This window comes from Patella vulgata, chromosome 3 (genome assembly GCF_932274485.2).
Source record: "Patella vulgata chromosome 3, xgPatVulg1.2, whole genome shotgun sequence".
NCBI classification, from domain to species: domain Eukaryota; kingdom Metazoa; phylum Mollusca; class Gastropoda; family Patellidae; genus Patella; species Patella vulgata.
The window spans coordinates 84,121,937-84,249,820 of record NC_065881.2 but is presented as its reverse complement, the minus strand read 5'-3'; the positions used below and the strand labels follow the sequence as shown (position 1 = coordinate 84,249,820).

The following is a 127,884-nucleotide window of genomic DNA, read 5'->3' as shown; positions in this document are numbered from 1 at the left end:
ATGATTGTAGCGGCCTAGCGAAGATTAACTGCTGATCTGTGTGGCATAATACATGTGGTTGCGCTTTTCACATCCCGGTTTAAAATGCGCACAGAAGACGTTGGAGAAATATTTTATTATGCGTACCATCTACACATCCTTAACCATTCGCACCCCAATCGCCTCAGTAATGCAGGACAGTGTCATTTGGATGTGACAAAATAACCGAGGCCCCGTGTAAACATTGGCGTACACGTAATACAACCGTTGACAGTGAGTGTTGGAATTCGAATTTAAAGTAACGCCACTGTCTGGGAAAAATATACAGCCTTCATCCTAATACTAAGTGGGTAAAACGCTGGGTAGTTACATGTAACCCGGAGATCGCGGGCCCGCTCCCGGTGTTGGCCGAGAAAGTTCATCGTGATTTTCCGGCGTGATTTCCTCTTATCAGGGATGCTGGACGACGGGCCTGGCAATGACAGCTGTCTAGTCGTTCGACGAAAAACACATTGGCGTGCACTTAAAAGATCCCCTGGTAGTTGGAATTAGATATAAGAGTAGGCCTTAGTGCCCCTTTCCGGGCAAGATTTCCTTCTTAGCACACTGTATGGCGTATGCCCGCCTTCATTAGCCCAGTCTGAGCAGAACAGTTGGACGTTAAACCCCATTTTATTTCGTGTATCCTAATAGGGGCCAAAAATAGGATATTAAATCCCATTTTTTACATTAGTCCAATAAAACGTACCCCCCCCCCCCCCTTTTCTTTTAAGAAGGTGTATTACACTAAAAGCTCAAAAGTTCAAACATACGAACAAAATATATCAATTCCATTAAACGAAGACAGACTTTAATTTGTGTAGTGGTCTCTCTCTCTCCCTCCCCCTCTCTCTCTCTCTCCCGATGGTGGTGTGTCCGAATTTCCGAATTACAATGATAATCTTAACGTGTCTCGGTTTAAAACAAATGACGTATATGTTACAAGACCTGATTACTAAGTCCCAACATGTAACTCAACAGACTTGATACCGATAGCTTAAAAATTGATTTATCCCTTACCATGAGTCACACGTTAGGCGTTTAACAATCGACTGAATAACAACGATTTAGAAATTGTTCTTAAAAACCTTTGGGTTATATTTTCCTTAGTTACCATTGACGTCTGTATGAGACAGGGCACGTGCCTTTTCTATATAACATGTTCTCAATAACTGAGGTCACATAGTTGATAATTTGGTTGGTATAACAGTGTCATATTATGGATATCATAGCTTGATAATGACTAGACAAGCCTAGTCGAAACGTCGCTCAGTAAAAAGCAGTAATTGTATTCCATAGAATTGTGACCTGTGTACTAGTAACTTTGTAAACATTCCGATGATTTTAATCTACACATAACCCAACATGTCACAATTATATAATCGAAATATTGAAGAAGGGGGGCGACGTTTCTATTTGTATAAGGTTTCTATAAACTGTGATATCCTTTACCTCACATTCATCAATATGTGTTAAAATCTGGTAGAAAATATTAATTCAAACATTCTTAATCAAATCTAATACCCCAAGGCCAACAAAATTTGAAATACAAAAGCCGTTGGAGTGTTGTTGTTATAAATACAGGGATTAGCATGACATCTTTGGAAACATTTACTACCTTAGTCTTCTTCCAAAATCCAAATACAGACCACGTGAAATCAATAGTTTTATGCCATTATTCAAATACAGATCGCGGTGGGGGGGGGGGTAGATCATCCACATTCTGTTGCTCGCACAGGGCTCATTTTTCTCTCCTTTACACGTGCAAATAAACGTGCAAAGCCTTATCCCAGTCTAATCATAATATATATGTATTCTCGACCATTAAACAATACAAAAATGACTAGACACCGTTCCTTGTCATGCCGTCCATCCTGTACAACCACACCCGAATATCTCAAGGCTCTTGCTCGGTCATCACTGAGATTAAACTCGGGGCTATCTGATTAACCCCTCACTCGCTGAGTCAATGTAGCCTTAAGATATCTTAGAATGGGACTAGTCGGGATAATAAAGCTGATCAACACAATTCACTCACTCGGAACCAGACATGAAATGAAAATGAAATGAAATGGGGTTTAACGTCCTACTGTTTTGCTCCGAACTGGGCTAATGAAGACGGACATACGCCATACAGTGTGCCATGAGGGAAATTTTGCCCGGACAGCGGCACTACGGCCTACTCTTATATCGAATTCCAACTGTCAAGGGATCTTTTACGTGCACTCCAATGTGTACACGGGACCTCGGTTTTTCGTCTCATCCGAATGACTAGACAGCTGTCCCTGTCAGGCCCTCCGTCCTGCACCACTGACAAGGGGGAACCATGCCGGAAAATCGGGATGAACTTTCTCGGCCAATGCAGGGATCGAACACCCGACCTCCAGGCTAGCGAGCCAGCGCCTTACCCACTTAGCCACCGTGATCCCCACACTCGGAACCAAAAATGTCTCATCTAAAAAAAATAGAGTGGTTAAGCATCCTTAATATAATTTAAAACATAATTGTATAATTGATTCAATAAGAGCACTTTTAACCAAATATCACATATACAAATAATAATGGTTTATCTCCAGGATTTGTAAAAGTAGAGTAAAAATGATTGGCTAAGCACTAAAATCAATCTAATATACTATTCAAAAAAAGTAGGGGATATTTGATTTTGGGGGCATATTACTAAAATATGCAAATGACTACGAAAAAAGTCACTATAGAACCTAACAGAAGAAACATTTCCAGTTACATGTGACGCCGAAACACACCAATAGCTACCGCATGGAATGCAGGTGATGCTTGGGATCATCATGGGGATCCAACCCAAGATCTGCACGACTCTGACTTTGAATGTTACAGTCATTGTGGCATTGAATTCCAGGGTGGAAACATCAGTTTAATTGTTTTAATGACCAGAAAACAAATTTTGATATGCGTCGGCTTACCCAAAATGAAAGGTTACGTGCCCTTGGCATGCTACAGATCGGCACAACACAGGCGGTTGTGGCGCGAACGATGAATGTTTCTCAGTCGTCATAAGCAGGCTATGGTCCAGATACCGTGATACACAATCTGCACAGGACAGACCACGCTCAGGTCGACCAAGGGCGACAACTCAAGCCCAGGATCGATTTATCCGTACCTTGGCCTTGAGAAATCGTGTCATCACAGCAAATCAGATCAGCGCTCGTCTTCAAACAGACACTGGTGTGAGAGTGAGTGGCCAGACGATTCGGAATCGACTGCATAGGGGTCACCTTCGCGCCCGACGTCCTCGCGTGATCCCTTGTTTGAGAGATCATCACATTCAGGCAAGACGTCGTTGGTGTAGGGATCGTCAACACTGGGATAATCGACGCTGGAGCAATGTGATGTTTTCAGATGAGTCAAGGTTCACTGTTGATTTTTTGGACAGACGTAGGAGGGTGTGGCGTCGTCGAAACGAGCGCTTCCAAGACGTTAACGTCATCAGACATGATCGATTTGGGGGTGGTTCTGTTATGGTGTGGGGAGGCATCACTGTTGCTGGAAGAACGGCTTTACATGTTGTTGCAGGGCGTGTTACAGGCCAGTACTACCGGGACAACATCTTGGCAGTCCATGTTGTGCCGTTCGCACGACGTCATGGCCGCCGTTTCATCTTCCAGTATGACAACGCAAGATGTCACAGGGCCAGGATCGTTACAGGTTACCTCCAACAACAGAACATCACCACATTACCTTGGCCAGCACTGAGTCCCGACCTCTCTCCCATCGAGCATGTCTGGGACATGCTTAGACAGAGGTTACGTCAACGTCAACAACGTCCTGCCAATGTCCAAGAACTTGCTGCTGCGTTGCAACAGGAATGGGACAATCTGGACCAAAATGACCTTAGACGTCTCATTAGGAGTATGCCACGTCGGATCAATGCTTGTTTGGCAAACAGAGGAGGATTTACCCGTTACTGACTTGGTTGTGATGCTGTGGTAACTTTGCTGTTTGACCCCGGGTATCATTTTACCCTTATAATGGTCAGTCTGTGCCTTACTTAGTCTAGCGATCATTTGGAATAAATCGATGAATGTGAACTTCATTTCATTTTGTCATTTGTTTCTTCGTCAGTTTCATTAGGTGACTTTAATAACACTTAAAAATCAAATATCCCCTACTTTTTTTGAATAGTATATTATCCAATCAAATTACTAAAATTTTGATTTTAAAATTTCGTGAAACAGGACCCAGGTCTCTTTGTATAGATTTACAAAAACAAGACCCTTTCGTTTTAACAAATAATAATGGGAGATACTAATGTCTGATTAAGGTTTGAAATAATGTCTATTTTATTTGTTGTAAATCTAATTCTGTGATGACAATAAAGCAGTGGTGTGATTTAAACAATTCATTTCATTGTATTTTGTCAAATGTATAAAGACCTTAGATCATAACTTATGCCATGGATCGACGCGTCCTATTGTAATAACATTTACTAGTATATAAAAGCTATGTCGGATATCGGATATACAGAATGTAAATGATGTCACAGAATGTTGTAATATAAGTATGTTTTATTGTTGATATATTATATTGTACTGTACTATAGGTCAGAGCCCTTAAATACTAAATAAAGATTTGATTGGTCAATGCTGGAAAGATTTACCGACCAATAATAATACCCGACCTGTAGTATCTGATTGGTCTGTGCTTAGCTTGTAATAGCGCTTATGTAAAGCCAGTGACGTGCATACACGCAGCACAAACATTTATAAAGATCAGCATACAACCTTTCGTGTACATGGAACTTCCTCAACTATCCAAATGAGGCCTCCTACAACATTGAACAATAAACTCACATTATTGTATATATTATAATATATAAACGACATCTACATATAAGAAATGAGATGAAATAAAATTGGGGTTTAGCGTCCTACTTTTCTGCACCAACCAGGCTAATGAAGAGAGGTATACGTCAAAGAGTGTTCTGGCCTTTCGCGGGATAACCCCCACAGCAAAATACAGACAGTAGACGTGCGGCTTTATAAAAATATGTGTTAAATATTGGTCAATAGGAGAAAGAATGTTGACATAATTTGTAAAGGGGTATAATGTCTTATGATTTCCGCATAGCATCACCGATCGCCATTGGGAAATACCATCATCCGTAGTGATGTATCAGTATTATATTCATCACTGTTATTTGTCTAATCGTCCCAATCCTTATCACCATAGTAATCATCATAAAAATCAAGATCATCATCATAATCATCATCATCATTAACAAATCCAAGACTATCATCATCACTATCATCATCATCATCGTCATTAGGAAATATATTGGTTTGTAGGAAATCTTTTATTAGTTCATGATCCATATTGAGAGTAAAATACTGGTAATTATATTGACTATAATCATCATCTCTATCTGTATCTATATCATAACCATCATAATCATCATCATCACGACCGTCGTCAATATGGTCTAAGATGTAGTCTTGAGGATGAAGAACATCTTTTAGTAGAACAAAATCATTTAATTCACGAGGTAATTCTAGATCCCTAACTTTCTCCTTTATTCCCAATCCAAGATTCTGTCTGATGATTCTTCTACACAGGGTCTTGAGAGATACATTACTACAAAAACTAATAAATTTTTCTCTGCCTCGTGAGTGAATTTTATCGTTGTCTTCATATCGTTTTTCTCTCTCATCAAAATTTAAAGAAGTCATAACTTGCTCCCCTTGGGCTCCACTACGATATAACAGTTTTCTTAGTATATCCCTTTCTTGAAGGCTTAACTCAATAAGATCAATTTGGTTATAGCTACTTTCAAGTGAAGATGATAAGAGAATCTGAAGACAACAGTTTTCAGCAACTAAATATCTAATAAAACAAACAACGCGGCAAGGTTCCCAGAAGAAGGGGAAACACAAAGCCGTTTGTATAATCGTGTTACCATCAATACAGGGCAAATTGAGAAGACTAGTATTACCATTAGATAGAAGTAATTTAAAACAAGTTAAATCAAACACACTCTGATAGATATCAAGATATTGTAGAGCAGATCGTCCTGAATTGTCTAACACGGTAACTATGGCACCAGTATGTAGTAGTTTCCTTGTAAGAACTCTATCGTTTTTCATAGCAGCCATCATTAAACTAGTTCTACCTCTATTGTCTTTGATATTTACATCTATTCCATCAACACCAAGTAAACTATCAATACAAGCCATGTATATTGGATATATCTGTTTACAATAATTCGTAACAACATCATTTACCTGTCTCTTGTTCAAGCCATCTTTAAACATCGTAAAACCAATGATGCACAGGTGAAGTGCTGTGTGACCCTGGTTATTTTGTGCATTGATATCTAGTCTAGGATGACGTATCAACAGTTCTAAATATTTAATGTTTAATAAAAAGGCAGCAATCATAGTAGGTGTATTGGTTTTAGAACAGGGATGGTTGATGTCTAGCTCGTTATTTAACAACCAGTTAAACTTGTTTAGAGAATAATCATAGTTAACAGCAGCTAAGAGATGAAGCATATTTTCTCCTTCAGCTGTAACACCATTAATAATCAACTTTAGCCTAATGTAATAACTGAACATCTCCAACCTCTTAGATTTTAAAATATCATGGAATAACTTAACTCCGTTGTTACGTGACATCAGATCTGAACTTGAATCTACTAAAAGTTGAAAAACGGCTGTCGAATTGATCATGTGATATTGGACACAATAACTAATTGCCGAATCACCATTATTATCTGTTAAACTTAGATCAGAATGTGGAATTAATAGTTTTAATATACTGATATCGGCTTGGTGTTTTATATGGTGCATTAAAGGCGTTCGCCCGTCTTCGTTTTGATGGTTCGCATTACAGCCAGCTTCTAATAATATGTTAATCAATTTATATTTCAATCGAACGTGGGTACTCAGTCCTGTTTTTAATTTCAATTGTATTGCGCACGCTTTACCAAGCTTAAAACGGTGGTTGTCAGCAGAATGGTTGCATTTACCCACACAGAACAACAGGGTATTACCTTCATAGTCTGATTGTTTTATGTTTGATCCAATGTTTGTTAAAGTATTAACGAGTGATAGAGTTTGCTCTTCATCTTTCACGTAGAAATACATACGCCATAACATATGGTGAAGGATGTGGAGTTCCAACCCTTCAACATAATGTACATCAACTCCGTTTTGTAACAGATATATCACAACGTCATACAATTCTTTTCTAGCAGCTATAACTATAGGTGCCTCGTTATCACTATTCAACTGGCTGATGTCTACACCAGTATTAACTAATTTAACAACACATTTTAATAATAAATCACGTCTACCTACATTGTCATTACTAGCATAGCTATATACAGGTATGAGCGGCAGGTTGTTTTGACGTCTGTCAACATAATGTAAATCACTATAATAGCTATATAAAAGTATGTGCATCAGGTTGTTCTGACGACTGTCAACATAATGTAAATCAACTCCGTGTTCTAACAGATATATTACAACTTCATACAACCCTTTACTAGCAGCTATAGATATAGGTGTCACATTATCTTCATTCAAGTGGTTGACGTCTACACCAGCATCAACTAATATAACCACACATTGTAACAAATTGTCATATCCATATCTATACTTAGAAATAAGCGTGTACAGTAGGTTGTTCTGATGGCTATCAACATAATGTTTATTACCACCATGTTCTAACATATATGCCACAACATCATACAATCCTTTCCAAGCAGCTACAATTATGGGTGTCACTTTATCCTTATTCAATTGGTTGACGTCTACACCAGCATCAATTAACTTAACCACACATTGTAACAGATCACGTCTAACAAAAATGAAACATACGTCATAACAATAAAAAAGTATGTGTAAAAAGTTGTCCTGGTAGCTATTATCATGATGCAGATCAACTCCTTGTTCTAACAGATATCTCACAACGTCATACAATCCGTTTTGAGCAGCTCTAACTATAGGTGTATATTTATCTTCATTCAACTGGTTGACGTCTACGCCATTATTAACTATTTTAACTACATATTGTAACAAATCAGGTACGTTAGTTGTTCTAATGCTAGATAAAAGTATGTGCAGCATGTTCTTCTGACAACTATCAGCATTATGGAAAATAAAACCCTGGTCAACTAGATATTTGACAACTTCATGGAACCCGCACTTAGCAGCTACAATTAAAGCTTGCTCCTTATCTTGTAATGATAATGTTTCTACTATTTCTTCTATATTTCTGTCTTTTTTCGCACTGAGTAGTTTTGACGTCATTTCCCTAAAATATATTAAACATATCAATGTAAAATTTTAACGTGTTCTAGCTCAATAAACACTTTAAGTTGGAAAGATTCAAGATATATTGAAATGCACCTATTATAAAGCAATTTTAATTTTAAAATAAATATACATGAATTATCCATACCGTTTAGTTGAGGTGTTATTAGAATCTGTCGACCGAGTTGTTTTAAACACTATACCTTACCGCAGTTAACGCCGATGTTCCCCGTGTCTAATAGTTTAGCTAAACCTTACCCCGGATAACTATACCTCACCTTACAATAGACTATGTATATTACACCCAGATAAACCTGATGTTCATGGTATCAACTATACCCCGCCCTACAATAGACTAAGTATATCCCAACCCAGATAAACATGATGTTCATGGTATCAACTATACCCCGCCTTACAATAGACTAAGTATATCCCAACCCAGATAACCTTGATGTTCATGGTATCAGCTATACCCCGCCCTACAATAGACTAAGTATATCTCAACCCAGATAACCTTGATGTCCATGGTATCAGCTATACCCCGCCCTACAATAGACTAAGTATATCCCAACCCAGATAACCTTGATGTTCATGGTATCAGCTATGCCCCGCCCTACAATAGACTTAAGTATATCCCAACCCAGATAACCTTGATGTTCATGGTATCAGCTATACCCCGCCCTACAATAGACTAAGTATATCCCAACCCAGATAAACTTGATGTTCATGGTAACAACTATACCACGCCCTACAATAGACTAAGTATATCCCAACCCAAATAACCTCGATGTTCATGGTATCAGCTATACCCCGCCCTACAATAGACTAAGTATATCCCAACCCAGATAACCTTGATGTTCATGGTATCAGCTATACCCCGCCCTACAATAGACTAAGTATATCCAAACCCAGATAAACCTGATGTTCATGATATCTACAATAGACTAACTTACCAAAACCCTACTATAGACTAAGTATATCCAAACCCAGATAACCCTGCTGTTCATCGTATCTATAATAGACTAACTGTACCTCATGCCAGTTAAATGGGCTAGTGTGGGTAGTAGACATATCATGAAGCCCGGTCTATTTAATATACGAACCTTTCAGCATCCATCTTATTTAGTTGTTGGTATATATCAAGTGGTCGTTATTCTCTCAACATCACTAAAATAAACAAATATATAAATACTGCTCGTTACTTATGTACGTACACATATAACATGATCGTCAGTACCAACAACATTCACATACTTCCGCACTGTTCGTTAACACTATACCATACTCGAGGTTTGTACAGCTGGAGTGGGTATGGTGGACATATTCTACAGCACAACATATTTTACATACAAACTTTAAAGTAGCTAAGTCTCTAACTCAATATCATCCAAAGTCATGCAGGTTGAAAACACGAATTATTTGTCAATTCAAATCAACATTGATGAATAAGCAGACGCTAGAAATTTCTATTCAGTTGAGACTCATGCCGTATTTCGTTGGACCTAACTGATTTGAAATTAGAGTCAAAACGAAAACAATTAAATGTAAATCAATTCATATACAATCCATTAAATGTAAATCAATTCATATACAATCATTACGCAAGTGTTAAACCATGTAATACCAAAGCCCAGCTTAACCGGAGCGGGGCCCCGGGCCTGACTACAATCGCGGGGCCCCTTTTGAATGGCACGCATGCGTAACACAGAATTAAACGGTCTGTAATACAAGAAAAATTACATAATATCTGATCACATACGAAATCTATTCAGTTCCCAATGGCATACAAGGTCTAGAAGACTAGACCTATCACCGAGTGGAACTTCACAGAGAAGGTTGAGGGATAGCCCAGTCTCCGCCCTCGCGCCGCTAGATCGATTACCGTGAAACTTTCATCTGTAATTTGAATTATTTTTTTCTCTTTTTGCCATATACCGCGGGGCCCCCAAAACAGCGGGGCCCTGGGCCTGGGCCCTGGATCCCTCAGGCCCATGCCTAAGGTCGGCTTTGTGTAATACCAAAGTTGTAAACTCTCTAGGGGTCACAGTTTTTATCCAAATTTGATGAAACTGAAAATTTATATCCCAGAGATAATGGTTCCTTTCGATATTGACGCATGTGACCGTAACTACTTTTCTGCCCCGATTGGGATAACGAAGACGGGTATAGGCCATGAGGGAAATTGTGTCCGGACTGGAATGTTAACGGTCAAGGGTTCGTTACACGTACATGCCGATGTGGTGTCCCTTGTCAGGCCCGCGATCCTACACCATAAACGATAGGGAACGACGCCAGAAAATTCCAATGAATGTTCTCGACCAACGCAGAATTGAACACGGGACATTCTGGTTAGCAAACCAACGTCTTACTAACTGATCCACCCTGGCTCCCGATATATATTAAACATTGTTTCTGGAGTGTTCTCAAGATTCTAGAAGGTGACTACGGGAAATAAAAACTTATTTTTACTTATGTGTCGGGTAATCCTAATAAGTACTACGTCTATGGTCAGTCTGGACGGTGGATAGATTTTAATATTTATTTATAATCGGCAAGTGTTGGTGGTTGACAGAATCTAAAGAATAACCTATATAACATACGAACCTCACGTCTTCCTGCTCCCAACAAGCCACCTTGTCTGACTGCTGTCTTTATGTAATATGTGTATTATCAATTGGCAATGTAGTACATCAAGTAGCTGATATAGCTAATCTGCTATATTGATAGCCTATATGATAGTGCTGACTATAAATAGGTAAATCAGTCATTATCATACAGTAATGTCATTAATGATAGGCCGCACGATTATTTACCTGAATCCACTCACATGTACCAAACTCCACTCGTATCAGACCCCTGATTGTACGAAAAAACAAACTGATTCATCTATTCTTTGAACCTTGAACAAGGACAGCTGTCTAGTCGTTCGGATGGGACGAAAAACCGAGGTCCCGTGTACATACTGTCGTGCACGTAAAAGATCCCTCGGCAGTTGGAATTCGATATAAAAGTAGGACTTAGCGCCGCTGCCCGGGCAAAATTTCCCTCATAGCACACTGTATGGCATATGTCCGTCTGTATTAGCCCAGGTTAGGAGCAGAACAGTAGGACGTTAAACCCCATTTCATTTTACTTCATTTTACATCTGATTTTACCCCAATTGGTGTTTAGTAAGTCAAATTGTTACATAATTGTCGGTAATAAAATTGGTTAAGTACCGTAAATCGTGCTCGTATATCAAATTCCAACTACCGATGGTTCTTTTACATACACGTCATCGGGTACACAGGACCTTGGGTTTTCCTTCCACCTGAATGCCTGGACATTGTCTGTGCAAAGCTCTTTGTCCTTCACCACTGACATTGGGAAAGTCATCCTGGAAAACCGTGAAATACAATTACAAAAAAAATTACTTGAATTTGTTCATTCCATATTGCACAGATGGCACAAGACAAACTTTCAATATCAGTGCAAATGTTGCCCTATTTTATATTCCAACGAGTGTACCATTTAAACCGTTTCAATGAAATGAAATGGGGTTTAACGTACTACTATTCTGCCCCGAACTGGGCTAAAGAAGACGGACATACGCCATACAGTGTGCTATGAGGGAAATTTTGTCTGGACAGCGGCCCTACGGCCTACTCTTATATCGAATTCCAACTGTCAAGGGATGTTTTACGTACACACCAATGTGTACACGGGACCTCGTTTTTTCGTCCCATCCGAACGACTAGACAGCTGTCCTTGTTCAAGGTTCAAAGAATAGATGAATCAGTTTGTTTTTTCATACAATCAGAGGTCTGATACGAGTGGAGTTTGGTACATGTGAGTGGATTCAGGTAAATAATCGTGCGGCCTAGACAGCTGTCCTTGCCAGGCCCTCCGTCCTGCATCACTGACAAGGGGAAACCATGCCGGAAAATCGGGATGAACTTTCTCGGCCAATGCAGGGATCGAACACCCGACCTCCAGGCTAGCAAGCCAGTGTCTTACCCACTTAGCCACGTGTTCCCAAAATCAGATTATGATTGCGTTTCTTTAAAAATAAGATGTAAAAGATATGCAGTCATCTGTGGAGGGGGGCTGAATGGTTAGCGTTCGCGCGCTGTATCATAAAGTCTGTCATTGAGTCGACTGGTGTGGTTTCGAATCCCCGGTTGTACGTGTCAAGTAGTAGGGTCGCCTGTCCAACCTCGTGGGTTTTCTCCGGGTCCTCCGGTTTCCTCCCACTGCTAAAAGACCCCTATGCGCAAGCGAATTATTGAAATGAAATTAAACCATATGTTAGTCCCGAAATGACCTAGTTTGTGTTGAGTGGACGTTAAACCCCATTTCTCTCTCTCACTCTCTCTTCATCTGTGTGATTTTTGACTCCTTTGCAGTCCAGTATTTACAAAGATATGATGAACCAACAATTTGTCAACGTTCGGCATCGTCTAGCTGAAAACGATATATGAGGATACAGATAAAAGCCAGCACCACCTGTAGCAAAGGTGAGTTTTAGTCTTCAAGGTGATATTTTCTGTTGAGGAATCGGAGAGGTCGTCGGGAGCTGGGTCAATGAAATAAGTGAAGAAATATCTAGAATTAAAGGGCGAGATCAATTTTCCATCGAAGATGGCACCAATATTGCTCAAACAAACAAACAAAACAAAAACGTGATTTGATGCCATTATGTGTTGTCTACAAGATTACATTTATTAATTCTATTTGTTGATGAGACTAAGAAATTAAAATTATGTCACTTCCAGTGAAGTTTTTATTCTAAAAATAATCTAATATATCAAGATGCTATATTGAAGAAGGCGAAACCATATGTTATGACAAAATATCGCCAATTCTTGTGCAGAAATACATTTTCATATGACTGATTATCTTGGATGAATTCAATCTGATATAACCGCATTAAATTGGTTTCAATCGAATTGATTTGACTTGAATTCAGGCTAAACATCAGCTCAATCGAGCAAATTGTGCTCTTTTTATTGACGCTAATTCGAAGGGAGATAACTTAGAAAACTTCATATTCGTCTGAAGGTGACCTGTATCAATATATCCACAACAATGCATGTAACATTTTCAACTATTGAATGTTATCATTTCTTGAGAGGTCCGATGTTTATGGGCAGCCAGTGAGGGGATTTGAAAGCACAGGTTATTTGTTCAAGTGATTAGCAGTGTTTTGTATCGTTTATAATGAGTGAAGAGAAGAAGCTTGAAGTCTGAAGAGTAAGGGATTAAATAGTCCAATCTAGATATGATTAAAGAGTTCACTAGCACTTTATTTGAATCTGTATGTAAGTATTTCCATGCACGGCCATATCCACTTTTACAAGAATTTCGTTATGGACATAACATTATGTACATTATGGTTTTTTTTTTAATCAATTCATTGCCAATGTTATCTACATAATATTATTTATACAGTGAAATCTACATACTGTATCATTTTGCTGCAGTACATCAATAGTTTCCAAAGAATTTTGTAGATCAAAACATAATCTAAAGTAAAATATAATCACATTATTAAATTGGTCAAAAGCAAATTAAAGTAATATTGAAATATCGATATGCAATTAACCAAAAATATTCAGCATATTTAATATGGGATATCACTAACGCTTATCGTGAACATATAACCATATTATATCAAATACTAACTATGATTATATACTCTTTATAGGGGCACTGTTAGTGCTTCTAGAACAAAATCAAATTATCAAAACAAAGTGAATGGAATTAATCATCAGTACAATCAATCTTAGACTCCATTGCACGTTCTTTTGAAGAGCTCAGAATACAATTTTGTGTTTCCATATTATCGTCGCCGTCTGTTGTTGATTGCTGACCATCCCTTCTTGGTTTTATTCCCATCTCGACTTCAATGGCCGCGGCTGATGCAAGATGGTCGTTGTCCAGTGTTAAATCACTAGCATTGTCAGGATTACTGGGATTAACTTCAGTACTTGTTTCACCACGAGAATCCGTTGCTCGTAATGCTGAATTTGCAGTCAGAGCACCAGAAGATTTACATCGAATCTGTTAAAGGAAAAGTTTACCCAAGCAGGTTATTGTATTAATCATAATAAAACTTGCTTTCAGTCTTTAAAAGACAATTAAAATATTAAATTCTAAAAACCAAAAAAAAAGCGTACTTGTTTTTAATAAACACGACTACAATGGAAGGCACCCTATTCCCGGCCACCAATAATTCTCAACTAATGAAAACTAAGATCAATAGTTACGTCGACAAATTGTTGACATCAGAGTGCACTGGTCTACCAGACGAAATGTCTAAATGTAGGCTACAGCTCAGAATGGAACCTATTTCCAAACTCACATCGAAGACCAGCGGAAATTAACAAGACTATTGTCTGGTTGTGGAACATTGGTACCGGTCATAAAATCGACAAATCTAAGTGCAGATACAAGGCTGCGTTTTTCGACAGTGAACCAGTCCTGGACCAGATGACCTCGCATTTGGATACAAATTTGTATATTCATATTAAATATATTATTACTTTTTTTAATGGACAGAAATATTTTCATTTTCATAAATATGTACATTAATGTATTTGCTATTTTACATGGACCATTTTTCAGCACTACCCTGGGTGGGTCCGTAACAAACAAGGCTTAGGAACTAACCCACATTACATATTTGAAAAGAGCAATGGACGTCCTTTTAACTGATATGAAACATCATATCTGGAATTTGGTATTAAGACACGTATTTTTACCTTGAATACCCCCCCCCCCCCACACACACACACACCATAATCACGGTAATAGACTTTAGTACCACCCAACTTCGATCGTTCTGTAAACTAAGTAAATATGAATGTGCCAGAAAAACGTGCTTCTCACTGATATGTAACATCATATCTGGAATTTGGTATTAAGACACGTATGTTTGCCTTGGATACCCCACCCCCCCCCTCCCGTAATCACGGAAATAGAGTTTAGTACCACCCAACTTTGATCGTTTTGTAAGCTTAGTAAATATGAATGTGCCAGAAAATTATTTACATATTTGAAAAGAGCAATGGACGTGCTTTTCACTGATAGGTAACATCATATCTGGAATTTGGTATTAACACACGTATTTTTACCTTGACCCCCCCCCCCCCTCCCGTAATCACGGTAAAAAGTAAAGTAAAGTAAATTTATTGCATAAAAACGCCCACATGTAGCAGCATACAATTACAAGATGAAAGAAAAATCACCTAACTTTGATCGTTCTGTAAGGTAACTAAATACCAAATTCCAGATATGATGTTACATATCAGTGAGAAGCACGTTCATTGCTCTTTTCAAATATGTAAATAATTTTCTGGCACATTCATATTTACTTAGCCTACGGAACGATCGAAGTTGATTGGTACTGAACTCTATTACCGTGATTATGAGGGGAGGGGGGGTATTCAAGGTAAAAATACGTGTCTTAAGGACAATATTGGTGTCAGTCATTATTACATATGTGATAGAAATGGTTAAATACATTCCAAATATAATTTTAACACAGAGATCATTGCTACGGGAGATGTGTAACAAGCACGTGAAGAAACGGGAAGTGACGCCAAACATGACAAACACGAGTTATTCTTCTATATATCTGACTGAAGTAACGAGCGATACCAGACAAACGATCGAATTTAATTTCACTGATAATTCCGTTGAAGTTGAAAAGTTATTATATGGGACGGTGAGAGTGTATCTCACAATTCAAAAATAGAATTGGCTGATACATAGAAGGATAACTCGTGTTTGTCATGTTTGGCGTCACTCAGCTACAAATTTGTTTTTGTAAAACAACCTTTTTTATGAGAAAAGTGTCATAATTGTGTTTTACCCTTTATCGTCAGATGGTGCGACAGGATGGGCACTGAAAGCGCGAGATAATGATATAGACATATGTGATATCACAATTAATGCTTTGCATCAATAAAATTGAATCACAATGTCATCGTATTAATTCATAATAAAAATTGACGTCAAACAAGATGTTGGATTTCTCTGTTTAAAAACATCAATGTGTATGTATATACGCCAAAATGTTGATAGAGACCATGTATTTCTCAAAATATTTCAAGCTGAGGGGGGGGGGGGTACATTTTTTCAGGAACCTGGCAAACCCCCTCCCGCAAAAATTCCTGGATCCGCCCCTGAAGACCATAGGAGGCAGGTCATATATAATAGAATATATAGTTGCGTCTGACACACTACAATATCTCTAAAAACATCGTGGGATAATTAGCGCAAAGTTGGCAATCTGCGCGCCAGTTGGCAGATTGGACCCCGCAATCTGCGCAGGATGACAGGGTGAAGATTGCGCTTAACATAAATATTGTCATTGTATAAGGTGACAAATCACGACACACACAATCACAACATAATAAACTATCATAACATGAGAATACTCTGAGCAAAGACAATTAAAAACAAGTTACGACGTTGATGACCGAAAGTGACAATCGACACAATTTGCAAGCATAAATAAATAAATATAGCTATTATATTGAATTGTTTATTACACTGTATATACCATAATATGTTTCATGCATATAATTACTGTTTTAATAAACTATTAATCAATCTCTAATTACAATACATTACAACGAATTGCAACGAAAGTATACATTTAATTTTGTTTCTTGTCAACAAAAATCACATACACGAGTTATCTCCCGTGAACCTCCGATTTGGACAAAAACCAGTGAGGCTTCTTAAACTTCGATTTGGACAAAAACCAGTGAGGCTTCTTAAACTCAACTAAATTGTTATTTTGTGTTTCCACAGTCAACATTTGTGGAGTTATTGGTTGTTATTTTGGTGTTATTGGATAATTCGACGAAAATTGTGGGTAATACGACGCGCCCTGCGTTATCATAACCATGATGCATATATTTGAAATGAATTCCGGCAGTCTTTTAAATAAATACACCCACAGGGCCTTTATTTGGCCTGTGGGGATATCAAAATAGTTATTCGTTACATTATAATGTATTATGCATTTTAAAAAAATCAATTTTTTTGTGGGAGGAATCGGGGGTTTTCGAAGTGAATTCCGGTGAATTCCCGTGTTTATATGTGAATTCCGGTGATTGTAAACGAATTCCGGTGATTAGTCGGGCCCGAATTTGTTACCTAGATATAATTTTTGTTGGCCAAATTCATTTCTATGGAGTACCATTTGAAACGCATCATATTTCTAATCAATCATTCAGCCGGACCTTTCCACATTCAATAGTGGACTATTAGTGTACAATCTAAGATAAAACAATGTGTTGAGTGTGAATAAATATTGAATAAAATTTATGACAAATTATTTTACTGTAAAACTTAGTAAAAATGTTCAATCTTTAATTGTCAGTACATCTTTATGCTTCCTGGCACAAAGTTTCAAGGGGTGAATTAAGAAGTAATACAAATGATAACAATGTGTATTCATTATAAAACAATTGCTGAAAACCAAAAGCAGTTTCAAGGAAATTGTGATGCAGTATTTACAATATTCCATACAGACCCGAAACATTTAATCCAAATGATTATAAAGATGATATGCATAATACATACAATAACACCGTAAAAGCTCAACATTTTCCGCCTCATTGATATTTTTATACAAGAGGGTCATTCCATGTCAACTGGACCAAATTTCGGAAAGTTGAGTACATGACCCCTTCCATAAAAATTATAAAAAATATATGTTATAGTATATAGTCTTAACCTAACAAATCCAAAAATTTTACCACTCTAGATAAAAAAAACTCACGGAGATATGGCCATTTGAAATTAGGGTACTGAAACGGACTATAAATTGAAAAGTTTTTCTCGGATTTTCAATTGCTTTAAACTCACATTTGTAATTTGAGTACAACTCTCTAACTTTGTAATCTAAGACAACTTTTGGTGTAGATTACGAATTTAGCATCACACTTAATGTGCGATTCAAACTTTTTGGGCCACTAGGTGGCAAAATGCGGAACAAATGAACTATTCACTTTTTTTTTCACGATTTCCACCCCCTCTGGCAAAGTCACTGTTGTATACATAACCTCCAAAATTGGCATAGTTAATGTCAGTCGGTATTTTATCAATTTACAAAAGATCCTGAGTCGATTGAATGTATACTTTTCAAAATATTCAGCCTCAAAATTCATTCACACGGAAAATTTACAAAATTTACCCATTTTCTCCTTCAATTTTGGCCATGTGGGACAGAGGTTAAAATTTTGAAACTGGTTGAAAATGAAACTTCATTTACCCTATTATAACACACATTAAAGTCCATCTTGTGTATTTGGGGTCTTATATTTTTAATTCGCACTTGAAATCTGTGCGGTGATGGAGTTTTAATAGCTATTATCAAAATTGTTGACGTTTCACGTTGATTTTAAAATAACTTCTAAATGACCTATACCCCTCAAACGTGTCTATTTATAGAACCTTATTGCCTTGATCACGCATATGTAATAATTTTGCATCTACTTTATACCATTTTAAATTTATTTTGCCTCCCAAATTAGAAAAAAATTGTTGTTCCGCTTCCCAAATTGTAATATAGGGCTTTGACAATGAGATTAAAATTACTTCTGAAAGACTTAGGCTCCTCATATTTGTCATTTTAGAGCAACGTATATTGTTCAATAAGAATATAGACGCATTTGGCTACAGGGAGTATCGTTTCAATTTAATTTTGATTTCCAACACAGGGGAAAACTTGTTTTGTCTGCATAGAAAGTTTAAGTACATGTACAGTAGTGTTGTTACATTATCACTAAATACTTCAAAAATACAGGCCGCAATTTTTATCGTATGGTCTTGAAACTGCATACTTATTCCTTATACCCTAAAGATGTTTCCTATTGTTTTTGGTGCTTGCCCAACCCGGGTCAGAGCCACACCCATTTTTTCTTTGTGTGTCTGTGTGGTTTTTTTTGGCCTACAGATCGCAATTCTTAATGGACTGTCTTGAAAACTATTCATATATATTCCTTATACCCAAAGGATGACTGTTATGATTTTTGGTGTATGCCCACCCGACCCCCAGGGGCACAGCAAGACCAGATTTTAGTGTTATCGTCCACAGGTTGCAATTCTAAACTTTTGGTGCATGCCCGAAACCTGCCACGCTCCAGGATGATCTATTCAGAAATGCGGCACCTAGGCGATAAACAAACAAAATGGGCGTTGCTATGCCCCTGGTGGTTGGGCATGCACCAAAAATAATAGCGGTCATCCTAAAGGTATAAGTAATAAGTATGACAAGTTTTCAAGATGATCAAAACACACAGACACACAAAGAAAAAATAGGCGTGCCTCTGCCCCTGAGGGTTGGTCACACAAAAAACAATAGCGATCATTCTTAGGGTATAAGGAATAAGTATGCACAACTTCAAGACAATCCATTAAGAATCTTGGCTTGTAGGCGACAAACTGACACATGCAAAAATTGAGGGTGGCCCTCTGCCCCGGGGGTCTGGCGCGCACCAAAAACAATAGGGAACATCCTTAGGGTATAAGGAAAAACTAGTATACATAGTTTCAAGACGATGCGTTAAGGATAGCGGCCTGTAGTTTTGATGCGTCTAGAGATAGTGAAACTACATAAGACCGTACTTCAACTTTCTAATTAGACAAAACACGTTTTCACATGTTTTAAAGCAAAACTAAAATGAACCGATACTCCCTGGATCCCAAAAGAGTCTTTATTCTTATTCTATGTTAAGAGTTGATCTAAAATGACAAATATGAGGGGTCTAAGTCTTTCAGAAATACTTTCAATCTGATCATCAAAACCCATTATTCTAATTCGTGAAGCGTGTTAACCATTTTGTTCTCATTTTGGAGACAAAATAAAATTAGAACAATACAATGTACATCCAAAATGATTACATATTTGTAATCTACGTAAAACATCACTTTACATAATCCTGTTTGAGGAGTATAGGTCATTTAGAAGTTATTTTAAAATCAACGTGAAAAGTCAACAATTTGGATAACAGCCATTGAAACTTCATCACCGCACAGATTTCATGTGCCAATTAAAAATATAAGCCATCAAATACACAAGATGGTCTTTAATGTATGTTATAGTAGGGTATTTGAAGTTTTATTATCAATTTTTTTCAGAATTTTATCCTCTGTCCCACATGGCCAAAATTGGAGGTGAAAATGGGTATATTTTGGACGTTTTCAGTGTGCATTGAATTTCGAGACTGAATATTTGGAAAAGTATATATCCCATCGACTTAGAAATCTTTTGTAAATTGATATAAGACAAACTGACATTAAGTATGCCAATTTTGCAGTTTATGTATACAATAGTGATTTTGCCCGAGGCTTTGGAAATCCTGAAAATAAAAGTGAATAGTTCATTTGTTCCACATTTTGCCACCTGGTGGCCCGAACAATATGCATCGGATAATGAGTGTGATTCTAAATTCATAATCTTCACCAAAAGTTGTCTTAGATTACAAAGTTAGAGGGTCCTACTCCTATTAGAAATGTGAGTTTAAAGCATCCGAAAACCTGAAAAAAATACTGAATTTATGATCTGTTTTAGTACCCTAATTTCAAATGGCCATATCATAGCGAGTTTCCAACCTAGAGAGGTACAATTTTGGATTTCTTAGTTTAAGGCCATATACTATAACATATATTTTTTATAATTTTTTGGGAGGAGGTCATGTTCCCATCATTGATCCAGTTGACATGGAATGACCCAAGAATAATATATATTAGGTATATAATGTATCCATTACAAGGTAGATGTTATTATACTATAATTAATATACAAGAATAGTTATATTGTATATCCATTACAGGACAGATGTTACCATATATTCAAATTACTATAAACCAATACAATTAACAATTCTGTTTGTAATACATGTAATCATGAATGTTAAGTGGTGAGGGGGGGCAGAACTGAAATGCCGGCCGTATAATCGCATTTTCCTGCTATTTAATTGTAGCAGCCTTACTATGATGACTGACCCGATTACCAATCAATCGCTTACAGTCGACGGAACGTGGGGACAAAAGTCGAACAGTTAACAGCAACAAACGCGTTTCCAGCTATTCCAGACGCTGAATACAGCAAATTCAATATAGCCTCACCTGAATTCCAGACAATCAATAAATCGAAAAGTCCGCGGTGTATGGGGGCCTCACGCTTCTGGAAAACATTTTGAAACTTTAACCAGCGCAAATGCGTTTTTCTGCTATTCTGGCCGGTGAGTAAAGTAGCATCAAAGTTGTCCAATGGTTTTGCAACCGAAATCCAACTCTATGTCGTCCTGAATTCCTATCATCCAATCAGACTGTTGCAGATGCAGCACAAATGTTGCACAAAGCAGAGTGGTTTCAGACGAAATGTCTTAATCCATAGTCAATTCAGTATAAATTCGCGGTATTCAATTAAAAGCAAAGTAAAATTAATGTTTTATTAGATTTTGGGCACGTTACTTTAGCAATTGGATGGTATATTAATTTTCTTTTTCACTTTACCCACGAAATGAAATGAAATGGGATTTAACGTCCTACTGTCCTGTCCTATGCTGGGCTAATGAAGACGGGCATACGTCATACAGTGTGCTATGAGGGAAATTTTGCCCGGGCAGCGGCACTATCGCCTACTCTTATATCGAATTCCAACTGCCAAGGGATCTTTTACGTGCATTCCAATGTATACACGGGACCTCGGGTTTTCATCTCATCCGAAGGACTAGACAGGCCCTCCGTCCTGCATCACTGACAAGGGGGAACCACGCCAGAAAATCTGGATGAACTTTCTCGGCCAATGCAGGGATTGAACACCCGACCTCCAGACTAGCGAGCCAGTGTCTTACCCACGTAGCCACGCGATCCCCCACTTTACCCACGATGACCTATGATAACTATCATAATGATAATAACGATCAAAAACCACCAAAACTACAATCATACCAATCATAATCAGAAGCAGCAGCATCAGCAGCTCCACCACAACCATTAGGAAATATCGGGCTTATTCGAAAATCTTGTCTTAGTTCATGATCCGTATTAAGAGTTAAATACTGGTAATTATATTGACTATAATCATCATCTCTATCTTTATCTATATCATAACCATCATAATCATCATCCTCATCAAAATCATTACAGCTATCATCAATATAGTCTAAGTTGTAATCTTGTGGATGGAGAACATCTTTTAGTAGAAGAAAATCATTTAATTCACGAGGTAATTTTAGATCCATAACCTTCTCCTGTATTCCCAATCCAAGATTCTGTCTGATGGATCTTCTACACAGGGACTTGAGAGATACATTACTACAGAAACTAATGAATTCTTCCCTTTCATATCGTTTATCTTCCTCATCAAAATTTAAAGAAGTCATAATTTGCTCCCCTTGGGCGCCACTAAGATACAGCAGTTTTCTCAGTTTATCCCTTTCTTCAAGGCTTAGCTCAATACGATCAATTTGGTTATAGCAACTTTCAAGTGAAGATGATAAAAGAATCTGAAGACAACAGTTTTCAGCAACTAAATATCTAATAAAACAAACAACGCGGCATGGTTCCCAGAAGAAGGGGAAACACAAAGCCGTTTGTATAATTGTATTACCATCAATACAGAGTAAATTGAGAAGACCAGTATTACCATTAGCTAGAAGTAATTTAAAACAAGTCAAATCAAACACACTCTGATAGATATTAAGATATTGTAGAGCAGATCTTCCTGAAAAGTCTAACGTGTTAACTATGGCACCAGCCTGGAGTAGTTTCCTTGTAAGAACTCTGTCGTTTTTCATAGCAGCCAACATTAAACTAGTTCTACCCCTATAGTCTTTCATATTTACATCTATTCCATCAACACCAAGTAAACTATCAATACAAGCCAAGTATATTGGATATATCTGTCTACAATAATTCTTAACAACATCATTTACCTGTCTCTTGTTCAAGCCATATTTAAACATCGTAAATCCAATGATACACAGATGAAGAGCCGTATGACCCTGGTTATTGTGTGCATTGATATCTAGTCTAGGATGACGTGTCAACAGTTCTAAATATTTAATGTTTAATAAAAAGGCAGCAATCATAGTAGGTGTGTTGGTTTTAGAGCAGGGGTGGTTGATGTCGTTATTTAACTGCCAGTTAAACTTGTTTAGAGAATAATCATAGTTAACACGAGCTAAAAGGTGAAGCATATTTTCTCCTTCAGCTGTAACACCATGAGTAATCAACTTCTGCCGAATGTAATAACTGAACACCTCCAACCTCTTGCATTTTAAAATATCATGGAATAACTTAACTCCGTTGTTACGTGACATTAGATCTGAACCTGAATCTACTAAAAGTTTAAAGACGGCTTTAGAATTTATCAGGTGATATTTAACACAATAACTTAATGCTGTATCACCTGTATGATCAGTTAAACTTAGATTAGAATGTGAAATCAACAGTTTTATTATACTGATATCAGATTGACATATTATATGGTACATTAAAGCTGTTTGCCTGTCAGTGTTTTGATGGTTCACATTACAACCAGCTTTTAACAACATATTAATCAATTTACATTTCAATCGAACGTAGATATCCTGTCCTGTCTTAAGTGTCAATAGTATGCTATATGCCTTATTCGCATTGGAGGGGTGGGTGTATTTACAATCCTTGTATATACCGACATGGAACAACGGGGTTTTACCTTTATAGTCAGGTTGGTTTGTGTCTAAACCTGTGTTTATTACATTATTAGCTAGCTGTATATATTTTTCTTCAAATTTATCATAGCAAAAGGCATAAACTATCGAAAAGGGATTAATACAGCCTACAACATAGTGAAGAATGTTCCATTTATATTGATCAACATAATGTACATCTACTCCGTGTTCTAACATATACATTGCAATTTCATACAATCCTGACCTAGCAGCTATAAATATAGGTGTAACTTTATCTTTATTCGCCTGGTTGGCTTCTACACCGGCATCAGCTAATTTGGCTACACATTGTAATAGTAAATCACGCCTACCTTCGTTGTCATCACGGTTAAAGTTATCTAAACATATGTACAGCGGGATGTTCTGACGATTATTAACATAGTCTACATTATCATTAACAATTTTATAAACACATTGTGGAATCAAATCCCGTATATCGTTATTGATATAACTGTTATAGTATTGTAAAAGTATATTTAGCAGGTTGTTCCGATGACTATCAACACAATTTACATCTACTCCGTGGTCTAACATATACATTACAATTTCATACAACCCTTTGCTGGCAGCAATAAATATAGGTTTTAGCTCATTCCCTTGGTTAACGTCTACACCAGCATCAACTAAACTAACTATACATTGTAGCAAATCGGGTATACTTGTGTTGTCATCTCTGTCATAGCTATCTAAAAGTATGTGTATCAGGTTGTTCTGGCATCTATCAACACAATGATTATTGATATCATGCTTTGACAGATACATCACAACTTCAAACAGCCCTTTTCTAGCAGCTAAAAGTAAAGGTGTATCTTTATATCTATTCAACTGATTGACGTCTACACCAGCATCAATTAACTTAAATACACATTGTAATAGCAAATCACTTCTACCTGTATTGTTATGATTACACTGGTTGCGATATTTGTCTAAAAGTATGTACATCAGGTTGTTCTGACAACTATCAACATAACCTACATCTACTCCGTGTTTTAACATACGCATCACAACTTCATACAATCCTTCTCTAGCAGCTATAGATATAGGTGTATCTTTATGTTCATTCAACTGGTTGACGTCTACACCAGCATCAACTGATTTAAGTACACATGGTAATAATAAAGCATGTCTACCTGTATTGTCATATCTGTTATATCTATACTTATTTAAAAGCATGTGTAGCAGGTTGTTCTGAAGAACATTAACACAACGTACATCTGCTCCGTGTTCTAACAGATATATCACAACTTCATACAACTCGCTGTCAGCAGCTATAATTGTAGGTGTCTCTTTATTTTTATTCAACTGGTTGACGTCTACACCAGCATCAACTAATTTACTCACACATTGTAATAACAAATCAAGTGTATCTGATTTGTTAAATCCATAATAGCCATATACAAGTAGGTGTATCGCGTTTTCTTGATGACTATTAACATAATGTATATCTACTCCATGTTCTAACAGATACATCAAAACTTCACACATCCCGTTTCTAGCAGCTATAAGTAAGGGTGTCATTTTATCATCATTCAAGTGGTTGACGTCTACACCAGCACCAACTAATTTAACAACACATTTTAATAATAAATTACGTCTACCTACATTGTCATCACTAGCATAGCTATATAAAAGTATGTGCATCAGGTTGTTCTGACGACTGTCAACATAATGTAAATCAAATCCGTGTTCTAACAGATATATTACAACTTCATACAACCCTTTTTTAGCAGCTATAAGTAAAGGTGTATCTTTATCTTCATTCAACTGGTTGACGTCTACACCAGCATCAACTAATTTAACCACACATTGTAACAAATTGCCAGATCCACATCTATAGTTATAAATAAGCGTGTACAGCAGGTTGTTCTGACGGCTATCAACATAATGTACATCAATGCCATGTTCTAACATATATATAACAACTTCATACAACCCTTTTTTAGCAGCTATAAGTAAAGGTGTATCTTTATCTTCATTCAACTGGTTGATGTCTACACCAACATCAACTAATTTAAATACACATTGTACACGCAAATAATAGTTATTGGTATAGTCATATTTCTTACAGTTATGTAAAAGTACGTGTAGCATATTGTTCTGGCGACTATCAACATAATGTACACCAATACCATGGTCTACAAGATGTATAACAACTTCATACAACCGGGATTTAGCAGCTATAAGTAAAGCTTGGTTTTTATCTTGTAATGATAATGTTTCAACTACTTGTCCTATATTTCCATCTTTTTCAGCTTGGCGTAGTTTTGACTCCAGTAGCCTAAAATATATTAAACATGTTGTTTAGTTATAAAGATGATATATACATAATACATACAATAACAAAAATGATGATCAATTTGTATAGCGCTGAGTGCTCCAGCTAACAAGCTGCTCCAGGAATCTGCCTACCTGAAGTTAGTTCTGTGGCTCACGGGCAAGGTGGTGGTGGTTTGGGTGGGGTGGGGGTGAATCGCCACCCGAGGGGAGAACTTTTTTTTATTAGAGATCGATTTTAGATGGAGATAAATAAGGTGCTTGAGGACGGCTTTCAAACACGGGGGTAGGGAGATTGGGCTAGGTGGGTCCAATGTTTTAAATGTGACAATGTTGGTTATCATTTGATAATGTCCATATAAATGGTGATCATCGTATAAAGTAAATTATAGCACTGTACATGCGTAAAGAAGTGTATTTAATGCCCTTGTTTTGCTTTGTGAGATGTTTGTGGGTATAGCAGTGTGTGTGGAGGAGGGCAATGCAGTTGGCCGCCAATTTTAGGCATTGCCTCTCCTCCTTCCCCCACATGGTTAGAGATTAATGTTTTACTAATCTATAAGGTGACCATTAAGACCAATTTCGAACCATATATTGGTTGTTCCGAAAAGTATCCTGGTACACTCCCATCACCCTTAAGGACATCCCATAGATCCACCTATAATATTTAGTACAGTGCAAGACGTTAGTTTAAACAATATTTTATTCAATAAACTGAATTGGATTGAACAACAGTCAAAAGCCTATATAAGTTCTCTCCAAACATATAAAATAGTTAAATCTTATGTTTACAATACAATGGTGACATATCTACAGGCAGTGAGTTACAAACATATATACATTTTGAAGTGTAATTTTAAGTTTTAAATGTTAAAGTGTTAAAATCTTTTGCTGTTTTTTATGTATTTTTGCACTATTTCAAATATGTTGGAATTGGTATTATCTGAAAGAGGGGGGTTGCCATATAGGATCAGATCAATTGTAACATTTTGATTAAGGTGGAGTAGATTATTTTTTAGAATTTTTCTTTTGGTAGAGTAGGCTGGACATATGGAAAAATAATGGTAATTATCTTCATCTGCAGAATTACACCTAGGGCACACTTTTGTTTCACTAATAAAATGGTAGAATAAGTGATTATTTAAGTTACTAGCTTTATTTCTTAATCGGCAATGGATAATATTCTCTTTCCTATTTCCAGTATTATAATATAGTAGTGGTCTAGTTAAAGGGTACACACGTGAAAGGCCCAATTTGAATGTATTTAACGTTTGTGAGGTTTTAATATTTTCAGGTAAGTTGTTCCAAAGTTTAATTGCGCAGGGAAAGAAACTATTAGAATATGAACTGGTTTTACAAAATGGTAGATTGGGGTTCAGATTTTCATTTCGAAGGTTATAATTTGATACAGACGGTTCAAATTGTTTAAAGGCTTCAGATAGATAAGTGGGACTTCTTTATTTTGTATAAGTAAATTAATTTGTTTTTTATTCTGCGATTAGACAATGATTCCCAACCAAGCTTTTTGTATAAAAACAGGCAGGGTAAGCTTACTCTTCCGGACACCTGTTACCGCTGTTTGTCGTGTATTTTGTACACGAGGAGCAGTCCATTTGCTGATTACGCTATTTTGCTTGAATACACTATTTTGCCTATAACATTTTTAGGACTTCGAATTCTGTCTTATGGTTTGGATTGTTCGTACTTGGTTTTATTTTATTTTAGATGAACTTCTTCTATTTTAGATGAATTTCTTCTATTTTAGACTGAATGCATTAGACTGAAATGTTATTCCCAAATGACAATGAGTAGTTTTCACTTTTGTATTTTCAAAAATTTTGTCTGGATGGATTGTATTTTTCCTAGTAAAAATAATATCTTTAGTTTTATTAGGGTTAAACGTGCAAGACGTTGATCACCAAGACCAAGAGGTATTTGTCCCAAAAATAGTATTTTGGAGGCCCCCTCCCCACTGAAAGACGCCCATTGAGAAATCTTATACGTTCATTTAGTGTTAGAAATGGATGTTTTAATTAATGACCATCATGGATATCTCCATTATCACATTTACCGCCCCCCTTCCCCTTCGCCGAATACCACACACAAACACACACTACTACCCCCAACCGCACAACCAACCTATCATAAAGCGAAATGGGGGCACTATTTATATCAAAAGTATCACATTTTCCCGCAAGTTTTCGGCATCGGACCGCCTAACTACAGTTATCCAAGATAGTCCTATATACTTATATAGAAATAAAAAGTGTTATAAAAAGATAACCAACACAATCACATTTAAGACATTGGACCCACCACCCACCTCAATCCCCAACCCCCGCATCTACAAAGCAAAACAGTTATCCAAGAGGATCCTATATACTTATTAAGACTTGTAAATATCTGTAAAATGATAATCAACATTATTGCATTACCACCCAATTTAAGACATTGACCCCCCCCCCCCCCCGAAATAAGCTCCTGATCAGCGACCAGATTCAAAATCTACGCGAAAAACTGTCCTATAGACCCGGTAGAAGAGTAGGGCACAGTTAGTGGTGGTCAAATCCCAAGGCCTGGTCTATTAAATATACGAACCACCCTACATTCATGTTGTTTAGCTCTACATTCATTTCGTTTAGCTCTGCATCCATGTCGTTTAGCTGTGCGTCTATATCAAGTTCTCAACATCACTAAAATACACAAATAAATAAAGAATATTAGTTATGTACTCTACTCTTCAAAAAAAGTAGGGGATATTCAGAAACAATACAAAACTGCGGAAATGCACTGCTGTTTTTATTAGAGGTAACCAGTGTATGTTTAATAACAGGTCAATTGCCTAAACATGAACATAAACAGTTCATACTGGCGGTTTATCTGACGGCAACATTTCACTCGCAATGAGATACACCGTCAAAAGTGAAAATAGACGTTTTTGATTTTTGTCTCAATAATGAGTAATTTGCTCCGCCAATCTTCGAGACATTCAGCAATTTGTAGTGGCATGCTCCTAATCAACCGTCCAATCACGATTTGCGGCAATATGACCCACTCCTCTTGCAGTGCCACGGCCAATTCTTGCAGTATTGTCGGTTGGCGTTGACGTCGGCGAACACGTCTCCCAATCAAATTAAACGTAACACACGTAGCAAAGATACGCTAAACAGTAAATCTTATGCAAGAACCGATAGGAATGCTAACATGGATAGATAAACCAGCACGCGGCAGTTTTCATCAACCCTTCCTTGAAGTGTCAAATTTGACAATGTACCCCTCCCACGTGTATGGTGGTATTGTGTGTCGCATGTGCAGCTCGGTGGTTCTGTTGGGGCGATAAGTTCTTCATCTGTGAACATACTCTCAAAGCATGTCAAGTGTCCGTGACTATTTATCATATCCGTCATAGGTATTTGCATTTCAATATCCCCTACTTTTTGGGAAGAGAATACATAACATGATCGTCAGTGCCACCAACATTCACATGCTTCGTGAAAAGCTTGCGGAGTTGTTAAACTCCTGTGTCTTGGTGCAATCAAGCGAAAACAAATTTCTGCAAAAAGTATGACCAGTCACAATAAGTGACCTTCCCATCTAAAAACCAATAATGAATTTCTTTGGTCCTTACATAATGACATTAAAAACAAGTAACATTTATGGAAACAACGATCACGTTCAAATAAAACCAGCGGCTGCCAGGCAGGATACACCCACATTTTGCAAGAGATGGATAGATAACAAGTTAAAAACAAAAACGATTTTTTGTACAATCAGGGGCGATAATTCAGAAAGTTATGGTCTGAAATGCGCAAATATCAGAAGGGACTGGGATTTTTGGGATATAAAGATATGTTTTAAGTTTCATCAAAATCGGGTAAATATTGTGACCTCTAGAGGGTCCATAACCTTTGTATTACATACTTATACACAATTTGCGTACAAAGAGCGGCCATTTTGTCGGGCAGTTTCATTTCGATTTTCCCGAAATTCCAATTCAACCTTTATTATGGTGGAATGGTGATATATCTAAACGGATTTTAAAATCGGAAAAAAAATTGTGACCTCTAGGGAATCCACAAGCTAAAAATGCGATTTTTCGGCCAATCAGGGGCAGTAATCCAGGAAGTTACGTTCGGATATGTGTGAGTATCAAAAGGAACCAAGATCTTTATGATTTATGATAAAAACATATATTTAAAGTTTCATCCAAATCGGATAAAAACTGTGGCCTCTAGAGATATACCATATTTTTACAGTATTTGCTTACAAGGGGCGGCCATTATGTCCGTCAATTTTTGTCCGATTTCCACAAACTCAACCATCATTAGTGTATAACTGTGATCTATTCACGCGTTTTTTTTAAAATCGGATACAAATTGTGACCACTATAGGGACCACAAGCTCAAAACGCGATTTTTCGTACAATCAGGGGCCATAATACAGGAGGTTACGATCCGATATGCGCGAATATCGAAAGGGACCAAGATCTTTGCGATATAAACATGCATTCCAAGTTTCATCAAAATCGGATAAAAATTGTGACCCATACAGTGTCCACAAACAAATTGTGGACGGACGTCCGGGCGGACAGCGGTGACGACAATATACATATACATGAAAATGATGAAAAAAGGGCCACGCCTTTTTTTTTTTTTTTTTTGAAGAGTATATTCGTTTGATAAGGATGAAAGTACTAGCCAAAATTTTATAATTTTTAGTGTTTTTTCTCTAATACTTGAATTTTACTTATATGATTAACTGAGAGTTAGATCGTTTTATATATTTTTTTCTTATATATATATATTGGCGAATGTAACTGCTACATTACCTCGTGTGGCTGCGATCTTAACGTCACATGTTGTAAACATAATCAATTCGAAAAAAGGGGTGTCAACCTCATACCTTTAACGATTTGCACACACGCACCGTTCACACATGAGAAACAATTTTTTTTTTCATTCATCAGTCCAAGAAGGTTCCTCGAGAATTTCCAGCATGTTTTCCCTTTGTCAGTGGTGCCGAACAGTATCGTTTTACACCGAGGTTCTGTGTACACATTGACGTGGATATATAAAAGAAGCCTTAACAGGTGGAATGCGACATTAAAGTAATCGTAGCGCCGCCGTCTGGACAAAATGTTCCTAACAGCACGTTGTAAGTCGGAGCTGGACAGTTAAGACGTCAAACCCCATTTCATTTCATTTGAAATAGTCCCATAAAACGTGGCCAACCCCCTTATTTATAAAAGCGTATAACACAAAAAAAAGCCCAACAGTTAAAATATATGAACACAATACATCAATTATATTAAACGAAGCCACATTTTAATTTGTCTCTCTCACATTTTACTAATTTTAGTTTGTCTCTCTCTCTCTCTCTCTCTCTCTCTGGCGGAGTTAGCCTGTAGACAGGCAGCCTAAGTTTGGGATGTCTCTCTCTCTCTCTCTCTCTCTCGCTTTCCCAATGACGTAGATAATATTAATTTATACCGCATTGGGGTTTCCCCTTACCATAAATAGACATTACGCACGCGTCAGGCATTTTAATCGATTTAATGGAGTTTGTTATAGATACGAATAATACATTTCCCAATTTTGGTGAAATTAATCTGTTCAAACTGTTAAGTTCACTGATCAGGCTTGACTTTCAGTATCTGTCCACAAACCCCATGGTCTGTTTTACACGTTTATATAACGTTTCGGTAGTTGTAGTGTTTTCCCCAGTTGCCATCGACTTCTGTGTGAGACAGGACGTGCTTCATCTTTGTATAAAATCCGATACCAATCAGGGCCCTCGCGTCGGGAGGGGACTGAGCATATGCGTCTCTTTGGGGGAGGTATATACCATTCTCTATTTAGCTGAAATAACTGATAAATTTGTTTAAGTGTGTTGTATTGATATCATTATTTGACTAATTGCTTCGAATGTATAAGTTCTAGAATATATCGATCGATATATACCTACATATTCTATTTGAAGTCTCTACAGCCTTTAACTCACCTATATACTTGAACAATCTTGTAGTTGTCTTTTGAATTATTTCTTTATTCCTCCCTCATACTAGTCATAAGTCATAATGGCCATTTCGACAGCTAATTTTTCTTCCGGGTTTCGGGGCTAAATCTATCTGTTAAGGCCAGTTCAATTTTTGTCAAGGTCGTTGAGATGTTAATAAGGTTAGGGCACGTGATTATTGGCGAGATTGTAGGTTAGGGTTAGCGTAAGCATTGGGGCTAAGTCCAAGGTGAGAGTTAGGGTTGGGATTAGCGCTAGCCCTGTTTACATCTTGTGACCTATGACGAAAATTATTTAGCACTATTTTATTGTTCATAGATTCAGACTAGTTTTAACTCTCCTCCCAATTGACGCCCATCTTTTTTAAAAACATTCCCTTTGTTCTCCTACATTCCACCTAAAATCGAACATACAAACGAGCATAGCATCATCGAAGCTTTGTCCTCACCCCACTCAGTTCATATACATGTATGAATCTAGATGTATAGAAATATTATAGCAGATTTCTGATGATCACTTGACCTTGCCTCAGCCTACCCCCCCCCCACCCTCCCTCCGCTTAGCTCAAATTCACTGACACGCCCCCTGACTTTCATCAAGTTACAGTCTTATATAAATGACTACACACCGTAAGTCGCCGTTCCTTGCCAGGCCGTCTATTCTGAACCAAAGGCTCATAGGTATTTGTTCGTCCATCACTGCGATTGAACCCGGGACAATTTGATAGTCAGAATGCGACAAGTATGGATAATTTTTGTTTTTTTAAACAATATTTTTATTCAGGATGTCTGAATTGGATTGGGGAACAGACTTAGCCTATGTAAAACCCCTCAACTAAAAACAATAAAAGTAACTAAAGAAACTATGTCATTTCAAGACTAACATGGTTTAATTTTATTTCAATAATTCGCATGGCGTAGGGGTCTTTAGCTGTGGCAGGAAACCGGAGGCTCCGGAGAAAACCCACAAGGTTGGACAGGCGACCCTACTCAGTGTCACGTACCACCGGGGATTCGAAACCGCTGAGTAATATTGAGCTATGTGGAACATGCTAGAGTCGAGTTGTAGAATATTTGACCCACGGTTTATATTTGACACTGGTTGAGTATTATGATTATGATTATAATGTTGAAAACCGTATTAAAACCACATGATTTTTTGCCATTTTGGAGGGGGCGCATCCCTCTCACTTAGCCCCTGTAGCGACCTTGTGGAAATTATGCATTTGGCCATGTCAAATGGATGTAACCGAGCTCCCATCATGATATAAACCACTGTGCTCTGAAATGAAATGAAATGAAATGGGGTTTAACGTCCTACTGTTATGCTCCTAAACTGGGCTAATGAAGACGGGCATACGCCATACAGTGTGCTATGAGGGAAATTTTGCCCAGGCAGCGGCGCTACGGCCTACTCTTATATCGAATTTTACGTGCACGCCAATGTGTACATGGGACCTCGGTTTTTCGTCCCATCCGAACGACTAGACAGCTGTCCTTGTCAGGCCCTCCGTCCTGTATCACTGACAAGGGGAGACCAAGGGTCTCCCTAAAACTTTGGACAGTGATTTAAGGTATTAAAAAACGGTGAAAGTATTGTTCGTCTACATGCAGTATTGTTTACATTGTAACCGTTGATAACCTCGTTTGTCACGCAATTATTTTTTCTGTAATATGCTGCTATGCACTGGTTAATTGTGCGTAAATATTTCGTGTGTCATGACATAACGTTATGTAAACAATGGGTAGCTCTGTTTAAACCCGAATGACATTGTTACGCAGTTAGGCATTGGTTGTTAATCGGACTATTGACCAGTCATAATTTGGAACAGAAATTTGCTTTCATTACGACAGTGCTTGAGTGGGATTAGGTCTAATCAAACGAAACACTGCGAGGAGTATGTCGGTCATTTTTGGAAATCACCGTATCCTAGTCACTTTCTGCGGGAATATTCCTGCTAGAAACCTACTCCTGGCGGCTGAAATACACATGGCTGTAGAAGACTACTCAGACACGTGGCACTGGACATTCAAAAGAATAAGTTCTCTTCAGAAATGACCTCAGATGCAAGGAAATCAACTTCAACTTTTCTGGGTGGACCCCCCCCCCCCTCCAACACGCTACCCCTCTCAGACTCCTCAGTCATTTTCTGTTTTCTGCACACGCCCCTGGTACTTACATAGAGCTCTATTTCAAAAAATCAAAATTACTTATGAACAAAATTTATACAATCTTTCAATTATGAGGTAGTTAATCTAAAGCTGTCAAGTGACCGGTGGTGGATGAGATAGTAAGTACCTCAAAAGAAGATACCTTTTGTCGACCAGCTGTAAAAACTGGTCGGCGAATGCCGACCGGGTTCCATGACCACCGTCTATAGATAAACAAATAATTAAAACTGGTTAGAAATAATGATCTAATTTTAATTAGCACGATATTTACAGAACTCTGATAATATTCTATTTTTCAATATTATAAAAAATATATACTATTTACTTATATTTCACTATTGCTTATGCAAAAACAATTCTGATTGGTTTAAATTGCACTTTCTCAAAAAATCAAACCAATTACAATGGACATATAAAAGAGTCTTGAATCTTCCAGAATTAATTAAATCTTGGAGGCACAACAGGTACAGTTTCAACAAAAACATTTCTTGAGTAAAAACAGTTTTCAAAGAATAATACATTTCCTTTCAACGATGGCGAGCATGATGACTTCAAGGAGTGAAACCTTTTTATCAAATTAAGAGTTCAGGGGAAGAACGATCTAAGTCACATTTTTGTCTTTTTGCATAAAGGCAAAACAGACTTTTGGACAAGAATACTTGACATGAACAGAACAACGAGTGGGTTAAATTACAACTTCAAAATGATGTTTAATTCGAATCACAATTACAGTACAACTGATTTCAACTTTTCAGCCAAATTAAGGTAAAATAAAGGGTACGATGAACATATTTGTCTGGGAGGCCATTTCAGAATAGCCTTGGTTTGATGTGACTCTGATCGTTTTTACCTGAAGTAGATTGTGGGGTTCCTTGAAAAAGTGACTTAAATCGTTATTCCCCGGGGCTCTTCAAATAGCTTAGTCTCATTTGTCCATTTTATCGATAAATTTCTAAAATCTTGCAGACTTCCTAATCAATTTAAATCTCTGTGATGGTCTAGAGAGAGTTGATTATTGGCTTGTCATGTTAATAAATCCCTAAATAATAGTTCATATAAGCCAAAATAAAGACATGCAATGGACAGTTACGGTGTTCGAATTCCATCCCCCCTCCACTACACCAAAAAAACCCAATCCTTTGCAGTGTCTTAATATAGGTCTTGAAATGTCAGAGAGAGTGTTAAGAGTTATCCCCAATGCCCGTCCTCCGTGGTGTTTAAATCTATGTCTGGAAATATGTGACTCTGCCATAATTCTGTCTTGAGCACAGTATAATTATATGCCATTGATGCATAGAACACAATATAAACAACATAATATGTATATATAGAAACCAACAAAGAGTCATTATAATTTGACAGTGTATAATTACAAATGCTACTGCACAGGCATACACAATTCATGAAGACTGACGGTGCTGAGCAAAACTGGCCTGAATTATTTTGATGAACTTTGTGCTGCAAATATAATTTAGCTACAAGAACTCATCGTGACGGCCATTATACACATTATGATTTATATTAAAGCTAATTTCAGGGTTTAATGAATGCACATAAACAAACTAGAGCGTCCAAAAGCAATTGTGTGGACGCCGGACAGACCGACGGACGGGGGCGATGACAATATACAACCCCATTTCAATGTGGGCGTATAAAAACAATTGGTGATCGTCCAAGTCCAACTAAAGTTGTTATATAAAGGTTTATTTATATTTTCCTAAAAATTTGACCAAAATGCCCCCAGAATATGCAGGAACAAACATAAAACATAGTTTATTTCAATAAATCGATTGAGCATAGGTGTCTTTGGCAGTGGGAGAGAGAGAGAGAGAAAGAGAGAGAGGAATAGGGTTCAACGTCCACTGACACAAACTAGTTCATTTCGGGAGTAACATATGGTTTAATTTTATTTCAATAATTCGCTTGCGCGTAGGGGTCTTTAGCAGTGGGAGGAAACAGGAAGACCCGCAGAAAACACACAAAGTTGGACAGACGACCCTACTCCTTGTCACATACAACCAGGGATTCGAAACCATGCCAGTTGACTCAATGACAGAGAGAGAGAGAGAAATGGGGTTTAACGTCCACTCGACACAAACTAGGTCATTTCGGGACTAACATATGGTTATGTTATTTACATAATTATTTAAGTGCAAGCGTATTATTTACATAATTCGCTTGCGCGTAGGGGTCTTTAGCAGTGGGAGGACCGGAGAAAACCCACGAGGTTGGACAGGCGACCCTACTCCTTGCCACGTACAACCGGGGATTCGAAACCAATGATAGACCTTAGCATCTAAAGCACAAGCTTTTTCTTTTCATTAAGTGATTGACATAATTTATAAAAATTTATGATCTTACTTTTACAAAAGTAATCACTTCCCTCTCTCCCGCCCGCCCGCCCTGAAAGTTGGGCAAAAAAGATGACCAACATATTTTTTCTTTGGTCTTAAACATAGATTATGCAAGAGCTAAATATGCCTATTGCAGGTTTTTCTTTAGGCCTGAAATGTTTTTCTAAATTATTAATTAGACATTTATTAACTGATACAGACCATAATCAACCCTCAATCGCATCGGATTTCTCCGATATTAAATAGATTAGAATGGTTCAGCCATATTTTGATTTAATTTAAAAATGGAGGAGGAAGACATTATCTTTTTTCAAACTATTATAGCAAGAATGGTCAGCTCTTTATCTAAATTTTACATAATGTATCTTTAATTACTAGAACAGTTTTAATAAGTCCCCATCAAACATTCAGTATAAATGTTACTTTTAATTACACACCTCCAGACTATATCTCCAATCACAGCAACTATTGATTATTTTAAAAGGTGGTATTCTCGGGATTAACCCAAGATCAAGTCATTAGGGGTTGATATTGCGATAATGTTGACCTACAATAACCACTTTTTGAATCTCTGGTGTACAAGATAAGCAGCGGTTGATACTGGTCAAGTCAAATAGAAGAGAGAGAGAGAGTAATAGGGTTTACCGTCCACTCGACTCGACACAAAATAGGTCATTTTGCGACTAACATATGGTTCAATTTTATTTCCATAATTCGCTTGCGCATAGAGGTCTTTAGCAGTGGGGGGAAACCGGAGGAACCGGAGAAAACCCACGAGGTTGGACAGGCGACCCTACTCCTTGTCACGTACAAACCGAGGAATCGAAACCACAGGTCAGATAGCAAACTATTTCCCCACTTGTTATTCAAAATAAAACCTCCTGCCTCCGCCCTTGGTTTTTTTAATATGAATAACAACTTGGAAGTGGCTGCTATCTACTACTTATATAATATGAACAGGGCCCGGTTTCTCGAAATCTTAACTAAAAGATAACATCCAAATTTTAGTAGATACTTCAATTTTGATTGGCTAAGAACTAAAATCAATCTAATATTATCCAACCAAATTACTAAAATTTGGATTTTATCTTAGTTAAAATTTCGTGAAACAACAGAGGCAGTAAGGTAATAACACAAAAATATCTATATATTAATTAATGCCATTTCAAGATATATTTCAATATTATAAACAATATTTTTATTCAGAATTGAACAACTGACTCTTCTTATAGTGATATAATATATATTATGAGAATAAAAATATTCAAAATAAATTAACTAAAGCAAATTAATTGACACAAAATAAGGATATTTAGTTTCAAAGGGAGGTAACTCTAAAATTCAATTATCAAATTAGTGGTATGTATCTCATGCGGGATGAGATTAAAGCCTTTTGTAACTTTAAACTATGGGTCCCTAGACGACATCAAACCAACCAAAGACACATAAACAGCTGTGAACTATTTAAGGAAAGCTTACTTGTTCCATGACTCAGGCAGTGTGAGAAGGGTGGTTTATTTTCTCTGTTTTATTTTAATTTTTTCGGGAACTGGTGTAGTCAATATCTACACATACCAGATCTTAAAGAGTTAATACTGGCCTGCATGTAAGTGATTAAATAATAACTTAAAACCACCATGACACCAAATTCATACTTTTCTGTATTTGACAACTTAGTTCCTTTGAATTAGTAAATTAATTAAAATTAATTAAAACATTAATTACAAGAATATTAAATAAAAATTGAAAACCAAACTAAATATATTAAATTTTTTTGTCCAACTGTCTCTCGAATCAAGAGCCATATTGAATTATAACAACGATAAGAAAGAGCAATTTTAATAAAGCTTAAAACCGTCTGAACTGGTTTAGTAAAACCAGACATAAAACTCCTGTAGCAACACATGTCCGTTTAATTCTGGTTAAAATGAAAGCTCCGTAATATTTTAGAGAAATAATTACAAACTATTTCTATTTTATAATAATTACAATTATATAACAACACATTAAAACAAATAATACCAGTTCCCTAGGGAACACTGTAATATGTATGTATATACAATATCAAAAAAAAACTACAAAAAAGCACATAAACATTTCATTATATTTCTCAATTCTATCAACAAAACTGCCTCTGGGATTAAAATCAAAAAGGTACGGCACTTTATCGAGACTTCTGTCTTCGATTAGAAGGTGTTAAATGAGAATTTCAGGCAACAAGGCATGCATCAACTGAATATGATACTCGACCAATCACCACAGCTGAAACTTTTGATTCTGCTCATAACGACCAATCGCCACAGCTGAAACATTTGATTTTGCTCAAGCAGAACAGTTTCAGGACTCAATTCTGTGTAATTCAATTGTAATTCTATTGTTACGAACTGACGATCGAGTCCCTTCCATGTAATGCTTCACATGTTATGGAGCTAACGATTATGTATATACGCCTGTATTTTCTATCTGTGCTTCAGGCAGGGTATGTTTACTATCTTTCTAGAACACCTAATACACTTCTCATTTAGTTATGAGTAGTGGTGTGTGTCATACAACAGGCAGGGTATGCTTGAGCTTTCTAGAACACCTGATACCATGTAGTTATGAGTAGTTGTTGGTGTCCTACATGAGACAAGGTGTTCTTACTTTTTTCTTATTTAATTTGGGCAATTCACATGATTAACAAATTTTGTTTCCCTTCTGTTTCGTTCGCTCATGGGGCCTAAAAGCTGCTTCCAAGGAAGATGATATCGCAGGCAAGTTGTCCTTCCGTAGTTTCCGTACCTCTTATCAATAATCCCAGAAGTGATTCATATAACAACAAAAAATTAACAACAAATTATGCCTATATTAGGACACTTCCTGTTTGAAATGTGTGGTTCGAGAGGATGTTGTCTGCTGTTGAGACATCTTGTAAGATTCAGGGACTGGTGAAATTCGCGGAGAACAGTTACTCGTTCCATGATGGCCATTTGGAATGTGATGACTCTCATTTGTCATATTCAAGGCGATTGGTTCGTTGTTTTTGTTGCTAAGGACAACCGGAGGCGGAGTTTGAGAATGAGACTGAATTAAGCATGCATGCATCTGTGGGTCCATGGTAGGACTGTGTCCAATGGGACTAGCCGTTCCTGGATGGTTTGTGTTTAAATGTAGCGCCTCTGTGTTCTGTAACAGTTCACCTTGAGATGTGACAGTACCAAGGGCATCTGGGAAGGCACTTGTTGACAACATGGGATTGGACATCGCGTCTTGAGATTGAACTTGTGAGTTATTTTCACTGCTGTTGGCCCCTGAAAGTACAGAAAAAAAACATAACTAATTAGAATTTAAAATATTTTTAAAGATACATGCCGTTAGAGAGGGAGTTATGTGAGCCACTCCCACAAAAGCAGGCTCTTGGTTGTTTTTATAAAACTAGAGCTGGCAGCAGCATATTTGAATAGTCCACAGCCTAAGCTTTCTAAAAATGCAATTCTTTTTAAATTTGTCATATCATCTGGAGTTGAGTTCGGTTCATTGACAGCAACAAGAAGGCATACAGTTTATGCTTTTGTGCCCGTAGTACAAAATGAAGTTCGGCTCCAACTGGGCTAATGAAGACAGGCATACGCCATACAGTGTGCTATGAGGGAAATCTTGCCCGGGCAGCGGCACTATGGCCTACTCTTGCATCGAATTCCAACTGCCAAGGGATCTTATACGTGCACGCCAATGTATACACAGGACCTCAGTTTTTCGTCCCATCCGAACGATTAGATAACTTTCCTTTTCAGCCACTCGGTCCTGCACCAGTAAAACCACGCCAGAAAATCCTGATAAACTTTCTCAGGGATCGAAAAGACAAATGAGACAAATTGATTTTACCTACCCCCTAATAACATTTCTTGAAGTAGGTTATCGATTTTGGCCATTCCGAATAATTTGGCAAATTGAATTTGTTCAATCATCTGCCATGTAATACTCTGTAGGGCTGGAAGTAGAAGAAGGATTTCACCGAAGCGGCCCCTAGAATCGTATTGTCGATCGTTAATATAGTCCTCTAGGTTCATATGAACCTGATATCTAAATGTTTTTATTCTTTGTTTGTCGTTTAATCCTCGTGCATCTGAAAAACACAAAGAGAAATTAAAGATAGGTTGCCAGGCAATGAAACATACGCTCACGGTAGCAGTTGCCAGGCAATGAAACATACGCTAAGTCATCTGAGCAATCAACTAAGGTTTTTGCATATTTTACTCTTTTACAAGACATTAAAGGACCTAAGTCCGTAACTCAAAATCCTCCAAAATCTTCGACATCGAAAACACGAATTATTGGTCAATTTAAATCAACATTGATGATGTAAACTTACCGGGAAAAGATGAGCTTCTGATATCCGATATTTAAGATAAAATAATTTTTTTAACATTGGTACACGAATCGTGTACCATAATGCGCTTCAGCCCCAGTTGTATTGAGAGACTCGAGGGACGAGGCTAGACACATTGCACCAAATCAAATGGAGTTATGTAGACTAGAATAACTAGACGCTAGAAATTTGCACTCGATTGAGATTGCTGACTTATTTCGCTGAACATAACTGATTTGAAATTGGAGTAAAAACGGAAACCATTAAATGTAAATCAGTTTATATACATTCATATTACAGTATTATATGCATTGCGACCCACTTTTGTGAATTTCTAGGTCCCAAATGTTAGCGATTTAGCTCCTTTAATAAAGAAACAGTCTTATTATCAGAAATGATTAAACATGCATTATGCAAGAGCTAAATCTGCCTATTTCAGGTCTTTCTTTAGGCCTGAAATGTTATCTAAATTATTAATTAGACATTAATTAACCGATCCAGACCATAATCAACTCTAGATGGCATCGCTAGCCTGCAATGTTTATTGGATTAGGTACAGATTTGCTGTTCGACTTCCATTCATAATTAAATAAAAAAAATGGATAATCGAGACAATGTTTTTTTATCCTATCGATTTTAGTAATGATGATCGAGGCTAGCCCCATTATTCAATTGCTAAAATCAAGTGGATCAATTTGACTGAAATTTTCAGCAAATTCTCTTTACATTATCTAGTTTTTAACTATTATAGTGTGAACTGCCAGCTCTTTATCTAATCTCCCATAATGTATCTTTAAATATTTAATTTTCTAGTGATTTCTGACACTAAACATCTATCTGATTAAAATACAGACCTTTTTTTTGTTTCGTTTTCAGTGCTTTCGATAGCCTACACTACATGAAAATCTGACAAATTGCACTGGAAGGTTGTGTCAGGGATCGTATGAGCAACTTTTGACCCTATAACGTCAGACATTGATTAATCAATCAGCATTGACGTTTCTAGTGGTTTACCAACTGTTCCGTGCATGGCACACCAAGAATTCGTCGTAAAGCCCAGTTGGAGTAGAAAAGTAGGACGTCAAAGTTACAATTTCATATTTTCTAAGAAAGTCAAAACATAATTATTTCTATGTCTTTTGCTCAATAGGTTGTCAACTCACTATTATACGATCATAGGTGTCATTCTCACACTTAAAACTCATTTACACCGGAAATAATAACACAATTACCTCCCTTGTTTTCTATTCTCCACCATGGAGTAGCTATATCCAAACGTTTGAATTTGAAGATGAAAATGATATTTTTGCCAATTTCTCGACTGGCAGTAGTGAATTATAGGATTAATAGGATTATTCTTTAACAAGGTAGGACTGTTTATAGATACCATCTATTTTTGGCTTTATTTTAATAAATTTTAAAAATATAACTTAAAAATATGAAATTGCAACTTTAAAACCCATTTCATTTCATTAACTCGTTTGTTGGAGAAGAGTAAGACGTTCAACCCCATTTCATTTCATTAACTCGTTTGTTGGAGAAGAGTAAGACGTTAAACCCCATTTCATTTCATTAACTCGTTTGTTGGAGAAGAGTAAGACGTTAAACCCCATTTCATTTCATTAACTCGTTTGTTGGAGAAGAGTAAGACGTTAAACCCCATTTCATTTCATTAACTCGTTTGATGGAGAAGAGTAAGACGTTAAACCCCATTTCATTTCATTAACTCGTTTGTTGGAGAAGAGTAAGACGTTAAACCCCATTTTATTTCATTAACTCGTTTGATGGAGAAGAGTAAGACGTTAAACCCCATTTCATTTCATTAACTCGATTGTTGGAGAAGAGTAAGACGTGTAACCCCATTTCATGGTGGGAAGTCAAACCCCATTTCATGATGAGACGTTAAACCCCATTTCATGATGGGAAGTCAAACCCCATTTCATGATGAGACGTTAAACCCCATTTCATGACGAGACGTTAAACCCCAATTCAAATTTACCTGGATCGAAGAAGACAATGGCTTTAATGCAGGCGAATTCTGTATCATCTATCTGTATCTCTCGTAATGGTTGAACTAATTCATCTAATATTCTACCTGCTATACGCCCAATATCCATATCTGCAGCTGTTCGTGGTATCACAGCATCGTTACCTAATAACAGAACTTCATTAACTTCAAGGGACCTTTTAGCCACGCCCAGCACCAGATGTTCACCTGCGTGAGCTCGTAATAACGCCACCTGAAAATTTTCAATCATTTGTTATATTCTCTTTAGAAAGTTTTGCCAGGATAACTGCACCAAAAAAGGTTGACATACCCTTTTCCTAATCTATCACAATTAATATTAAATTGGACAGTGTTTGCTTAGACAAGAATTAATTTGTTGGATGAACAAGTGACCAGATTGAATAAAAAGGATGCAATTACATTAGAAAATGGTTGCGCTTAAAAGGAGGTAAATAAACTTTCCCTGTATTCTAGAGATCGGGGTAGTATTTGTTTTATGGTTTGAACCTCACCCTTTGTGGTGTTAATAAACTGCATTACAAATATACACATTATTATTAAGACTAACCCTGATCATAAAGAGGTAGTTCAGACAGAAAAACAACAAACAAACAAAAACAACAAATAGTTCAGAGATAGTTCACAGAAACAAGCAAACAAACATAAACTACAACAAACATACATACTAACAGAAACAACAATACTGATCTGATCATACTGAGGTAGTTCAGAGACACTAACAAACATCCAAATAAACACAACAATTAAACAAACAAAAACAACAATAAAACAAACAAATAAACAACAACATACAAAAAAAAACCAACATACAAACAACACTACTAACCTGATCATCGAGTGGTAGTTCACAGAAACTTGGTATATATTTAGCCCATTCTACTAGTATCAGTAACTGTTGTTTCATAGATTCACAAACATCATTTGCCTGAGCTATCTTCCGTGCTGATAAATCATGATATGTTATTGGTGCTGATATCTAGTTAATAAAACAGAGTTAAAGTATGTTAAAATATAATTCTATTCTAATAACTATATCATCTCCTCTCTCTTGATAGACAGGGGGGTTGGATGGCTGTGGTAAGCACACGCTGTATCATAAAGTCTGTCATTGAGTCAACTGGCATGGTTTCGAATCCCCGGTTGTATGTGGCAAGGAGTAGGGTCGCCTGTCCAACCTTGTGGGTTTTCTCCGGGTCCTCCGGTTTCCTCCCACTGCTAAAGACCCCTACGCGCAAACGAATTATTGAAATAAAATTAAACCATATGTTAGTCCCAGAATGACCTAGTTAATTCCAACTGTCAAGTTATCTTTTACGTGCACGCCAATGTGTACACGGGACCTTGGTCTTTTGTCGGATCCGAATGACTAGACAGCTGTCCTTGTCAGGCCCTTCGTCCTGCATCACTGACAAGAGTTAACCTACTGGAAAACCGCGATGAACTTTCTCGGCCAAAACTGAGAGCGGACCCACAACCTCCAGACTAGCGAACCCGCGACTTATGCACTGAGCCATCTTGGCTCCACCACCCTATTAGATGGAAAATACAATATTAATCTTAAACTCTTTGTATAAAGAAGTTATATAGTTTTACCTGACGAGACAACATTTCCGCGTTTAATAAAGTACTGCAGGCCAATGCTCCGGTAGATGTCATATCTTCATAGCTTGTTCGTCTAACACTTATTCTATCTCGCTCATTCTGTACAGCTGTAAAAAACAAATTTAAACAGCTATATTATACATATGAGAGAGAGAGAGAGAGAGAGAGAGGGAGAGAGTCTTTTTTCAATTACTGGTTAATCTTTTTAAAAGGGATCGAACTCTGAAACTCCTGGTTAACAGGAAAGAACCGTTACTCACAGATCCACTATGGCCCCTTGCCTTGTGGATGGAATTAAATATTTATATTTTTGAACGATGAACATCTTCAACTTTTACTTACCTTCTTTTTTCATCCCGGCCCTGAAACATTTCCGTAACCGACAATATCGACACTGATTTCTTTTATCTTTATCAACGATACAGTTACGATTGAATCGGCAGGTGTAGATGTGACTCTTTCGTACCGATCTTCTGAAGAAACCTTTACACCCATCACAGCTGGAGGCGCCATAATGTTTTCCTGTTGCACGATCTCCACAGATGGCACAGAACTGACTGACACCCTGACCAGTTGAATTGGTTGGACTTGTTGACGGTAAACCTTGAACTGTTGTTAAACATGGCACGCTTAAATCAGGTGAATCTGGAAATATAGGTATTTTAAAAAATTAGTTTTGAGAGAAAAGATATTACAAAAAAAATAGACTTCTTCGTCCCACTGATGAAAACAACATACATTAATTTCAAAACAATCAGATGATAAATGTAGTCTGTAGAGCCTTCACAATTTGACTGCAAAAGAATCTCAGAATCTCAATCAACAGATAATAAACTTGTCTTTCCTAGTCGTTTAACAGATATTATACAGGAAAACACATTATACATTTCCTGCAGTTTCTACGCTTCCTACAGTTGATTAACAGAATTATAAATAATATAAACTATAGTCATTTAAGATTTACAGACAAACGCATTATACATTTCCTGCAGTTGATCAACAGATTTACAAATGATAAACTTGTATTTCCTACAGTCAATCAACAAGGCATTGAGTAATTAATTACTCAACCATGCTCAGGAAACTGAACAGTTATATACCCAACACTCATTATTTAAAGATACATGTACATTAGTTAAGATTTAGATAAAGAGCTGACCATTCTTACTATAATAGTTCGAAAATTGATAATGCAAAATAAAAATATTGAAAATTTCATTTAAATAACTTTATTCTGACCCAAGTTATCACTGTTTGCAGTTTTGACAAGATCTGTGCATTGTGATAACTAGGGCACTGGTATATTTAAGACTTAGCCTCGCTTTCCCATTTATTTAAATTCAATTTTTAAATGGCGAACCGTTCTAATCTAGCTAAAATCTTGAGTATCCGATTCCATCAAGAGTTGATTATGGTCTTGTTTTGTTAAATTAATAGTTTATACATTTCAGACCTAAAGAAAGACCTGCAATAGGTAATACCCCTATAACCCTGTATAAAGGTAAAAACCCCTATAACCCCCTATAAAGGTAACAACCCCCTATAACCCCCTATAAAGGTAATGTTTATTGACAAGGTACTTGAATAAGGTTATAAGTGTTTCTTGTTATCCCTAAAATAACACTTGATGATGATTACTTTGTGTTTCTTTAAGATATCAACCAATATACACAGACATGTTAACACTTGAGATACAAGGTAATATTGGTGCTCACGTTACCTTTAAACACGTTTTATAAAATATAAATTTATTCCATTTCCGGTTCAACTCATTTTTTGGAGAATTTTGTTATGTACACATCTTAATTTCGTGTAACAGATATGTTTATATAACAACTCATTCGGAATATTATTTTCTTCAATTTCCGAACATACAAGATATGATATTAAAGAAGCGAAACCTCTAACTCAATATTATCTATAAAACTCGAAATTAAAAATGAAATGAAATGAAATTAAATGGGGTTTAACGTCCTACTGGTCTGCTCCTATACGGGGCTAATGAAGACGGGCATACGCCATACCGTGTGCTATGAGGGAAATTTTGCCTGGGCAGCGGCACTATCGCCTACTCTTATATCGAATTCCAACTGCCAAGGGATCTTTTACGTGACAAGGGGAAAACCACGTCGGAAAATCTGGATAAACTTTCTTGGCCAATGCAGGGATCGAACACCCGACCTCCAGGCTAGCAAGCCAGCATCTTAACCACCTAGCCACTGTGGTTCCCAGAAATTAAAAACATGAATTAGAATTCAATATTGGTGAATTTCAATCCATATTGATGTTGTTATCTTGCCGTGAAAATATGGGATCTTAATACCAAATATTCAAGACACAATGCACATTTTATAACCAGTACATCAGTGGCAAGGAAGTGATATCTGGTGTTCTACAGGTTAACATGCCAGGGAAGAGGAAGTGAAATACAGTGTTCAACAGATCAATGTCAGCAACAAGGAAACCGATGAACCCAGAGCTTGGCAGAGAAGACCTATGAAGATGGGCAGGCAACTCTACTTCTTGATAAAACTCAAAGATTGCATAGATGACATGCCTTTGATCTGGCAGCTTAATGCCTTGGACCATTAGACATCCCCTACCTCCCTTCCCATCGCCCAATCTGGTTATTTCCAATGTGTTACCAAATGTTCTATTACCCTCATTTAATGCCTCAGACTCAATCAACTATGAAATATGCAAGTCCATCAAGCTTGCATGGATGACATGTCTTTGATCTGGGAACTTAATGCCTTGGACCATTTGACATCCCCTACCTCCCTTCTCATTGCCCGATCTGGTTATTTCCAATGTGTTACCAAATGTTCTATTTCCTTGGACTCAATCAACTATATGAAATATGCGAATCTATCAAGAAAACAATCTAAGTGGATTAACGGTGATTAACTGTTGTTTAGGATTGTCTGATACTCAGCAGGGTTCCAAACTTCAAGGTCTTCAATCAAAGCTTCGTTCACACTTTGTACAGTGTAATAAACAAACTACTGGAGATAACAATACTCGGGTCATCCCAGTACTTTTACGATGTTATTCAACTGACAACTACGTACTTTCAGAATTTCTCACATAAAATCATAGTTAACTTGACCCAAAAACTTAAGATATCTAAAATTAACCAAACTAAAACATTTCTCACATTTTCCTTCAAACATTTTCCTCATATATCTAAAAAGATGTAAAAATAATTCCTCATATATTTCAATTTCAAAACCATATATGCAGATAACTTCAATTAATAATTACAAATAGTATTTTTTTTTAAACACATATAAATTATTGTTAAGTCTTTCATCATTTTTTAACCATGCAGTTTAGGCATTATTGATATTTTGCGATAGATGTATTTCCATAAAAAAATATCATATTATTTTTCCACCAAATTTCAAAACAATTTACCATTTTTAATATTTCCCTGCGATATTCCCTTGGTTGACCAGTAGAATATAGAAAAGTTTAGTGGATGGATATTTTGAAATGAAATGAAATGAAATGAAATGGGGTTTAACATCCTCCTGTTCTGATCCTATGCTGGTCTAATGAAGACGGGCATATGCTATGAGGAAAATTTTTGACCGGGCAGCGGCACTATCGCTTATTTTTATATTGAATTCCAACTGCCAAGGGATCTTTTACGTGCATTCCAATGTATACACGGGACCTCGGTTTTTCGTCTCATCCGAAGGACTAGACAGCTGAAGTTGTCAGGCCCACCGCGGATATTTATATTTTGAGATATCCCCATAAAAATATCATACCTTATTTTTCCACCAAATTTTAAAAAAAAAATTGAACATTGTTAACATTTCCAGGTGATATTGCCTTGGGTGACACAATATGACCGTTACATAGAATATGGAATAGTTTATTGATCGTTTGAGATCACTATCTTTTTATGGCAAGGTCCCAGTAGATTTCTAAAATATTTTTCCAATATTGCTCATACTTTTACAGGAATGTTTTATAATTTTCTTTAAACATTTTTTAAAAAATATGTTAAAATGATTTTTTAAAATTAAAATGGGTTCATTTTTCTCTAAATCAAAAACCACATATATAGCATCATGGTTTCTTAATTTGAAAACAAAATATTAAATGTTTTTAAAAAGAAAAAAATCTTAAAACACAATTTTTTAAACATGCTTTTAAATTGTGAACATATCTTGAATTGTGTAATGTTTTAAAACTGGTGTTTTACGTAAATGTATCTTAATTGTAAGGAAATGCCTGCAGCCGTTTATTAGCTGGAACTCTCAGTGCTAAATTGATTATTAAAAATAAATTATAAAAATTTCAAGAATTACTCAAGAAATTGTTACTATGATTTTTAGATAAAGAAAAAAATATCTTACATGAATATTGACATCGTTCATATTCTGTATTTTGAAAATTATTTGTGTGATTATCTTGGTATTGATAATACGTCCACGAATCATTATAATTATAAACTTCTAAACTTGGTATCAACATCTTGACAGCTTCACTTCTTCAGCCTTTACTACCAATACCCTAACTCAAACCCCTACTTTTATCCCCCTAAAACCCTGCTAGAATCAAACTATCTATTTGTTTGTTTAGAGAAAAATTTGATAGCTTGATAACACTGGGATGATAAACCTGATAATCGAAACGTCTTTAAACAACAAGTAATATCATGTATAAGTTTATAACAATTCATAGCATCTCAATTTTACGGATTAAACCCCACTTGAGAGCCAGCCTCTTATTGTTTCACTTCGCGGACAGCCCCTGATAACAACACAATATCTCTTCAAGTGTTAAATACACACAGATTATTATCAACTCCTGATCATAAATAAACTAAAGGGTTTCATATTTTTAAGGGTCTATTTAAGATGGTTTAACAGTAATTTGGGGAATCACAACTTCAATGTTATCATCATTACCCGGACTAATATGTTATATGGCTTCATACATAACAAACAGGGATCAAAATAAAAGGTCTATTCAGCGAAAGCTTATTTTAATGAAAACAATCTTTTAATCTCCCTAACATTTCATTCCTTTATTTTCACAAATATTGAATATTAATTGACATGAAAACTAAAATTTGCAAGTAAGTAAAAATTACTTTCACATTATTAAATGCACATGCAGAAGTTAGTAAAAATCTTTTTTCTTTTTAAAAAGAAATGACAAAAATATGCATATTAATTTAGATTAAGCTCCTATTCTAGAAGTAATTTAGGAATTACAAGTTTTCAATCTTGTATTTGTGAAGGGAGGTTTGTATGGTTCAATAGGTTTGTTGATGGCCATAAAAAATCAACAGGTTTCGATTCAATCAAATTAAAAAGAGAAAAGAGAGAGGGACACAGAGAGAGAGAGAGAGAGAGAGAGAGAGAGATGGGGTTTAACATCCACTTGACACAAACTAGGTCACTTCGGGACTAACATATGGTTCAATTTTATTTCAATAATTTGCTCGCGTGTAGTGTCTTTAGCAGTGGGAGGAAACTGGAGGACCCAGAGAAAACTCACGGGGTTGGACAGGCGACTCTACTCCTTGTCATGTACAAGCTGAAAGTCAAAACCCTGTCACTTTACTCAATGACAGACCTTATGATACAGCGCGCACATGCTAAACATTCGGCCATCCAACCCCCAAAAAAGAAAAAATACCCATGAAGAGATTTTACCATGGTAACTTCAGGTGCAGGCTTGTATATATCATCTACAGACGATGCCAATTGTCGACAAATTTTAAACTCCCAATATCTTTGTAAATACTGAATGGAATTGAACAATATTTTTCGACTGATATTTATTCTAGAGATTCAATTTTCACTACACTGTAGTTTACAACGGGTTAAAAAACCTTCAAAAGACATTCAGAGACTTAAATGTGCCTTGCGTTAACTTGTTATAATTAAACAATTATTAAAGATAGAGAACTGGCCATTCTTTCCATAATAGTTCAAAAATTAATAAAGTAAAAGAATATATTGAAAATTTCAGTCAAATAATTTTAATCTCAGTAAACATTACGGGTGTTTGAAGTTTTGACAAGAAAAAGTGTGAAGATAGAGCGGTTGGCGTTCTTTCTATAATACCTCAAAAACAGATAATGAAAAGTGAATATATTGAAAATTCCAGTCAAATAATTTTATTCTGAGCAAAAATTATGGGTGTTTGAAGTTTTAACAAGGAAAAGTGTAAAGTATAATCAGTCTTGAGTGTCAAGCACCACTTGACATTAAACTGTTATATAGCACTAGTGTTCTAAACCATTCAATATCTCAGCCATCAAATGGTCTAGAGAGTTGATTATGGGCTTGTCATTTAACGTTAAACTGTTATATGGTGCTAGTATTCTAAACCATTCAATATCTCAGCCATCCAACGACCTAGAGAGTTGATTGTAGGCTTGTCACTTGAATAAATGTCTAATTAATAATTTATTTAACATTTGAAGCCAGAAAGAGTTTGCAATAGGCATTAGCTCTTACATAATGTATCTTTAATATTTTCTTCCCTATATATACGTTGTATAAATCTTAGCTTTTTGATGACAAGGGGGGTTTGATGGTTGAATGGTCCAACGCATGCATGTTAGATCATAAGGTCTGTCATTGAGACAAGTAACGTAGTTTCAATTCCCCATTTGTACATGAAAAAGAGTAGGGTGGCCTGTCCACCTTTCTGGTTTTCTCTGACAATTTAAGTCCCTACGAGCAACCAAAATATTGAAATAAAATTGAACCATATGTTAGTCCCAACCCCAAAATGACCTAATTTGTGTTGAGTGAATGTTAAACCCCAAATCTCTCTCTTTCTGATGATACTAACCACAAGTACGACAGCTACCGTGCGTTACCGAGAGGTGATATATTAGAAGGTAATCGGGTTAAAAAGATCAAAAGATCTACTTGATAATAATTCCCCGACGTGCGTACAAACATGAGTTAAGAATAATAATAGATTTAACACCCTCTCGGATTACTCCATATTATTATAGGTATTAGATACTAAACACGGGATTTAATTTCCGTAGGGGTCAGCTCAACACCTTTATACATTCTTTAACACACGACTCAACAAAGACTATCGCATGCTCAATTTCTACGAACTTGTTGTTACGTTTTTAATTATCCCTTGAAAACTACAATATTGTATTTTAAGTTTAATGATGTTATTTTTTATAAAACGCTATTAACAGAAACACAATTCTATCGAAAACGATTTATGCCTATTACTAAGCAACATTTTTTACATTAATTTACATTCAAGGGGGATTAAAACATGCAGCTTAGATTATTCTTAAACATACATTATGCAAGAGCTAAATCTGCCTATTGCAGGTCTTTCTTTAGGCCTGAAATGTTATCTAAATTATTAATTATACATTTATTAACATGACAAGACCATAATAAACTGTCGATGGCATGGGATACTTGAGATTTTAACTAGATTAAAACGGGTCGACCATTTAATTAAGATAATAAACAATCAATGCACACATCTTATCAAAACTAAAAACAGCGATAACTTCACTGAGAATAAAGTAATGTGGATGAAATTTTCAATATATTCATTTTGCATCATGGCAGAAAAGTTGTGGATCTAAAACCAGTGCATACATGGTCCACTTGCCAAAAATAATATAACTTCTGGTTTGATACAAAAATGTGAAAAACAAGATACCTTTCTTTCTTCTTCGAGTTATTAATCATGATTTGATAGATTTAGAATCACTTGCAAACTACAATGTGGTAAAAGTTAAATCTCTGAACGGCACATCAGTCTAAAATTGTTCCATAAAATCGATCAATGATTGGCAACCAGTGCAGGCAATATAAACAGGATCGAAATGAAATGAAATGGGGTTTAATGTCCTACTGTTCTGCTCCTATACTGGGCTAATGAAGAAGGGCATACATCATACAGTGTGCTATTAGTGAAATTTTGCCCGGGAGGCGGCACTTTGCCTACTCTTATATCGAATTCCAACTGCCAAGGGATCTTTTACGTGCATTCCAATGTATACATGGGACCTCAGTTTTTCGTGTCATTCAAGGACTAGACAGCTGTCCTTGTCAGGCCCTCCGTCCTGCACCACTGACAAGGGGAAACCACGTCAGAAAACCCTGATGAAATAAACAATCCAATGCCCCTTGATGGGCCTCTTTTAATCTCACTGAATCTAACCGGGGGATTATCTAGTGTTCATTTTGATTTCGGGGGTGGGGGGGGTTGGATGACTGAATGGTTAGCACGCACGCGCTGTATCATACGTCTGTCATTGAGTCGACTTGCGGGGTTTCGATTCCCCGGTTGTACGTGACAAGGAGTAGGGTCGCCTGTCCAACCTCGTGGGTTTTCTCGGGTCCTCCAACTGCTAAAGACCCCTACGCCCAAGTGAATTATTGAAATAAAATTAAATCATGTGTTAGTCCCGAAATGACCTAGTTTGTGTCGAGCGGACATAAACCCCATTTCTTTCTCTTCATTTTGATTTCCTAGTATAACGTTAAATAATCAATTTAGCTTGAAAAATTTACTTATGTCCGAAAAAAGCAAATGGCAGCTTTATTAATATCAATATTCAATAGACATGTTTCGTGAATTTTCAATTTTTATGTGATAACAACTTACATTTCCATATAGATCAATTTTTTTAAAATTTCTACAACATACTTCCAAAAAACCTAGCATAGTTTACTTTATTGTTTTCTAATATCTATAAAAGAAATAATACGAATAATACTTATTTTTTACAGATTTGCCTTCAAATAATTTGAAATCTTGTTTGAAATATTTTAACATTTGTTAAGAAAAATTGTCAGAATTCTGAATTCTGTCTTTAGACAGATGTTTACAATATATGTGTTAATTAAAAACCTTTTCAAAAATTACATTTGGATACGTTTAAAAATTCCAAATAATCTTGGATTGAATACTTTTAAAAATTACATCTGGATACTTTTATAAATTACATTTGGATACTTTTAAAAATTACATTGGATACTTTTAAAAATCATCTGTACTTTTCCTGTAAAATTTAAACAATATTCCTTCCGCCAAACCCACTATCTCATCTCTTCACTCTAAACCGTATTCCCAATTCTCATTCTCCAATCCTTAAGCATAGATCACTATAAATTTAATTGCCATTCTATTTTATCCAACTGTATAAAAAATGGCATATAAGAAAAGACATGGCCCTTTTTCAGAGGTCCTTTGTGAATTGACCCCACCTGTGCCATAGAAAATGGATCTGTCGTACCCCTAATATCCCCCCATCCTATTCCTCCATCAAAATAAATCTAAAAACAATTTAAATTAAAACAATTTACCTATTTCTTCAAACGTAACTTCTCCGATAGAATTGACGTGAAATCTTGAAAACGAAACAGGGACCTTGATATTATAATCCATGATTCGCAATGAACAAAAATAAACTTTGGACTGTGAATTGTAGATGTCCGACGAACAGCATCGATATCGTCAATAATTGTACACGTAGTTACATGTAAAAATATGGAGATAACGGAAGGTTACTCCACTCAGGTGAGTTTATCTATATAGGTATATGTATAACTAACCCCCTCATCCCTTGTCTAAATGATGATTGTTGATTTCACCGAAATTTATCTAATCTAAGACAATAACTCTGATTAACTATTTACTCAATTTATCACTGAAACATATTCAACTTAATAATAGGCTGCAACAATTCTCTGGCTTTAATTTCTTTATTAAAAGTACGAGACCCATTGATCTGGTAAAATTTCCCTCATAGCATACTCTATGACGTAAGCCCGTCTTCATTAGCCCAGTCGAAGCAGAACAGTAGGACGTTAAACCCCTTTTCATTTCATTTCTTACAGGATAGAACTTGCAGTAGACGCAAATTGCTGACAAATTTTAATTCCCCATATCTTTGTAAATACTGATTCATGTTTTAAAGATTCAACTTCCACAAAATTGTCCACTCAATACATGCTAGGTCATATTGGGACTAACACGTGTTTCAATCTTATTTAAATAATTTGCTTGCGCGTAGGAGTCTTTAGCAGTGGGAGGAAACCGGAGAACCAGGAGAAAACCCACAAGGTTCGACAGGCGACCTACTCCTTGTCACATACAACTGGGAGATAGAGATAGGGGGTGTGGATGGATGAATGGTTAGCTTGTGCGTGCTGTGTCATAAAGTCTGTCATTGATTCAACTGACGTGGTTTCAATTCCCCAGTTCTACGTGACAAGGAGTAGGGTCACCTGTCCAACCTCGTGGGTTTTCTCAAGGTCCTCCGGTTTCCTCCCACTGCTAAAGACCTCTACGCGCAAGCAAATTATTGAAATAAAATTAAAGCATATGTTAGTCCCGAAATGACCTAGTTTGTGACGAGTGGACGTTAAATATACCTCTTCTCTCTCTCTCTCTGATAATGTCTGACAGTAAAGACTGGTAGATATGACTGATACAAGAGCCTTGTCCGAGAGATAGAGAGGTTGATAATGAAGATTAACTACAATCAGTGAGTGATATCAGTGATTCTAGATTTGACAGAAACAACACAATCATGTAACTGACGCGTGCTACTGTGAACTCTTCCCTCCTTCAATAATTTCTATAAAATTATTCAATACCCTCCTTCAATTACTTCTATAAAATTATTCAATACCCTCCTTCAATAACTTCTATAAAATTATTCTATACCCTCCTTCAATAATTTCTATAAAATTATTCTATACCTCTCCTTAAATAAAATTGAAAAGAAAAATAATTGAAAAAGTCTGTGCATTACCATGTTTTTATTAAGTATAGAATGAATAAAAGCAAGGGAATGTACGGACTATTTCTATTTTTCTCGTTTTCCCTTATCTAGTGACATTCAATTACTTATTTGAATTATCAGATATTATCTCACAACCTCACATAATAACTTTTGGTCTTCGAAGAAATTATTAGTGAGCAGAAATTTGCCCGCGTACTGTTATCACTCTTCACTTCAGTTGGTTATATAGAGGGATAACTTGTGTTTTCCTTTTGCATTTGTCATTTCCCTTTCTTGAAATCAAATGATCTCTGTGTTAAAATTATATTTGGAATGTGTTTAACCAGTTCTATCACATATATGATAATGACTGACACCAATATTGTCCTTTAATTATACTAATATAGGTTGATGAGTGTACAAAGTTTCAGAGAAATGCTGAAAATAAAATCAGGCACAAAAAGGAGCCTGTTTCAATATCACTCCCTAATTTCGTTCGACACTGGATATAAATCAAATACAACTATCAAGTCATCAACTTTTAAAATCTACTTTAACAGGACATATTTATCCAAAAAAACTTCTCTGAAAAACTGCAGCTTAGAATCACTTAAGAAACTGTTTCAATTTTAATATTTATTTATTTAAATTTATGATAATACTTGAAAGGATTGCCTCACGCTTGAGGATTAAATGATGATGGATGCGCGAAATAAAATACCTTCATAAAAACTTAATCTGGTCCACATCATGTCGATTGAGGTTTTATATTTAAATATACTTGAATTTATTGTGAGCAAGATGAAATCTCAAGTACTGATTGAATTTGTTTCACAATATTGAAACTGATTTTTAAATTGACAAAGGATAGGCTGAAATCGTTCTAAAAATAATAGTTGAGTTTATTCATTAGGTTTTTAAAGACTAACTTTTCGTTCTAACATCCAAGTTTATATTATATTAATCCAATGATTATGGAAATAAAATGGAGTTAAACGTACTACTTTCTGCTCCGACTGAGCTAATGAAGATGGGCATACACCATATACAATGAACTATATTTTGCCCAGACATGCTATGGCCTACTCAGGGCTTTTATTGGGTCCATGGTTGTTCATCCCATCCGAACTGATACTGTCCTTGTCGGGCCCTCTGTCCTGCATGGAGCCAAGCTGTAAAATCCAGAGAAATGTGCTTGGCCACTCACTGAGCCACCGCGGCTCCCCTAATGAACATTTTATTCAATAAACATAAAATTAGGCTAGGAAGTGTGTGTTCGTGCAGGTCCCGGTTACCCATCTCTTCACCGTCGTCGCGCCGCTTGCACGAGGTGAAAGATGGTGCCCGAGACAGCGTCCCCCGCTCTCCTCTCTCACGGCGTGCTCTTTCTTCTCTCTCCTAGGCTGTTTCTCTCTCCCTGATAAGCTTGCGTGGAGGAAATGAAACAGTCACTTTAATATGATAATGTGCTTGTGTGGATGAAATGAAACAGTCACTTTAATATGATGAGCTCGTGTGTAGCAAGTAAGTATGTAATATTATATATATCATTATCTATTGTATATATGTAATTATGGATGGAGATCGGTCAAGTGGTTGATATTTATCATATTGATAACAATTACTAGATAATATCAGATCCTGTTAAAGCATGTATACACAATCCTACTAACATATATAAAAACATATATACACCTTTTTTATTTAATATTTCAAACCTTCTAATATAGATATATGCACCTTTTTTATTTAATATTTCATTTCTACTAATATAGATAATTAGATATACTTATATATTTAAATCCTACTAAAATAGATGTATACACCTTTTTTAATCAATATATTTCCAACCTATTAAAGTAGATGTATGCACCTTTTTTAATCAATATATTTCCAACCTACTAAAATAGATATATATATATCTGTACCTATTTTTATTAAATATTTCAATTCTACTAATATAGATGTATACACCTTTCTTATTTAATATAAATAAATCCTACTACCTTTTTATTTAAACATACATTATGCAAGAGTTAAATCTGCCAATTGCAGGTCTTTTTTTAGGCCTGAAATGTTATCTAAATTATTAATTTGATTCGATGGCATCGATTTCTCCGATATTAAATAGATTAGAACAGTTCAGCCATATTTTGATTTAAGCTAAAAATGGAGGAGAGAGACTTAGCTTCGAACAACCAGTACGGTGGTTGAAATCATTGCACACATCTTGTCAAACCTTCCATGGCTAATATCTTCGTTTGCAATAAATTAATTTTAGAGAAATTTTCAAATTATTCATTTTACATTATCTATTTTCGAACTATTATAGCAGGAATGGCTAGCTCTTTATCTAAATGTAACCCAATATCATCCAAAACCTTCGACAATGAAAACACGAATTATTTGTCAATTTTAATCAACATTGGTGTTGTGATCTTACCGGGAAAAGATGGGCTTCTGATATCCAATATTTAAGACAAAATAAACATTTTCCGATTGGTACACAAATCGTGTACCATGATGTGTTTCACACAATTTGTAACAAGGGACTCAAAGAACGAAGTTAGACATATTCCACAAATCATGTCATTCTCAGGGCAGAATTTCTACAAGCACACATTTTTTATTGAAATATTTCAATTTGGTACTACTTTATTGGTGGCTAATGTCACTGACTTGCCCCGAGGTGTATCACTCTCCCGGGCCATCCCTAATCACAGTCACCAGATTAATGTCACTCCCCGGACTATAAGTGAAACCTATTACCCCGGTCCAAATGAGCATTAGGCCTGTAGCCAGTAGATTGCAAATGGTTAGCGTGTGCGCGTTGCATCATAAGGTCTGTCATTGAGTCAACTGGCGTGGTTTCGATTCCTCTGTTGTACATGGCAAGGAGTAGGATCGTCTGTCCGATTTCCTCCCACTGCTAAAGACCCCTACGCGCATGCGAATTACTGAAATACAATTAAACCATGTTAGTCCCAAAATGACCTAGTTTGTGTTGAGTGGACATTAAACTCAATTTCTCTCTCTCTCTTTCATTTCATTTTATTTCTGACAAAAGTAGGATTATTGGATGTAGGGGGATTACTAGGAAGGAAATAAGGTACACCGGACCTCTGTTATGCACTACTGTCAAGTTGGAAACATGCCAAAAAATCTCTGTGAAGTTTCCCGGCCAATACCAGGGTCGAATATCAAACAAATCAAATCACTTGCATTTGATATCATTGTAATACTTATTATTAATCTTTAAATGGAGTTATCTCCCTTAGTGTACAGCTGCCTCGTACATGTATGTATATAATATGTAAAATACCTTATCATTAGCAGTGTTATAGGGAGGTTACATATTAATATTTCTGTCTACAATTTCTATCATAATGGAGTTATTCCCCCTTTCATGAATGGCTATCAAACAAGGAATTTTATATCACTGATTGCCATAGTCAAATCAGTTTTGTTATTGCACATTTCACTTTTGGCTGATAATAAAAAAAAAGTCTCCATAATCCATTTTTGAATTAAATCATTAACTGCCAATCATATTTAAATCAATGGTCACGAGAGCTGATTATGGGCTTGGCATGTAAATAAATGTCTAATTAATAGTTTATATATGATTTGAGGCCAAACAAATAGATCTGCAATATGCAGATTTAGCTCTTGAATAATACATTTTTAATTAATATGTAATCTCCAAGCTCCCATCCAAATGACTGACAAGGGCAAACCATCATATACCATGAGTGTTTCGGCACTCTTATGGATAAAGAAAGACGATGATGTCCCCAAATCAAAGACCAATTAAATGGTCCATTTGCAGTTTCACAGAAGTTTTTAATCGACCAAATACAGTCCTAACTACATGCAATTGTTTATTTTATCTCAGAATCCAACATAAAAACATATATCTGCTTTTAAAATATTGATATTTCCATTTCATATTAAAAATATGCACTTTGTTTGGTGCTACCCATTTAAGTTAGCCTTGAGAGAGAGAGAGAGAGAGGGAGAGAGAGAGAGATGGGGTTTAACATCCACTCGACACAAACTAGGTCATTTTGGGACTAACATATGGTTCAATTTTATTTCAATAATTCGCTTGCGTGTAGAGGTCTTTAGCAGTAGGAGGAAACTGAAGGGCCTGGAGAAAAACCCACGAGGTTGGACAGGCAACACTACTCCTTGTCATGTACAACCACACCAGTTGACTCAACGACAGACCTTATGATACAACACCATTCGACCATCCGCCCACAATTTAAGTTAGCCATATATGAACTAACACTGTGACACCTTGCTATATATGTCTATAATTATTTAAAATAATCAGGTTATCATTAGTTATATATAAAAGAGTAATGATAGATAAAATATCCAGAGATATAATTAATCTGTTAGATGTTGCAACAGTATAATAAATATCAGTTAATCTGATTATAGGAGTCGGACCAGTTTGTGTGACTATTGTTTAAGATAAGATAAAGCTTTCATTTGGTAACAAGATTCAACCTGTTTATAATACAATCGACATTAATCAACTACTTATATCCCTACTTGAAGATACACTGACTATCCTCTATATATACTTGTAAACTTATCTACAGCTTACTACTGTATAGAACTTATAACTCTACTGTTCTTAAAGGGGCTAAATCGTTAATGCGTTATAATTGATTTGCCAGACAGAGAGAGAGTGAGAGAGAGAGAGAGAGAGAGAGAGAGAGAGAGAGAGAGAAAAATGGGGTGTCCAGTCGACACAAACTAGGTCATTTCGGGACTAACATGGTACAATTTTATTTCATTACGCTTGCGCGTAGTGGTCTTTAGCAGTGGGGGGAAACCGGAGGACCCGGAGAAAACCCACGAGGTTGGTCAGGCGACCCTACTGCTTGTCACGTACAACCGGGAATTTGCCAGACAGCAATGGGCCACAAATGGTTTTCCAGCATGACCAAGCCTGGAAATAGGGCACTTGCCACAGACAATGTCAGACTTTGTCAGGGACAAAACCTCTGGTGCCTGTCATTTTGTCTGGCACTGATTTGTCTTTTTTAATGATATTATTAATGCATGTCCGACACTGAGTTGAAAATGTCAGGTACTATTTCAAGGCCTGAACGCCCAACCCCACACTGCCAGGTTGACAAGAGACTTTCTAAACAATCATCATGTCCGTGTTATGGATTGGCCCGCTATGTCTCCCGACATGAACTTGATCGAACACCTATGGGTTGAACTTGGACGATGGGTTCAAACTCAAGCTGTGCCACCACGAACTGTTGCAGAGTTGGCACAGGCACTCCAAAATCATTGGCAAACAATCCCACAGCGTGTAGTGAGACATCTGTGCAAGTTTATGCCAAGGCGACTTCAGGCATGTGTAAGAGCTCGGGGTGGACATAGCCGATATTGACTTCCGCTGACCCCTGTTTTGTTTCATGGTTCTCTGACGTTTCCGTTTTGTGCATTTGTAGTGAATTCTTTCATGAAATTATCCACAGATGCTTGTTATCTCGATTTTGTCAATTGTTATGTACATTTGTTAAAAGTTGTTGCAGTAAATAAACTTTGAATTTGACATTGTGTTTTTAATGGCTTTGAGTGTATAGCTCAGTAATAAACACACCCCTACATGATGTCATATTGAACACAAAATAACCATAAACTTTAACATTCCTCGAAACAACACACCTCTATATATATATATATATCAATTCTTATCAGAAACTATTTATAATTAAGTCAATAAAATCTGACTTAAATAAAATCACGAAATGTGTTGTATTTTCCTAGCAACCAATCAATTCAAAATATTTTCTTTATAAGGGAAAGTACTTTTTTTTTTAAATTGTAGGATTGGCGAAGTTTGTATTATTTCATTTAGACTTTGGTCGATGTTTTCATGATGCAATTAATTCAAATTTTGTTACTGGATGCAAAATACTGTTTTTATTTGCAGGGTTGGATGGCCGAATGGTTAGCATGTGCGCGCTGTATCATAAGGTCTGTCATTGAGTCGGGGGTCACAGTGGCTAAGTGGGTAAGACTCTGACTCGCTAGCCTGGAGGTCGGGTGTTGGATCCCTGCATTGGCCGAGAAAGTTCATCCAGATTTTCCAGCGTGGTTCCCCCTTGTCAGTGATGCAGGACGGAGAGCCTGACAAGGACAGCTGTCTAGTCTATCGGATGTGACGAAAAACCGAGGTCCTGTGTACACATTGGCGTGCACATAAAAAATCCCTTGACAGTTGGAATTTGGTATAAAAGTAGGCTGTAGTGCTGTTGTCCAGGCAAAATTTCTCTCATAGCACACTGTATGGCGTATGCCTATCTTAACTAGCCCAATTCGGAGCAGAACAGTAGGACATTAAACCCCATTTCATTTCATTTCTAGCACTGAGTCAATTGACGTGGCGTCGATTCTCCGGTAGTATGTGACAAGGAGTAGATGGCGCCTGTCCAACCTTGTGGGTTTCATCTGGGTCCTCCGGTTTCCTCCTACTGCTCAAGACCCCTATTCGCAAGCGAATTATTGAAATAAAATTGAACCATGTTTTAGTCCTGAATTGACTTAGATTGTCTCAAGTGGACATTAAACCCCATCTCTCTCTCTTCTCTCTCGGCCAACAGTGGGATCAACCCCAGAACATCCTGGGTATTGAGCTTGGGTAATAAAAAAAACAAAATCAGCAATCAAGAAAATTATCTTCAAAATGAGAAAAACATCTGAAACACTGACTTTCAGAGATTCTATCTGGATTATCACCCTTAGAAGTATTATTTCTATAATTCCTATAATAATCTGAAATTATATTTTATAAACTTACCTGTTTGTTGACTTCCAGTTTAACCAAAGAAACAAACATTAATCCAAGATGTTTTCATAAAATTACAAACCCGAAGATTTATTAACGTGATTTAACAGTAGCTTACGATATCAGAATTAATATTCCTCTAGTGGCTAACGATATCAGAGTTTGTATCCCGTTCGTGTATTAGTTTTGCGGTTTTCTAGTTTTTGCTGTGTGTTCTGCAGTATTCTTGCACATAAAACAACATTCCATTTAGAAAAGCAACAATGTAGTATGTGTACTAGCCAATAATTCAGATATTACAACATTATTTTGTTAAAAATACAACAAACAATTACATATTAACACAATCCATCAAATCTTTTAAAATTAACTTTATCAACAATTCACATATTTTGTTTGCAAATTATTGAAAATCAAACAGGCTTTTTTTTCATACAATATTAGAAATTCCACAGAACCAAAGATAAAGTGAACAATTCATACAGGAAACTTTATAAAAGAATATTTTGTAGAATGTTAGCCTTACACTACAAATCAAGTAAAACTGGATGGAATATTGTAAAAGTTAACCACACACTTTAGCAAATAATTCGTAAATTTAGTAAACTTACAAGACTATAACCGGACAGAATATTGCTATTATTCCAAAGTTCTAAATTCATAAAGTTTACACTAGATATTGAATATATTCTAACATTATTTATATTCCTAATTCTGAATAATTTCTCACTTTCACCAATAAAAGAAGGGTGTGTAAAACTGAATGAGAGTTTTAAGCTTCTGAAAAAATAGTAACTTTCACCAATAAATGAACAATTTGAATGTGAAACTTCCAAAATAATTCTGAATAATTTGTAACTTTCCCCACTAAACAAAGGAATAGATATTGAAACACAATCACTCAATAATACAGGATCACTTTCAGTTCACTAATAATCAAAACGATTTGAACTAAAAGAGACTCCCTAACCTCCCAAATAATCTATAACTTTCAACAATAAACGAACGATTTAAACTCAAAGAGAGTTTCTAACCTCCAGAATAATCTGTACCTTTCACCAATATACAAACGATTTGAACTCAAAGCGAGTTCCTAACCTTCACAATAATCTGTAACTTTCACCAATAAACGAATGATTTGAACTCAAAGAGAGTTTCTAACCTCCAGAATAATCTGTACCTTTCACCAATATACAAACGATTTGAACTCAAAGAGAGTTCCTAACCTTCACAATAATCTGTAACTTTCACCAATAAACGAATGATTTGAACTCAAAGAGAGTTTCTAACCTCCAGAATAATCAGTAACTGTCACCAATAAACAAACGATTTGTATGTGAAACTGATCGAGATCTCCTTGCTTCCAAATTAATTCAGAGTAATCTATACCTTTCACCAATAAACAATCATTTGTATTTAAAACTGATCGAGAGGTCCTAACTTCCAAATTAATTCAGAATAATCTGTAGGTCTACTTTTCACTATTAAACAAACGATAGAATGTGAAACTTATCGAGAGAGTGTTAATAATGAATTGTATTAATTAACAACTATGTGATATATAATAAGACCAGGTGAGAGATGTAAGTATAAAGGTTTAATATTGGACAATGTCCCTTGAACATTGAACATTGTAATCAAAGGTGTCTTCTAGACAGGTGAATACAGGTGTGTACGACTAAAGTACAGGTAATTAAATATAACCACTGATTAACAGGTGTCCTTAATAATCATCAAAGCTGCTGATTGTCATTGATATGCGAGCCACGATAGCTCAGTGATTGAGGCGCTTGCTCATTCACCAAGAGGTCAAGGCTTCAATCCATGTGCTGGCTGAGAAATTTCCCCTGAATTTTTCAGCATAGTTTTCCCTTGTCAGGGGTATTACACAAAAAGTGCACGATGGGAATCGAGGGCCTTATATATTTACATGTATATAAACCTGAACCATTGTCTATATAACATGTAACGATTTAGGCCTACTATACAGTAGAAGCCACTCGAGGGAATTTTCAGGACTGACCGCTTAACGGGAGTGACCTCTTGCTAAAATCACAGGTGTTTTGTTAAGGCTAACATCAAGTTAAATTTTACGTTTGGATGCTTCGGAAGCTAACATTGATACCCAGTAAATTTGGTCGCGCTGAAACTTGCTTGGAATGAAGATTCTTTGACACAAATCTCCAATATAAATTCTGTAAAGGTGTCATTTTGTCCTACCATAGTTATATACATTGTATTTGATAACATTTATCCATTTTTGTTAAGAAAATCCATGAATTATTCTTATTTTACCAAAAAAGCACAAGTCAAAAATAGTATCGCTGAATTTGTCAATGAATTTCATGGCTGTTGAATGGACGATGTTTGGTTAAATTTATAACTTATATATTAGTGACCGCTGGTCGCATTCGAGGAGCGATCAACCAAAGAAATTTCTAAGGGAGGAAGTTTTGGGGACCATTTACAAGGAGATGCCATTGAAACAGAGTGGCTGTTTGTACAGATTCTACTGTATATCTGATAATATTATCCAGATCGTACAGCTGGGCAGTTTTTGATGAATCTTGATGGTATTTAACACTTTCTGCATGGCAATCTATTAACTGAATATGTGTATTAGATTATAGATGGTAAGCTTAGTTTCTTTCCTTTTTTCATCATATCTGAATGATACCCGGTCCCTAGTGTTTGTTTCACAGTAAAAGATGAACAGATAAAAAGTATGCCAACCAAAACTGATTTTAACACTGGTTTAAAGATACATTATGTAAGATTTAGATAAAGAGCTGACAATTCTTGCTATAATAGCTCAAAAATAGATAATGTAAAATGAAAATATTGAATATTTCATTCAAATTACTTTTTTCTGAACCAAGTTATTACTGTTTGTAGTTTTGACAAGATGTGTGCATTGTGGTAACCAGGGCACTGGTATATTCAAGACTTAGCCTCGCTTTCCCATTTTTAAATTTAATGTTTAAATGGTGAGCAGTTAAAATCTCAAGTATCCAAAGCCATTGAGTGTTGATTATGGTCTTGTTTTGTTAATAAATGTCTAATTAATAGTTTACATAACATTTCAGCTCGAAAGACAGACATTTCACCAATAGATAACGTACATACAAACATTATTTATTCAATAATCATTCTATTAGCTACTTGTACACTTTCTATAATGTTGCCCTAAATCAAAATATTTCCATCTATTTATCTATATATATGTATTAGATAGGACAGAGAGAGAGAGAGATGGGTTTAACATCCACTCGACACAAACTAGGTCAATTCGAGACTAACTTATGGTTCAATTTTATTTCAATAATTCACTTGCGTGTAGGAGGTCTTTAGCAGTGGGAGGATACCGGACGACCCAGAGATAAACCATGACATTGGACAGGCAACCCTACTCCTTGTCATGAGCAACCTGGTAATTGAAACCACGCCAGTTGACTCAATGGCAGATCTTATGATACAACACGTGCATGCAAACCATTCGGCCGTTCCCACCCCCACCCCCCAGACTGAGACATTTCTGTTGTAATAAGATACTATTTAATCACAGAAACATGGAATAAACTATTTGAATATAAAAACTATTTAATAGATATAGTCACCTGTTAAACTGTGGGTGCCATTTTCTCCTAACCCTCCATCGGAATCTGAAAAACACAAAATAAAAAAAAAACAATTTAATAACTGAGTAATAGATGCAGATGACCATTAAATTTTCACCATCTCGGTACTCACAAACTTTAGCTCATTTATTTATAGCAATTCTCTGTCTCTCTTTTCTCCGTTTTTTGCATGCCCATTTTTGTTGAATTTTGGGTCTAGAATTGACAAAAATGGTTTGAATTAACATTTTCTGTCAGGTTTTTGGTAAATATTCATGATTTAGAGGCGGAAGGATAACAGAAATAATAGGTTGGTTATGGTGATGTGTGTGGCGAATAGTTACAAGTTTTTATTACGCTACTTCAAGTTTGGGTATCCCAAATCTTTTGCAGTCAACCTCATACAAAATCTTTAGTAAGGACATGACCATCTGTTGCTCTGTCTGTAGTGAAAAGCGTTCAGCCGAACAAAATTTTGCGGAAAAGATGGAGCCGGACAAAGAGACCAGAATTAACATTGAAGTCAATGAATAAATTAATGGTGGTCTACATCCTAATACATATCAGATTATCTCCCTTGACACATCAAATTATCTCCCTTGATACACATGTATATCAGATTACACTACAAATATAACACCCCTGACTACAATGAAATGAAATTGAGTTTAATGTCCTACTCCAATTGCACTAATGAAGACAGGCATACGGCATACAGTGTGCTGTTTTTCATGCCCGGACAGTGGCACTACGGCCTACACTTATACTTAATTTCAACTGCCAAGCGATCTTTTACATGCATGCCAATGTGTACACTGGTACTCGTTTTTTTTGTCCCATCCTAACGACTACACTATACGTTGTCCATTGTCAGGCCCTCTGTCCTGCACAACTGACAAGGTGGAACCACACCGGAACATCCTGATGAACTTTATTGGTCAACATAGAGATCGAACTCGGAACCTTCAGGTTTGCGAGCCAGCGCCCTACTCACTGAGTTACCGTGGCTCCATGATTACAAAGAAGCCTAGGGGGCAGATAGAAACATTACAGATCCATATTCTGTAAGAGCTAAATCTGCCTATTGCAGGTCTTTTTTTTTTAGCTTCTTTTTTTTTAGCTTCAAATGTTATATAAAGTACATGTACTATCTTGACATTTATTCATCAGACAAAAACAAGCCTATTATGAAATCTCTAGACTATCGGATGGCTGAGAAATTGGATGGATTAGACCCGCTGCGACATATAATTCATACATGATGCATTTCTAATTATTCAAATAGATAAGAGAAAGAAAGAGAGAGAGAGAGAGAGAGAGAAAGAGAGAGAGAGAGTTTAACATCCACACAACACAAACTAGGTCATTTCGGGACTAACACATGGTTCAATTTTATTTCAATAATTTGCTTGCGCGTAGGGATCTTTAGAAGTGGGAGGAAAACGGAGAACCCAGAGAAAACCCCACGAGGTTGGACAGGCGACCCTACTCCTTGTCATGTGCAACCAGGGAATGGAAACCACACCAGTTGACTCAATGACAGGCCTTATGATACATCATGCGGCCATCCAACCCACCGCGCTGACCTGGAGCAAACTGGTCAAAATATAGAATGACTTAACATCAAATTGTTTTTGCCTTGAAGTCAAATGAATGAAATGGGGTTTAATGTCCTACTGTTCTGCTTCGATGGGGTTGAAGTCAAAATATGTGCCAGCATATCAATAGCACACGACCAATAAAAACTCAGCGACCATAAACTATTTTAGCCTTTATCAAATATGCTTTACGTAAAAAAAGCCACAGTACAAACTGGGATCTACCCAGCCATCTGATACCAGATACATAACCATAAGCATGTCGTCATTCATTCACACAAAAAAAAAAAAATTTTTTTTTTTTTTTTAGAAATTCCAAAGTCCACGAAAAATAAATCAAAGCAAATAAAATAGTTTTAAAAAAAACCCAAGTTATTGTAGATATTGCTTCGTCATTTTACCATGTTTGTTTCAGGCCACTTGTTGCTTCATTGAAATCTAGAGTACAGCAATATGTAGGACTATTGCTATTATATACAGCTGAATAACATTCAAAGTAGTATAGACAGATTTGTTGGGTAACCTTTAATTAATAGGCACAAGAAATGCTCAAATGTATTGGAGTTGAATAACATTGAAAGCAGTATAATAGACCTCGTCCAAGAAGGATTTGTTGGCTGAACTATAATTAATAGGTACAAGAAATTCTCAAGCGTTTTAAGGAGACATGAAGCAGTTTGGGTGGGTGGTGTGTGTGGGTGTGTGGGGGCTTGTAGCAGAAAGCAGAGTAGAGCAATTTGACTGAAATTTTCAGCATATTCTAGTGCCACAAAACATTTCATTTATTATGAGAGAGAGAGAGAGAGAGAGAGGGAGAGAGAGAGAGAGAATGGGGTTTAAGTCCACTCGACACAAACTAGGTTATTTCGGGACTAACATATGGTTCAATGTTATTTCAATAATTCGCTTAGGGGTCTTTAGCAGTGGGAGGAAACGGGAGAAAACCCACGAGGTTGGACAGGCGACCCTACTCCTTGTCACGTACAACCGGAGAATCAAAACCCCGCCAGTTGACTCAATGACAGACCGTATGATACAGCGCGCGCGTGCTAACCATTCGGCCATCCACCCCCCTCCCCACCTTATGTTGCAACGCGCACACTTCAACTATTCAGCCACCCTACCCCCATTGATATATTGTAAGAAAGTGAAATTGTGGCCTAATATGTTTTCATACACATGAATGCATCCATGTCTTTTTAACTCTGTATATACGTGTATGACAAATTTTTATTATTATATTATTTATGATAATTTAATACAGATACTGTCAAGTGTTTTTCTATTTTCTATTGAACGTATAAATGAATACATACAATCTCTAAACATATTGTAGAGCTTCTTTCAATGCTGTTATTTAATATGAAAATAAATATTGAATCGAGAAACGGTCGCATGATCTAACCTACATTATTCAATTATTAAACTCAATAGATATTCACTCAGTCAACTTCAAATCCTTTATCATTTTCAATGGCGACTCTGACATGTGTGTCAAGATGTTTTCCAGTTGAGTCTGTACAAGAGAATTAAGAACCTTTTTAGTACATGTAATCTCTGTGAACTTTCTATAAGTGTATCAGTAGGCCTATAGCCTGACAACTGTTTTACATATAACAGAAATAAAATGAAATAAAATGGGTTTAACATTTTATCTTTCTGCACCAAGTGCTGACACGATATATTGTTGAATTTATATATCGTAATTCACGTGTATTGAATCACATGACACTGAATCAATGTATCACGATTCTTTTTTACGTTTTTTTTTTATGCTTGAATAAGTAACCTGTCACTCTTAATTATCCATGTCACACAAACACTCTTAAATTGTTTTGGTTTTTATTTTGATCCACATCAATATCATGATATAAAACAGTTTTATTTCATAGAGATCGGCAGGACTAAAAATATCAATTATTCATTTATCCCGTTTTTTACTTGGTATTGTTCTTTTTTATCAAATCAGAACGACTGGACACTCTTCCTGGCAAGGAATCATGTCTAGTTATTCGGGTGTTACAAAAAAAAAAACAACCCAAAGTTTTATACCATTGGCAGCGTGTTAAGAGATCACATGACAGTTTGAAATAGACGCACAGCACATTGCGTTAGCAATCTGGTTAAAACACAAATCCTATTTCATTTTGTTTTTTATAGTTTAAAATTTTTTTTTACTTGTCTTTACTACACTAGGATCTGGAAGAGTTGTTATCATTGACGTGTTCTGGATGATGTGAGGGATTAGTCAATGAAACTGCCTGTTACACCGAGTTCTTGGCATAAGGTGCACGCGGAACTGTAGGTATTCCACTAGAAACATCAATACTGGTTGGTTAATAAAATGTCTAAGGTCATACGACCCTATGACGCAACCTTCCACTACAACTGGTCAGATCTTCATGTAGTAGAGGCCATTGAAAGTATAAAAAAAACGAAATGAAATATAGATCTGTATTTTACTCATATTAACTAGTTAAGCATAAAAGAAGGTCTTCAACCACATTTCCTTATATTTATGGTGGGAGGGTGGGGTGAATGGCCGAATGGTTAGCATGTGCGCTTTGTTGTATCATAAGGTCTGTCATTAATTCAACTGGGCCACTGGCGTAGATTCGATTCCCTGGTTCTACTTGACAAGGAGTAGGGTAACCTGTCCAACCTTGTGGGTTTTCTCTGGGTTTCCTCCCACTGCTTAATCCTGAATGAATTAGTGGACGTTAAACACCATCTATCTCTCTCTATCTCTCTCTCTCAAGAAATAAATATGTGTGATTGCCGAGTGCACATATTAAATAGATACCAATGTGTGAGGCATTAATTATAATTCATGGACATTTAGTAATCTATATTCGTCTGTTTCAAGGTCATTCAGGTCCTAATTTATAAACAGAAATCATGTCTGTACATTATTCATCTGGTAAAATATGTAAACTAGAATCAACAAACGGAGCCACTCAACACAACCTTGCTCATCTGTCCTACTTCTCTGCACTGACTGGGATAATGAATACAGGCTTATGCCATACTGCGTATATGTGTGACATTTTGCCCGGACAGCGGCAACCATACAACCGGGGAATCGAAACCATGCCAGTTGACTCAATGATAGACCTTATGATACAATGCGAACATGCTAAGCATTCGGCCATCCAACCCTCCCTGAGAATCAGTTTGAGTATCTTGACAATAGCCATTGTGTAATGACCTCACTATATCTGTCAGTTATCTAGTTTACTAAGGTCATTCATGTTTGACCCAACTGTAATCTTACAGGACAGAAGACAAAACGTGTTGTACCTCAGGTCAAAAACTAGGATTTTTTTAATAGTATGATTTGGCAGAATAAGAGCAAGATGACAGAGCTATTTCTCAGTAAAGTGGGGAATATCAAATGACAAGGTGAAACCAGTCTATAAAATCCCGCGAAAGTTTTACGATCCATGCCAGGATAGAGTCTGCAACTTCCTGGTTAATAAGCCAGTGACTTACTCACTGAGCCACCAAGCAAGAAATGAAATGAAATGAAATGAAATGGGGTTTAACGTCCTACTGTTCTGCTCCTAACCTGGGCTAATGAAGATGGGCAGACGCCATACAGTGTGCTATGAGGGGAATTTTGCCCGGACAGCTGCGCTACAGCCTACTCTTATATCGAATTCCAACTGACAAGGGATCTTTTATGTGCACGCCAATGTGTACACAGGACCTCGGTTTTTCATCCCATCCGAACGACTAGACAGCTGTCCTTGTCAGGCCCACCCTCCATCCTGCATCACTGACAAGGGCAAACAACGCCGGAAAATCGGGATGAACTTTCTCGGCCAATGCAGAGATCGAACACCCGACCTCCAGGCTAGCAAGCCATCGTCTTACCCACTTAGCCACGTGATTCCCACTCCAAGCAAGAATTAGGGCAAGGTGTCAGAGCTATTTCTCAGTAAGATGCAGAGGAGGAGGAGGAGGAGAAGGGGGGGGGGGGAGGGGAAAGGGGGTCAAGTATAAAAGAGTGTTCAGGAAAATTTTGCTCATAGCACACTGTAAGGCGAATGCAGGTCTTCATTAGCCCTGTTGTTGCAGTTAGCCCGAAATGACCTAGTTTGTGTCCAGTTGACTTAAACCCCATCTCTCTCTCTCTCTCGCTCTCTCTCTCGCTCGCTCTCTCTCGCCCTCCCTCTCTCTCTCTCTCTCTCTTGCTCTCTCTCTCTCGCTCTCTCTCCTGTTGATGCAGAACAGTAGGATGTTAAACTCCATTTCATTTTATTTCTTGTGAAAAATAGAGCTTACATCTTTCGTCCAACACAACACTTAAGTTATTCTGAGATTAATATATGGTTATTTTTATATGGTCACATGTTCAGTACTAAAGAGAATAATTTAATCTCACAGCAGAATCCTACTCATCACTGAATTCCAAATATTCTTTTAATTGCATACCCAATGTCAGTGTGTGGACGGTCTCGGCTTTTCATATCATTTGAAAGACTAGGCAACACATCACTTGTCAGGCCAGAGAATCCAAAGAAGAGCAAGCAGATGCAACAATAAATTGTGCAACGTTCCATCTTTCTGCTCCAACTGGGTTAATGATAATGGGTCTACACCATACAGTGTGGTATAATAGAAAGTTTGCAAAAAAACATTTCTGGCTACTCATTATCAAATTGTAACTGTGGGCTCTTTTAAGTGCACGCCAATGTGTACATGGGTCCATGTTTTTTTTGCACATCCAAATGACAAAGCTGTGCATGACCAGAGCTACTCCAGGATTCAACATCCATGAGTTACTCCAGGATAAACCCTGGGACAACGTCTCATTGAGCTGCTCCAAGATTCAACATGGGACCACCAGGGTTGAACACACTGAGCTACTCCAGGATAAAACATGGGAGAGAGAAAGAGAGAAATTGGGTTTACCGTCCACTCGACACAAACTAGGTCATTTCAGGACTAACATATGGTTTAATTTTATTTCAACAATTTGCTTGCGGAGGAAACTTGAGTCACGAGGGTGGACAGGCGACCCTACTCTTTACCACGTACAACCAGGGAATCGAAACCGCGCCAATTGACTCCATGACAGACCTTATGATATTGCGCGCACTCCATTATCTTGTTTTTATTTATCATAGCTCTGTCAGCTCCGCATCTAATCTTACCTACTGCCACTTGAATAATTCCTCAAATGATGAAGAAAGACTATTAAAAATTTACCTCTGAAAAGATCAGCTACTTCACTGTCTTCCCACTGCAAACAGAAATCCATACTTTTATCTGGTTGTAATAAATTCTCCAACAACATGATTGATGTACTACACATTTTATAATTTTATCAAAGCTTAAACTAAACGTAAGGGTTCGCAAAATTAGATAATGAAAGAAGCCTTCTGTACTTTGTTTCTATCTTACAAATTATCACATTGATGTTATCCTTTCTAATCTCTAGTCGATATCTATATTATACTTTATGTATCGCAACTAGTCGACAACTATATTATACTTTCTGTATATCGCAAAACTAGTCGTTACTCAACATCACAACAAAACAAAAACACTCCTACATCTAAAAACAAAGCTAATACACGTAAGTACGTACGCGTGAACCTAACAACAAGAATTATATTAATAAACACTTTTTTTCAGGTAGGCTGCATCGCACTGAAATCGTAATCACTGTGAATCGAAAATCGTGCAATTTGCATAAATTTATATCACATTCACTAATCCAACACTAACAATGACCACAAAAGAAGGATTTCCGCAGATTGAAGGAACTTGGGGTGTGATTATTTCTAGTCACCTTTGACCTTAAACACAGATCAAAGAAAGTTATTTCAAGTTTTAACAACAACAACCAACGTTTTTCACTGATTGAAGAAACTCAGAATACGATTATTTCAAGTTTTAACGACGACAACCAACATTTTTCACTGATTGAAGAAACTCAGAATACGATTATTTCAAAGTTTTAAAAACGATAACCAACGTTTTTCACGGATTGAAAAAACTCGGAATACGATTATTTCAAGTTTTAGCCACAACAACCAACATTTATCACTGATTGAAGAAACTCGGAATACTATTATATGAAGTCATGAAGAAACTTGAGTTATTATTATCTTTAGTCACGTTAAACGCGAATTGAACAAGACGAGGAATAAAATCAAGTTCGTTAATGACAAGTGTTTTGACAGACATATAACTCTTATCTAGACCCTAACAGTCGGTTAATATCTTCACCTACAGCCCCTAAAACTTTTCGACATACACATTCATTTCTAAGTTATGACAATTGCTAAATTCCAACTCTTCTGGACTATTACAGTCCATAGATGTGAAGATGGATTCTCTCTCACCCCACCTTTATAGTCCATGAGTAGAGTACTATATCTTCACCCTCAAACCAATATACAGGTTAAAAATACGAAAACATAAGTTGACGTCATAGTGTGCTGTGATAAAATAGGACTTGTACTATTAGTCACAGTTAGCATGTCCCACTTATATATGACAGGTTTCTCTCTCTCTATATATATATTATAGACTTATATATCTCTAACTAATCTCTCTCTCGTGGGATATAAATATAGATATATATATATATATATTTTTTCACTTACCCTAAACACATAGTTACACAAAACTTTTAACTTTTTTTTTCTATATCTTAAAGGGAGTGACAGAAATATCCATCTGTGTACAATTAAACAGAGGGAGCAGAGGGGGTGGGTGGGGGGAGACACAGAGAGAGAGAGAGAGACAGAGAGAGAGGGTTTAACCTCTGACACAAACTAGGTCATTTTGGGACTAACATATGGTTCAATTTTATTTCAATAATTCAATAATTAGGGGTCTTTAGCAGTGGGAGGAAAGCAGAGGACCAGTAGAAAACTCACGAGGTTGGACAGGCGACCCTATTCCTTGTCACGTACAACCAAGGAATCGAAACCACGATAGTTGACTCAATGACAGCTAGGCCTTGTTTTACAACCCCCGGAGAGAGAAAGGGGGTTTCAAATACAAGTTACAACTAGAAATTGTTGAGGTGAACATGCAGTATATTGTTTCAGCTATAAACAAAATGAAATGAAATGGGGTTGAACATCCTACTGTTCTGCAGTTTAAGCTATAAACAAGGTTATTTCGAGACTAACACATGGTTTATTGTTCCAACACTAACTGTTGTTTCTATTCGGACAATGTATATATAGGACATCAGTTTTACGTACCATCCGAATGACTAGACTGGGGACCTCTTGAATAATTAGTCAGTGACTTGTTCACCAAAGTTGGAAACTGCAAACGATTAACTCCTTGTCATATGAATGGAACACTTTAGATGAGTATTTTTATCATGGTTTAACTTGGTACCTGGTTTGGCTTGGTTCCTTGTGCATGGTTTGACCCGGTACTCAGTTTGGCTTGGTTCCTTGTGCATGGTTTGACCTGGTACTCAGTTTGGCTTGGTTCCCTGTGCATGGGATGTGAGGGAAACCACATCAGCTTACAAATTGTACATATCTATCTGATTCACTGTTTTCATAACAGCCAACAATTTATCTAGTTTGCTATAACTTTTATTTTCATTGTCTTTATTAGATCTTTCCAATATCCAACTGCTTTTTTTTATGGAGGTGGTGGGTGTCCTCGGAGCGATAAATGGGGTTTAACATCCACTTAACACAAACTAAGTCATTTCAGGACTAATAGGTACAAATCAATTTCTATAATTCGTAGTTTGCTTGCAGGGGTCTTTAGCTTTGAGAGGAAACTGAAGGACCCAGCAAAACCCACAAAGTTGGGCAGGCGACTCTACAATGTACAAGCTGGGGATCAAAACCATGTCAATGAAAGATCTTATAACCTAAAGGGTATGCGTCAAACCACTCAACCCTACAACCCCTGAAAGCAGGCCTGGAAATAACGGTTTTTGATGTACCTGACAAAATGTCAGGCACCTTATGAAATAGTACCGGACATTTTCAACTTAGTGCCAGACATGTATTAATAATATCAATTAAAAAGACAAATCAGTGCCGGACAAAATGACAGGCACAAGTGGTTTAGTGCCTGACATTGTCTGTGACAGGTGCCTTATTTCCTGGCTTGCAAAGATCTTGACTTATTATAAATCAGAGGTACTATCACGTGACGTTTGATAAAAGTGAATCGGGCCGAACCTAAACCCGGATTCAATTTTTAAAGGTCTTATCTTATAACCTAAGTAAAACTGAGGTACTCTACGGTTTGTTTGATCAAAGTAAATCGGACCAAACTTAGCCCTGGATTCAATTCTACCTCATCTTCTACGAATTCTATTTTCTTGTCAAATCTATTGCCCCGATTCTTCACTTTTGAAAATGACTTCGACCATATATGGAAAATTCCTATTTGAAAAGCACAGGGGCAGAGTACACCTAAAATCTAACCTAGTAAACTTTAGGTGAACTCAATGTGTACATAAAAATCTTCATATCATTTTTCTTATGACGCGATAGTGTGATTGTACTACTACAATGTTCAAGGCTATGAGACGACAAGATCTATCTATTCAAGTACGTAATATTAAGCTAAATTTTATATATCGTCACAGTGTATTAAACTTACCTCAGCTGTTCGTGTATAAAGATGTCCTAGATCCTGACCCAGGTCACCAAGGACAATAGCCTAGCTAGGTGAACTCCTTAAATGATAAGTGGTATCAGGAGGGGTATCAGATGTTCTAGATATGGATATTGGTCACTGAGGACAATAGCCTTACTTTAAAAGACAACTGTACAAGAGAAGTGGTAATAGATGTTCTACAGAGGACAAGACCTTTACTCTAAAAGACAACTGTACAAGAGAAGTGGTAATAAATGTTCTAGAAACTGGTCACCGAGGACAAGACCTTTACTCTAAATGACAACTGTACGGTACTATAAAAGTTTATCTGCTGCTAGGTTAACAGGGGGGTTGGATGGTCGAATGGTTAGCACGTTCGCGCTGTATTGAGTCAACTGGCGGGGTTTCGATTCCTGGTTGCACGTTTAAACCTCGCGGGCTTTCGTCACTTCCACATAGTTTGTTAAAGTGTGACAAGGAGTACCTAGGGTCCACTCGACACAAACTAGATCATTTTGGGACTAACATATGGTTCAATTTCATTTCAATAATTTGCTTGCGCGTAGCAGTGGGAGGAAACCAGATAAAATGGAGAAAACCCACGAGGTTGGACAGACGACCCTACTTCTTGTCACGTACAACCGGGGAATCGAAACCAGGCAACTGAAAGGAACCCCATAAAAAAACTCTCCTGGATCAATATTCAGCCGCTTAATGGCGCTCAATCGTGTGAATTAAAAAAAAAAAACAATTTTTGTAAATATCATTTAAAATAAAATGATCAACAACTCTAACAAGACAGACTGAGGTGATGACAATATACAATGTACCACCATATTTGAATGTAGGTTTATAAAAACTATAAATAAATTAACCTGGGGTGAGCTAATCTCTATCCTATAATATATATACAGGTATGTAAATATTATATATATATAAGCTACTAATCTGAGATATAATCCTTTAGTGGCATTTAGCAATTGGAAACATAACAAAACTATACAGTTATATGGACTAGAAGGGAAATATATTCAAGTGTGTAATAACTTAACCTTTCTTATGAGATGTAGAAATGATTAGTAATAAGAATGGTTTCACATTGTACATATATATAGACCCTCAAGTTTACTAAATGTTATTGTGCTTGATAACGATAAGAGAATACTTATCGAAACGTCGTGCTTGTGTATAATAAACCAGTGATTGTTGTCCCATATAACTGTATAGTTTTGTAATCTGAGATAATAAGAGAGAGAAATAAGGTTACGATAATCTACAAAACATGACTAGTACAGTCCTAGACTGAGGACACACCAAAACATGACTAGTACAGTTCTAGACTGAGGACACACCAAAAAAATAATGCAAGTAATTATATATCAGGATGTCATAGTTAAACAGGATGTCAGAAATTCTCGTCCAAGTTTCTCCTTGTCAGTGGTGCAGGAAAGAGCGGTTGGTCCAAAAAACAGCATGTTACAGAGACAGAATACATGACAGTTTTTAACGACCTGGAGGAGACAAAAACAGTAACTTTACCCATAATTAAACAACTAGACAATGTTCCTTGCCAGGCCCTCCATGTTGCACCACTGCCAAGGAGAAAATTATGTTTTATCAATATTTTCTCGGGGTGATGAAAGTTCTATATTTATCAAGTCTTGTTCGCTTGTTTTGTTATCTTGTTATTTATTCTATATAACGTTCAGGTCGTGCTTTATTTTTTTACGGAAATAAAATATTATACAAATAAAACTATCCAGAATAAATCGACGTAAAGGATAATACACCTGTCCAGACCTTTTTCATGGAAGAGAGAGAGAGAGAGAGAGAGAGTGAGAGAGGGAGAGAGAGAGGGAGAGAGAGAGAGTGAGAGACCAACCTATGTTTCAATTTTATTTCAATAATCTGAATTGCGCGTAGGGGTCTTTAGCAGTGGGAGGAAACCGGAGGACCTGAAAACAACCTACAAGTTGGACAGGTGACCCAGTTCTGTGTCTCATACAAGAAGGGAATCGAAACCACACCACTTGACTTAATGACAGACCTTATGATCCGACGCTCATGTGTTAACCACTTGATCACCCACCCACCCCCCTCCACCCATAAGCTAGCACTTTCAAAAAACACTAATATCTGGATTTTGATAAAGAGTAGGAGCTGCCCTGCCAAAATTCTCTAATGGCATACTGCATGATGTATATTCACGGTTAATAAACTATGTTTGTGTAGAAAATTAGGACCACATTCTATTTCATTGTATCCGAGAACCAGAATATTATTATGTATGGCCTATAGGCCCTATAGTATTAACTTATATATTAGAACAAGGTACAAGCTTTAGGTACTATACAGGCTAATCTGATAATCTCTCAATTATTTCTATAAATAGAAACTTAAGCTTACGATTACTAATCCCAGATATTAGTGGGAGGGGCCCAGGGGAGAAATGAATGGGGTTTAACATCCTACTGTTCTACACCGACTGGATTAATGAAGACGGGCATATGCCATACTGTGTGCTATGTGCTATGAAGGAAATTTTGCCTGGACAGGGGCACTAAAGCCTACTCTTTATTTCAAATTTTAAATTTCGAAGGGTCTTTTACGTGCATGGGGCTTCGTTGATTTTTGTCCCATCGAAACATCTAGACCTGGACCTCTCTCTGGCACCGCGGAAAATTTAACAGGGAACTTTCTCTGCCAAAACCAGGATCGAACCCAAACTTCCTGCCTCCCTGTACACAGAAGTTAACTACAGGTGTAAATGTAGGTAAAGAATAAAAGTTAATTTATTTATTGTTTTTGCCAGTAGAAGTACAGACAGGTATATGTGTCCATTCAGCAGATAACTACACTAACAACAGGCACACGTAGGTATATAGTTTATTACAAACAAACAGGTGACTCTTGACACAATAATAAATACATCTCTACTGTCGTACATCAGGTTAACGACATTGTTTCTACATCAGGTGAATGATGACTTCTAAAAAGTTTCCACATCTACTATAGTACATCAGGTCAACGACTTCTGAACATAAAACAATAAAACCTTTATCATGTACTCCTCTAAACATGATCACCGGGGCTTGTTAATAAAACATACAGAATCCGTTAATAAAAAACACTAGCATACAAAAAAACAGGCTGAAATCCTTCAAAAAACATATTGTTTGTACACTGACCCAATTATTGAAACCAATTTTTAAATGTTAAGGAATGTTACCTATTGTTCAGTGGTGAAATTTGGTTGAAATGTTAACATTTGTTTTATATTATTGACAGAAGGCAACACCCCACCACCCCTAACCATGATCAACATCAACAGTACTCGTTAATAAAAATCACCAGCAAAAAAAAAAAGATTAAAATCCTTTCAACACATTCACTGACCCAATTATTATAACAGATTTTTAAATAACACAAAATATGCAACTTTCAACCATGTTCGTGAGTTTACTCCGGTTTCCTCCCACTGCTATAAAGATCCCTACGCGCAAACGAATTATTGAAATAAAATTGAACCATATGTTAGTCCCAAAATGACCTGGTTTGTGTCCAGTGGACGTTAAACCCCATTTTTCTCTCTCTCTTTCAACCATGTTACTGTTCAATTACTAATTAATGCTACTCAAAGAAGATTTTTAAATGTTAAATATCAAATTTGTCAACTTCATTTTTCCTAAGATTAAAAAATACCTATAGTTGATTATTTAAAAAAATCTATTAGTATTTTGGACTTTCAGGTCATTGACAATGTTTCAATCTGGTTAAAACACAAATCCTATTTTGTTTCGTTTTTATAGTTCAAAATTTCATTTTACTTGTCTTTACTACACTTGGATCTGGAAGACTTGTTATTTAACTCCTGTTCTGCTTGAAATGGGGGGGGGGGGTTGGATGGCTGAATGGTTAGCGTGCGCGCGCTGTATCATAAAGTCTGTCATTGAGTCGACTGGCGTGGTTTCGAATCCCCGGTTGTACGTGACAAGGAGTAGGGTCGCCTGTCCAACCTCGTGGGTTTTCTCCGGGTCCTCCGGTTTCCCCCCACTGCTAAAGACCCATGCACAAGCGAATTATTGAAATAGAATTAAACCATATGTTAGTCCCGAAATGACCTAGTTTGTGTCGAGTGGACGTTAAACCCCATTTCTCTCTGCTTGAAATGCGGGGTCAGCCAATCAAATGGTCTGTTGAATCGAGTGTTTGACCTTTTTTGCCCGGAACTGTGGGTAATCTACTAGTAACATCAATGCTGATTGGTTAATCAAATGTCTGACGTGTTAGGTCAAAAGTCGGTCTTTTGACCCCTGACATGATGTAGCGCTATAACTTGTCAGATCTTCATGTAGTAGAAGCCACCAAAAGTATAAAAAAAAAACCGAAACGAAATATAGATCTGTATTTTAATCAGACTGACAACGTTTATAAATTAAAGGATTGTTTCTTGAATCTCACCCAATAGGATTGTCAACTTAAAGGGACTATCCCGATTTGAACAGAGTCTCAAAAATAAAAGTTTGAGTACGTATGTAATTTAAGCGCCAAAATATAGAGGAATGGCGTATTTACCGTGTCTAAAAATTTCAGCTCAAAATATTGAGTCGTTTGGGCGTGAACGTCAAAACTGCTTATCCGGACACGTAACCCTTTTAAGATTTCAGGTCAGTTTTTTCGTTAGGTGACCTGATAATGGATTCCTGTTCCTTAAGAGGTCTATACAGTGAATGCCCCATGTGTTGTACTTGTACTTGATAACGAAAGGTAAATTTCACCTACACATTATTTTTATAAAATAAAAGTCTGGTTTTATCCAGACACCGCATAATACAGCTTGGGACACCGGTCTCCATTTTCAGATGAAGACATAAGGGGTTTAAGTTGTTTGAAAACGTATCACTTATATTGAGTTAGTTGCTCGGCCCTAAGGTAGAGGATTTTAAGGGATTTTAACACAAAATTAAGCAGTTTTATTTTCCAAAATATTATCGGGATTGGCCCTTTAAACCATGTTTATAGTGTAACATAGGGATTGTCTGTCTACTATACCGTTTTATTCTTATCACCAAATACAGGAAACAGATAGACAAGTAAAAATAATATAAACAGAAAGTGATTATTCAGCATTAATTTGACCCCCACCACCACCCCTCCCCCGTTGCCTAGAATGTATAGACAGTCCTTCTTTAGAAAGGAATGTGATTTACCATCATGATTTTGTTGAAAAGCCAACATTGGTTGATTTTGTATAAGAAAGAAAGAGAGAGGGAGGTAATAGTCAACTCAACACAAACTAACATATGCTTCAATCTTATTTCAATAACTCGCTTGTGCATGTGGGTCTTTAATTAGCAGTGGGAGGAAACCTCCATGATGTTGGATTGGTGACCCATGGTGTCACATACAAGCGGGGAATCGAAACCACATCACATGACCCAATGACACACCTTATGATCTTAAGTATAGGCATTAGACCATTCGACCGCTCAACCTCCCCTTAAGAGATGTGATTTACTGTTCTGAACTGGTTGAAATCCAGGACTCTGTTTCTCGAAATCTTAACTAAAGATAAAATCCAAATTTTAGTAGATAATACAATTTTGATTGGCTAAGCACTAAAATCAATCTAATATTATTCAATCAAATTACTAAAATTTGGATTTTATCTTAGTTAAAATTTCGTGAAACAGGACCCAGGTCTTTAGAAATGTGAGGCAACCCTTCTCCTTGTCATGTACAAGCTAGGAATCAAAACCACACCACTTGACTTAATGACAGAGAGAGAGAGAGAGAGAGAGAAATGGGGTTTAACGTCCACTCGACACAAACTAGGTCCTTTCGGGACAAACATATGGTTCAATTTTATTTCAATAATTTGCTTGCTCGTAGGGGTCTTTAGCAGTGGGAGGAAACCGGAGGACCCGGAGAAAACCCATGAGGTTGGACAGGCAACCCTAATCCTTGTCACGTATAACCGGGGATTCGAAACCACGTTAGTTGACTTAAACTTAATGACAGACCTTATGATCCAAAGTGCAGGTATTAGTGGGTGGTGAGGTTCACCGGTTCAAAGTTGGTTGAAATGCAAACTTTGGTTGGTTGATTTTGTTTTATTGACAGAATTCAGACGTACAGAAGACAACTGTAAGCTTTACTACATGTATGACGAGAGAAAGTCCACAGCTGTAGACTTATGTAACTCATTATAATTCATATATACAAATGTCATGAATATTCATAATGTATATACAATTGTTATGAATATTCATAATGTACATACAAATGTCATGAATACTCATAATGTAGATACAAATGGCATGAATATTCATAATGTATATACAAATGGCATGAATATTCATAATGTATATACAAATTGCATTGATATTCATACTGTATATACAAATGGCATGAATATTCATGTTGAATGAAAAAGAAGGATTTAAAACTGTGTAATTGAGGAATTGGAACTTTAAGTAGGAATGATGGAAAAGTGCAGAGACTTGTCTTAGTGTGATTTGTGGGGATGTGCTCTTAATGGACGTCTTCTCAGTGTGGTTCACAGGGTTGTGCTCTCAATGGGTAACTTGAAGTTCATTTTACCTTGTTTAATAGAAATGGTCGGCACTATTTTAGTTTCTCGAAAATGGTCCATTTGTTGATGATAACCTCCGTAAAATCTACACGATGAATACTGTGGACGCTTGCTTACAAATGGGCGATAACTACTAGCTGGACTGTCTTGTGAGTTTGCCTGGGCAACGGCCATTATTGCTTCAAAATATTGCGGAGGTGGCTGCTGACAAGCGTAATGGTTATCGCTGGTTCCAAAATGGCCGCTTTGTGCCACCTGGATATAGTATGGTGACCTTTCATCGAATTCTTCTTCCACTTTATAATCGTACCTTTGTACCATTGGTTGCGTCTGCTGTGGTTGTGATGGCGATGTCCACTGATTAAAGTTCTTATCATACATGTTGGGACCTCCAATAATTTTATCTTGAGATTAAATACCTTTCACACGCAAACTTTTATAAAATTACAAGCCAATATCTCACACCCAAATTAATAAATAAATGACCTTAACCAGACAAAGTTTTTGTCTTTTAGTTGTAATATAAAAGTTTTTGAAAGAATAAAGACCAGGTCAAAGTTGATATCAAAACCGTTAATAGCTATTTCAATACCTTAATCTGACAAAGTTTCTGTCTTCTAGTTTTAATATACAAGTTTACAAAAGAATTAAGACCAAGTCGAAGTTGATATCAAAACATGAGAAATCTGCCGTTAATAGTTATTTCAATACATACATGTATATAGTTAATGCAGGAGGCCTGATTGTCATAATAATAGAGTTAAGAGATCGTAAAAAAACATTCAATTTTCACACCAAAAACAAAGCTTCATTAAGCAAAAATCCACAGCTCTGTCAAAGTCAAAGCCTTTCCTGTACCTTCCTGTCACAAGACAATATTTCTTCAAACAAACATCCCCAAAACAGCAAAAACTTGAGTCAAACTATTTAATTTTCAGAGAAAAACTGTTTCTCGATACAAATCCACCCACATTGATAATTTCCTCCTGATTAAAATGAAACAATGAAATACTGATGGAAGTATTTATTCGAACAGATTCAAGTACCTGTTTTATTATTCAAGAAATTAATCTAAAAACAAACGGTTTAACAAACAAAAGATTGCAAGTGTTGATATCAAATATTCGGATCAGTTATCTTGAGTCAACAGACAGTGATAGCAGATTTTCTCTCCATTCAACCTCTCTAAATAGAGAACTCATAGATACAGATCATCTTTAAACTCTTTCATCTCTTAAAGGGGCGAGAGAGAGACAGAGAGAGAGAGAAATGGAGTTTAACGTCCACTGGACACAAACTAGTCATTTCGGGACTAATATATGATTTAATTTTATTTCCATAATTCGCTTGATCGTAGGGGTATTTAGCAATGGGAGGAAACCGGAGGACCCAGAGAAAACCAACGAGGTTTAACAGGCGACCCTACCCCTTGTCACGTACAACCGGGAATTTGAAACCAATTGACAGGCCTTATGATACAGCAGGCATGTGCTAACCATTCGACCATCCCCCCCCCCCTTAAAGGGGAAGTTGACTATCAAGAATAAATGAAATGGAGTTGAACGATAATGTACTACTGTTCTGCTCTGACTGGACTAATGAGGACAGGTATACATGTACGCCATACAGTGTGCTAAGAGGATAATTTTGCCAGGACAGCAATGCTACAGCCTACTTTTATATTGAATTCCAACTGTCAAGGGTTCTTATACATGCACACCAATGTGTACACTGCAGTCCTTGGTTTTTTCATCCCTTCCAAATGACTACAAAGTTCTGTCCGGGCCAAATTTCCCTCATAGCACACTGTATGGCGTATGCCCGTCTTGATTAACCCAGTTTGGAGCAGAACAGTAAGGCGTTAAACCCCATTTCATTTCATTTCTGGCCTACTGGAGCTTTATCATCCAACAGAAGATGTGGAGTACAGCTTTAACATCCAACAGAAGATGTGGAGTACAGCTTTAACATCCAACTGAAGATGTGGAATATAGCTTTATATAACATCCAACAGAAGATGTGGAATATAGCTTTAACATCCAACAGAAGATGTGGAGTACAGCTTTAACATCCAACAGAAGATGTGGAGTATAGCTTTATATAACATCCAACAGAAGATGTGGAGTATAGCTTTAACATCCAACAGAAGATGTGGAGTATAGCTTTATATAACATCCAACAGAAGATGTGGAGTATAGCTTTAACATCCAACAGAAGATGTGGAGTATAGCTTTATATAACATCCAACAGAAGATGTGGAGTATAGCTTTAACATCCAACAGAAGATACTTCACACATGACTATTCATATGTAGGCCTAATATAATAGGCTTACTTCTTAATAACGTAAACGATACTATCTACATTTCGACATACTGTTTATCTCAATTTATATAAAAATCAAGTATCTTGTAATTTCATTTAGGGTAGCACAATAAATAAAATGAAATGAAATGGAGTTTAACGTCCACTCGACACCAACTAGGTCATTTCGGGACCAACATACGGTTTATTTTTTTATTTCAATAATTCGCTTGCACATAGGGGTCTTTAGCAGTGGGAGGAAACCGGAGGACCCGGAGAAAACCCACGAGGTTGGACAGGCGACCCTACTCCTTGTCACGTACAACCGGGGATTCGAAACCACGCCAGTTGACTCAATGACAGGCTTTATGATACAGCACGTACATGCTAACCATTTGGCCATCCAACCCCCTGTAGCACAATAAAGGATTGACATGATATGATTTTATTTCACCAGATTACATATATTATTTAATTAAATAAAAACATAATCTGGGTCACATGCCGACTCTTATCATATTAATACATGTAATAATAAACATCAATTGAAATAAATGAAATGAAATGGGGTTTAACGTCCTACTGTTCTGCTCCTAACCTGGGCTAATGAAGACAGGCATACGCCATACAGTGTGCTATGAGGGAAGATTTGTGTGGCAAAGAACAATGTCTAGTCATTCGGATGGGACAAAAAGTAATGTCTCTTGTATACCATTATCAGCTTGTTAAAGATTCCCCAGGCAGTTGGAATTTGATCATGAGTCGTCAGAAATGCCCCAATCCGTGCAAATTTCCCACAAGGGAATGAAATATAAGGTCCTATGTATAAAGACCTAGAAACAGATTAGGTTGTAGTGTCACTGTCCCGTCAAAATTTCCCTAATAGGGATGCCCGGTTGGTGCAGAAAGGAAGATGTTCGGACAGTACCGCACAGTACGAGGAGAGCAGCCTACGCAATTTAAATACCGATAGCCTCCCCTGTATGCCTTTATTTGGGCAATGTGCAATCGAATTAAACATGTTCTATGAAACCTTTTACACATTTATTTGTTGACTTAGGAATTGAGATTCACAAGAAAGAAACTTTGTTAATCTCTTTTAGTACATCTAAACATAGACAGGGCTCCCAATAGGCCAACTAGCAATGTCGTCCGTTTTAGCTCTTAAATTCTTTTAAACAATCCCACAGGGGCAATGTTTTAAAACAAAACACTACATGTATGACCTGAATGTCGAAAGAAGGGGGTGGAGGGGGTCTCCCTCCCCATAATATTCAAAATCCCTCTCCTTTACAAAGTCATGGGGTGGTATTATCATTTATGAAACCAGGAATGACCCCCTAACATGCAGTTATAGATCTTCAGAACCATTTCCTATACACACAACTAATCACTCTCCTTAATATCAGATCACTCTCCTTAATTTCTAAATCACTCTTCTTATTGAAACTGGGAGAGATTTTTAATGAGAGCGATTTTTTCAATTTGTTCATTAAGGAGAGCTTTCTTCCGCTCTCCTCTAAAATACTAAAAAAACGACTGACATACAAAAACCAAGATCACATCATGAAGGAAGATATACTGTGCAAGGACAAGGGGGCGTTGACTCAATCATGTATCCATGTACATTCAACGATGGGCGGTACCATACACAGCCTATAATATACTAGGGGTATCATAAATGAAATGGAGTTTAACGTCCTACTTGTCTCAGCAAAGTTTATGGCTGGTTAATGTTCGCAAAATTCATCTTAAATCTGAACAAATTCCAGGGGGAACCTGACATACTATTCTACACCTTCCATTGTCACAAAATGCCCGGGTGGGTGTTGTATTTAATGGCAACTTTTTCGCACGTTTTACCACTTCCAGATTTTCTTTACCCAGCCAATTTAAAAATTCATAATCATGTGTTCAATATTAGAAATGAGTTTTCATTAAACATTTCATTAAAATTCATATTGTGTTCAATATTAGAAATGGGTTTTCACTAAAATTTCATCATTTTATAGTGAAATAAAATTCATAATCATTGTGTTCAATATTAGAAATGGGTTTTCACTGAAAATTTCATCATTTTATAGTAAAAAAAAATTCATAATTCCTACCTTGATAATAACCAAAGTTTACATGAACACCCATCCTCCTGCGTCTGTCCTCAAATAACCTATTGTAATGAGTATACCCACCCGACTGACTTATTATGCAACGATTTCCGAAGGACGGGTACGTCATCGGGTTGATCAGCTGTTTCAAATGATGTCAATTGACTGTAAGTTATTTTACATATATATTAACGACGTCTATCGAGCATGTGACAGTAAAAAGGAAATACGCATATGAAGATGTCCGTGATGATTCATTCAGAAGAGCTGTGAGTCCTTACCACACTTGACAAGCACTTCTTGCAGATTGTCTGATGTCAAACAAGGTCAGAAGGGGAAGAAGAGACCCAGCAGTTTTGCAAGTTAAGCGTATGGATAATATGGTACAGTCCTTAAAGTGGTAAGGACTTTTGTGAGAACTTAACACAAATCGCAAATAAAGCAAAAACAGGGAGAGAGAGAAAGAGAGAGAGAGCGAGATGGGGTTTAACGGCCACTCGACACAGACTAGGTCATTTCGGGACTAACATATGGTTTAAATTTATTTCAATAATTCGCTTGCACGTAGGGGTCTTTAGCAGTGGGAGGAAACCGGAGGACCCGGAGAAAACCCACGAGGTTAGACAGGCGACCCTACTCCTTGTCACGTACAACCGGGGATTCGAAACCACGCCAGTTGAAAAAAAGCAAAAAGAAGTAATAATGACATATGGTTGTACGGATAAGGGTGGGAAATAACGGTTTGAGCTGTACCTGACAAAATGTCAGACGTATACATGTACTGAACTAGTACCGAACACCCAGACCCGGTAACAACCGTTTTAGTATGTCAGGTATATACTGAACTAGTACCAGGCGTTTTGAATCTTGTGCTGTACATTTATTAATGATATCGGTGGGTTGGATGGTCGAATGGTTAGCACGTGCGCGCTGTACATGTGTATCATAAGGTCTCTCATTGAGTCAACTGGCATGGTTTTGATTCCCGGGTTGTACGTGACAAGGAGTAGGGTCGCCTGTCCAACCTCGTGGGTTTCCTCCCACTGCTAAAGTCCCCTACACGCAAACAAATTGTTGAAATAAAATTGAACCATGTGTTAGTCCCGAAATGACCTAGTTTGTGTCAAGTGGACATTAAACCCCATCTCTCTCTCTCTCGCGCTGAGCCATCGCTATTGAGCATGCCTTCAACCATTCAGCCATCCAACCCCTGCACATGCCTGAGAAATTCATTGAATGTGCCTGACATTGTCTATGACTGGTTCCTTATTTCTAGGCTTGGCACTGTAAACAGTCAAGAGCTAGATCAGAAGCCATATTGTTGCACATCATGGTCAACTCATTTTCATTATATCATTTTCAATGGTGTTTTTACCACAATGAAACAAGTGATCACCCCATTTTAAAGAAAGCATTTTAAAACACTTATATGGATATACTACTTCTGAATTTATTAACATGCTATCTTTTTTTGTGTTTTGCATTTGTGGGTTGCCTCCCTTGTTCTTAGTTTGTTTTAATTTCAAAGTGAAGTCTGCATCATTGAAGGCGAAGTATTACATGTCACAGTGGATGTTTACGTCCAGCCACCATCTCCATTCAATTGATTTGAAGTACTTTTACTTATTACTTACAATGTATGTGGGTTTGTCTTATGTGTCTCTGTTTGCTTTTGTGCAGTTCCGCATTACTTACTATTTTAGACAAAGGAGATGGGTTACAAATTTAAGTAAAATAGGTTTTACGAAGTTGCCGGGCATGTATCGTGGATGATCTAGGTATCAAATGATAATCAATCCGATTAAAACACAGATCCTATTTCGTTTCGTTTTTATAGTTCAAACTTTCATTTTACTTGTCTTTACTACACTAGGATCTGGAGGAGTTGTTATCATTGACGTGTTCTGGATGATGTGACCTATTAGCCAATGAAACGGTCTGTTATGGCGAGCTTTAGGCGTGTTTTGCACGGAACTGTGGGTAATCCACTAGTAACATCAACGTTGATTGATTAATTAATGTCTGATGTCATAGGGTCAAAAGCTGCTCGTTTGTCAGATCTTCATATAGTGCAGGTCATCGAAAGTATATAAAAATAAACGAAACGAAATATACATGTCTTTTAATCAGATTGAAATGATAAACTGCTGTATCTGCTGTGATAGGGAATGGCCCTTTAAAATACAAGAACTTAAAACCCTAACAATTGTACTGCAACACTCTTTGTGGTAAGAATATAGTGCACTGGATAACATAAATAAGTTACATCCGTCTGGATGTCGAAGAAGGGAAATGGGTCATTAAAGGTTTATTGAAGTGATATAATGTCACAAACAAACGGTAGATCATATGATGATGACTCGTGTCATCACATCAATTACTACATACACCATGGAAACAAACAACACAGCAGACATTACACCACTGAAACAGGCAACACAGCAGACATTAGACCACTGAAACAAGCAACACAGCAGACATTAGACCACAGAAACAAATTTTAAACTTAAAGATACATGTACATTATGGGAGATATTTATAGAGAGTTGGCCATTCTTGCTATAACAGTTCAAAAGTAGATGATGAAAAAAGAATATATTGAAAAATTCAGTCAAATTACTTTATTCTGAACATAGTTATCATCGTTGTAATATTTGCCTAGAAATGATAGCGAAATGTGTATTCACCTTCGCCGCATGTTTGATTGACAGGCGTTAACTCCACCTACATATCTCGATTATCAAGTAAAGTTTTCAATGGCATACGGAAACGCTTTACAGCGGCCTCGCTAAGTACACTCTATCATTTAGCCTCGATCTAACTGACGTATTTTCATCAGTTTACCCCTTATCTGATTTAATCAATTAGTGAAATCCTATTTAAATCCGAGCTGTAGCCGAGCCATCCGTGGGTCTACAGAGTTGATTTTGGTCTTGTTGTTTAAATAAAGATCTAATTTATAATTTCTATAACATCTGAAGCCTAAATTAAGACTTGCAATAATCAGATTTAGCTCTTGCATAATGCATGTTTAACAGGCATTACACTATTTGAACTGAAATAAATTTAAACAAGCAAGACAAAAGACACTAGTGAAACAAATTTTAAACAAAGAATGCTACAGACACCACAGAAACAAATTTTAAAGAGACAACACATGCAGATACTAATTCCTCTTTAAAACACATGTAAAGTTCATTAAAACTTGGGAGCCTGGGTGGCTAAGTGGGTAAGACTCTGGCTCACTAGTCTGGAGGTCACAGGTTCGCTTCTGGTGTTGGCCGAGAAAGTTCATTGGAATTTTCTAGCGTGGTTTCCCCTTGTCTTCTGCAGTGAAGGAACGAGGGCCTGACAACATCAGCTGTCTAGTCGTTCAGATTGGACGAAAAATCGAGGTCCCATGTACACATTGGTGTGCACATAAAAGGTCCTTTAGCAGTTGTAATTCGATATAAGAGCAGACTGTAGCGCTGCTGTCTGGGCATGATTTCACTCATATCACACTCTATGGCATATACCCATCTTCATTAGTCCAGTCGGAGTAGAACAGTAGGATGTTAAACCCCATTTCATTTTGTTTCTTTAAAACTGGTGTTAAGTAATAATATCTCTTTTAAACTTGTGTCATATAATAATACCTTGTTAAAATCCATTCAAAGTGAAGTACAACAAAACTTGTGCAAATTAATAATGCCTCTTAAAACTTATCTAAAGTAATATATCTCTTTAAAACTTATCCAAAGTAATATCTCTTAAAAAACTTGTGTAAAGTTATAATATCTCTTTAAAACTTGTGTAAAGTTATAATACCTGTTAAAAACTTGCGTTAAGTAATAATAGTTCTTTCAAACTTGTGTAATAATATCTTTTTAAATTATAAGTAATACTGCCTCTTTAAAACTGCATATTTATGTAAAGCAATAATCTCCATTTAAAACTTTGTTTTTAAATAAAGTAACAATACCGCTTTAAAACTATGTGTTTATGTTAAAGTAGCTAAGTCTCTAACTCAGTATCATCCAAAGTCTTACATGTTGAAAATACGAATTATTTGTCAATTCAAATCAACATTGATGTTGTTATCTTATCGGGAAAAGGTAGGCTTCTGATATCCAATATTTAAGACAAAATAAACATTTTACCATTGGTACACGAATCGTGTACCATAATGCGTTTCATCGTCATTTGTAACAAGTGGCCAGAAAAAGCAAGGCTAGACATATTCCACAACTCATGTCAAGCGGTCACGCCATATCTTATCTGGAGAGCATGCGCAATAAACTGGAATAACCAGACGCTAGAAATTTCTATTCGGTTGAGACTCATGACTCATGCCGTATTTCGCTGGACATAACTGATTTGAAATTAGAGTCAAAACAGAAACAATTGAATGTAAATCAGTTTATATACGATCAGATTACATTATTATATGCGTTGCGACCCATTTGGGTCATTTTCTATGTCCCAAATATTAGCGATTTAGCTCCTTTAAGTAATAATATCTTTTTAAAATTTTGGATTATGTCCACACCAGTGATGGGATTTTGCCCGTATATTACGGGAATTAAATATGAAAAATAACGAGGTGCACCTATTTTTTTATTACAGACGAATTTGAATATTTTGTTTGCACGTGATTTTTGTGTGTGGTCTAAAAACTGCCATCTTAAATAACGATAAGAGTTATGTCCCTTTATTTTTGGTAAAAATGTCTGACAAGAAAAATTTTGAAATCCCATCACTGGTTCACACAATAATATCTGTACATGTATATCTGACTGTTTTGTTTTTATATAAAGTAACATTACCGCTTTAAAACTGTGCGTTTATGGTAAGTAATAATATCTCTTTAAAATTTGGGATTATTGTCATGCATTAATGTCTCTTTAAAGGAGCTAAATCACTAACATTTGGGACCTAGAAATTGACACAAGTGGGTCGCAACACATATAGTAATGTAATGTGATTGCATATAAACTGATATACATTCAATGGTTTCCGTTTTTACTCTTAATTTCAAATAAGTTATGTTCCGCGAAAAAAGCCCGCAGTCTCAATCGAATGCAAATTTCTAGCTCCTGGTTATTCCAGTCTACATACGCCGTTTGGTTTGGTGCAATATGTCTTGCCTCGTTCCTCGAGTCTCTTGCTAGAACTGGGGCTGAAACGCATTATGGTACACGATTCTTGTACCAATGGCAAAATGTTTATTTTGTCTTAAATATTGGATATCAGAAGCCCATCTTTTTCCGGTAAGATCACAGCATCAATGTTGATTTAAATTGACAAATAATTCGTGTTTTCAATGTTGAAGATTTTGGATGATATTGAGTTAGAGACTTAGCTCCTTTAAATGTCTACATGTATATCTGAGTGTTAGTGTGATTTCCTGTACATTTATTGTAATTTCTCCTTTAATTCTAGTAAGTGATTCATATATAGATTAATTGTCAAGATAAGTAACCTTGAAATAATTAAACAATGAGAAAAGTGTCATGGTCGTGTGCTTTGTCCTTTATCATCATATGGTGGGATGGGATAGGCATTCAAAGCGCGAAATAATGTGATATCACAATTAATGCTTTGCATCAATGAAAGTGAATCACAATGTGATCCCATTAATTCATTACAAAAATTGACTTCCAAGGGGGGTGTTGGGTTTCTCTCTTTCAAAAGGTCAATGTGTACGTATATGTATGCCTACGTAATTTCAAGACGATAAGTAAGCAAGTCTGGAAATAAGGCACCAGTCACAGACAATGTCAGGCACAGATTCAGGCTTTATCAGACACAAAAACTCTGGAGTCTGTCATTTTGTCCGGCACTGATTTGTCTTTTTTATTGATATTTATTAATACATGTCCGGCACCAAGTTGAATATGCCAGGTACTATTTCATTAGTGTCTGACATTTTGTCAGGTACATCTAAAACAGGTATTTCCAGGACTGTGATTAAGACAAGAAAGTTCTTCAGGATTTATTTGGCATGGTTCAACCTCGGGGAGGGGGGTAGATTGTGGATGGCTGAATGGTTAGCGCATTCGCGCTGCATCATACATTCTGTCATTGAGTCAACTGGCGTGGTTTCGATTCACCGGTTGTACATGACAAGGAGTAGGGTTGTCTGTCCAACCTCGTGGGTTTTCCCTGGGTCCTCCGGTTTCGTCCCACTGCTAAAGACCCCTATGCACAAGCGAATTACTGAAATAGAATTGAACCATGTGTTAGTCCCAAAATAACCTTGTTTGTGTCGAGTGGACATTAACCCTATGTAACATATATTCTATAGGGGGTTCGGTCTGTCATTGAGTCAAGTGGTATGGTTTCCATTCCCCGGTTGTACGTGACAAGGAGTAGGGTCGCCTGTCCATCCTCATGGGTTTTTCTCTCTGTACTACGGTTTCCTCCCACTGCTAAAGACCTCTGAGCACAAGCAAAATATTGAAATAAAATTGAACCATGTTAGTCCCGAAATGACCTAGTTTGTGTGAGTGAACATCTCTCTCTCTCTCTCTCTCTCTGCAATGGTAATAAGCTTAAGGGTTAAACTTGATATAGCTATAATAGACAAATTTTGTTTTCATGGATGGGTACATATACAAGACCTTGGTTGTTTGTCCCATCCAAGGAGAAAATTATGTTTTATCAATATTTTCTCGGGGTGATGAAAGTTCTATATTTATCAAGTCTGTTCGCTTGTTTTGTTGTCTTGTTATTTATTCTATATAACGTTCAGGTTGTGCCTTATTTTTTTAACGAAATAAAATATTATACAAATAAAATAATCCAGAATAAATCCACATAAACGATAACCCACCTGTCGAAATCTTTTCACAGTCTAACCTACCACTAGACCATGTGTGTACCTGTCCTTGTATGTTTTTTATTATTTATATAGGTAGTGCTTTCTTTCATCGTCATGGATATATTCCTTTGATATGGGATCTATACATATGTATGTCAAATTGCATTCGTTCAACAAACCAGTGTATACATGTACAAGTCAATTTCCAGACTTAAAGATACTTTCCCAGAAAAGTATTTATCGGGTGGTTATTTCAAATATAAGTATGGCGATTTTGATATATATGGAAAGTAAAAATACCCAATCTTACGAGAAAAATACTGGATTCCCTTAAAATACACCCATGGGGTGCATACATGACAAAAATGTATGGTGTAAGGGTTTCCCTAACCGGCAAACTGACAATTAGTGATGTCTGCTTAAGTAACGTCAAAGGTACATGTACCATGCAAAGATTGCCTAATCTCCCAGTGTTAGTAAACGCTTAATGTATATGTCGATAAACTTGATGATACAACAGTTTCTGAGATAAAAACCATGGAAGAAGACTTAGGCAGTGGATAATCCGAGAATTTATTGGGCTTCAATATTTATGATAAATAGTCATCGATTAAAGATTATATCGTATTGTATATGCAATGAATTCAAATGAAATAATATGGTTTTTATCGTCCAGCTGTTTGGCTCCGACTGGGATAATGAAGATGGGCCTATCCAGTACAGTGTGCTATGAAGGAAATTTTGTCCAGACAGCAGAATTCAAATGCCAAGGTATCTTTTATGTGCACACCAATGTGTCCCATCCGAACGACTACACATTGTCGCTCCGTTCTACACCACTGACAAGGGGGAACCACCTCGTAAATACCTAATGAACTTTCTCGGCCAACACCAAGGATCGAATACAGGATCTCCAGGTTAGCGAGCCAACGTCTTACTCACCGAGTCACCGTGGCTCCCGGATTTAATTGCATGTTTGTTGGACGAATATCAATTTGACATGTACGAACAGAATATACGTATATAGCGGCCTGAAATATAACTTTATGTAAATAAAATCGAACAAAATCTATAAGAATAAATCACTTCATCTTGAATCTCTGGGTATTTTTATTTATTATATCTGATTGTAAACCAGCCCCTACTTACATTTCATTTTATTATTTTACTATTTATAGATCTTAAAATCAAACAAAATCTATAAAAAATAAATCGTTTCATCCTGAATCTCCTGGTATTTTTATTTATTAGTTCTGACTGTAAACCAGCCAATGTTTGCATTTCATTTTATTATTTTAATCCGGCCCCGACTTGCATTTTATTTTACTATTTGTACATTGTAATGTAGTGCTTTCATCTTTATTTAAATAAATTATGCAAATAAAGAATCAATCATATACAAAGTACTCCAAGTCAAATCTCAAGATCATTTTAAGGTCGTCCGAGATAAGATATTTATGCCCTGGTTGATCAAGATAATTTATATTATAGTGTCTTATATAACAGCATTAAGCTTATTTGTTACTCGTAATTTCAGAGAAACAATTCTACACTAGTCCATATCACCAAGACGCTTCATACATACGGCTGGTCACCGGATCAGGTCACTTTGGTTTTTGTTTGAAATATTTATGTATATTGTGTGTCTTGTTCATGGATTTGTCTTGTGTATTTGTGTGTGGTGCAGTTGTCCTGGTATATACATAGCACTGTATTCGTACTGCAGTCAGAGTACCATTTTGTATTCATACTTGTTTATGGTAGTCTTGGTGATCTACACTACCAGTAACTTGTCAGTAGCATAATAGCCATTCTGCGGGAGCCACAGTGGCTAAGATTTTGCGACATGATTTCTCTTGTCAATGGTACAGGACAGAGGGCCTGACAAGTCATTCGGATGGGACGAAAAACCAAGGTCCTGTGTATACATTGGCAGGCACGTAAAAGATCCCTTAACAGTTGGAATTCTATATAAGAGTAGACCGTAGCTCTGCTGTCTGGCAAAATTTCCCTCATAGCACACTGTATGGTGTATGACCATCATCATTAACCCAGTCGGAGCAGAACAGTAGGACGTTAAACCCCATTCTATTTCAATTTTATTTTATTTATAGTCTTCTGTTTGAATTGAGCCGATAATCCACAAAATTAAAAAAGGTGGCCTTAAAACTTTGAAAGACTTTACAGCAATAAAGCACCTGTTCTTGACAACGTCAAACATAAAAATACGACTTTATCAGACACAGTTTCTCTCTGGTACAAAAACTCTGGGGATCTTTAACGTGCTTGTTACGGAGCCAACACCAAATTCGGCGAGCCACCATTGCCCATTGATATTTCTAACCATACCTCTCCTTAGAAATCTCCATTTCACACCCATTTTATTTCAGTAATTATTAATTATAAAACAAAAATATCTAAATCCTGTAAAGGTTAACAAACATTGGCGATCATGTTTGATCCGACCGACTCCCTTTTCTATTTCCATCACTTTTACAACGAAAAACTAGCGGTTAGTCGTCCGTACTGTGTCCACATGGAACTTCATACTTTCTATTAGGGTTAGGATTAGGGTTAGGTATTTAAGATTAAAACCTATAACACAAAAATGGGAGTCACATCAAACATGAATGCCCAAACATTTAAATCTTTAAAAAGTACAGGAAGATTATAAGTTTTGATCAAAACAATGAACATAAAAAATTTGGATGGTACATGTGTTTCTAGTACCCCGTTTCACTCCCATTTTATTAATTATGTAACAAAATATCTAAAACCTTTCAAAGTTAACAAATATTAAGAATCTTTTAAAAAGTACAGAAATATTCTAATTTTTCATCAAAACATAAAATTTGGATGGTGCATGTGTTTCTAAGTCTAGTAGTCCTGATTAAATGAGTTAATTTTGAGACAGGACCAATCTGATTAAAATACAGATCTATATTTCGTTTCATTATTATACTTTCGATGGCCTACATGTACATGTACACTAAATGAAGATCTGACCAGTTGTAGTGTAGTCGAAGGTCGCATCAGAGGTCATACGAGCGGCTTTTGACCTTCTGACATCAAGACATTAGATTAACCAATCAACGTTGATGTTTCTAGTGGGTTACCCACAGTTCTGTGCACCTCTGGATAATCAAGTTTGGCCTACCTATGGTCCATTTTATTCAGATTGGTTGATTTATATGTCAAGATGTTGTGATTTTGTCCGATGCAATACCATGTACATCAGGATACAGGATTACCTGCCCTTCTGAGTCATATACATACTACCTGCGAAATTTGCTTTAGATTTCAAATATGTAACTTTCTTATACTATTATTTTTATGAATGTCTTCGTCTGCCAAGTGGAACTTGGTGGTTTACATAAATCACACTCGATCACAAAATATAGACCTATAATAGTATATAATCACTCCAAAAAACAATATGTACGCCTATGTAATATAAAATGACCCTAAAAAACAATATGTAGGCCTATACAGAATATCATCACTCTAAAAAACAATATGTAGGCCTATACAATATATATAAGTAGTTCTATATATTTATGATCCATTTTTAACCTGTGAGATTAATCCATATAACCAGTACCATAGTCCCAAAATAGAATATAAAACAGATGTAAACACAACACAATTTCTCATGACACTGCTATCATAAATATTATATTATAATATATAACACATTCAACTGACTGTCAAATTTCATAAAATTGTTTACATAACACTGAAGCTGCTCTACTCTCTCTGACTTGTTTTTGGGTTATTTTTATTTCGTTTCTTTTATCAAATTTCATTCCAGAATTTTGGTTATCATGCAGCCATCTTGTATATTTTCGACAAAATAACAACTAATATTGGCGATAATATTGAGTAATATTATTTGCGAGTCGTAATTCGTTAAAACTAGGAGAAATCCAGGCTGTAATCTAACACACTATGTCAACAGATAAGCTCGACATCCCGATTTTAAATCTAAATTCGTCGTCTGAAAAGTCGATACGACTGCGCATTACACTGTTTTCGCTGGCAAGAGTGCTGTTCAGTCTCTCTCATCAGTTAAATACATTATCTATGATCAAAGTCCAAGACTTACCTTCGCCTGTTGAACTTTCACTCATAGCTGTGATTGTCTTTGATCTTTAAGCAGACGAAGGGAATTCCAGGGTATTTCCTCGGGTCAAACTTCAAAGTACAAAGTTGGGCGATTCGCTGGACGGAGGCCCCTTGGGGGCGTGTCCTCTACCAAGTCACGTGAGAAGTCACATGATACGTGATAACAGCTGAGCGATGATCTATTAGAAATAAACCAACCATATGACGACTAATATTCGCGTATTTGCACGTTTATCGTTTCAAAATCAATAAATTCAATTTGATGATAGTTGTCCCATCATTAGCGCTCTTGATTAAAAAACTAATATTCGACTTTAGTTGTGTTCAAATTCGATGGTATTCAAAACCATAGGAACACGGGGGACTGGGATGCCCTTTAGTTATTATGTGCCCGTCTATGCGATTTTAATTTTTTTAATCTTTGATAATTATGTTCTTCCTGTTTTTCCAAATTTTTGTCTTTCCTTTTTTTCCCTTTATGGCGCTAAATCATACCATATTTTGGTGAAATGGAGTTGAACGTCTTACTGTACTAGAGGGACGCCCTTATATTAGGTATTATGTCCCGTGTATGCGATTTCAAATTTTTTAATCTTTTATAATTATGTTCTTCCTGTTTCTCCAAAAAATTGTTTTCTCTCCTTCCCTATTTAGTGCTAAATCATACCATATTTAGATGAAGTTTAATGTCTTATTGTACTGCACCGAATGGGCTAATAAAAACGACCGCTCGATGTGGACACTTTACACTAGACTCAAAAAGGTATTGCGTCATTATGATTTCCAAATCCATAAATCAATTTGGATAGTAGTTATAAGTTATATTTTTCAGAATATACCAAATCTGCCACGACTTTTTTTTATTTGCTTTTCACGCTAAAATGTATTCAGATTGATTATTCAAAGTTTAAAGCGGCATTATTGAAGATTTGACAGTTCTCGCTATAATAGTTACAAAATAGATAATGTAAAGGGAATATCCGGAAAATTTCAGTCAAATTACTTCACCCTGAGCCGCAAAATTCTCATTTTAATAACACTGTAGCCTCGATTGTCATTGTTACCGTTGTTACGATAATAAACAAAGTATCGATTATTCATTTTTACGGTTAATCATCAACAGCCGTTGAACCGCAGATCGGATTCAAATCTGTTGAAAATCGGACCCATCAGATGGCATCGAGAGTTGTTTCTAGTCTTGTCGTGTTAATAATGTGTAGTTGGGTGAATTTCGACCCAATAGTATTTAATACGTCGTGCTAATCCGCACAGTATCAAATAATTCAGTAAACTATATTTTAATGGATCTTAATCCACCTTAATTACCCATCATTTATATCCATTTCATATTGTCTTGTATATTTCTTTACTCACCTGTCTCCAGTATTCTTTGTTTTACACTTTAAAATTGATCTTAGAAATTGCAATTAACGTCTACGGGCTATAGCGTTTTAGTTACCATGGTATATTGTTTGTATAGACGATAGATTTATAGGATTAATGCCCTAGGTAAGGCATGGTGATATATAGACCCAAATGAGTGAGTCAGGAGAGAGATTGCTACAAGCGTGTCACTGGGAGATCAACTTAGATCACATTCCTAAAGACAGACCTTATTTACCTGTATTTGGATATTTGGAGACAGAGGTTTATGTTAATTCCCATACTGGGGCTTATCTACTATTAAACATTGAACCAATATTTGAGACATTAATTGTCTGCTGTAATTTATGTTGATTATTGTTAACCAAAGAATATAAAAATATTAATAACTAACGAGAGTCCTGTCTTCATTTATTCAACAACGAACATATGAGAAAATACACATGAATTGCACTTGTACAAATGTCTAATAGTTTATTTTAAGGCCTAAAGAAAGACCTGCGAGGCAGATTTTGTTCTTGCATAATGCCTGTTTAATTTAGAAAATATAATCGAAATGTCAGCGGTAGATAATATCTCGAATGGATACAATCGGACTAAAAATGGACCCATAAATAGACTTTAGAAACTCTTGGATGGTCCATATTGGGGTGGTGTTTGGTGTTGGCTGTGCTCACCATAACCCACAAATCGTCTATAGCAGTTTGCGGAGTGTAAGACCCAGCCAGTAACAGTTTGCCTATCAATAGACCTTAGACAGAGAGAGAGAGAGAAATGGGGTTTAACGTCCACTCGACACAAACTAGGTCATTTCGGGACTAACATATGGTTTAATTTTATTTCAATAATTCGCTTGCGCGTAGGGGTCTTTAGCAGTGGGAGGAAACCGGAGGACCCGGAGAAAACCCACGAGGTTGGACAGGCGACCCTACTCCTTGTCACGTACAACCGGGGATTCGAAACCATTGAGTCAAATGACCTAGTTTGTGTCGAGTGGACGTTAAACCCCATCTCTCTCTCTCTCTCTCTCTCTCTCTCTTCATATCATTGGCTAGCTAAACTTGAGATCACCTGATCGATCCTTGTGTTGACCGACAAAAGGTTAATAGGGATTTTCCGGCTTGGCCCCCCTTGTCAGTGATGCAGTATGGGGGGGGGGGGGGGCTGGCAAGGGACAATGTATAGCCGTTCGGATGGGACAAAAACCGAGGTCCCGTTTATACATTGGTTTGCACGTAAAAGATCCCTTGACAATTGGAATACGATATAAGAGTAGATCGTAGTGCCGTACCGCTGTCCGGGGCTGGCAAGGGACAATGTATAGCCGTTCGGATGGGACAAAAACCGAGGTCCCGTTTATACATTGGTTTGCACGTAAAAGATCCCTTGACAATTGGAATACGATATAAGAGTAGATCGTAGTGCCGTACCGCTGTCCGGGAAAAACAAATTTTTCCTCATAGCACACTGTATGGCGTATGGGCGTCTTCTTTAGCCAATTCGGAGCAGAACAGTTAAACGCCATTTCATTTTAATAGCAGTTTTATAAATTTGCATAGATTTTATTCAAAAATCAATAAATGCATCTGTTGGTCAACTAGTATTGTTGTAAATTAATAAAACTTCATTATTCATCTATACTCGTTAGTTTAATACATAAATATCACTTCATTAGAATTTTTATCAATTATAAATATTAATTAGAGTGGGGAAATGGCTATCAAATCAATCCGTATTTTGTTGACAGACGCCTACTGTCGTATCTGGATTTTGCGAAATTGTCCGTGAGAGCCAAAAAATACACAGAGGTTAAGAATCAAAATGTCTTATAAAACCGTCACGTCAAAATGTCGTATGGAAAATGTCGTATTTCTGAAGCTTTTCTTAAATATTTCTGTACAAATATTGTATGGGTAGCCATTAAAACAGTACGTAACTATCCGCATATATGAAGCTCAAAATCTAGTGCAGAAATAAAGAGTGAAAGCTAGTTATTTGCAATTTTATACAGCAAAAACGTATCTCAGGAAAATATTTACCTGCTTCAATTTCATAGACTTCACACAGTAGACAATTAACAATAATTTCAATAATACGTATTTAACCATAAAACAACACTAGCTATATTTCGTTTGATTGTAATACTTTGGTTAGACCCATAGTTGATTTTTTCAAGAAAATACATTTTCACTCTTAATAATTTTTTTTCCTGGAACACCCCATATACGTAATTTTGAAACCATATCTATATAACCTCTTTTTATTGGCTTAGAAATATTACTAGCGGAGAATGGAAACCGCGTCAATTGACTTAATGACAGACCTTATGATCTAACGCGAATTATATTCGCTAAAATACACGAACAGTTCAATTTGAACCGGCTTAGTTCATACTACATGAAAAGATGCACAAGAAAATTCCCATTCTGAAGAAGCAAAAAAGTGAATTTAGTAAAATATGCCAGATACGACCTTTTGACCCCCCCCCCCCACCGACGTTTTGTTATTTATATGATAATATGTTGCTTGTGAAAATAGTCCTGTAAAAATTATCTACAAGATCGTATACTTGTTAAATCTGACCTGCATCATTGAGAAGGGGAAGATCCTGATCAACGTTCTCGGCCCTCGCAGGGATCGAACACGGGACCTTCAGGTTAGCGAGCCAACGTCTGGCTCATAAAGCCATGAACTAGTACCGGCCCTCCAGACCAAGAAATAGCGGTCTTAGTTGTACCTGACATTTTTAACTTTGTGCGGCATATTTATTAATAATATCAATAAAGATACAGACAAAACACAAATCAGTTTTGGGACAATTTTTTTTTTTTTGTTTTTTTTTTTTTTTTGCTGATATTTATGTGACAGGGTGGGGGTGGGGAGAGGGGGGTGGGCTAGGACTAGGTTCCTCCGCGGGATTTACAACTGGTTGACAATAATCCTACAGTGGCATTTGGCGATGGAGAAAGATGAGCGAAACGTCGTACTGCCTATAATATTAAATAACATACATTATGCAAGAGATAAAAATCTGCCTAGTGCAGGTCTTTCTTTAGGCCTGAAATGTTTTCTAAATTATTAATTAGACATTAATTAACTTATCCAGACCATAATCAACTCTCGATGCCATCGCTAACCTGCGATCTTTAGTGGATTATGAGCCGATTTTCTGCACAACTTTCCTTCACGATTTAATGATTAAATGGATAATCGTGACTTTAGTAATGGTGATCGAGGCTAGGCGGAGAATCTCTTAATTCTCGGCTCATAGTAGATCAATTTGAATGAAATATTCAGCAAATTGCCTTTACATTATGTAGTTTTTAACTATTATAATGAGAACTGCCAACTCGTTATCTAATCTCCCATAATGTTTCTTTAATAATGTATTCCATGTAAATGTTTGTTTGGTTTTCCTGTTGCTCATAATCGAGTATGTAATGCTATGACGTTTACCTGAATAGTGGCCATAGACAGTTGAGATTTAGGTAGGCTTTCTTTTTATCAGAATACAAATATACAAATATATATACATTATATTACAAGTAGATAAAGTACAAGTAGTTCTATGTTTACGGTAGATAAATACACTCATATAAATAAAATCAAAGATATCAGTGTGTATCTATGTGTGTATGTTTGTCCATCACGTTTCGTCGCCCCGCTCCACCCCAACATATACATGTATGGTATGAAGTTAACCAGCACGACCTCGTGTATGTTTTAGGTCATCGCATTTGGGCCCGGACGAATTTGGACCCTGGGCGAATTGGGCCCCTGGTATAAAGCTTGTAAATGAATAAAAATACGCGCAATCAAAACATTAAACCACTTCTTACTTTATTGTAATATCTAAGATTACATACAAATATATGGGGGGTGGTGGGTAGATAGCCGAATGGTTAGCGCAAAATCCGATATCGTAAGCCACTAGAGAAATGTTAACTCCGATAACGTAAGCCACTCATAAATCAAGTGAGAGAGAGAGAGAGAGAGAGGGCGAGAGAGAGGGGGGGGTCATTTCGGGACTAACATATGGTTCAGTTTTATTTCAATAATTCGCTTGTGCTTAGGGTTTTTTAACAGTGGGAGGAGGTGAGACCCGGAGAAAACCCTCAAAGTTGGACAGGCTACCCTACTGCTTGTCACCACGACAGTTGACTCAATGACAGATCTTATGATGCAGCGCACACACGTTAACCATTCGGCCATCCAACCCCCGCTTAAATCAATCTTCAGGATTGTAATTTTATGAAAACATTTTGGATTAATGTTTGTTTCTTTGATTAAACTGGAAGTCAACAAACAGGTAAGTTTATAAAACATAGTTTCAGATAATCCAGATAGAATCTCTGAAGGTCAGTGTTTCAGATGTTTTTCTCATTCTGAAGACCGGTTGTACGCGACAAGGATTAGGGTCGCCTGTCCAACCTCGTGGGTTTTCTCCGTGTCCTCCTCCCACTGCTAAAGACCCCTGTCCCCTACGCGCAAGAAAATTATTGAAATAAAATTGAACTATATGTTAGTCCCGAAATGACCTAATTTGTGTCGAGTGGACGTTAAACCCCATATCTCTCTATTACAAATATATACATGCATCTATAATAGCCTCAATCTTAATATCGTTTAAATCAGCAAAGTGTGAAGTGCTCACAGTAGGAGAATGGGAGGGAACTCGCCCTTAAAAAGAAATTAATATAGAGTTGTCTCCCATTAATACCGCTGTATCAAGGGTTAGCTGTACGAAGCGAAAACACGCGGCTGGCAGTTTTAATGTTTTGACGTTTGCGTCCAGGGGTTTTGTTTGTCATTTTTTATACGTCCACATTCATAATGTGAACGTATTATGCCGTCGCCCCTGTCTGTGTGTGTGTGTGTGTGTATGTATGTATGTGTGTGTGTGTGTGTGTGTGTGTGTGTGTCTGTGGTTCGCCTACAGGGCGCAATTCTTCATGGATTTTCTTCAAACTTGGTATACTTATTCCTTATACCCCAAGGAAGATCCCTATTGTTTTTGGTGCATGCCCGACCCCCCGGGGCAGAGCCACGCCCATTTCTAGTATTTGTTTGTTTGTCGTCTACAGGCCACATTTCTTAACTAATAATCTTGAAACTTTGCATACACATTCTTTGTACCCTAAGGAACATCCCTATCGTTTGGGGTGCATGCCCAACCCCCAGGGGCAGAGCCACGCCCATTTTCTTTTCGTGTGTCTTTGTGTCGCCTACAGGGCGCAATTCTTACTGGATTTTCTTCAAACTTGGTATACTTATTCCTTATACCCCAAGGAAGATCCCTATTGTTTTTGGTGCATGCCCGACCCCCAGGGGCAGAGCCACGCCCATTTCTAGTATTTGTTTGTTTGTCGTCTACAGGCCACATTTCTTAACTTATAATCTTGCATACACATTCTTTGTACCCTAAGGAACATCCCTATCGTTTGGGGTACATGCCCAACCCCCAGGGGCAGAGCCACGCCCATTTCCCATTTTCTTTCAATCAAAGCAGAATTGGAATGTGGACGTATATTGTAGCGTTAGCGTTATGTTTAAATTGTCAAATTGAGTTTAATGTGCCGTCATCATGTTAGACCATTTTGGGCTGAGTCAAGGCTGGTTGTTAAGTATAAGGTGGCCTACTCTAACTGCGCTAGTTAAGCTAATTGAAAACCACTAGAAAGGAGTCGTCATACTTTTAGATTGACAGGGCGCCCATGAGTTCGATCCTGATGTTGGCCACGAAAGTCCTCGGGATTTGCCAGTCTGGTTCCCCCCTGTTAGTGATCGAGGAGACGGAGGTCCTGGCAAGAAGCAGCGTCTTGTCCTTCGGGTGGGACAAAAAGCTTTCTTCCTGTGTACACGTGATGTACTGAAAAAAAACTTGTGTTGAAACAACACAAACTTGTGTTGTTTTCAACACAAGTTAGGTGTCTCTATTTAACAACACAAACTTGTGTTAAATGTTGAAACAACACAAGACTTGTGTTAAAATTTACCAAACAACACAAACTTGTGTGAAAATCTACACAATACCTGTGTTGAAACTTGTGTTGAAATTTCTGAAACTTGTGTTGAAATTTCTGAAACTTGTTGAAATTTCTGAAACTTGTGTTGAAATTTCTGAAACTTGTGTGGTTTCATAAAAACTTGTGTATAACCACCAACAAAAACTTGTTTTATTTTCCTTCAATTTAGCAATCTTTCCATGCAGCCCCACCCCTTTTGCTCTGTTTAACCTGTAAAGTTTGATAAATGAGGTAACAATAATTTTATTTAAATTATCATTTATTCATAAAATGATAGGAAAAAGTAAATTAACACCACCAAATGAAAACTAAATAGACATCATTTGAAATGTTAACAGAAAAACAGAGATATAATTCTAATACTAATAAAAATTTTGTTATACTTTGCCCCCCCCCCCCCACATCACAAAATAAAAATTAGCTATTTAATTTTTTCTTTACCCGAAAACAAGAACTGAGAAAAGAAAGATCCCTACCCCATACCCCAAAAATATATAATTCAAATATATCTAAATTTAATAACATCCAAACCAAGCCCTAATTAGATTAATTATGCAATAAATTGAAATACTTTCAGAAACTGAAAAGTGCTACAAAGTCATATTACAAGTGATTTGTGAGGCATCTAGAAATAACTAGCATACACAGAAAACTAACAAAAGAAAAATGCACTATTTTGCAGGAGTAATAAAATGATGTAGAACCTTTTCCTCATTAAAAAAAACAACAAACTAAATGAATATTTTGTACATAAAAGGAGCAAAGCATCAAGATTACAGGATTGAAAAATAAAAAAATATCAGAAAAAATCGCAAACATTAAATAATATGTACAAAATATATATAAATAATCACAAGTCAAAAGCAAGGAGGAGTCACTGTGGTTCAGTGAGTATAAGGCATTGGCCGAGAAATTTCAACTGGATTTTCCGACATAGTTCCCACACGTCAGTAGTGTAGGACATGGCAAGGGATAATTGGGTATAAGCCCGGAATTGAAACTACCCCCACTGCGTTTACTTTAAAGAACCCTTGACAATTGAATTATCTGACTCAATGACAGACCTTCTGATCCAATGTGCGTGTGTTAACCATTCGGCCCTCCTGGGTTCCCTTTAAACAACCCTTGACAGTTGAAATATTTGATATAAGAGTAGGTTGTAGGGCATAATCACCATAATAACACAGAAAAGTAGGATCTTAAACCCTATTTCATTTCATAAGCAACGGAAAGTCACCTTAATGTAGGTCAAGGTTTTTTGTAATTCTGGGTATATTTGATCTACATTTGGTTTCTAGATTATGCCTATTAAATACCTTATGATTTCCGACCAAATTCTAAGTGATTAATATGTCACTTTACATTCTATATTATACATAAATTTCTGTAGAGAATTAAAATCTAATTGTGTTTGGGAAGAATATTTAACAGTAAAAACAAAAAATAAATATTCAAAAATTGGGTCAAATGCATTCTTTTCCAGAATTATAAAATAAATTGATGCTTGGGATCTCTTGTTGTTATCATACATCAAATAATCTTCCAGCCTAAAAAATAAAAAGCAGGCAATAAGAATACTTTCTTACTATTTATGGTTCACAATGTTTAAATAAACAATTTATTTTGCCACATTTTGTTTCATCTTTGGGTAACACTTATTGTGTCTTGTCCAGTAACAGATCCAGGCAGATTATTATATTTTATTTCCATCGACAACAAATTGGATATTACCTATTAAAATCTATTTGAAAAGTAAAATATTGTCCATCATTTTTATACTGCTATTTACTGTAAAAATACACATAGGGTCTATCACAACTTGAAGAAAATCAATGGATGTGATTGTCAAAATTCAAGAATGCCAAGACTTGAATAGGAGAGTCCTAGGCATTGCCCCAAGAAGAATAACTAGATTACCAATCAAGTGTATAGAACTAGTTGATGATTAAAAATACAAATATGTATGTTACTTACATTTTACTTGATTATCAAGCTCTGTGAGAAAAAGTTTCCATAATATGAATAGCCATTTCCAACTGTCTTGATCTTTCTGATGTAGTTAACTGAGAAAAAAAACATACTATGTATTAGTTGACTTAAATCGACTTGACAGTTAAAAGATGAAAGTTTTAATTTAATTACATTGTATTGTAATGTGTTGGTTTGCTTTGTCACAGATGAGACAAAATGAAAAAAATGAAATGAAATGGGGTTCGGCGTCCTACTGTTCAGCTCCGACTGGGCTAATGAGGTTGGGCATATGCCATACAGTGTGCTATGAGAGAAATTTTGCCGGGTACCATGACCCTAAGGCCTACTCTTGTATCAAATTCTAACCTGCCAGGGGCTCTTTTACATGCACGCCAATGTGTACATGGGACCACGTTTTTTTGTTCAATCTGAACGACTAGACAGCTGTCCTTGTAAGGCCCTCCGTACTGCATTGTCTTACTGCAAACCCGCGACCTTAAAATATGCGAACCAGTGTCTAACCCACTTGGTCACCGTGGGTCCCCACAGATGAGATAGTCATATCTACATGTATCTGGACATAAGTAAGATTCTGTCTGTGCACATACATGTACGTTCACAGTTTTACTATACTAAACTGAATTTTAAATTTCAAAATATTAAAATGAAATCGAGGTTTATGTCACATCAGCTCCACCCGGGCTATTTTGTGCCAAACACATTATGGTGAGATTCTAAAATACCACAACAACAATCTTTTCTATTAGAATTGAACACTCACCCTCAAAAAACACCTATGAGAAATCATAGTTGCTCAAATCACCATTTCTTCAGCTCTTTCTTTTCCCATATTTGGGTTTTTTGACTTATTTATTATATGATCTTTGATTTGCTATGGCATCTAATATGGAAACTGAAAAATATGAATATGTGACATGTAATTAACTGTTTAAGATACCTTACCATATACAAACTGTGTGATATCTAAAACCATTTGAATCCCGAAGATCTTACCTAAGCCGTGAAAATCTGTTTTAATAACCCTTGTTTGTCATGTGACTGGACTGTCACAGTAATTAGAAGAGAGCCATGTGGCTTAGTGTTTAAGGCACTGGCTTGCTACCCGGGAGGTTGCGGGTTCGCTCCCAGTGTTGACCGAGGAAGCTCATTTGGATTTTTCAGCATGGTTTCCCTGTCTAGTCGTCATGGTGGCTCAGTGGGTAAGACGCTGGCTCGCTAGCCTGGAGGTCGGGTGTTCGATCCCTGCATTGGCCGAGAAAGTTCACCCAGATTTTCCGGCGTGGTTTCCTCTTGTTAGTGATTCAGGACGGAGGGCCTGACAAGGACAGCTGTCTAGTCATTCAGATTGAACAAAAAAACGTGGTCCCGTGTACACATTGGCGTGCATGTAAAAGATCCCCTGGCAGTTAGAATTTGATACAAGAGAAGGCCTTCGGGTCACAGTACCCGGCAAAATTTCTCTCGTAGCACACTGTATGGCATATGCTCAACTTCATTAGCCCAGTCCTCCGTACTGCATTGTCTTACTGCAAACCCGCGACCTTAAAATATGCGAGCCAGTGTCTAACCCACTTGGCCACCGTGGTCCCCCACAGATGAGACAGTCATATCTACTAGTGTTGAAAATCGGATCGAGATTTGTGATCCGAATACTTTTGTCTGCTATCCGAATACTATTCGTCAGATAATTCGGAAACATGAAATTCTTGTACAAAATCACATCAAAAGTTCATATACTCATAATTTCTTACTTATTTCAATGTTTATGAGTTTCTGCGTATGCCGAGTATGAAATCTTACTTTCGATTTGCAAATTGTTTGAGCCGCGAAGAAAAAAACGTGCCTACCTTTAGCCGCAATTATTAAGACTATTCATGATATCCAAAAAAATCAACGAGGTGAATAAATTTGTGTATAACTACTCCTGTAATCCGCGGCCCTCCCACTTATCATTTTTGCTCAATCAACACGAATGAAGAAAGTAAAATAAAATCATCTAACATTTATTCCGCCATGGTCGTTTGCCTCATTCTTATAATCTACTGCTAATGAACCAATCAGTAAGTGAGAATATACGTGACCTAGGTCGGTCGTTATAAATAAATAACAGTGCGGGAAGTCTAAACAGTGTTAACTTGTATCCCGTAAACCCAAGAAGTAGCTTCTATCTAGCGTAAACCAGCGCGAGGAATGAATGAATATTTTTTTTTATTTAGACTACTGTTTTCGTTGCACTGCATTAATATTTTTATTAGTTACTATCGCTAAATAATACGCGTGATATTAACATTTATGCTCAAAGCTGCGTACATGATCAATAGCATTAGGGAAAATTTCAAAGTAATCAGATGTAAAAATGGCTAAATATAGAGCATAGGGAATGTCAGAATATATTGTAACGAATAGTAAACGGATAGTAAAATGATTCGGATAACCCTTACTTTGTATCCGTTAACGGATATCTGAATAGTAGTTTCAACACTAATATCTACATGTATCTGGACATAAGTAAGATTCTGTTTGTGCACATACATGTATGTGTACAAATTTACTATACTAAACTGAATTTTAAATTTCAAAACAATAAAATGAAATGGAGGTTTATGTCACATCAGCTCCAACCGGGCTATATTGTGCCAAACACATTATGGTGAGATTCTAAAATACCATAACAACAATCTTTTCTATTAGAATTGAACACTCACCCTCCAAAAACACCTATGAGAAAGCATAGGTGCTCAAATCACCATTTCTTCAGCTCTTTCTTTTTCCATATTTGGGTTTTTTGACTTATTTTATTATATGATCTTTGATTTGCTATGGCATCTAATATGGAAACTGAAAAATATGAATATGTGACATGTAATAAACTGTTTAAGATACCTTACCATATACAAACTGTGTGATATCTAAAACCATTTGAATCCCAAAGATCTTACCTAAGCCGTGAAAATCTGTTTTAATAACCCTTGTTTGTCATGTGACTGGACTGTCACAGTAATTAGAAGAGAGCCATGTGGCTTAGTGTGTAAGGCAGTGGCTTGGTACCCGGGAGTTTGCAGGTTCGCTCCCAGTGTTGACCGAGAAAGCTCATTTGGATTTTTCAGCATGGATTCCCTGCCTAGTCGTCATGGTGGCTAAGTGGGTAAGACGCTGGCTCGCTAGCCTGGAGGTCGGGTGTTCGATCCCTGTATTGGCCGAGAAAGTTCACCCAGATTTTCCGGCATGGTTCCCCCTTGTTAGTGATGCAGGACGGAGGGCCTGACAAGGACAGCTGTCTAGTCATTCGGATGATACGAAAAAACGAGGTCCCGTGTACACATTGGCGTGCGCGTAAAAGATCCCTTGACAGTTGGAATTCGATACACCGCAGTGCCGCTGTCCGGGCAAAATTTCCCTCGTAGCACACTGTGTGGTGTATGCCTGTCTTCATTAGCCCAGTTCGGAGCAAAACAGTAGGACGTTAAACCCCATTTCATTTCATTTCTAGTCGTTTCAATGGAACACAAAACCTGAGGTCCCATTGGCGTGCATTTAAGCCGATAGTATGGTAGTTGGAATTTGTTGGCTGTAGCACCCGTGTCACAGTTCGAATGCTAGTTTGTGATACCCACTCGATATGAATGAGTGGTGATTGGCTAATGAATTCTAAAATCAGACGAATGCTTCGGCGAAGCGGACACACCAATCAAATACAATTCGGCCAAATATATCAAACATGTTTGATTCGGGCGTATGTCAGTGGATAAACTAGGTGAAGTTTAGCGCCAATTGATTCAGCCGAATCCTTTGGCTAGTTTATCCAGCACTGACAATTTAAGTTTGTACTTTCTTCATATGCAAATATCACATTTGAAAGAGGCTGTAGGCCTACTTTCTTTATATGCAAATATCTTATTTGAAATAGGCCATTATTATGTGATTCCCCACTTGAATGTGACTAGGAATAGGGTCGCCTGTCCAGCCTTGTGGGTTTTCTCTGGGTCCTCCCTTGCTAAATACCCCTAGGGTGTATTCGAAACAGTGTTCCGGTGCAGAGAACGGACGGAGAATGGGTTCTTGTCGGAGTTGAGCAGTCTGGAATGCGTTCACGAACACGTTCCCGTTCTCAAATTCCACACTACCTCATAGCTGGTGTGAGGGAGAACAAACATGCTTGACGCATCGATAACTGCTGAGAAAACAGCATCATGGGTGCATTTATTAATTTAAAGGAGCTAAATCGCTAACATTTGGGACCTAGAAATTCACAAAAGTGGGTCGCAACGCATATAATACTGTAATATGAATGAATATAAACTGATTTACATTTAATGGTTTCCGTTTTTACTCCAATTTCAAATTAGTTATGTTCGGGGAAATAAGTCAGCAATCTCAATCGAGTGCAAATTTCTAGCGTCTCGTTATTCTAGTCTACATAACTCCATTTGATTTGGTGCAATGTGGTTAGCCTCGTCCCTCGAGTCTCTCAATACAACTGGGGTTGAAGCGTATTATGGTACACGATTCGTGTACCAATGTTAAAAAAATTATTTTATCTTAAATATCGGATATCAGAAGCTCATCTTTTCTCGGTATGTTTACATCATCAATGTTGATTTAAATTGACCAATAATTCGTGTTTTCGATGTCGAAGATTTTGGAGGATTTTGAGTTACGGACTTTGGTCCTTTAAAAGTTTAATACCGTTCAAAAATTGGATGTAGTATGTGGCCAGTATAACATCAAGTAAGTTAGGTTGCCAGGCAACGAAACATATGCCCACAGCAGTTTAATCGTTTGCGCAGTCAACAGGGATTGTCGCATATTCATTCTTTTGTAGGTAATGTGGGCATTTACAGGAAAATTTCATACAAGATTATAATTTTCGTCGTTTGTGGGTTTACAAAGGTCGACGCATCGATAACTGCTGAGAAAACAGCATCATGGGTGCATTTATTAATTTAAAAGTTTAATACCGTTCGAAAATTGGATGTAGTATGTGGCCAGTATAACATCAAGTAAGTTAGGTTGCCAGGCAACGAAACATATGCCCACAGCAGTTTAATCGTTTGCGCAGTCAACAGGGATTGTCGCATATTCATTCTTTTGTAGGTAATGTGGGCATTTATAAGAAAATTTCATACAAGATTATAATTTTCGTCGTTTGTGGGTTTACAAAGGTTCTACAAACTGAAACAAAGGCCTTAATTGTTGAAATTTGACAGATTTTTTTGTTTTGTGTTTTACTAATTTAAATAATGCATACAAATTTCATACAAATCTGATGATAATTTTGTTGTTTGCGTGTTCACAAGGTTCGAAAAAGTGAAACAAGGGCCACAACTCTAGACATAATTCACGGAAATCGCAGAAATTTAATAGACGTCTTCGTTTTACTAATTTAAAAGGTGCAAATGAATTTAAAAGTTTAACAAGGTCCATAACTCCAGAAGAAACTAACGGAAATTATTGAAATTAAATAGGATTCATCTCATTAAAATAAACAACATATCAATTTCAAAATAATCAGGTCTGTAGACGACGGACAAACCTACGGACGAGGGCGATGACAATATGCGACCACATTTCCATGTGGGTGTATCAAAAGGTGATGTAATCGTCATCCAAAGAATTGAAAAGGAGTAAAACGGAGTCATAATTTATCAAAATTATGCTTAATAGCGAAGTCAATATCAAGCAAGTTATCGTAACAGATTGTATAAATTTAATTCATCTTGTTACCATGGATACCGTTCTCTCATGTTCGAGACTCATGAAAGTGTTTTCACGTTCTTCAGCCGTTCTCGAACCTGCGCGAACACTGTTTCTAATACACTCCTACGGTACGCGCAAGCAAATCATTCAAATAAAATTGAACAATATTAGCCTCGAAATTACCTAGCGCCAGTAAGTATAAAGGATCTATCCGACAAACACTAACAACAACTCTAGGTTTATGCAGAATTAATATAACACAACATACACAGATGGCAATAGAATGAGACAGTGTTCAGGAAAAGGGCGTAAACGGAAGAAGACTACCTGTCCTACTTGATTCTAGGACATATAGCATGGACCTACTTGATTCAACCAATTTAATACAAGGAAATGAATGGCATAGTTTGTGTCAAGTGAATTTAGTGAACTTTAAACCCCATTTACCCGCCCTCTCTCTACAGAGATTTATACAATAACAATTATTGGCCATTATTAAAAAAATATATTAAAAGGAAATGAAATTCTGTTACCTGTTTTTCTTTGTGTAGTACATGCTAACATCAATGACTGGAAAAAAAATAACGAAACTGTAGAGAAACTTCTGAATCATTGAAAGTCTAATATTAGGCCTACACATTGAATCGATTGATGACATTGATATAAAAAAAAGGCTGATTTGTTTGTTGTTGTTTTTTTTTTTTTACAGAAATAAGATTACATTTCAACTAAACAACTAACACAAAAGTTAGTATCTAGCTATAGTCCATGTCTGGATAAACATTTCTTCTTTTGCCCGAACGTCTATAAAAATCAAAGATGGCGGCCAATAATTGCAACCGGTTATTACTATAAAATCAAGACAGATTCTTACCTGCTGGTCCTAGTCGGGGGTTTCTTGTATTATAAGTATTTGAACAACGGTGTAGCGCCGATTAGCTAATAATAATTAAGCACGATTTCAGAAAAATTAAGACAGATTCATTAGATTGCTGAATTAGCGGAACACTTTTAGAACACATCAAAAAAAAATTCTTTGTGGCGCCATTATATAAATAGACTTCCGGTGCAGTCAGTGGCAGTGGTTCTAAATCTGACTGTTTTAAACGAAACGAATTATTATATACATAGAAGCAATATATACATGCTAAATTAAATACACGGTTTTATTTTTTGTAAAAATTTACAAACCTGCGGTCTGGTATTCTATGTGACCATTATAATTTTTTTAAAAATATCACGGCTAAAGCACTCTGTTGATGCTAACTCCACTACATCTAACTGAATGTCGCTGATATAATATCAAAGAAAGAATTTGTCGCAATGACTAAAGTATAGATACTTCTTCTTAGTTAGTTGTATTTTACGTCCGCTTCCACCGAAGTGATATCGCTGACAAAAAGTATAAATAACTTGGAGAACCATTATATCAATAAGTCGATTATGAGACACACGTGGATGATCAATTAAATTTGATTGGTTACTTTTCAGTTAACCAATACTGTCCAATTTCGATTACATCAACCAATTACATTATTAAGAGTTTTACTCATTTTTTTTGTTCATTGCACATTGAATCAATTTTCGAAAACACCAGGGTGCTGAAAATCACATGTACACTATATATTCATTTGATCTATCAGTTTATTGGGTCAATAAAAAAAGACAGACATTTTAACTATACAAACAACTTAACACCAATTAACATTCAAGTCTGTCTGGCAATTGTCTGATTAATTGGTACTCACTCCCTTCCAGTGAAGAACAGCATGTGATTTTCGAGATGTGAATTAAGCCCTTTATTACTTTTCTTAAAACTTGACGACTCCCGAATTCAGACTTTGTATGGAGGTTTTTTTTTAAAAAAGAAAACAAATCGTGGAAGGTACACATTACTTTTGTTAATGATATGAAAAAACACACAAGATTTTATAAATCGACACAAGTTTGTGTTAATGCAATGCAAAACAACACATAACTTGTGTAGATTAGTTTTAACACAAGTACTAGTGTTGAGATTCAACACAAGTGTTTTTTCAAATACGTAAACAAACCATTGTCAGTTGAAATTCTCCAGACTATACAGACACGCGATATCGGCCCTTATTCACGAAAACTTAAACTAAGATACAATCGAAATTTTAAGAAATACTGCAATTCGATTGGCTGACCAGTAAAATCAATTTGCATATATCCAATGAAGTTGCAGTATTTCTTAAAATTTCGGTTGTAACTTAGTTTAAGTTTTCGCGAATAAGGGCCCTGGATTGTAGCCTAATCGTCGGCTTCAGTATTCCGGTTGGTATAAATAGTCGTATGGGGGGCGGGGGAATCAATCAATCCGTAAATTTTCTTTGTTACCCGAATTTTCAGAATGTATCAATCATTAACTAAAACGAGTTCTCCACAAATGTTATTGTACGGGGTCTTAAGTATTACGGGGGGGTTGGATGGCTGAATGGTTAGCGTGTGCACGCTGTATCATAGAGTCTGTCATTGAGTTTACTGGTGTGGTTTCGAATCCCCGGTTGTACGTGACAAGGAGTAGGGTCGCATGTCCATCCTCGTGGGTTTTCTCCGGGTCCTCCGGTTTCCTCCCACTGCTAAAGACCCCTACGCGCAAGCGAATTATTGAAATAAAATTAAACCATATGTTAGTCCCGAAATGACCTAGTTTGTGTCGAGTGGACGTTAAACTCCATTTCTCTCTCTCCCTCTCTTAAGTATTACAGTATTCAAAACGTAAACCGCGAGCGATTTCATTTTACAATTATACAATTATATTTCTGTGATATATGGTCTCAACCTCTGATGTTTATGCCGGAAAAACAGAAATACATTGACCGAAAATTGGACGGCTCCCTCCGCCCCCCCCCCCGGCTCCTGTTTATTATCCCGGTTGGTACAAAACATTAGAAGGATAGATCGTAAATTGACAGTTAAAAAGATCATATCAGCGATGGCTCGGCAAATTTGTCTCAAATTTTTCACACAATCTGATTTAACGGTGTAGAATGTAGAAAAATCAATGGAACTTAAAAATAAAATTATTTTACTATCTACAGGCCGGGTCTCTGATATATATTTAAAATTACAAGTTTTTAAAAATAAATTACATGCTGATAAAATATCTGTTTTTTGTCCGTTCTTTGAACATATTTCAGATTCTATTTATTCAAGACACTCGCCACAGTTACTTCTACTGGGGACAAACTAATCCGCCATGAAATTTCGCTCTTATATCATTATGGAACATGATATAAAACACAAATTTATATGGAAAACAATCACTGGGTTTATTTCACACTAAGTTTCATTATACTGTCATTACTTACTTGAGAACGACAAGAGGAACGTTTTGTGAAATAAACCCAGAGATTGTTTTCCATATAAATTTGTGTTTTTATATTATATGTTCAATTACTAAATGCCGTATAAGGATTTCATCATTATGGAACAGTTTTCATCCTCGACGGATCTATAGTTTTGAAATAAACGAAATGGTGGACATTGTACTCGTTTTGTGGGGTTTCGCCGGCTTTGGTGTTAGCACCATACAGGATCTGACCCATACTAAACTAATGCTGTTTGTCTACAATTAGCTCCGTTTAATTAAAGGCTCAATACCACTCTTGTTGTAACTGAATAATATGTCCCAATCTTTATTCTGGTCAACAAATTGTACTATTTTACAATATTCCAAGTAATTGATGATACCAATTTCATCTTAACACGCCTAATTTAAAAAATTGGAAAAATTCAACTAAATGATTTGAAAAGCCTGACGTATAAAGCTTTTCAAATGTGACTTGGATTTAAAAATATTTTTGAACCCTTTGGACAAGTAAAATAGAATTTAATGGATAATTTACACAACAGGTAGGACACTAACACATCCAGTACTTAGAATAAGGCTATATTTTATTTTCTGGAGCTGTCAAGCCAGCAAGAGTGTTATTGTCCCTTTAAGAACAGACACTAAACTGGCATTTTCAGCAAATTGCCTTTACATTATCTAGTTTTTCACTATTATAGTGAGAACTGCCAACTCGTTATCGAATCTCTCATAATGTACATGTATCTTTAAAAAAAATAATTTCCTAGTGATAATTTAGTTTTCTTATGTGCGATTGACAGATGTGAAACGGAGTAGAGCCGCATTACAAAATAGCACACTAATTGTTGGATATGGCGGTCATTTAGGGCAGAAGTAGAATATAGTTCCCTCCTGTGGTGTTAGTACCATACAGGGTCCAACCACCAATCGCGGTCTCTTCTGATCATTTCTTCTTGTAGACAGTTCGTTGTCAACGGAATCAACCACGCGTGACCGGAATCAGGCGTGCATGACCGCAATTTAACGAAGCTTTCTGGAAACCATGGGCTTGTTCTATTTTTGAAATGAAATGAAATGGGGCTTAACGTCCTACTGTTCTGCCCCTACTGGGCTAATGAAGACGGGCATACGCCCTACACTGTGCTATGAGGTAAATTATTTCGAATTCCAACTGTCAAGAGTGGGGGGGGGGGAGACATGTTTTGTTTGATGGGGTAGGGTGGGGTGGGCAGGGGTCTTTCTTTATATTTGGTTGGTGGGTTCAGGGTGGGTGTGGATGATCGCTGAACGACAGTCTAATTATAAAAACATCGATGATTGGCTAAGATTTACGCGAATAATGACGTGACATTTATATCAATGTCGACACGTTACTTGATGACATCATTATCTCATAAACCTTGCACTATACCATCAGATTAAATTAATCCCATTGGCTAATCTATTTTAATTCCACCAATCAACTTGTCATCAGAAGTGAGACGACTCTGGTGCCGTATTATCGTAAAGGCCGAATCTTCGACCAATGAATAAGTCCCGACAAACAAACTATCACTTTTATTTCAGATGGACGGAAAATGTAGGTTCATACGACATCTATCTTAATACACATCGGTGACTGAATTTGATTTCGGGGGATTAGATGGCTGAATGGTTAGCACGTGCATTGTATCATAAATAAGGTCTATCATTGAATCAACTGGCGTGGTTTCGATTCCTCGGTTGTACGTGACAAGGAGTAGGGTTGTCTGTGGGTCCTCCGGTTTCCTCCCACTGCTGAAGACCCCTGCGCAAGTGAATTATTGAAATAAAATTGAACCATATGTTAGTCCCGAAATGACCCAGTTTGTGTCGCATGGACATTACCCCCCCCCCCCTCTCTCTCTGAATTTCAGCTACTAATAACCAGTAAACCACTCCCTGGGTTAAATTTACAATTCATCTCTCTCTCTCTCTCTCTCGCTCTCTCCAAATTACATTCTTTTAGTTTAAAGGAGCTAAATCGCTAACATTTGGGACCTAGAAATTCACAAAAGTGGGTCGCAACGCATATAATACTGTAATATGAATGTATATAAACTGATTTACATTTAATGGTTTCCGTTTTTACTCCAGCGTCTAGTTATTCTAGTCTACATAACTCCATTTGATTTGGTGCAATGTGTCTAGCCTCGTCCCTCGAGTCTCTCAATACAACTGGGGCTGAAGCGCATTATGGTACACGATTCGTGTACCAATGTTAAAAAAATCATTTTTACTTAAATATCGGATATCAGAAGCTCATCTTTTCCCGGTAAGTTTACATCATCAATGTTGATTTAAACTGACCAATAATTCGTGTTTTCGATGTCGAAGATTTTGGAGGATTTTGAGTTACGGACTTAGGTCCTTTAAGTTCTAGTCTCTCGGATGGGGTAGATGGTCCCGCGTGCACGTAAAAGAATATTGTACGGCACATTTCTTTCGCGCGCTCTCTCTTTCTCTCTCTCTCTCTCTCTGTTTATTAGTAATTTTTGTTTCGAAAGATTAAATCACCCATCAAATCAACTCAATTATAATTTATTTTGACATAAATTAAAGATATTTACCATCCCTGACGACATTTGTGTAAGCAGGGTTTATCCTCGTTTAATTGAATAAGTTGTTTATAACCAGTTAAATCCCTCCCAAGTCAGAAACCAGTAGAACATCTATTTGACTAATTTACTTGTTTCTTTTAACAAACGTAATTCAAGCATTAAATAAACACGAATAATCTAACTTGCTTTGAGCTATATCGAGTCATGGATTACTAGAGGGCATGCGACATAGAACAAAGACTCGTGCCACGTGACACTTAGAGTAACAGACGACAATTATAAGAAGTCTGTCAGTTTCTTCCTCATATGGTCCTTCGAGCTCCCGTTTGTCACAAAGGCTTTAAAGGCCGTGACTATTAGATTACTTTACAAAGTGGTGTGTTGGACACAACGCGAGCAGTCGCAAATAGAACACGTAGGAAATTTTATAGTAGCCTGTTTTATTTTTATCAATGACAGTGGTTTGTATGGTAGGCCTATCAACATTGAAACAACATGTAGCCTAGAAAGTGGATGACGTAAAAGGTAAGCTTTTATTGTATTAAATTGTGTCGAATTATAAAATTTCTATAAAACGAGCTAGGGCTCAGCATGTTTGCTTGCTGATTGTGACACTGTTGATGTTATATCCAATCCTGATATAGCGAGAGAGAGAGAGAGAGAGTGTGTGTGTGTGTGGTGGGGGTGCCGGAGTGCAGGGGGTGGGGTGGGGCTTTGTATCATGTGACATGTTTCCAGTAGCTGACAGGTTCGAGAAGTAGCTGCAGTTTTGTACTCATTGGTTCTACGTCATATGGGAAAGTGTGAGTGTGTGTGTGTGTGCGGGGGGGGGGGTAGTTTAACGGTCACTCGACGCTAACCCTGCCATTTCGGGAATACCATAATATGGTATATTTTCTTTCCATATTCACTTGAAGTGGTGGGAGGTAATCTGAGTACACCGAGAAAAACCCACGAGGTTTGGCCAACAGCGTACAGGCGTGGGATCGAACCCGTAACTTGCATAGATCATATAATCTATATGATTTACTGTACATAACCGGTAAAATTGGAACTGGGGTGGGGGGGGGGGGCAATAGAAGGGCAGAAAACAACATTCGGGGGAGTAGCGGGCTGCATGGATTATCCTCTATGGTCCCGTGTTTGCAGCGAGTTGGGGGACACTTGGGAGTAGGTGACAGAAGAGACTTATCTTCTTATTGAAATATGGAGAGTCTATTAAACATACATAAACATTATGCAAGAGTTAAATCTGCCTATTGCAGGTCTTTCTTTAGGCCTGAAATGTTATCTAAATTATTAATTAGACATTAATTAACTTATCCAGACATAATCAACTCTCGATGTCATCGCTAGCGTGCGATATTTACTAGATTAGAATCCGATTTGCTGCTCAACGCTCATTGATGATTAAATCAAAAAGTGGATAATCGAGACTATGTTTTTATCGTACCGACTTTAGTAATGATGATCGAGACTAGGCCTTAAATTCAGTCGCTAAGTTCTCGGTTCACAGTGGACCAATTTGACTGAAATTTTCAGCAAATTCCCTTTACATTATCTATATTTTAACTATTATAGTGAAAACTGTCAGCTCTTTATCTAATCTCCCATAATGTATCTTTAATTTGAACACGTGATGTTTTTCCATCGACTATTTTCAAGATGTCCTTTAGATACAAGATTAGCATATATACAGTAATTTTTTTTATAAAACGTTAATAAGGATTGTTTAAAGGTACTATCCCGATTTGAACAGCGTCTCAAAAATAAAAGTCCGGGATGGTGTATTTACCTTGTCCCAAAAATTCAGCTCAAAATATTGAGTCGTTTGGACATGAACGTCAAAACTGCTTATCCGGACACGTAACCCTTTTAAGATTTCGGATGAATGTTTTCGTTGGGTGACCTGATAATCGATTCACGTTCCTTTAGAGGTCTATACAGTGAATGACCCACGTGTTGTACTTGATAAAGAAAGGTAAATTTCACCTACACATTAGTTTTATAAAATAAAAGTCTGGTTTATCCAGACACCGCATAATACAGCTTGGGACACCGGTCTCCATTTCCAGATTAAGACTGACGCGTTTAAGTTGTTTGAAAACGTATCACATATATCGAGTTATTTGCTCGGCCCTTAGGTAGGGGATTATAAGGGATTTTAACATAAAATTAAGCAGTTTTATTCTCCAAAATATAATCGGGATTGGCACTTTAAGTTTTAGTAGGGGCTTCAATGATCAGCCAAAACCCGTCATGTTTTATAGGAAGAATAAAGATAACGAGAATTTGTTCAGGCGCATGCATCAACAAGCAGTAATAACCAGGGCCGGTTTAAGAGTTTGTAGGCCATGGGACATGTTTTTGGCTATTCCCCGATTGTACGTGGTAAGGAGTAGCGACGCCAGTCCAACCTCGTGGGTTTTCTCCGGGTCCTCCAGTTTTCACCCACTGCTAAAGACACCTACACACAAGCTTATTATTGAAATGAAATTGAACCATGTTAGTTCCGAAATGACCTACTCTCTCTCTCTCTCTCTCTCCCAGCACTTACTATAAGATACAACCAGTGTATATAATTTATAATTATCAGAGAGATTATAAACTATATTTTTATATTAATTTAAAGAAGGGAATTAATCTACATAATGTATGACTTACTTGCTTTTTGTCTGTGTATTTTTGTACAAGCGTGATACTTCCGGAAAATATCATGTTTCTAAGAAAATAGATCTTTTGAAAATTATATTGACACGTGTACTTGTTTAAATTGATATTTCTTTCCTCAATTTCTCAAATAACTATTCATGTTTTAAAAAAATAAATATGATACCTTAATCATTTTGTCATGCAAAGATAATTAATAATTAAAAAGAAATGAAATGAAATGGGGTTTAACGTCCTACTGTTCTGCTCCGAACTGGGCTAATGAAGACGGGCATACGCCATACAGTGTGCTATGAGGGAAATTTTGCCCGGACAGCGGCACTACGGCCTACTCTTATATCGAATTCCCACTGTCAAGGGATCTTTTACATGCACGTCAATGTGTACACAGGACCTCGGGTTTTCGTCCCATCCGAACGACTAGACAGCTGTCCTTTTCAGGCCCTCCGTCCTGCATCACTGACAAGGGGACACCACGTCGTAAAATCCCGATGAATAATTAAAAAGACGTAGGTTATTTTACATATCTTATCAAAAAAGCCATCGAATCATAATTATTTTCGGATGCGGTGAACTTTGCCCCCATTTCATTCTATGTCCTATTCTAATAATATATTTGCGCTGTCCTTGATATTTAATGTTAAACAATCGTGGTGATATTTCCTTATTTAATTTACAACGGTTGCTAGGGGGTCAAGGGTCAGGGGTCAACATCTATAGGCAAATGTCTGGTCGGTAACATCAAAGAAGACGGTATTAATTAACGTATGTAGTGGATTGTATTTGGGTGAATAACATCAAACGATTCGGCTTCAACCTGTATTTGAGGTAATTTTATCAAACGGTTCGGTTTCACCCTGTATTTGACAGGTTAGTCGTGTTGTTAGTGTTGGCTGAATTGACGACTCAGACTGTGTTAAACCTACCCAAAGAAATGATATAAAACCAGAGAGAGGGAGAGAGAGAGAGAGAGAGAGAGAGAGAGAGAGAGAGAGATGGGGTTTAACGTCCACTCGACACAAACTAGGTCATTTCGGGACTACCATATGGTTTAATTTTATTTCAATAATTCGCTTGCGCGTAGGGGTCTTTAGCAGAGGGGGGAAACCGGAGGACCCGGAGAAAACCCACGAGGCTAGACGGGCGACCCTACTCCTTGTCACGTACAACCGGGGATTCGAGATATAAAATCGAATGAAAATGAAATGAAATGGGGTTTAACGTCCTACTGTTTTGCACCGAACTGGGCTAATGTAGGCAGGAATACGCCATACAGTGTGCTATATATGAGGGAAATTTTGTACGGACAGCGGCACTATGGCCTACTCTTATATCGACTTCCAACTGTCAAGGGATCTTTTACGTGAACGCCAATGTGTACACGGGACCTCGGTTTTTCGTTCCATCCGAAAGACTAGACAGCTGTCCCGATTTTCTCCACCAATCAGGCTAATGAGTAATGAATGAAGACGCGCATACGTCATGCAGTGTACTTTAATGGACATTTTGTCCGGACAGCGGCACGGCGATCTTCTATTACTTCGTATTCCAAGTGTCAACGCTTACGTCCATTCGTCCCACCCGTCAAATGGAGCCACGGTGGCTAGGTGGTTAAGACGCTGGCTCGCTAGCCTGGAGGTCGTTAGTTCGATCCCTGCATTGGCCGAGAAAGTTCATCCAGATTTTCCGGCGTGGTTCCCCCTTGTCAGTGATGCAGAACGGAGGGCCAGACTAGGATGATACGAAAAACCTGTTGGAATTTGATATAAGAGTAGGCGATAGTGCCGCTGCCCGGGCAAAATTTCCCTCATAACACACTGTATGGCGTATGCCCGTCTTCATTAGCCCAGTATAGGAGCAGAACAGTAGGACGTTAAACCCCATTTCATTTCATTTTCCCACCCGTCAAGAATAGAGGCTGTTCCTTTCCAGCCCCCCGTCCTGCACCACTGACCAGGGAGAAAACCACGCCGTGCACGTAACAGAATCATTAACCATCTATATTTGCCCGGTTGGTGCAGAAAAGTAGGACGTTAAACCCCATTTTATTTACGGCCAGTAAATGATAATCTACTGTCTGCTATTTCTACTGAAACATCATGCATCACCGTGACTTTATTTTAGAAAGTTGGACTGGTATTTGGTAGTAAATAGCGGCTATACAAATGATGTATCGTGGGTTAATGTACGTATTGCGTGGTGTATTTCTAATACACGTTAAGTACGTGTCTAATAAGAGAGAGGGGTGGGGGGGGGGGGGGGGGGTCACGTCCGATCAACACAAACCAGGTCATTCGGGTAACATATGTTTCAATTTTATTTCAATAATTCGCTTGCGCGTAGGGGTCTTTAGCAGTGGGGGGAAACTGGAAGACCAAGAGAAAACCCATGGGGTTGGACAGACGACCCTACTCCTTGTCACGTACAACCGGGGAATCGAAACCTCTCCAGCTGACTCAATGACAGCCCCTACGATACAACGCGAACGCGCTAACCATTCGTCCGTTCAACCCCCCAGAGAGAGAGAGACAGAGAGAGAGAGACAGAGAGAGAGAGGGAGAGAGATGTGTGTGTTGTGTTTCTAATAGGAATACACGTTATATACCGTATACGTAGTACAGGTCTAATGATAGAAAGAATGAAACTCATCAATTGTCCGTGACTTTAAACTCAATTGGTTTGTTTGTTTCTCATTAGCCGATTATTGAATAATGTATATCGATCAAGGAGCAGTAGTACAATAGGAGAAAAATATATAATAAGGCAATAGCAGCAGTGCCAATCTTAGGATATTTAGGACTGCCAGGGACGCGTATAAGCGCAGCCTTTGAAAGCTGACCGAGGCATGTACCCTCTCCCCCCTCCCCAGGATTTCGTAAACTTAGGTGTCTTAAATTCAATTTCCCAAATGCAACCAACCTTGCCGTGGGTCTAGGGCGTTTTTCCTGCTAATTTGAGATAACGCACGTCTTGGTACATTTTGGAGAGGTCTGTAATACAATTGTACCTTAAAATTTGCTGGAAAAAGGTTTACTCGCAAAAGTCAACATAATACCCGATTTGTTTGATTGACGCACGGGTATATATCAATACGCCTTTCCCACTAACGTTAACTGTCTAGTCGTTCGGATGATACGAAAAACCGAGGTCCCGTGTACACATTGGTGTGCACGTAAAAGATATGAGTAGGCCGTCTTGGTGTATGCCCGTCTTCATTTGCCAATACGCCTTCCACACTAACGTTAACTGTCTAGTCGTTCGGATGAGACGAAAAATCGAGGTCCCGTGTACACATTGGCGTAAAAGATATGTAGCGCCGATGTCGGGGCAAAATTTCCCTCATAGCACACTGCATGGTGCATGCCCGTCTTCATTAGCCCAGTCATTTACAGCTTTCAGGACTAGGTCTAAATATTAAGGCCAACTGCAGATTTTATCAAGGTCGCGAAATGTAAATAGGGTTAGGGCACATATTGTTGACGAGATTGTGGGCTAGGATTAGGGCTAGTGCTGTTTACATCTCGTGACCTTTGACCAAATCTGCAGTTGGCCTTAATATTTAGACCTGTCCCAGCTTTATAACAACGTGTACTTGTGTGATCCTGAATTTTCCGTTCCATCCAAATTACTGTGCAAGACTTTACTTGTGCGTGCGCCCAGCAGTCGCTTACCCTGACAAAAGATTACCGGGATTGAAAAAAAAACCATCCCTCGGCACAGAAAGGGGAATGAAATTGAACTGGCCTAATAAAGACGGGAAAGTAACAGGACCTATATGGTCACTAAAATGATGTATTGTTATTGATATCACACAATGGCTGAGTGACATACATGTATATTGTTTTATGATAGCGGAAGGAAGGGAATATAGAAGAAGGGGAAGGGCGGGTGAATTAATCATCACAGCATAATAACACTATCGTATATTGTATTCTAACACATCACACCCTGTTAAATATCGTTAGTTAATTTACGGCTACAAGTTGTTTTGTGTGTCATGTAAGAGGTAGAGTATGCATTCGGTTTAGTTTTTATTATTGCTTTTTTGTGGTGTAGGGTGGGGTCTTTGTGGCTAAATTAAATGAAATGAAATAGAGTTTAACATCCTACTGTTCTGCTCCCAACTGGGCTAATGAAGACGGGCAAACGCCATACAGTGTGCTATGAGGAAAATTTTGCCCGGACAGCGGCACTACGGCCTTCTCTTATATCGAATTCCAACTACCAAGAGATCTTTTACGTGCACGACAATTTGTACACGGGACCTCGGTTTTTCCTTGAACGTCCTACTTTTCTGTACCAACCGGGTTAATTAAAGATACATTATGGGAGATAAGATAAAGAGATGGCAGTTCTCGATATAATAGTTAAAAACTAGATAGTATAAAGGTAATTTGCTGAAAATTTCAGTCAAATTGATCCACTATGAGCCGAGAAAGAAGCGGGTGAAATTTTTGCATAGTCTCGGTCATCATTCTAAAATCATTAATATAAACAGCATAGTCTCGATTATCCACTTTTTCTGATTTAATTATCAACGGCCGTTAGCGGCATATAGGAACCTAATCGGTTTTACTTCCCATTCAAACGACTAGACACTGTTCCTTGCCAGGACTTCCTACCTGCACCACTGACAGAAGAAACCATGTTGTAGATTCCCGGGAAAACTTCTCAGCAACACTGGAAACTACCCCCGAGCGCCAGAGCCTTACTCACTGAGCCACCTCGAGTCCCTTCATGAAAAAGGTAATAAAACAAAATTAGTGTAAAAATACATTATGCAAGAGCTAAATCTGCATGCCTAGTGCAGGTCTTTCTTTAGACCTGAAATGTTATCTAAATTATTAATTAGACATTAATTAACTTATCCGGGTCATAATCAACTCTTGATGTCATCGCTAACCTGCGATGTTTAGTAGATTGGAATACATTTTGTGAAGGATAATTAAACGTTAAAATGGATAACCGAGACTTTGGTTTTTTTTATGTTTTTTATGTACCAACTTTAGTAATGATGATCGAGGCTAGTCTAAAATTCTAAAGCTAATATCTCGGTTCAGAGTGAGACAATTTGACAGAAATTTTCTGCATATTCTATTTATGTTATCTATTTTTTTTAACCATTATAGCGAGAACTGTTCACTTGTTATCTAATCTCCCAAAATCCCCCTTTAATGTAAAAAATACATAGTTATGTTAATTAGACAAGATTAACGTAAAAATACATAGTTATGTTAATTAGACAAGATTAACGTAAAAATACGTAGTTATGTTAATTAGACAAGATTAACGTAAAAATACATAGTTATGTTAATTAGACAAGATTAACGTAAAAATACATAGTTATGTTAATTAGACAAGATTAACGTAAAAATACATAGTTATGTTAATTAGACAAGATTAACGTAAAAATACATAGTTATGTTAATTAGACAAGATTAACGTAAAAATACATAGTTATGTTAATTAGACAAGATTAACATAAAAATACATAGTTATATTAAACATACATAAACATTATACAAGAGCTAAATCTGTCTATTGCAGGTCTTTCTTTAGGCCTGAAATGTTATAAAAACTATTAATTAGACATTAATTAACTTATCCAGACCATAATCAACTCTCGATGTCAAGGCTTGCCTGCGATATTTGTTGGATTACAGTCCGATTTGCTGCAAAACTCTACTTCGTTATTAACGATTAAATGGATAATCAAGACTATTAGTTTTGTCTTATCGACTTCAGTAATGATGATCGAGGCTAGGCGGAACTTTCTTCCGCTTAGTTCTCGGTTCATAGTGGATCAATTTGACTGAACTTTTCAGCAAGTTGCCTTTACATTATGTAGTTTTTAACTATTATAGTGAGAACTGCCAACTCGTTATCTAAACCCCCATAATGTATCTTTAATTAGACAAGATTAATGTAAAAATACATAGTTATGTTAATTAGAAAAGATTGATGTAAAAATACATAGTTATGTTAACAGTGTATTGACTAAATTACTAATGATGTCCTTCAATGATTATAGTTATACTAGGCTAT

The 127,884-nt window shown here is 36.9% G+C and overlaps 2 protein-coding genes and 1 long non-coding RNA gene across 4 annotated transcripts; all 3 read right to left on the bottom strand.

Moving 5' to 3' along the window:
- Positions 1–17,264: 17,264 nt before the first annotated feature.
- On the bottom strand, positions 17,265–32,384 carry LOC126815067 (poly [ADP-ribose] polymerase tankyrase-1). Its single transcript, XM_056099342.1, has 4 exons — positions 32,303–32,384; positions 28,901–28,995; positions 23,498–26,306; positions 17,265–17,273 (listed from the first exon to the last, which is right to left on the bottom strand). The coding sequence occupies exons 2-4, from the start codon at positions 28,954–28,956 to the stop codon at positions 17,265–17,267; spliced, it is 2,874 nt and encodes a 957-aa protein (XP_055955317.1). The 5' UTR covers positions 28,957–28,995; positions 32,303–32,384.
- A 2,335-nt stretch (positions 32,385–34,719) lies between these two features.
- Positions 34,720–98,287, bottom strand: LOC126816446 (hepatocyte nuclear factor 4-gamma). 2 transcript variants are annotated; one of them, XM_050543026.2, is made up of 8 exons: positions 98,136–98,287; positions 66,021–66,065; positions 45,164–45,466; positions 44,813–44,928; positions 44,046–44,195; positions 43,190–43,430; positions 40,711–40,947; positions 34,720–40,132 (listed from the first exon to the last, which is right to left on the bottom strand). In XM_050543026.2, exons 1-8 carry the CDS (start codon positions 98,158–98,160, stop codon positions 39,690–39,692), a joined length of 1,560 nt encoding a protein of 519 aa, XP_050398983.1. In that variant the 5' UTR covers positions 98,161–98,287; the 3' UTR covers positions 34,720–39,689. The 2 variants fall into 2 exon arrangements, with proteins under 2 accessions (XP_050398983.1, XP_050398982.1); XM_050543025.2 differs by lacking the exon at positions 98,136–98,287 and adding an exon at positions 87,229–87,374.
- A 10,130-nt stretch (positions 98,288–108,417) lies between these two features.
- LOC126816502 (uncharacterized) lies at positions 108,418–113,878 on the bottom strand. The gene is made up of 3 exons (XR_008787742.1): positions 113,787–113,878; positions 110,262–110,394; positions 108,418–108,448 (listed from the first exon to the last, which is right to left on the bottom strand). It is a non-coding gene; the product is annotated as an uncharacterized LOC126816502 (long non-coding RNA).
- Positions 113,879–127,884: the final 14,006 nt, after the last annotated feature.

What these genes read in the sequence shown, in the direction of transcription:
- LOC126815067 (XM_056099342.1), bottom strand. Translation starts at nt 28,956, where the DNA reads ATGGATGCAGAGCTAAACGAAATGAATGTAGAGCTAAACAACATGAAT. An exon ending in AACAACATGAATGTAGGGTG is followed by an intron (nt 26,307 to 28,900) that starts GTTCGTATATTT and finishes AATATATTTTAG; the next exon opens with GCTACTGGAGTCAAAACTAC.
- LOC126816446 (XM_050543025.2), bottom strand. Translation starts at nt 87,355, where the DNA reads ATGACGTACCCGTCCTTCGGAAATCGTTGCATAATAAGTCAGTCGGGT. An exon ending in AAACTTTGGTTATTATCAAG is followed by an intron (nt 66,066 to 87,228) that starts GTAGGAATTATG and finishes TGTGTTTTTCAG; the next exon opens with ATTCCGATGGAGGGTTAGGA. An exon ending in CATTGTCTTCTTCGATCCAG is followed by an intron (nt 40,948 to 43,189) that starts GTAAATTTGAAT and finishes TGTGTTTTTCAG; the next exon opens with ATGCACGAGGATTAAACGAC.